At 57.1% G+C, this 139173-nt stretch overlaps 1 protein-coding gene across 3 annotated transcripts; it reads left to right on the forward strand.

Moving 5' to 3' along the window:
- Positions 1-1685: 1685 nt before the first annotated feature.
- CACNA1I (calcium voltage-gated channel subunit alpha1 I) lies at positions 1686-118880 on the forward strand. 3 transcript variants are annotated; one of them, XM_004279506.3, is made up of 37 exons: positions 1686-1955; positions 11844-12097; positions 29837-29948; positions 31572-31705; positions 50368-50465; positions 64822-64981; positions 70987-71302; positions 72447-72539; positions 75968-76274; positions 78649-79070; positions 86676-86827; positions 87498-87683; positions 88113-88230; positions 88939-89094; positions 89588-89681; positions 90352-90554; positions 91222-91704; positions 92074-92174; positions 92891-93014; positions 93282-93350; positions 93873-94057; positions 94511-94637; positions 95946-96071; positions 98453-98542; positions 99872-100064; positions 100599-100750; positions 101996-102105; positions 102705-102838; positions 103535-103605; positions 106775-106853; positions 107547-107668; positions 108135-108479; positions 108728-108874; positions 109726-109848; positions 111461-111626; positions 113089-113285; positions 114627-118880. In XM_004279506.3, exons 2-37 carry the CDS (start codon positions 11865-11867, stop codon positions 115266-115268), a joined length of 6570 nt encoding a protein of 2189 aa, XP_004279554.1. In that variant the 5' UTR covers positions 1686-1955; positions 11844-11864; the 3' UTR covers positions 115269-118880. The 3 variants fall into 3 exon arrangements, with proteins under 3 accessions (XP_004279554.1, XP_049549851.1, XP_049549852.1); XM_049693894.1 differs by lacking the exons at positions 1686-1955; positions 11844-12097 and having other exon boundaries at positions 29817-29948; positions 113086-113285; XM_049693895.1 differs by lacking the exons at positions 1686-1955; positions 11844-12097 and having other exon boundaries at positions 29817-29948; positions 108767-108874; positions 113086-113285.
- The last annotated feature ends 20293 nt before the right edge of the window (positions 118881-139173 follow it).

Raw genomic sequence — 139173 nt, forward strand, 5'->3', positions numbered from 1 at the left:
CTGATCTCTTTCACTCTCCCAGGCCTGGGGCTGTCCAGCTGGGCACTCAGCTGGTCAGGGCATGGAGTGCCTGCTCTCGCCACCTCATTCCCACCTCCACGTCTTTGCGCATGTCCTTTCTCCCTTCTCGATGCCATTTCTCCACCCACCCCGTCTCCTCTTATCTCAATCCTGCACAAGCCTTCGAGGCCCGGTGCAAGCCTCTGGCCTTTGATGAGGTCTTCCCCGAGACTCCTGATCTGAAGCCCACTCTATTCTGAAATAAATCCATCCCACCGGTGGACACCTTCTGGCCTGCTCAGTTCATGCCTGTGAGACACCACCTACCCTGGTGTGTGCTTGTAAGACCTTGCACTGTGGTCTGGTGACAAAGGTTTGTCTTGTTTCCCTGGACAGACGAAAAGGTAAGAAGCGGTGAATATTTGTTGAGCACCTACTGTGCGCCAGGCACGGCGCTAAAACCTTTTTAGACTCCTCTCATTCTGCAAAGTGTAAACTTTTACCTCCATTTCACAGATGAGGAACCTGAGGCTCAGAGACCTTAAGGGGCTTGCCCAAGGCCCTCAGTCAGGAAGGGGCCAAGCTGGGATCAAGCCTGAAGGCACCTTCCCCCAACATTCTGTCCATCTGCCAGACCAAGTGGTTCCAGGGCAGGCTTCAGTATCCCCCCACCACAGCCCCCAGCTCAGCAGGATGCCCCCACCCACCAACCTCCAAGAAGATGAAGTGGGGGTGGGAGAGCTGAGCTGAGGTTCCTGACCCCTCGGGCTCCTGTGGCCTGGGCTGCCCAGGGGAATTGGCAAGGCTGGGGCATTTGCAGTTGGAGAGAGGCATCTGTTCCACTTGGGAGCCCTCTTGGAAGCCTTCCTGGAGGAGGTGGCTTTTCAGCCAAGCCTTGAAGGGTGGGAAGAAGCTGGATGTGGATGAGAAGAGGGGAGGCTGCCTGGGCTGTGGAGTGACCTTTGGAGCTGAGTTCTAGCCAGGCTCCACCTTGTAAAAGCTGGTGGTCTTAGATGGGCAGCCCCTCACTGGGGCAGTGAAGGACCCTCTCCCCACCCTTCTCACAGCATCTCGGTGAGAATCCGGACTGTAATGTGGCCAAACCAGGCACCTGGGACTTGGGAGTGGTCGGTAATAGGGTCCCTCCCTTTTTATGCATGACGCAGCCCCCATGTTGAGGGGATAGGACCCTCCCCAGGGCACGACCCTGAATTTTAAGGAGGTAGCCTCAAGGCTGGGGGCTACCTGTCCGCTTGGGAGAAGTGGGGACTCACCAGCCGTCGCCGTCAGTCTGTCTGTCGCCTCCACGCCTCCCCCCTCCAGCGTCCCGCGCCTGCAGCTTTCCCCGAAGACATTTGGTGTCAGTATAAGGACGGCTTTGCCTCGCACGCGACGCGGCTCGGTCTCGCCGCTGCCGCACGTCCCCGCACCGCCGGGCGCTCGGGCTCCTCCGCAGCCCCCGCCGCGCGCAGACCCCGCGCCTCGAGCCCGGGGCCGGAGGCGCGAGCCCAGCCCTGAGCCGCCGCCCGCGCGGCTCCCCTCGGGCACTTGCCCGCCGCTCGGTCCCCACAGCGCCCCCGCCCCCGCCCCCGCCCCCGGCCCCGGCCCCGGCCCCGGAGCGCCGCGCTCCCGCCCGCCCGCCCGCCCGCCGCCTGCCGCGCGCTCCAACTCCGGCTCGGTCCGCGGCTCGTCCGCGCTGCCGGCTTCTCGCCGCTCGCCGGAGCCGCGCGACACTCCAGCCAGCCCGCCGCCTCCTCCCGCCATGGCCCGGGCCCCTGGGCCCGCCGCCCACTGCCCGCCGCCCCTCGCGCCCCGGGGGCTCAGCTGATCCTGAATTGGCGGGGGGAAGCTGGCGGGGCTGCAGGTCCCCCTCGATTTCTGGCTTCGGGGGGCCGCGTCGCCCCTGCGGCTCTAACGTGGACGACCCCCCGCTGCCCGGCCAAGTCCATGCCAAGGTAGGTGGGGTGGGGGTGGGGATGGGGGGAAGGGGAAGCAAAGGAGGGCTCCGCTCCGTGCCAGTTTCTTGGCGCGTCGGGTTCTTTCTTTATTGAGGCGTTTATTTATTTATTTCTGGGGACCGGTCCCCCACCCGCGCGTGGCCATCAGGCCGGCCCCCCACCCCGTACCTTCGGGGTAGGTGCCTTGGGAGGAAGGACGGGAAACTTTGACCGGTCCCTTCTCCAAGGCCACGAAAGTTCTCTCGGTGCCAATGCTGAAGCCGGCTGAGCCAGCGCTGCAGAAATTTATTCAACAAGTCAGGCTGCCGGCCGGGGGCTGTCAGTTCCGCTGCCCCTAAGCTGCTGCGGCTCTGCGGCCAGCGGGACTATAGCTGGTGCCAGTGTCCAGGGGGCTGAGCTGGGAGTGCTGGTGGAGGGAGAGCCGCAGCAGGGGATGGAATGGGGGAAATCCCAGGCAGCCTTTAACTTTCCTCGAGGCCCGGGTAGAGGGGAGAGCCGGCCCCCTCTCTGGTCAGCACCCAGGGGGTGCCCAATTCCTCGCTGTAGGAAGCCAGGAGGGGGGTTGGAGCTGGGACTCTAGGGGGTAAAAGGAATCCTCAGCAGGTCGGGGCTGGTTATATAATGAGTGTTCATGATGATCGGGTTTTAACTGTCTGCTGGGTGGTGTGTGTGTGGGATGCGGGGGGCAAGAGGCCTTGGCAGGGAGTGGGAGGGCCTCTGGGGGAGGTCATGATGCCTGGGGGAGGGGCTCTTGGATGGGCCCAGGCGGAGGCGTCAGTCAGCTGCTCTGCTTGTGTCTTTCTTTCCCTTTAGGGTCCTGGGGGCTCCTGAGCCATGGATGAGACTGGCATTTGGAGAGAACCCTGAGCCGTATTCTGGCCCTAGGAGTCTATGTTCTGGGCCCAGGTGTATGCATGTGTGCGTGTGTCCCTATTTGCATGTGTGTGTGTGTGTGTGTGTGTGTGTGTGTATGAGAAAGAGAGGGAGGGAGAGAGAGAGAGAGGGAGGGAGAGAGGGAGATAGGAAGCTGGCTTGCGTCTGCCCTGCAGTGTGATGGGGTCTGACACGCCATGTGAGCAGCGTCCTAGGGGCTGGGGTGCTCAGGCTGGCCTGACCAGGGACCCAGTCTGTCCTTCTGTCTCTCGCCGCCTGTGGGATTTACCCAGCAGATGCTGGCACTGCCTAGGGCTAGGGTGCTGTGCAGATGGAGCTGTGGGCCCGTGGGCTAGGCCCCGCGGGAGAGGGTCTTGCTGAGGAGTTTGGGCCTGCTTCCCCACCGTCTCAATCCTCAGGCCCTGCCCGTGCTGTGAGGCCGCCTCTCGGATCAGTGTTTCCCCTCAGCCCCAAGGACTGGCTTTGGAAACTCTTGTCCACCCTTGAGGACAAACTTTCTGTTCAGGCTCCAGGACCCCGGCCTGGGATGGGGGGGGACTGGGCGGGGGAGTCTAGAGACCTCCCTGTCCCCTTTCCACCTCCACCATCCGTGCTGAGACCAGAGGGAGAGGACCCAGTAGGTGTCAGGGCAGGTGGCACTGAGTGGGACGGATTCTGGGGCTGCAGTCTGGTGGAGAGGAAGAGGAAAAGGGAAGAGCACATCCTGGGGGGGTTGCTGAGCTGGCTGGCACCAAACTCGCTCCCGCCCTCCCCAACACCGCCCCCCCCCCCCCCGGGGGCCCGGGTGCCACACCAGGACCTCTGAGCTCCGTGCCCGGCTTCTCAGAGCCGCCCAGCCTGCTTCTGGAGCACTGAGGGCAGCTTGGGGGAGGGGCTACCTCTGCCCCTCCCCCCACCCCATTCCAGGCGCTTCTGAGAGGGCATCTTCTAGGCCCACCAGGGGGCACCAAGCAGCAGTTCCGTATCCCCGTGCCCTGACTCCCCTTGACCTTGGGTGGGGAGGTGGCTGCCAGAAGCCCTCCTCTCCCACTCGCCGTCGCTGGCTCCAGACAGCCTGACCCTCGTGAGCCCTCAGCCAAGCTGGGAGCAGCTTCAAGGACCGGCATGGCTGCAGCCTCCCTGTGGTCCTGGACCCAGACCCACATCCTGACCCCGTGGGGGGTCGCCTCCGACTCTCCTGCCCTTGTCCCCCTCCACTGCCATCTCTGCCACCCTCACCCTGTGCCCCGAGTGGGGCTCCCCAGGAAAGTCTGCTTCTGGGCACCGCTCTGTCCCACCCCCAGCAGCTTCTGAACATGGTCCAAGGTAGTAGCAGGCTCTTGAGGGGCTCCTTGAGTGGCGCCTGTCTCCCTCTCGGCTGCCTTGTTCTCTGGGCGCCCAGCCCCCAGCTCAGGGTGCTCAAAAACCATGTCTGGAAAGAGAGGCTGCTGGGCTGGGTTGGGGCTGCAGGGGGAGCAGCGCCCTCCTCCCCTCTCCCCCATCCTCTCTCCCCCTCTTCTGGCTCTCCCCCTCTTCTCTTCTGTCCTCCCTTCCCCTTGCTCCTTTCCGGCCCCTCCGCTCTCTCTCGTTCTTTGCTGCAGAATGTTTTCTTCCCTCACGTTCCCAGGATGTGCTCTTGCCTTGTGCCCTCAATCCTTATGCCCCCAGGAGTGCTACGGCTGGGCTGGGGGCTCAGAGACAGCCCAGGGAGCTGGGAGCATGGTCTGTGGGCCCGTGCTCCATGCTCCGTGGTCTGTGCATCTCTGAATGTGAGTGTGTAGGTCTGGGAGTCTTTAGGTCCGTGGGTCTGTGGATCTATAGATCTGTGGGTATATGTTTCTGTGAACCTGTGGGTGTGTGGATTCATGGGTCTGTGGGCATAGGTTCGTGGGTCTGTGGCTCCTGATATCCAGAAAGATGTGGGCTGAGTCTCTCCCCCTCATGGCTGCCAGTCTAAGGAGGGAAGAAAACAAGTCTGATTTCCTGATTCCCTTCTCTCTCTCTCTCTTTTGTATTTGTTAAGCACCTACTATGTGCCAAGCTCTGTTCTGGTCCCTGGGGGACACAGCAGTGAACAGAAGGGAACAGACAAAGTCTTGGTGCTTCTGTGCCCCTGGGAGCGGCCTGGGGTATCCCCTGTGCCAGGTGCCGTGTGGGCACATGGCCATAGGGCCTGATTTCTTCTTGTGCTCTCAGAAAGGAGAACCAGGGCTGTGTCTGATGCATGTCGGGAGGGGTGCTTTGGAAGCACGAGGTATTTGGATACCCTTGGAGCAAGTGCTGGGAGCTTCTGGGGCTCCTTGTGCAGGAGAGGATGAGGGAAGTGGTTTCTCCAGGGTGGAAGCCACAGTCTTTTGGGGCCAAGGTCAGCACAGGCCTGGCCCTGCCTTGCAGACCTTCCTCTTTCAACGTGGAGGCCCTCCCTCTACCAAGTCCCCCTTTCCTGCACTCTGGCCTGGGCAGTCTCGCTGATGATGCTATTTGAGAAGAGCCTCAGGGTTTTCCCTCTCCTCACCCCTGACCACCAGCCCTGATGAGCAGTCAGGGCTGTGTTTCACTCGTCGTTGGTCCAGGGACTTAGGCCTCCACCCTGGATCACTCAGCTCTTGTCCTGGCCGGGAGACACACGAGCCAGTCCATGGTCACAGGCCTGGCCCCAAGGGGCAAGGCACTTAGCATCAGGGGAGCATCGGCTTCTCGTAAAATTGGGATAATAACTTGCACCTTAAGGGATTTTTGTGAGGCTTAGAAATGTCTCTACAGTGCCTAGCATGGGGCCTGGTACAGGGAGGCCGTTTTTCTTTCATTAAGGTACTTTCTGAATCTCTTTTCCCATCTGCTGTCCCTTTTGTGAGGTAGAGAAAGAATCCTGTTCTGCATTTTATACAAGAGGAAATGAAGCTTGCTGAGACTATACGATGCAGAGAGGGTAGAGCTGGGACTTGAACCTGGGCCCTGAGGCTCCTGACCCAGTGCTCTTCCTGCTAGAAAACTCTCCCTCCATCAGGGGCCATGTTCACCCTGATTTGTTCGCTGAAGTAAGACCCAAGGTCCTAATTACTGCAGAGCGAGTGAAAAATGATCAGCAGAGTCACCTGCTGGGAAATTTTCAAACACACTGATCAAGATTCAGACACAGCCTCACTTGCTGGCACTTGTCATGAGGCGGAGGGCCAACAAACAAATGATGATGTCTAGTGACAGACACATGGACAGGTACTGGGGGAGGGGGAGGGGGCTGCAACCTTCTGTATACAGCTCGGCCTGGACAACCCTTTAACAGGGAACCTGGATTTGGACCTCCCAGATCCAAATCCCAGCTCTTTGACTAAGTAGCTCTTGACCTTGGGAAAATCCCTTAATCTCTCTGTGCCTCAGTTTCTTCACCTATAAATCGGAAAGGGCAAAAGTGCTTACTTCACTGGGTTGTAATGAGGTGCCTGGCACATAGTAAGTGCTCAACAAATAATGGGAGCCATCATGGGAGGGGTTGCTGATCCAATTCATTTAACACTGCAAAGCTGGGAGGGCGAGCTGTTGATTTTGGTGACAGAACCAATGTGGCTGCAATATGTGGACAGGCCTAGCTGGCCAGACCACAGCAAGTTTTGTGTCAGGTTCTGCACTTAGAGGCCAGGATTCAGCCATTCCTCTTTAGGCTAGAGGAGCCTTGACTTGGCCGCAGCTCCTCTGAAGAAGATCAGAGGGGACCAGTGGACCACATGCCCCATAGTTGCTTCAGTCTGACTGGGATGCCAGCTGGGCTCTGGGGCTCCCAGACTGCATCAAGAGAGATCCATCTCTGTCCCTGCAGAATCAGGCAGGTGACCTGTCTGCTCTACTCTGGGTGACTTGGTGCAAACCTGTCCCAGTCCTTGCGGAGGTAAGAAGGCAAACTTGCACATGACTGGGGAGAGGCCCCAACGAGCAGATGATCTGGAAATTGCCACCCAAGGAGTGGATGAGGGAGCTGGTGGCAAGAGGCCTGGGGCAGATGAGGCTTGGGGGTGGGCGGGCTGTCGTCACGCATCTGCAGGGCTGTCATGCAGAAGAGGGAGCAGACAGAGGGTTCCAGGGGCTCTGAGACACCGGCTGGAAGATTCTGGGAGGCAGGTTTCCTGCAGCCTCATAGAGACTTTTCTCCAGGCCTCTAGATGCAGGCTCTGCATTGGCGTGTGTGGTGTGTGAGTGGGTGCTGTGGTGTGTGTCTGTGTGTCTGTGATAATGAGCGTGTGAGGTGTGTGAGTGCATATCTATGTGAGTAAACGTGTGTGTGTGTGTGTCATTGTGTGTGTCTGTGTGTGTCTGATCGTGTCTGTCTGTGAGTGTGATAGTAAGATGGATGTCTGTGTGACTGGGTGTCGTGTGAGTGTGTAATTGTATGTATGTCTCTGTGTGTGCTTGTGTGTGTGAGGGTGTGTGTGAGTGTGACTGTGTGATCTTTGTGCTGGTGAATGTGTGTGGTGATGATTAGGCCACTTCAGGGGTCCCAGTCTTTTCAGAGATTCCCTGTGTAAAGATCTGGAGCCCACAAGGTCTAAAACCAGACGCTGTGTTTCTGGGATGCCTACGTTCCAGGGTTCTGGAATTCTGTGGCTGACGGCGCTCACAAGCGTGGGGGACCATCACAGGCTTATTGTATGCTGGACTAGTGGCTGGTGGCGTGGTCAGGTGCTGATGTGTTACCCCAGTTCTTCCTCCCAGCGAGCCTGCCCCGGGACAGCCGCCACCCTCATTTTATAGACAGGGTATCCGAGGTCCCTGCCAGGCTGAGCCATGTGCCAAGGTGGGCTGGTGTCAGAGGCGGGACTCTGACACAGGTCTCGGCTTCCAGGGCCTGTGCTCTGAAACATACACTATAGAGTGTCAGGTGACCGTAATTAATATCTTGGGCCTCTAAGGTCCTGGGTGATTCTAAGATATTCTGATTCTGAGATTCCTGGATTCTAGAATTCCCGGATTGAATGTGTAGCTTGTTCTTCGAGCTGTGACATTAGCTGATGTGTGGTTGTTGACAAAGGGATAAACAAGTTGCTTATTGCCTGTGTGCACCTGTGAATACACACACACGCACACACACGCACACGGACTGGGGTGACCAGGCCAGGCCTCAGCAGACACAAGCCTTCCCCATACCACGCTCTAAAGGCTCTGGAAAGCTCTGGGAGGCAGATTTCCCCATAGACTTGGGAAGACTTGGAGTGTCTTTGCCCACACTGGGGGTCTTGGCTGGACCAGCAGCTATATCTGCACTGCTTGGTGACTTAAGTGGGAGGGAAGGACTGGTTTCAGGGCACCTTTCCTTGTCCCAAAGTGGTACCTGTGATGGTTCAGCGCTTGGGCTCAGGGGCTGCAGACCTGGACTGGGACCCTAACCCTGCCCTATACTCGTTGCATGGTCTCGGGCACTGCCGGACTTCCCTGGTCCCCAGTCTCCTCCATGAAGTAGGAATAAGCATGGTCTGTACGTCATGGGACTGTGTTGGGAATCGACATGAACAATGCATAGAAAGCCCTCTGCCCATTGCCTGGTACAGGGTCAGACTCAGTCAGAGCCTCTGTGATGCTGTGATGATGGTGGCGGTGGTGGTGATGGTGGAGATGACGGTGACGGTGGTGATGGCGGTTCTGGTGGTGGTGACGGTGGTGATAGCAAAGAGAGGGCTGGGTGGCAGCCCCTGGGGATGGCACAGCTGGCCCCATACACGCTTGGACAGCCACCTTCGTGGGTCCTAGAGAGCCTTTCCATTGAGGTTACGTCACCTCTTCACAGGGGCCTGCAGAGGGAGGCAGGAGAGGAAGGCTGAGGCTCCAGGAGGCCAGTGGGGTCAGGAGTGGGGGCGGGTGTTCTAGACACAGTGGGGTCCTGTCCCTGCTCGTGGAGGCCAGTCGAGTCGACACCACTGCCTGCGGGGCCCCCCTGGGACCATCTAGAGGGAGGAGGCTCTGGCTGTGGAAGCAGCTGAGACTCTGGGCCCAGATGGGCCTGAGTTGGAAGCCACCAATGCTGCCACCTAAGGCACGTCCTCTGCTCTCCCTGAGGCTCCATCTGCAGACAGGTTGGAGCCCAGGGGGCCCCAGCTGCCAAAGGCCCAAGAGCCTTCCGCTGTAGGCACATGGGCACTGGGGCCGGGAGCTGGGCTGCAGGCGTGGAGCAGAGGGAACTGGGACTGGGGAGCAGGCCCGAAGCTGTCGCCTGGGCAGCTGCGAGGGAGCAGGTCAGCGGTAGAGGCTGGCTGGGCCCTGGGGAGGGGGGGTGGCTCCCCGCAGCATGTGGGGAGAGGTGTGAGGGCAAAGGACAACACAGTGTGACAGCTTTAAACGGGGCCGAGCGAGGCAAAGAGCAAGATAGTACAACGTGGATGGAGCTTAGAGGGAGGAGAGGAAGTGGCTCTGTGTGGTCCCAGAGGCCACGGCAGCTCTTTCCACCTCTGCGGTTGCAGGCAGGACTTCGGCAGAGCTAGGTGTGGTGGCACGGGGGCCCAGGCGAGGCCAGGCTCTTCTGCCTGTAAAACATACCTCAAATCCACCGCCTTCCTTTCACCTCCACCAGCATCCCAGGCCAGCCCAGCCCATCTCTCCGGTCTCCTTCCGGCCGTCCTTGCTCCAGCCCTGCCCCTCCACCCTGTCTCCCTTCAGCCCACAGAGGGACGGCTTAAAAACAGAGACCAGAGCAAAGCACTCCCTGAGTAAAAACCCTTCTGTGGCTTCCTGTTGCGCTTGGACTAAAACCCAAGCTCCTTCCGTGGGCTCACAGTGGGCCCCGCCGAACTCTTCAGTTTCATCCCCCCGCTTGCCCCTTGCTCAGCCACACTGGTCTCGTTTCCGTTCCTTAAATGCACTGAACGTTCCAGCCTCCCAGCCATTCCTGGTACCTGGAGGGCTCTTGCCCGAGACCACCCATGGCTGGTGACTGCTGATTCTTGTTTTTATCTTAAAAGGTCTTTCTTTAGAGAGGGCGAGGTGGGTTCTCCCCACTCCCATCTTTCTTCCTTGTTTATTTACTTCCCAGCACTTTTTATTAATTCACCAAATATTTATTGAGCGCCTAGTACGTTCCAGGCACTGTTTCAGGCTCTGGGGGATACAGCAGTGAATGAAACAGACCACAGTCCCTGCTCTCTTACAGCCTCCTTTCAGGTCGGGAGACAGACACTGAATCATAAATACATAAATTATACGGCATGTTCGGTGGTGATAAGAGCTATGGAAACCCAGAGAGAAAAATGAATTGACCCGTGTGCCTCTTTCCCTTGCTGGAGTGAAGGCTGAATGAGGGCTGGCGCCCAGTCTGGCTTCTTCACCAGCCTAACCCCAGAGCCCTCACAGTGCCTGCGCACAGTAGGTGCTCAGGAAATAGTTGTTGGACAAATGAATGAATCGTCAGGGCCCGGGAGAACGGTGGATGGGAGATGGGGAGAGGGTGCTCCTGGCAGAGGCAGCCGTGTGAGCAGAGACCTAGGGGAGGCAGCCGCTGCCCCGGGACCTGACGAGGTGGAGCTTGGCGGGAGCGAGGGCCCGTGCGGGGAGCGGTGGACTTGGGCTGGCACAGCAGTGAGCAGACCTGCAGCCATTCCGGGGAGGATGTTTTCCCTCCTAGTGGTTGACACGTGGAGGGCCGGGGTGCCTAGGAGCTTATGTAAGGCCCTTGGCTGTTTTTCTAGAACCAAGAGCAAAGCCCTGAGCTCAGGAGAAAACTCTGCCTGTCTGACCAGCCGGGGGAAGTGGCAGGAGGCACCAGCTCCCGCCTGTTGCCCCCAGGAGCCAGAGAAATGTCCAAATGTATCAGCTCTGGGCGGCTCAGCTGACTGCCCAGCGGCCGCGGGCAGCAGCCGGGTGGGTGCCAGGGATCTCTTACTCTTAGTGCCCAGCCTGGCACTGCCAGGGTGCCAGGGCCCAGGAGACCCCAGTGGGTAAGGATTCAGGGATTGGTAACCTCTTGGGTGAGGTGCGGAGGGGCGGGCCCTGCCGTTGGCTGGCTGAGGAGGGGGCTAAGCAAGGCCACAGTCGTTCATCACTGAATCTGGTGAGCTGGTGCTGGGCTCCGGCCCCTAGACAAGCTGTAGTTCAGTGTGCAGCCTTGGCATGCCCCTCCCTTCTCAGTTTCTCCATCTGCTAAATGGGCCTAATAAGGCTTCTGGGGTTGTAGTGAGCATTAGACGAGGCCCGGATGTCAGAGTACCTCTGTGTTCAAGTCACGACCAGCCATGTGATTTGCAGGGCCCAGCGCAAAATGAGAATGTGGGACCCTCGGTCATAAAGTATTAAGGATTTCAAGTTGGTGACAGCTGGGCTTTAAACCAAGCACAGGGCCCTTCTGAGTGCTGCCGTGGGCTGGATCCAGGAATCCAGCCCTGGTGGAGCTCTGTCTCTGCGGTTACCCGGCTGTGTGTCCATCCTGTCCCTTCTCTGAGCCTCAGCTTCTCCGTCTGTAAAGCAGAGAGGTTGGCGTGTGAGGGCTCTGGGTTCTCAACTTTGTGGGGCAGTGGGTGGGGGCGCCTCTGGGCTCAGCTGTAAGTCTCGTCTCAGATGTCACTTCCTCGGGGAAGTCTGCCCTGATTCCATCCTGGCTTGCCCAGGTACGCTGGTATCTGGTCCCACGGCACCTCAACCTCCTTTTTGTAACATACATCATCCTGGCAGTAATGTCTGTCTTTATGATCACTTTCACCTTTTTCCTGCAAGTTTTCTTTACTTTGATGATGCAATAAATACACAACTCTAGTCTCATTGAAAAAAACCAACCAACCGACCCACAACTCCCAACAATATCACAAGTATACTCTAAGAATGTTTTGTTCTCCCCACTTTTCATCTCCCCAAACTGAGGCTCAGCAAGGTTGACCAGACCTGCCCCAGGACCACCAGCTCTTTCCTATCCTCACAGCCAGAGTGAGGCCGAGGGGCCTGAGGCGGGGCTGTCTGAGCCGTGTCCCCCTGTAGGGGGAGGCGGGTCGCGGAATGGGTGCCGAGCTTGTCCCCCGCCAAGCGCCGTCTCTTTTTCTCCCGCAGGGCTCCCTGCTCAGTGCCGACATGGCCGAGAGCTCCCCACTGCCCTCCTCCCCTGCCGCAGCCCCGGCAGCTGAGCCAGGAGTCACGGAGCAGCCCGGGCCCCAGAGCCCCCCGGCCTCCCCTCCAGGCCCGGAGGAGCCCCTGGACGGAGTCGATGCAGACGTCCCTCGCCCAGACCTGGCGCCCGTTGCCTTCTTCTGCCTGCGACAGACCACCAGCCCCCGGAACTGGTGCATCAGGCTGGTGTGCAACCCATATCCTTTGTGCCGCCTGGGTTCGTCTGGGTCCTGCCCGGGGCCCCGCTGTTCCCTCTGGTCAGGAGGCCTGAGGCTGCAGGGCTCTGGTGGTGGTGAGCCAACTCTCGTGCTGGGTCAGGGGACACCTCGCTCAGGCCGTGGAGCTCGGATGGGTGAGGACCTGGCGTCCTGCTGATGTGAATGTTCTGGAAGTTGCTGATGACCGTGGGGGTCAGTGCAGTGTCTCGCTGGCTCAGGAAGCCCTCAGGTGTGAACCTCAGGTCTGCGCCGGGACTGAGGAGGCAGAGTTTAGTCAGACCCTGGCCCGTGACCTGAGCCATTTGGTGGGTGGCGACTACAGGGGTTATGAGAGCCTGATGGGGAGCCCAGGGGCCTGGACCGGAGACAGTTGACCCCAGCACGCAGGGCGAGGCTCCACCCACCTTGCCTCCTACAGTTCTTCCTGCATCCACCTGCTGCCTCTCGTCTGCTCGGGTCACTCCTGCTCAAGACCCTTTCCTGTTTCCATTGCCCTGCAGGAGCAGAGCAGAGCAAAGTCCTAACCAGCCCCCTAAGCACGGCCTCGCTTACCTCACTCTGCTTCCCGAGCTCTTCCAGGCCTCAGGGCCTTCTCACATGCTCTTCCTCTCGAAATGCTTTCCTTTCCTCTTCACCTGGCTAGGTCCTTTGTTGCATCCTTCAAATCACAGTTAAGTGCCACCTCCTCAGGGCAGCCCTCTGTGATTCCCCTTAGCCCCTCTGTTTTATTAGCCCTTCCGTTTTAGCCAGTATGTGATTCTGAATCTAACACTTGCCTCCTCCAGGGTGCTATCAGGTGACCAGGACACAGACCGAGCCTGTCTTGTTCATTGCGGGACCCCAGCACCCAGCACAGTGCCTGGCGCACCACGGGTGCTCCTGTAGCATTCGCTGGGGGCGTGTTGGCAGTGTCCTCACTGGGTCTCCGGTAGTGAATGGAGCGGAGGCTTAATCATGGGGCACTCAGGCTGGGCTTTCGGGTCTTGGGGTTGTGGGGGGGGGAGGGGGATGTCATTGATCAGGTGCTGAGGGTTCCAGGATTCTTCCTTGGCCAGAAACCTCCCTCCCGCCCCTCGTCCTTGGGAGGGAGCTCAGGGAGGGGGCAGTAGTGATCCTCAATGCGAGCACGGTTGGCACTTTGGGTGTGACAGTGTTCTGTGGTCTGAGCTGTCTTGCACAGTACAGGACACTTGGTGTTCTGTCCTGGTCCCTAAATATTGGTAGGTAGTGGCCCTCAATCATTGTGACAACCAAAAATGACCCTTCGCATTTCCAGACGTTGCAGGATTCTGCTCCCCATCAGGAACCCGAAGGAGCATGGGTGGACGTGTAGGCATCGGGGTCAGGTCAGCGGGAATGGCTACCAGGACCAGCAGGCCTGGGAGGGGGCAGGGCAGTGTGGGAGGTCTGCCCCAGACAGACTGTCCTGAGCGCAAGTGTCCCTGGAGCTGAGGGGCCCTGGCTCAGAGGTAGGCCCTGAGTCACCACCTGACTCCCTGGAGAGCCAGGAGGCTGCTGGGACCCTCCACCACCTGGTGAGCTGGGGTGGGAAAGGTCCGCTCACCCAAATGTCTGCACCACTCCCTGCCTGCCCGGCCTGGCCCTTGAGCATTGCACTGTCAGCAGGGTTTCAGCAGGGAGGAAACTGGGTCTGAAATGTCAAGGGGTCCATGGTGCTCTTTGTTTTTTTTTCCCGTGGTGCTGACTCATGGGTAGGTGGCGTGTGGAAAGCATTGGGCACCAGGGTGAGACAGACCCATGGGCTGGTTCTGCCTGTTGTTTGCTGTGTGACCATAAGCCAGTTTCTTAGCCTCACTGATCCCCAGTTTCTCCACCTGTCAAACGGCGGTGGTATTTACCCATTTCACAGGATTGCACTGCAGACCAAAGCAGTACGTAATGCGAAAATGGATCTTTGTAAACTCGAAAAACTGCCACACGTGTGGTTATCACTCTTATTACCTGTGCGCAAAAGGTGAACAGAGCCCTCACATACAGCTGAGTAAACACTGCTCGTGGTAGATTCAATAAGACATTGGGCATCAAGTCTTTAGGTAGAACATGATGCCTTCAGAGGACGTTGTTCCAGGGAAAATCAGATTCTATCTCTGTGATTTAGGAACATTTGTGCCAGTTACGCTGCTAGTACCCATGCCCTCATCCGTGCAGACATTGCTAATCGATAACAGCATCCTCCAGCAGGGCACCCGTGGCAGCATGACGAATCAGTTGGAAACCTATTTTCCACCCTAGATTAGACTTTGAGAGCCTTTCTTAGGCGTGTAACTGGCTGCATGTGGGAGAAGGGCCAGTGGTGGGCTGTACTCACTCTAGTTTCCCTTCCCCGAGCTTTAGTTTTCTCATCTCTAGAATGGGACGATTAAAGATGATTAGAGATGATTCCTGCAAAGCACCCAGCCATGTGTCCAGCACAGAGGAGGGCTCAGGGACGATAATAACAAGAGCTGGCGCTCACTGTGCTGAACGCTTTGCCTGAAGTATCACCTTTTAACCCTTATAACCACCTTAAGAGGTAGGTGCTGTCAGAGGCTCAGAGAGGCTGAGTAACTTTATTTATTTATTTATTTATTTAGGGCTGTGTAGGGTCTTCGTTTCTGTGCGAGGGCTTTCTCTAGTTGTGGCAAGCGGGGGCCACTCTTCATCGCGGTCCACGGGCCTCTCACTATCGCGGCCTCTCTTGTTGCGGAGCACAGGCTCCAGACGCGCAGGCTCAGTAGTTATGGCTCACAGGGCTAGCTGCTCCGCGGCATGTGGGATCCTCCCAGACCAGGGCTCGAACCCGTTAGCAGGCAGATTCTCAACCACTGCGCCACCAGGGAAGCCCGAGGCTGAGTAACTTTTCTCCAGGTTGTGCAGCCAGGATGTGGTAAAGCTGGCGTGAAATCCTCAATTTCTCTGAATTCTCAGGCTCAGCTTTTATCCAGGACACGGCTGCCCCCTGCGGAGCCTGGAGACGGGGTTCTCCCCACCCCACCGGAGCAGGGACGTTTCCTTTGCAGTCCCAGGTGGCCGGGCAAGGGTCTTCCTGGGTTCCAGTGTCTACCTTCGGGAGCCACCTCACTGTGCCCTGCCAGGGGCTGCCCCCTGGGGGAGTTCGCAGCCCCCTGCCTTCCGGCATGCTCCTGGCTGCTGTCTCCCCCGCGCCAGCCAGCGCTGAGTCAGCGCTTCTGCTGAGGCGCGAACCAGCCATGCACGGTGGAAGCCGGCGGGCTGTGAAGGCTGCCTCTCTGCTGGGCATGGGGAGGGCGCCAGCCTGGGCTGGGAGCAGGGAGCCGCCAGCTGCCAGTGACTTTGGATAAGTCACTTCCCCTGTCTTGCCCTCAGTCTCCCTGTCTGCAGGTTGGGGATACTTGGGCAGTGAAGTCAGGAGAGGCTGCCTGGGGTGCCCATTTCCCTGCCGCCTCCGTCACGAAGCGTCGCAGCGGTGTCCGTGGGGGCGGGGCTCCGTGTTCCTTGTGGGTGGGCCCCATCGCTTTGTGCTTTCGCGGCTGTGGTCCCGATTCTCATCTGCCGCTCTGTCCCACTTCTGTTTGCTTCTGGCCCCTGCCGGGGGGCCCTCTGCTGCTAGGATGGGGTCTGTGGGTGCTCTTGCTTTGAAGTCCACCTGGCTGAGGCCCCCGCCTTGCAGACCCTCTGACCTGGGTCATCACTGGGCAGGAAGAGGGCAGGGCCCAGGGTCTCATCATAGCCCTGCCGTGCCAAGCCTTGTGCTGTTCATTGTGAGGCTTCAGTGTGTTGGTTCTGGGGGTGAAAGGGATCTTGTTCATCCAGCCTTCACTCACGCATTCATGAGCTCGGTCAACAAGCCTTTACTGAGTGTGTGCCGTGTACCAGGCACGTGCAGAGGACAGCTGTGGCCATTTGGGGCAGGAGAGGGTCACTCTGGCTCCCTTGGAGAGACGTCAGCCAGGAGACCATCATTGGAGGGGACCTGTGGGATGGTGACAAGGGATGATGGTGGCCCAGGGTGCTGGTGGGGCCTGGAGAGCGGGGTCCGAGTGGAGGTGTGGCTGCTTTGGGGTTGGTGTTGGAAGGAGAGGACTTTGAGGTGACCGCCGGGACTGTGGCTTGGTTCAGTGTGAATGATGACCTGCTCCTGGCTCCTTGGCCGAGAGGCCTTTGTCTTTGCTGACCCTCTGTTTGCTCATCTGTGAAATGGGAGCCTCTGTGACACCCCCCCGCCCCCCCCACCAGTTGGGAATGTCAGGGGGTCCACTGAGAATTCCAGGGCAAGCATCGACCGACCGGGCAAACTGTTAAGTGCAGAGTGACAGCTCTGTGCACACTGGAGCTGATGATGGAGCATTCACAGTTAGGGTGGCTTGGGTGCCCTGGCTCAGGACAAGCGTCCTGAAGGCTGGCGGGGACCTGGGCCCTGCGTCTTTGACGATGGTCTGAGAAGTTTGTGGGCTGGGCCGCCAGGGAGAGCGGTGTTGGCGGGGGTGGGAATGTATGGGCTCCTGCAGGGTTGAGGTGGGGAGAGGGCATGATGGCTGGGGAGTGAGAGGGGGGAAAACCTGCAAAGCCCTAACCATGGGGAGAGAAACGGGCCAGTCACCAGCAGGAAGTCCCCTCTCCCATCGCCCTGCTCCCCTGCCCTGGTCATTTAGTCCATCCCCCTGCCTCTGGCGGGCTGCCTCTCAGTCCTGCTGCACCAGACGGGGCCTTGGGGCTCCTGATAAGGACCTTTAGGGCCTCTGAGGGCTCTTGACTATCAGGAAGTCCTCCTTAATCTAACCGCCACCCCTCCTGTCCTGAGCCCTTTCCTGGTATCTGGGCCCTTGGGAAATCTGGCCTTGCGTTCCTCCACCTCTTCCTGTCTAAGCAGGCGGCTCTGGGGATCTCACCCCTCCTGCCCCACTGACAGCTGGCGTCACCCTCCCTTTTCTTCCCTGCACAGTGGAAAGAGCACCCAACCGGGAGCCTAAAGCTCGGCAACCTCGGGTGAGAGCCTCTCCCCTGGACCCCCTCTCTCCTCCCCACTCGCCTTCACCGTCAGGGGGTCCTGGGGCTCCCAGCATGGAAGCGGTTTGTCATTTGTCAGGTACTGTTTCCTCCCTCCCCGCCTGCCTGCTTCCATTTGTTTGCTTATTCATTCCTCACTCAAAAACCTTCAGCAGCTCCCTGTCACCCCCAGAATAGTTTCACTTAGCTTGGATTCAGGGCCTTCCATGATCCACCTGGTTGGCCTCCAGCTGCCTTTCTGCTATTTCCCTTCACGCACTCTGCTCTGAAGCCCAAACAAGCTGCTGGTGTTTCCTGACACCCCTGCTTCCCTGACTTTGCTTCTGCTGAGTCTGCCCCCACAATGCCCTCTCCCCCATCTCCATGGTGCCAAATCCTGCCAGCCCCACCAGCCCCAGCTTCCTGGCCGCCACCTACAGGAAGTTTTCCTGGATCTCAGCTTTTTCCTCTCTAGGCTCCCTTAGCCTTTTATCAGTCCTTCCCTATCTTAGTTTCTTCCTGCCTCAGGGAATTGTTTGTTGCTGGCCTTGTCTCCTCCTCCAGGCGTGAGGCCCCAGAGGGCTGGACCTGTGGCTCTTACTTTACTCTGTGCCTCCAATGCCCAGGCCTGGCACAGATGGGCTTGCTCATCACTTTCCAGTTTACAAAGTACTTTCCCACTCGCCATGACCTCTCAGATACTCTCAGCTCCTCCCATGCAGTGGCAGGGCTGGGAGTGTGCTAACTCCCCATTCTACAGCTGGGGAGACTGAGGCCAAGGAAGGGAGCATGAACTGCCCGAGGTCACATGTTGAGTAGTCGGCAAAGCCAGGGCAGACCGGAGCCCAGGACTCTCAGGCCAGGGGCTGCTCGCCGCCAGGGAAGGGGTTCTTTCGGAGAAGGTGTCCCCTTCTCCTTCAGCCCTGGCCCAAGCGGAATGCCCAGACAGACAGCAAGTGTTGCTGGAAGAAGCAACACATGTCTGGGAAATTGTCCGTTTCCCTCCATCTGGTGTAGAGAAGGTTGTTTTTCTCAGAACTAAAAGTCAGCATCAAATTATGCCCTGGGGATGTTCACGGTAGTCAGAGTGGATGCTGCACGCTCATTGGTCCGCAGGGTAGACTGGACGGCCAGTTAGAGGAGCCTGGCTGGGTCAGGGAGAGCCTGACTCACAGGGCAATCTCAGGTACTGTCACCTGGAGATTCATATATAAAGAGAGCTACAGGGGGCTTCCCTGGTGGCGCAGTGGTTAAGAATACGCCTGCCAGTGCAGGGGAAATGGTCCTGGTCCGGGAAGATCCCACATGCCACGGAGCAACTAAGCCCGTGCGCCACAACTGCTGAGCCTGTGCTCTAGAGCCCGCGAGCCACAACTACTGAGCCTACGTGCCACAACTACTGAAGCCCACGAGCCTAGAGTCTGTGCTCTGCAACAAGAGAAGCCACTGCAATGACAACCTCACGCACCGCAATGAAAAGTAGCCTCCGCTCACCGCAACTAGAGAAAGCCTGTGAGCAGCAACGAAGACCCAATGCAGCCAAAAAAAAAGAAAAGAAAGAGAGCTACAGGTGCAGAAGCTGCCCCTGACCCAGCCTGGGAGCATTAGTGAAGCCTACCTGGAGGGGGGACATTTGGCCTGGGTCTTGCTGCATGAGTAGGAGTTTTCCAGGAGAACAGTTGAGGGATGGTATTTTAGGCAGAGGGAATAGTGTAGAGAACAGTGAGGAGTTTAGTGTGGCTGTAACAGTGTGAGGCAGGGGCTGGATAGCCGGGTATGAAGTGTCAGGTTAGAGCTTGCTCTCTGTCTTGTGGGCACTGGGGAGCCATTTAAGGGGGTCCAGCAGGGACAGGACATGAGTAATTTCATTTATTAGAATGGTCCCTCCTGGAGCAGAATGGAGGATGCTTGAGGGAGAGAGACTAAGGTCTGCAGACCAAGCAGGAGGCACCTATAATGAAGATTGATTGATTGATTGATTGATTCAACAAGTGTTTATCGAAGCCCAGCTTCAGTAGTGTTGGACACTGTTCCAGACTTGAGCAGAGGTGCCCCCAGGGCTGTTCAGCCATGTTGGGTGGGACCACGGTGTACCAGGCCTGGAACCCAGCAGTGACCCCTAGGAGTCCCCAGCCTGATGGGGGAGGCAGAGGCACACCCGAATCATACTCCAGTGAAGAAAAATGGGGTGAAGACCTGGCAGAGGGACCCTGAGGGGCTGAGGGCACCAGGAGGCTGCAGTGGTCAGCCCGTCCTGACTGGGGATGCAGCAGGTGCAGTCAGTGGAGAAAAAGCAGGGCAGGAGAGACTTTGATGGGAAGTTGGGCAGAGGGGCATGGCAGCCCAGTTGAGGAAACAGCCTGGCCAAAGGCTCCAAGCCAAGCTGGGGTCGCCAGGGCTGCTATTATAGCCTGGGGTGTGGGTAGGGAGCAGACAGGAGTGGAGGCTGAGCGTGCAAGGACGCTTCAGGAAGGCTGTGCTGGAGCGGGCGCTGTGTCCCCTAAGGGCCTCCCCCGTGCTGGGTGCAGCTCAGTGCCCTCCTCGAGATCGCCCGTTTGCTAGTCGAGGCCAGCTCGTGCGGGCCACCCAGGCTGGCGGTGGCGGAGGCGGGTTGGGGGGCAGCCTGTGCGCCGGCCCCGTGAAGCCCGAGAGCCCAGACCAGGGGAAGCCTCCTCGCGACTGATGCACAGCAGGATTGGAAAGAGGGCCAGCTGATGCAGAGTCAGCCCCCTCCTGGGGCATTTAAAACGTGATTGGATTTTTACTCGTCCGTCCTGCCTGGGCTGCAGCTTCGTGTCAGAAGCCAACTTTGACCTGTCGCCTCCCTCAGACCGCGTCATGGTCCCGTGGGGAGACAAATGGCCCTGTTTGTTTCCCTTGGAGAGAAATCGATATGTCTTTTTAATCAGCCAGAATGTCTTCCTGCTCAGCTCCCTCCAGCCCTCCTATAGGGCTGCCTTCCACATGTCCGCCCCCAGCTGCCCTGTGGAGCTGTGCTCTGCTCCCCGCCCCCCCCCCCCCCCCCCCGTCTCCCTCGTCTCTCCCCAAGTTCAAATCCTGACACTGGTGCTTACTGCTGTGTGATGCTGAGCAAACAACTGGACCTCTCTGGGCACCGGTTTCCATCTGGCTCATCTAGATGAGAAAGCAGGAGGAGAAGGCTCGGCTGATGGTGAAGTGCTGTGTGAATGTGGAGGCGCTGGGCTCGGGAGAGAGGCCGAGCCCACGTGCAAGCCCCGTGACCTCAGGCCGGCCACTCCTGTCTGCGTCTCAGTTTTCTCATCCCTAAAATTGTTGGTGAGGGAAGGTGGAGCTGTATCAACTGTGATTTTTCAATCGGGAGTGATTTTGCCCTCGGGCCACATTTGGCAATGTCTGGAGATGCCTTTGGCTGTCACGGCTTGGGGAGGGTGTGCTACTGATTTCCAGTGGATAAAGGTCAAACATCCTACAACGCACAGGACCGCCTCCCGCAGCAGAGAGCTATCCAGCCCCAAATGTCAATAATGCTGGGGCTCCGAAGCGCTGGCCTAGGTGGTCCCTGAGATCTCCTGAAGCTCCAGGAAAGAACGGAGCTGAGGGTCTTGTGAGGAGGAGGGCTGAGACTGAGGGTGGGAATCCCTCAAAGAGGAGTGGAGGATGAGTCCCAACCGGAAGGGTTTCCCGTGGTCCCGTAGACGTGGGTTTGAGTCCTGGAGCTGCCATTTACTAAAGAGTCCCATTCCCAGTCACCCTCCCATATGCCCACCCATCCATCTGTCCCCCATTCACCCGTGCACCCACCCACCCATCTCCCCTCGCACCTTTCTTTACTTCATCCATCCATCCATCCATCCACCCATCCATCCATCCATCCATCCATCCATCTTTTCATCTCTGCATCCATTTATCTGCCCACCCACCCACCTAACCATCCAACTCTTACATCCGTGCATTCATTCACCCATCTTCCCAACCATCTACTCATTCAATCATCCATTCGTCCAGCTACCCAAAGGCCGCACCCCCACCCTCCCACCTACCCATCTGTCCCCCATTCACCCATCCATCCATTCACTTGTTTGGCAGGTGCTGGATCCCCAGCTCAACCCTGTGTTGAGGGTTGACCCTGACCCTGTCAGGGTCCCTGACCAGGACCAGACAGGACCTGGTCAGCCCAGGGATGGTTGTCAAGGCTCTGGGAGAGGGTGTGGGGTCAGAGGATGGAGAAGGGACATCGGGGACTGGGGAGCCTGAGAAGGGCCAGCTATCAAGGGGTGGAGCCCACGAAGCAGGAAGGGCATCTGCTCAGGGGCTTGTGGTGTCCCCAGCGCCCAGGAGGAGAGAGTTTCTAGAACGAGGGTCTTAAACTAAGGTTTGTGAACTTGGATGGGGACAAGTTGCATGTTTGTGTTCACTGACTTCTGAATGAAATGGAGCATTTCTATCTATTATGAATGGAGACAACCAAGCACGGTGGGGTTACTGGCAGTTCCTGCGACTGTCACCGGTAGCAGTCACCGGTATTTAATGTTCCCGTGCCACATCCTGGTCGTTGTAGAGCTCTCGGAATGTCATTGACATTCATCCCTGCTTCCCAGGCAGACGGCATCAGACCCGCCCCAGCTCTGTTTATCCGTTGTGTTGATAACGAAACACACCCCCATCACAAATTTGTTTTTCTAAAAAATATTTTGACAACTATTTTAACAGAGCTGGCTTCCTTCCTTTCTAATACTAAGCATTCTTTTAAGAACAATTTTGCACTTAAAAACATTATTCTGAGAAAGGGCTCATGAGCTTCTCCAGGGAGAGAGTAGGTCGCCGTGCCCAGGGCTGTGGCCTTGGGGGCGTGGAGGATGGTGTGCATGCGAGGGAGGGGCTCCAGGGCTCCATGGGAGTGCACACGTGAACGTGTGCACGTGGGTGGTCAGGGGCAGGCAGGGGAGATGTGTGGTGGGGACAAGCCCCCAGGAGGCTGAGGGAGATTGTCATCACCCTCTGTCCAGCCCTCACCTTCTCCGTCTGTGTCTCCACGGAGTGTTTGCTCATGGTTTCTGGAGGGCAGGGACCATGTCTTCTTTGGGGTTCCCGGAGGCACTGTGGGCCAGACAGAGGGGACCCTCAGTGAAGAGGGGCTGAATATATGAATAGTGAGTGATGGATGTTAGAAAGGAGAGGAGGGGGAGTTCAGGGTGGGGAGGGAGGCTGCAGATCCCTCTGGTGTAGAAGTCCCTCCTTAGCCTCCTTGATGCCTCCAAGTGACGGGGACCTCACTCCCTCCTGATGCTGCAGACACCCCTGAGCTGCTGCTCCAGGTGGGCCTCTGGGCACAGAGAGGGTCGGATATGCTCTGCCCTTGGAGAGCACAGCCTGGTTGGGGGCGGGAGGCTAGGACAGACCACACCGTCATCAGGGGGACATCCAAGCTGCCGGGAAGGCCCAGGGGAGGCATCCACGCCCACTGCCTAGGACTCCAGGAGGCTCCCCGGCAGTGCACCTTCTTTGTGGATGGGCTCCTGAGGCTGGGGCAGCTCACAGACAGCGGGACCCTGGACCCCCAGGGGCCTTCCCTGCCCTTCTCTTCAGCGATGGCTGAGGTGTGGCGTCTGGTGAGGGTACTTGGCTGGAGCTTCTTTGCTGTGGACCATCCATCCCAGGTTTCCTTCCAAGCTGACGGTCCCAGTTCCCTCACCATTGCCTCCCCCACTCCAGCTGTCTGCACTGGGCACGGAGGCCTGCTGGGCATCTGGGAATCAGAGACTTTGGCCAAATTCAATGAGTTGTCAAATTACAGGGACTCTAAGAAGTGGGCTTGGGGACAGGGACAAGGAAGGGAGAGCTCATTCCTTCTAAGGCATCTCAGCCCACTGAGACTCCATAGCTTATAACCAGAACCAATCAGCCTGGGCAGGGCTGTGTGTCATGTGGGGAGCTCCCTGTTGCTAGAGGCATGTAAGTGGAGAGAGGCCTAGGACCATCTGCCCAGCGGGTCTCTTCGCTTTGTGGAACAATTTTCTGCCTCAGCTCAACAACTGTGACACCTTGGGCAAGTCCTGCAGTCTCTGGACCTTCATTTTCATATCTGTTAAGTGGGTGTGTTGATGTTTGCCGTGCCTGTCTCCCAAGGCTGCCGTGGATTTGGACAGAACAAATCTTTAAACAAAGATGGAATGGAGTGAGGTTCAAATCTGGTTCTGTCCCTTGTTGTGGCCTTGGGCAAGTCTGTGAAACAAGGATGGTACCCTTCTCTTGCAGGGCTGTGGTGCCCCAGCGGGTGCTTGTGTTTTTTTAATTGTTGCATTTTATTTTTCCTTATAGCTGTGATTCATTATTACTTTTTGTTACACTTTTTATTGAGATAAAGTGTGCTTGCAGTAGAGCTCACAAATCTTAATGTCCAGCTCAAGGCATTTTTCCATATACACACACTCCTGTGACCCCACTCAGGCCAAGAAGAACATCTCCAGCCCCGCAAGCTCCCTTACCCCCACCTGCGACGGACTCTCCCCCAGAGTTACCGCCGTTCTGACCTCCTTCCCTACCGGTTTGCTTTGCCTGCGTTTTCACTTCGTGTAATTGGATTCGGACACGCTCTGCTCTTTGGCATCTGGCTCCCGGTGCCAGCGTTACGCCTGGCAGCTCCATCCGTGCTGCTGCAGCAGTTTGTTCTTTTTCATCACTGGGTAGTATTCCATCACAAGGACGTACCACAGAGTTTCTCAGCCTCGGCACAGTTGACATTTTGGGCTGGATAATTCTTTGCAGTGGGGCTGCCCTGTGCATTGTAGGGTTTTGAGCAGCATTCCTGGAATCCACCCACCGGGTGCCAAGAGCATCCTTTAAACCCCAGTTGTGACAACCACAAATGTCTCCAGACATGGCCACATGTCCACTGGGGGCCAAAATCATCCCCAGTTGAAATCTCCTGCCGACTCATTCTCCTCTTGACGGACACTTGGGTTGTTCCCAGGTTGGGGCTGTTAAGAATCGCACGTGCCTTTTTGTGGACTTATTTGGGCATTTCTCTGGGGTATGGACCGAGGAGTGGCACAGCTGGATACTAGCATAGGCTTATGTTTAGTTTTTTTTTTTGCAGTACGCGGGCCCCTCACTGTTGTGGCCTCTCCCATTGCGGAGCACAGGCTCCGGACGCGCAGGCTCAGCGGCCATGGCTCACGGGCCCAGCCGCTCCGCGGCATGTGGGATCCTCCCGGACCGGGGCACGAACCCGTGTCCCCTGCATCGGCAGGCGGACTCTCAACCACTGCACCATCAGGGAAGCCCCCAATGTTTAGTTTTAATAAATGCTGCCAAGCAGCTTTCCAGAGTGGTTGCTGCTCATAAAGACCAGTCGAATGAATGAACGAATGAGTGAATGGATATCCTCTTTAAAGCCCAGGACCTGGAGCATAGTTGACATTCAAAATGGTACCCACTTTTACGACGTGGCCTCACACCACAGCGGGTCCTGGAACATGGACGCACTCTGGACATCTCCCGGGCAGGAGTGAGCCTGGCTCATCTCAGTACAGTGATGCACAGGCCAGGTATACAGCAGGCGCTCCATGGATGCTCGTGAACCTGGCCTCGGAGGACCAAAGAGCTGGCCCGGGAACAGGGATCTGGAACCTCAGGTCTATGAAGGGCCGAGGTCTGCGTGCCCATCCCTGGACTCCCTGGGGATGTATATGGGAGGGATCCTGTATAAGGGCTGGCCCACGAGGATGCAGCTCCCGGCCCCCTTCCTCCACTTGATTTATTTAGACAACTGAGGTGCACCCTGGGAAATGGATCTGATTTCAGATTTGACAAAAATTAAAACAAACTTGGCTGCCCCAGCCAAACCCAGCACTCCCACCCCCCACCCACCTTCCCAGAGCCCCCCAGATTACGGAAACCATGACTGTCAGCTGGGCCTACAGGATGGAGGGTGGTGGTTGCCATGGTAACTGTGCAGGCCTTGGCTCTGGCTCCTGGAGAGGGAGGCTGCCCTGAGGGGCCTGCTGGGGCTTTGGACACTGCCCAGCTGGTCGTTCTTCTCTTTGGGAAGTGGCAGGTTTGAGGGGGCCCCCGGCATTGTGGCTTCCCTGGTGACCCTGTCCTCCCAGATCACACCCCGGCCTTCTTAAGACAGCAGCCAGGCATGGGGTGGAGATGGTACTGATCTAGCTCGGCTCTTACTGGGGGCCTTGAGGCCAGCACCCTCTCCTCACTGGCTTCCCCTCCTGCCATCTCCTGCACACAGGTCCTTCCTTCCCAGCCATGGCGGGGGTGGACTGTCCCCCTTCCTGACCCCGCACTGCTGACCCAGGCCCAGTCGGGAGAAGCCAGTGTGGGCGAGAAGGGAAAAGCAAATACTCCACAGAGCACATGCCAGTCCAGGCCCTGTGCTTGGGGCCAGAGAGCATGTGGCCGAGAACAGGGGGTTTGGAGTCAACAGAAGCAGGTTCAAATCCTGCCCTTGCCACGTACCAGCCATGTGACCCTGGGTGGCTGTGGCTGGAGCCCTGGAGCCAGCACTGGTGCCTCAGTTTCCTTATCTGTAAAATGGGGGTAACAGTCGTACCTGCCAGCTGGGGGGAGTTGGCTGAAGTTGCAGGGCGACTCTCCGCGTTGCCAGGCCTGAATTGATTGATTGTATTTAAAGGCTGTGAGCGAACGTTCAGCACTTGGAAGACAGCCATTGTCTAAAGGGTTTGTGAAGGAATCTCTTATTCTTACTCAAGGTCATGTTAAGTAAACTGCAGATAACAGCAGCCTGGGATTTTCAGTCCTTTGCTGGTGAGGTGGCTTTTTTATTTTCCCCCCAAAGCCAAAGAATGGGAAACTCTGGACCCTGTTCTAGAAGAGGTTGACAAGGACCGGGCCTTCCCCTGTTGCACACAGATGACAAGCCCCGGGCCTCAGTCCATGGCTACATGGGCTCTGTGTTCTGGGGCCCTGGGAAGAGGGCCTGGACTGGCATGTAAGGTTTAAATGAGATAATACGTGCTGTTTGATGAGAAAGCTCCTTGGCAGACAAACACTCAAGAGCACTTGAGATGTGTTTGCCATCGTTACCATGATCCTGTCGTTAACCTGGTGCTGGGCACACAGCAGGGGCTCAGTAGGTGCGCATTAATTCACTGCTGGGCTCTGAGGCCCCAGTTCTGAGGGCCATAGGAGGCACTGAGAGCAGAGCAGGGGGTGCGGGGAGATGGGCCTGGTCCTAAGGCGGGGCTGGCAGGAGGTGGGGCTGAGATGGGGGCAGGGGTGGAGCTGGGAGGGGAGTGGGGACCTGTGCCTAGTGGCTGCTACACACGCAGATTTTTGGGTAGGGTTTGGAATCCAGCCGTGACTCACGGACCCCTGCGGGCGGGGAGTCTCTTGTCAGAGGGTCACTTCTGATCCAGGCTCGCCGTGTTGCTGGATGCTCTCTGCCCCTCTGTGTCCCCTCTGTGCAGTAGGGGATGGGGTCAGGGGCTCTCTGAGGACCTGGATGGGGTTGTTCTGTGACAAAGGTCACCCAGAGAGGGATGCAAGTCTGGGTGACGAAGTGGGCAAGGGGGCAGGGTCCTAACTGCAGAGCCTCAGGTGCCAGACAGGGGCCCTGAGCCTCGCTGTGGGAGGTAACGCAGGGCCGTTGACAAGCAAGCCACTGCCCTCGTGGAGCTGGCACTCAGGCCCCCTGCCTGCGCTGTTCCCCGGAATCCCTTACCGCCCTCTCTGGGCCTCTGTCCTCCCTCACATTGTCCCAGAGCCCCGGAGCTTTGCCTGATGGCTTTTGGAGCTCCTCCGTGCTTGTGACTAATGATGGCAACACTGGGCGTTGGGCCAGGCCACCACGTTGCTCAGCCCGCGACCTTTACTCCCTCTGACATTCTCCGATCCCGCACCATGCGGTCTGGTTTAACTTCAAGGAGGGCTGGTACCTTTGATCCCCAAGCCAGTGGCGAGCGTGTCAGGAACCACGGGCAGCGATGCCAGCTCTGGCCTGACTTCTGAGCCTCATGGGCTCCTGGAAAGGGCCCAGGCTGTGCCACCTGGGATTTCCCCCAGCGCCTTGGGGCAGGGCTGAGACTGTCCGTCTCTGAGTGTCTGAAGCTGAGCAATCTAGAGGTGAAGCCCCTTCGAGGGATGAGCCACAGAGGCACCCCCGTGGCGGCGGCTCCCGCACCACTAAGTCAGACCTTACTGACTGTGTGACCTTGGACAGGTCACTCCAGCTCTCCAGACCGTTTCTCCACCTGCCCCAGTGGGCTGTGATGAGCGTTGGGGCCATGCCCCTAGGGGCCTGGCATACAGTAGTCGTGATCAGTGCCAAGTTCATTACTGTGATACGAACTAGACCAGGTGGGTGTGAGCACTTCCGGAGAGGGCGCTGAGCCACCGCTCTGTGCGTGGGGAAAGGTGCTTCAAGGGCAGCTTCAAGAAGAGGTGACAAATGACCTGGGCTGTCACCTGAAGGATGAGTAGGAGTTTGCCTAGTAAAGATGGTAGAAGAAAATACATGCAAAGCGTATGCTTGGGGACAGCAAGAAGTGCAATGCATGCAAAGGCTGGTGGGAGGTAAGGCCAGAAGAGTTCAGTGAGGTCAGAAAGCAGGAGGCCTTGAGTGTCAGACCAGGGAAGGTGATGGAGAGCCATGGAAGCTTTCTGAACAGGGGAGAGGTAGCCTCAGAGCTGTGCTTCAGACACATGAATCTGGCGGAGATGAAATAGCTTGGGGGCAAGGAAAGCAGGCTCTGGTTTTGTATCCCAGCTCTGCCTTTTCCCAGCTGGGGTCCTTGGGCAAATTGTGTTCCCTTTTGTGACTCAGTTTCCTCACTTGTAAATGGGGCTTATAACAGTGCTGGAGGATTAAATGAGGTGACACTTGCAAAGAGCTCGGATAGTGTTGGCCACACAGCAAGCGCCTGGGGATTGTGTGCAGGGCAGATTGGAGGGGCAGAGACCAGAGCTGGAAGCTATCGGGGAGACTGTGCAGGGTCCAGGTGAGAGACGCTGAGGATGGGCTGGGGCCTCAGGGAGGGGTGGTGAAGACACAGGCAGAGATGGGCCCTCCGTTACAGAGGAGAGCAGGCCTGGTGTGAACCTCAGCACCAGTGCTTTCCAGCTGTGTGACCTAGGAGAGGCCCCTTGTTTCTCTAAGTCTCAGTTTTCCTCATCTGTAAAATGGGCCTGCTGACCTCCACTGCTCAGGGCCTTGGTGAGGAAGAAGTGGGAGTGCCAGGAAGACACCTGCCAAGTGCACTTTGAACATGAAACTGGCGGGAAGGGCAGAGGGAGCAGAAGAGGTGGCTGGAAGGAGAGCGAGCACAACAGGCAGGGGGGAAAGGCAAGGGGGTGGGGGACGTTCGCTGGTAATTAGAACTTTTGAACTTCAAAAAACTTAATTAATGATGAAGCTGCTGCTGGAGCGACGCTCAGGCTAGAAGGGGGCCCTGGCAGCGACTGACGTTAATTACAGGCTGTGGCAGGAGAGTGACAGAGGTTTGGGGGGGGCAGGAAGGAGCAGGGCTGGGGCGAGGAGGGTCTGAGGGGAAGGCGGGAGGGAAGGCAGCATCCCAAGGTGAGCAAGGGCCGGGGATGGGAGGGAGTTCGTTGCCAAGGAAACCAGGTCAGTCTTCCATCAGGCAAGAGGTACGCCCCGCCCCCTGCACTGGATGGGGTCTGGCTAGGGGTCTGGCCTCCATAGCTACATCTGAGCTCAGGGCAAGGGCTTTGAAATTGATGGTCCAGGGCTTTCATTTGAGGACACTCAAGAATCTTGGGCGTCAGAGTGGGCAGCGCCTAGAGAGATTGACTGAATCACAACAGACATTTACTGAACTCCTCCTAGATGCCTGTCCCTGTCAGGGCTGTGAATGCAACCCCCCGTCCCCCTGGAATGTCGGTTCTAGTAGTCGATAAAGACCATGAGCATATCAGCAAGATAACTTATGAATGACCCAGGCCCTCAGGTCCCTTCGAGCTCTGGCCCCCCCGGTTCTAGGACTCTAGGTGGATTGGGAGGGGTGGGGCTGAACATCAGTGGGCTGTGTTCTAAGACTGGGCAGGAGCCAGTCAGGAAGGAGGAGGGTGTTAGTGAGGAGAGCGGCCTGGCCTGGGGAGCCCACTCGTCTGGGTCCAAGCACGTGCCCCTGAGGCCCTGCCCAAGGCTGGTGGCTGCAGGAGACCTTCTGCCCGGACAGGCCCGAGGCGGCTGAGCCCCACCCCGCCTGGTGCAGGGACTGGGGAGGGCCTAGGCACAGACGTGCCTGAGTCTGGTCATGAGTTGTAACTCAGCCACAGGAGAGGAGAGAAGGACAGGGTGTCCAGCCAATCTCAGCCACACTGGGCGGGCCCTCTGCAGGCTTCAGCTCCAGGGGTCGGGCAGAGATGGCGGGGCCGTGGGTTGTGGAGACGAAGGATGGTCAGAGAAGGGAGGCAAAGACAGTCAGAGGGAGGTGGTCAGAGACAGGGCGGCTGGGGTGGTTCGGAGATGGCTCGCCAGCTGGGCCTCTGGGGACCTCTCCCTTTCTGGGTCTGAGGGGAACTCTCAGGCTGGGGCAAGGCGGTGGGGCGTCCTGGCAGGCGGTGGCTTGGTGGGGTTTGGGTTCCCTGGCGGATTTGGCACATGTGGCCCTGTCTGTTGTGAGAGGGGTGGGCCGGCTCCAAGGCCTCCGAGGTCTTTGAAAATGTGGGCGTTGACCCATCAGGGGAGGCACCTGTAGGGAAATGGGTGGCCCTGTGTTTGTGGGGGGTGGTGCACACGGTCCCCCAGCGGTTTTGTCCTTGACTTGTGTGCACGTGGTTTGAATGTATCAGCATGCTGGTGATCCTGCTGAACTGCGTGACACTTGGCATGTACCAGCCGTGCGACGACATGGACTGCCTGTCAGAACGCTGCAAGATCCTACAGGTGAGGCCGGCTGCCATGCCCCGCCCCTCCTGCCATGCCCCGCCCATTCTCGCCATGCCCCGCCCATTCTCGCCATGCCCCGCCCCACCCTGCCCAGCCACATCTTCACCACGTGGCCTGCCCTCTCTCTTGTCCTCTTCTTCCTCACTCCCAGCTGGTCTTACCCATTTCCCTTCCATCCTCTCTATCTCGAGGTCTCTGCCCTAGTCCACGCGCCCTTTATCTCCCACCGTCAGCTTCCTCCTGTTCTCCCCACCCCTACCCCCCATCCAGTAAAGCACAAGTGACTGGACTCTCCCTGCAGAAAGCCTGCCCTTTGCTCCCAGTGCTCATGGAATAAAGGCCAAGCTCCATAACTCTGTCTATGCCTTTAGGAGTGGCCTCCTGGACCTCTCCTGTTCTCATCTCACCGAGGTTCCAGATGGAGGCCTGACGTTTGGTCCCTGTGGCACACGTACACCCATAGTTCCAGGTGGAAGCCTGACGTTTGGCCCCTGTGGCACATGTATACCCATAGTGCAGGGTGTTAGGTTTATACCCATTTTACAGATGTGTAAACATCCAATTCTGTCTCCCTGAGAAAGTCAGATTCCTCCTGGGAGGAATTGCCCTCTGCTTCCTGTGTTCCCAGAGGACTCAGCAGTTTCCAAGCAGCCCAAAGCCTCAGGTTCCCTTGGGGCACTAGTCAAAGATCCAGACCCCTAACCCATCCCAAACCGGTAGAATTAGAATCTCTGGGGTGGGTCTGGGGTCCAAGTGGGTAACATGCTCCTCAGCGAGCCCCAGGGCCCTGGGTAGAGTGAGAACCAGTTAGCCTCGGTGGATACTAGGCTGGCTTCCCTACCAGGTGGTGAGTTTACCGAGCACTCGCCTCTGTGTCCCCAGCACCCAGCCTGTGTGCTGCCCACAGAAGGTGCTCAGCACCCACTTGTTGAATTGACTGTAGCCCTCATTGATCTTGGGAAGAGGAAGTCCACCCAGGCCCCGTCCTCAGGAAATATACACTCACCTGAGCCCATGACTAGGGACATACTGGGAGCCTCCTTTCTGAGCGGAAGAAGGCAGCACTGAGACCTGTGCCCACTGGGGTGTCAGGCCTGTCTTGAGAAAGCTCCTTCCATGTAGGTTTTGGAGTCAGATAGACCCGAGTGTCATTTCTGGTCTGCCATTCACTGCTGTGTGACCTGTGGCAAGTCACTTAAACAATCTGGCCTCCAGTTTCCTCATCTGTAAAATGGGAGCATTCATGGGGTCATTGTGAGAATCGAAGAGGTCAAGTGTCTAGCCCAGGGCATGGCGATTATCAGGTAGACCCCCTTTGCCCCACTCCCATCTGGGTCCCTTGTCATTACGCTTGCGTTTAGGGAACAAATAGAGTGGGCTGGATGACCCTGGGCAAGCTCATTCCCCATTCTGGGCCTCAGTCTCCTCGTCTGCGAAATGACTCCATTGGATGAGGATCTCTGAGGCTCTCCCCCTGCCTAGGAGAAGGAGTTTCCAGGTCTCTCCCTGGCGCCTCGTGTCCGTGCCCACGTTCACACCTCGCAGCATGGCTCTGACCCTGGGTCCTGCTCCAGAGCCTCATGCTGTCCCTTGCTTCTTCCCTTCCTCCTGCCCCTGCAGGTCTTTGATGACTTCATCTTTGTCTTCTTTGCCATGGAAATGGTGCTCAAGATGGTGGCCCTGGGCATTTTTGGCAAGAAGTGCTACCTTGGGGACACATGGAACCGACTGGATTTCTTCATTGTCATGGCAGGGTAGGTCCTAGCCTCTGGTACATGCCAGACATAATTTGAATAATCCCTGGGGCTTCTTGGTAATATTGATGAATTATAATATTGATGAATATAATATCAATATATATATAATATATATTGAATATAATATCAATATAATATTGATAATATTGATGAATACCCTGTGTGGTATTGTCTGGGTCCTTCCTGGATGCCTGCAAAGAAAGGAATTATGTCCCTTCCCTGAATGGCCTGGACAGACAGACATTCATACCTCCCCATTCGGGTAAATCATGTGTCTTCCTGCACTGTCAGCTGATACTGGGTCTGTTTTATACTAACTACGACCTTGAGAAAGCCACTTAACCTCTCTAAGCCTCAGTTTCCTCATCTGTGAAATGGAGATAGTATAATGAATAGTAGCTACATCAAAGTGAACACCCAATAAATGTTAGCTATTATTATTTAAAATATTTATTTGTTTTTTTGGCTGTGCACACGGGAGCTCCGTTGCCGCGTGCAGGATCTTTAGTTGAGGCATGCGGGATCTTTAGTTGCGGCATGCGGGTTCTAGTTCCCTTACCAGGGATCGAACCTGGGCCCCCTGCACTGGGAGCATGGAGTCTTAACCACTGGACCACCAGGGAAATCGCAGCTATTATTATTATTATATCAATCTAGATCACTCGGCAAGTCAGAGATCCAGCACAGACTCAAGTACTGTCTGACTCCAAACTGTGGTTATTTCTGCCAAGACTTAAGCTACAGTCAGAGAGAGGCCAGGTGACAACTCAGCTTGTTTGGAGCATTTTGGACTCTGCTCTGTGCCTTGTCCTTGCTTTCCTGGGTCAAACCAGGCTGGTGGCCCATTCACACATTCATCCAACAGCCAGGGGTTGACTGAGCTCCTACTAAGGGTCAGCACTGTCCTTGATGTGGGGTATGGAGGATGGCAAACCCAGACATAGGCCTTGTCCTTCCCAACTACCGTCTGGAAAGAGGCATCCAGCAGCCACATGGGTGAACGTGCCACACGCTGAGACCAGAGCTCTGGGAAAATGTTATGATTTTCTGAGAGCATTTCTGGGCCAGGCTGCAGGCTCGGGAGCTTGAGGACTTGCCTGAGGAGGTGACACACACATAAGAGCTGAAGGATGAGCAGGTGTTAACCATGCCCAGTAATGGTCAATATGGCAGAGGTGAGAAGGGGGGAGACAAAAAGGCTGGAGGCCCACGAGTGTGTGTGTGAATGTATACACGTGTCAGTATCTGTGAGAGCATGTACATTTGCATATGTGTGCATGCCAGCATACGTGTGTGATGCCCTTGAGAAGGGGCAGGGAGGGTGGCCAGGCACATGGCTGAGATGGGGAATTGCTATCACCAAGTATATGCTGAATTCCACAGATGAGTCCTGAAGGGCAGTGGTTCACTCACTGGTGTTCTTTAAAATGTGGCAGCTCTTCTGAGTATCCTTTCCTCAGAGCTGTATTCAGTTTCACAACCACATTATCAGCGATGATTTAGACCAAACTAGAGGTTAATGCTGGGATTCCTATGCTGGGAGATGTGTCACCCATTTGTCAAATTCTTCATTCTCATTTTGGTTTGGCTGGAGGACATCCTTAAGTAGTTTTTTTTAAAAAGAAAAGGTGTTTGGATAGTGCCATCTTTCAGTCTTGCCTGTCCAAACGTATATTCCTTTGATCTTTGTGGGTGAAGGGCAGTTTTTGTCTGTACTGTTCTAGAGTCATAGTTTTTCTCCCTCAGAACCCTGCCCATGATACCAGCCAAATCAACACCATAGTATTGCAGCTGAGGCCACTATAGATCTGGTTCTTTTTTCTTGGGAGACAGCCTGCTTTTTCCTTGCTAGAAGCTTGTAGGTTTTCTCCTCACCTTCAGAATTCAGAGATTTCACAAGGGCAGGTGTAAGTGAAGAACTGCTCCCTGTGGGGCCTTTTGGAACTCAAGACTCATGTATTCCTTCAAGTCAGAAAAAAAAATCTTCTGTATCTTCTTTGGTGATTGCCCATCCTTCTCTGCTCTCTCCTGGAATTCCCAGTAAGCGGTTATTTCCCTCCTCTATTCTCTGCATTTTTCCTCATTTCTCTCACAGATTTCATCTGTACTTGGAGAGAATTCCTTGACTCGGCCTTCTGAATCACTAACGATGTCCTTTTCTCCATTTACTGCCCCTAATGGAAGCGTTCCTCTCCTCTGTGTCTTTTTAATTCCCAGGATTGCTTCTGGCTCTTGAATTTATTTTTCAGAGCAGCTTATTTTAATGGATGCATTATTCGCTCGTATCTCTTTATAGATACAAGTCAGCCTTCTTAAAAGTCCTTTCCTGATCCTAAAGTCAAAGTGTAATTTCCAAAAAGTTAAAAAAAAAATTACCCTCACACAAATCTTAGAAGAAACCTGTATCACAGATTTATTCAACTCATTAATGAGGAACAAGCAGGATGGTAATCAGCAGAATTAGGAAGACAGGCACTGGAGAAAAAATGTGGGGATAAGAGGCAGTTAGAATCAAAGCTGGTTAACAGCCTTATAAGGTCATAAAACATAACCTTTGGGGTTATCTTTCCTATTGGGCAGAAATCACTTACATGTTTGATAGAATTCACCTGTGAAGCTATCTGGTCCTGGACTTTTGTTTGTTGGAAGATTTTTAATCACAGTTTCAATTTCATTACTTGTGATTGGTCTGTTCATATTTTCTATTTCTTCCTGGTTCAGTCTTGGAAGGTTATACCTTTCTAAGAATTTGTCCAATTCTTCCAGGTTGTCCATTTTATTGGCATAGAGTTGCTTGTAGCAGTCTCTTAGGATGCTTTGTATTTCTGCGGTGTCTGTTGTAACTTCTCCTTTTTCATTTCTAAGTTTATTGATTTGAGTCCTCTCCATCTTTTTCTTGATGAGTCTGGCAAATGGTTTATCAATTTTGTTTATCTTCTCAAAGAACCAGCTTTTAGTTTTATTGATCTTTGCTATTGTTTTCTTTGTTTCTATTTCATTTATTTCTGCTCTGATCTTTATGATTTCTTTCCTTCTGCTAACTTTGGGTTTTGTTTGTTCTTCTTTCTCTAGTTCCTTTAGGTGTAAGGTTAGATTGTTTATTTGAGATTTTTCTTGTTTCTTGAGGTAGGCTTGTATAGCTATAAACTTCCCACTTAGAACTGCTTTTGCTGCATCCCATAGGTTTTGGATCATCATGTTTTCATTGTCATTTGTCTCTAGGTAGTTTTTGACTTCCTCTTTGATTTCTTCAGTGATCTCTTGGTTATTTAGTAACGTATTGTTTAGCCTCCATGTGTTTGTGTTTTTTACATTTTTTTCTCTGTAATTCATTTCTGATCTCATAGCGTTGTGGCCAGAAAAGATGCTTGATATGATTTCAATTTTCTTAAATTTACTGAGGCTTGATTTGTGACCCAAGATGTGATCTATCCTGGAGAATGTTCTGTGCATGTTTGAGAAGAAAGTGTAATCTGCTGTTTTTGGATGGAATGTCCCATAAATATCAATTAAATCTATCTGGTCTATTGTGTCATTTACAGCTTCTGTTTCCTTATTTATTTTCATTTTGGATGATCTGTCCATTGGGGTAAGTGAGGTGTTAAAGTCCCCCACTATTGTTGTGTTACTGTCAATTTCCTCTTTTATAGCTGCTAGCAGTTGCCTTATGTATTGAGGTGCTACTATGTTGGGTGCATATATATTTATAATTGTTTTATCTTCTTCTTGGATCGATCCCTTGATCATTATGTAGTGTCCTTCCTTGTCTCTTGTAACATTCTTTATTTTAAAGTCTATTTTATCTGATATGAGTATTGCTACTCCAGCTTTCTTTTGATTTCCATTTGCATGGAATATCTTTTTCCATCCCCTCACTTTCAGTGTGTATGTGTTCCTAGGTCTGAAGTGGGTCTCTTGTAGACAGCATATATACGAATCTTATTTTTGTATCCATTCAGCAAGCCTGTGTCTTTTGGTTGGAGCATTTAATCCATTCACGTTTAAGGTAATTATCAATATGTATGTTCCTATGACCATTTTCTTAATTGTTTTGGACTTGTTTTTGTAGGTCCTTTGCTTCTCTGTGTTTCCCACTTAGAGAAGTTCCTTTAGCATTTGTTGTAGAGCTGGTTCAGTGGTACTGAATCCTCTTAGCTTCTGCTTGTCTGTAAAGCTTTTGATTTCTCCATTGAATCTGAATGAGATCCTTGCCAGGTAGAGTAATCTTGGTTGTAGGTTCTTCCCTTTCATCACTTTAAGTATATCATGTCACTCCCTTCTGGCTTGTAGAGTTTCTGCTGAGAAATCAGCTGTTAACCTTATGGGAGTTCCCTTGTATGTTATTTGTCGTTTTTCCCTTGCTGCTTTCAATACTTTGTCTTTAATTTTCGCCAGTTTGATTACTATGTGTCTCGGCGTGTTTCTCCTTGGGTTTATCCTGTATGGGACTCGCTGCGCTTCCTGGACTTGGGTGGCTATTTCCTTTTCCACGTTAGGGAAGTTTTTGAATATAATCTCTTCAAATATTTTCTCTCGTCCTTTCTCTCTCTCTCTCCTTCTGGGACCCCTATAATGCAAACGTTGTTGCGTTTAATGTTGTCCCAGAGGTCTCTTAGGCTGTCTTCATTTCTTTTCATTCTTTTTTCTTTATTCTCTTCCGCAGCAGTGAATTCCACCATTCTGTCTTCCAGGTCACTTACCCGTTCTTCTGCCTCAGTTATTCTGCTATTGATTCCTTCTAGTGTAGTTTTCATTTCAGTTATTGTATTGTTCATCTCTGTTTGTTTGTTCTTTAATTCTTCTAGGTCTTTGTTAAACATTTCTTGCATCTTCTCGATCTTTGCCTCCATTCTTTTTCCGAGGTCCTGGATCATCTTCACTATCATTATTCTGAATTCTTTTTCTGGAAGGTTGCCTATCTCCACTTCATTTAGTTGTTTTTTGGGATTTTATCTTGTTCCTTCATCTGGTACATAGCCCTCTGCCTTTTCATCTTGTCTGTCTTTCTGTGAATGTGGTTTTTGTTCCACAGTCTGCAGGATTGTAGTTCTTCTTGCTTCTGCTGTCTTCCCTCTCAGAAATCACTTACAAATATTTCTGAGTTTACATGTAATTGCACAGCAGCCAAATTGTTAATTAATGGTAAAGAGTGAATCAAACAAAGGTATATTCCCCTAGATGATGAAATAATCCTTAGATAGGTCTGTTAAATAATGCTCTAAATGACATTGTGAGAAATACTGCCCTCCCTTTGCTGTATTTCCATGTTTTAGGATAATTTTTCTTAACTCCTGTTTCAGGGAAGTCTTTTTTTTTTAAGTCAGTACTGCATGATTTATTTATTTATTTATTTAGGCTGTGCTGGGTCTTCGTTGCTGTGCACGGGCTTTCTCTAGTTGCAGTGAGCAGGGGCTACTCTCCTTCGCGGTGCGCAGGCTTCTCATTGCGGTGGCTTCTCTTGTTGCGGAGCACGGGCTCTAGGCACACGGGCCTCAGTATTGCAGCCTGTGGGCTCAGTAGTTGTGGCACACGGGCCCCAGAGCACATTGGCTTCAGTAGTTGCGGCGCATGGGCTCAGTAATTGTGGCTTGTGGGCTCTAGAGCTTGGGCTCAGTTGCCCCGCAGCATGTGGGATCTTCCCGGACCAGGAATTGAACTGGCGTCCCCTGCGTTGGAAGGCAGATTCTTAACCATTGGACCGCCAAGGAGGTGCCCCCACTCCGCCCTTTTGACTTGAAGAGTCTCCTCTATTGCTTAGTGACTCCCCCTCGCCGTCTGCTCATATTTATAAATAAAGACAAGGAAGATCTAAGCTGGGCAGAGTGAGGAGCTGGCCTGGCTTCAGCACTGTGGCGAGGTCTCCGTTTGATGTCTTCTCTTGGTCCTTGGGGTGGGGTCCACTGGCCAGCATCCTCCTGGGAGTCAGGGAGGGCTGGGTGCATATGGAGTCCCCTAGGGCCCCATGCTTGCTTTAATGCTCTGCTTTCACCATTTTGAAACTCTTAATACGTTTTGAACAAGCGGCCCTACGTTTTCGCTTAGCACTGGGCCCTGCAAATTACGTAGCCAGTCCTGGCTTAGGGGGCGGGTTCAATGAAGACATTTTATGAGTCACGAACAGCCCCGTGTGGGATGCTGGGAGCTCTGGTGACCCAGACCTACCCCTGTCCTGGGTCCTTCCTGTCCTTTGGTTGGAAGGTTGGGCTCTGGACTCCAGAGCCCAACCCCGCCCCCCCAGTCCCACCCAAGCTCGCAGCTATAAATGTCCTGTTTCCCGAGTAACCGGCCTGTCATCCCGAGGCTGATTTCTTCCTTCCTGCTCCTCCTCTTCCCCAAATTACTGGCTCCCTCTTCAAGCGATGGAGGTTCTGTACCCCTGTACTGGAAGGTTCCTTAGAGGTCAGAGCCTTCACCTCCACATCCATTCGGCCCCTGCTTGTGTGCTGCCACTGGGGGCAACTCACAAGGCAGCCGATTGCAAACTGGGACAGCCTAATGTGCTAGGAAGTTCTTTCACGAAGCTGAAATTTGTCTTCCGGTAGCTCCCACCTGATGGGACCATTCATTCACTTACTCATTCACAAAATCAGCATTTATTGAGCACCTACTACACGCCAGGTGCTGTGCAGCGGGGACACGAGAGGAACAAGACAGATGCTGCTGTGATTTCATGGAGCTCCCGATTTAGAAAATGGATACAAAACAGATAATAAAGTTCTAAATAACTTCGAAATTGGAACCAATGTTGTTGCAAAGAAGTATAGAAGGGCCATGAGGGTGTGGAATGGGGGCCTGATTTAGATGGCGGGGGAGGGTTAGTATACGGCTTCCTGAGGAAGAGAGGCCGGGCCGGGGGCGGGGTGGGGAGGGGTGTGTGCAAGAGCTGACCAGGCAGGGGGTGGGGGAGGGTGTCTGTCAGAGCCCAGGAATCTGGGGCATGGGTGGGTGCTGAGAGATGAAGCCAGAGACGGGGGCAGTGGCCTGATCACACAGAGGGGCCTGGAGCGCGTGGGCAGGTGCCTCCCCGCAGACTCATGGCAGCCTTCACTAATTGGAAAGCGGCTCATATCCTCCCTGAGTCTCCCCAGCATCTCCCATCATGTGTCAAAGGACAGGTGGGTGGCCTCACCTGCTGGACATACTTCAGGCTGTCTTGGTCCCTGGCTGGGGAGCAGGACCCCAACTTTCCAATGATGACTTATGGGGGGAGAGAAGGGACTGCCCTTGCCCCAGGGTCATGTGGGATCATGGTGACCTGTGAGGGGCTGTGCTACCTACCACCCCTGGGTCGTGCTCACTTTCCAAGCCAGGTCTCTCCCACCCTGGAACTAAACACAGTTGATCTTTTTTTTAAACCACAAATACCAAACTTTGCATTTATTGTTATTAATTTCACCTTATAGTGATATCTTGGAGTCTTGATTCAGTCACTCACTACATTTATTTCCTGTGTTTGATCAGCCCAGGACAGTGAGCCCTGTGGCACCTCACTAGAGACTCTCTTCCAGTGTGTGACAAAGTCCCACTAATCCATGGGTAATAGGGGAACCTACCTCACTGTCTTGTTTAAGCTACGCTTTTCTGCATTATAGTCCATGAGGAGGCAGGGAAATATTCAATGACGTTCTTGTTGAACTTGAGGTTTTCTTTATCTGTATATCTCCCTTGCTGCGTCAAGCTGGTAATACTACCGCCTCCCCTAACCAACAACATGAAGTGGCCGTTGACGTCTGTGGGGAGGGGCCTGGGTGCGTCTGTTAAAACCTTCCCCAAGAATTCTGATGACTGGTGTCTGTGGTGGGGTTGAGCCAGGGCTCTAGGGCTGGGCTGTAGGGACCTTTCCAGAATGAGGCTGAGCCAGAGCCCTTGCCAAGGGCATGGCTGGTGTGGGCCCCGCCTTGGAAGAGTGCAGGGCACAGTAATGGCCTTGAGTCTGATGTCCCTTGAAAGCTTCTGACTATGATGGTATCCTGGAAAGGACCTCGGTGTAGAAAATGGAGCAGCCGAGGGATGTGCAACCTCCCCAGTCCTCAAACATACGTTCAGCCTTGGACCCCTTCTTAGTGCTCCTCAAAATTCAGAGAGTGACAGGATTACTGGGGCACATGTTAAAATATAGATTCTTGGGCCTCACCCAAGGGATCTAGACCCAGCAGGTACGGAGGGCCTAGGAATCTGCATTATACGCAAATGCCCAGGTGGCCCTGATGCAAGTGGGTCTAGTTCATTTGACCCTCACAGAGCCCCTCATTGGGAGTGCTTCAAGTGGAGAGCATGACTCCCACTTCTGGAAGCCGCAGGAACGGGGAGAGGCATGGGGAGGGCTCCATCTCTGATCTGTGTCCAGGATCTGAATTAATGCTCATGACAAGCAGATGTGCTGTGTCAACGGAACAGTGGGGACTCCTTGTAAGACTTTCTATCATCGTGAATAATATTAACACAAATAGCAGTAATGTCTGGAACTCTGCACCTTGGCCAGGGAGGGAGAAGGAGAGGCTGGACCAGGATCTATCCCACCCTGGAAACAGCTTCTCCCGAGAGTGCGTGGGGACCAGTTTCTCCAGCCTGACTCTTCCAGGCTCTCGGGAAACAAAATGTCAGTAAGGATTGTTCCTTATCCCTGGACTAGAGCTTTCTAGGAAGATCAGGCAGACGTGTCCCCTCTGTGACTGCTTGCTGAGAGTTCCTATTGTCCAAAGTGCCCCATCAGTGGGACTTTAAAAAGCAAAGGGAATTGAATCCTCTTAGGCATTATCCAGGTGATAAAAATAAGGGCATCTACTGTTTGCTGAGCACTCAGCTTGGGCCCGATGCTCTGCATTATCTGGCTTCATCTTCAGACCAGCTCTGCGAGGGAGGGACTGTGGTCAGTTCCATTTCACAGATGAGGCACAGGGACAGGGAGTGACCTGCCCGAGGTCATGGACTGGTAAGGAGCAGAGTCAGGAGTTGAATCCAGGCAGCTTGGCTCCATGGGCTGGGACCAAATCCTGCTTCTGTGTAACTTGCTGGCTGTATTTGTCAGGGATGCATTTGGCTGCAAGTAACAGAACATATGACCAACAGTGACTTGTGCAAATCCTGGGGTGTTTTGTCTGACATAACATGATGTTCTGAGGTCAGTGGTTACCAGTGATGGCTCTGTGATGTGGGGGCTGATGTCCTTGTGATTTTCCAGGTCTTCCTCTCATGGTCACAAGGTGGCTGTTGAAGCTGTGGGCATCGTGTCTGCACTGAAGGCAGAAAGGATGAAGGGAGACAGGGCTATGCCAGCCGCACCTGTCTACTTGGATCTGGAAAACAGCATTTTCTTTTCTAGATCCTTCCCCTGTCCCAGCATGCTTGGCCAGAACTGGATCTCATGGCCATCCTTAGCTGCAAGGGAAGCTAGGAAAATAGAAAACATCATTGAATTTGGGTAAATCAACCAAGAATCGTTCCCTGGGGCCAGGCAAGATTGGAAGACGAGAGAAAGCGTATTGGGTGGGCAGCTCTCCGGGTCTGCCACACGCCTCTCCTAGGGCCTGAGTTTCTTTGTCTGCTCTTGGCCAAAGCTGTGGCCCCACCATGTCTCCAAGTCCTGGTTGGAGCCTTGGGAGCACTACCTGGGTGCACATGATCTGTTGAGAAATCTAAAGTCAATTACCAACCTGTGTAAGCTCCACAGAGGCCCACGCCCGCCAGCAGACCCGCTGTGGTTACCAGCATCAGAGAGTCACCACTGGGCTGTTTCCAGAAGCCTTTGCTGCCGGCCTCCCTCCTGCATGGCTCTGTGTGCGTGATCTCTGGGTCAGGGAAGCACTCCACGTGCCAGCAGGCCTAGGGCATCCTCCTGGCTCTGCCGCTGACTTTACACCCTGCTTTATCCTGGGCTCTACAGGTCTGTCTGCTCCAAGGCCTGCATGCTGTGGGGCAGGGCTGAGGCTGAGCCATTGACCTGGAGTCCCTGGAGCCTGGCCCTGAGCCAGCGTGGCGGAGAGGCTCCATGACATGTTTGTTTTGTATCTTTGTGTCCAGTCGCTGCAGAGCTGGGGGATCTGGGGTCATTTTCTTGTAGCCGAAATGGCCCTTGGGTGGGTGTGGACCTGGGAAGGTTCCAGGGAGAATCCTGGTGTGGATGCTTTTTCATCTGCATATGGAGAAAAGTGGGAGGGAGGGAGAGAGTGATGATCACTGCTCTGGTCCGTTTCCATGGAAACAGGATGCTAGATGTCATGGGGGGCGGGGTAGGGGGTAAATCACCAGAGATTCTCAGGCTACAGGTTGACAAGCCAGACACCAGTCGATCATATATCATTCAGAATTCTCTCAGTTATATGGACAGGAGCCTGCCGAACCTTGTTTAAGGGAGCTTATCATCTCCTTTACTGAAAGTCGAGGGGTCTCTGACTTCAGGGCACGCTTAATCCAGAATCCTGAAAGATGTCACCAGGCAGCGTGTCCTCCCGTCTCACAGCTCTTCTCATTCCTCTGTGTTGACCTCCATCCCTGGCAGCTTTCCTCTCAGTGGGGGGATGGCAGCGGACAGCCCTGAGTGCCCAGCCTCCTCCCTCTGGTTCAACAGAAAGACACCTTTGCTTTCTCAGCCACTCCAACGAGGGCGGAACAGAGCCTCCTTGGCTTGGATCCCTGAACCAATCACTGTAGCCTAAATGCGGCCGCACTCTGATTGGCCAGACCTAGGTCAAGACCCATCCCCTGGCGCTGGGTGTGGGGTCGACGTCTCTCATACCACGTGGCCTAAGAGTGGGGAGGATGGACTTGGAAAATCCCAGGACTGTTACCCTACAAGCAGAGAAGGGTGCTCTAGGTAGGCACAAGCCACTGCTGCTTAGGTAGGTTACCAGAACTAAAGTTTCCTGACTAGGCTGGGCTCTCTTACATCCCCACAGTCCAGAGAACTTGGGGTTGTTAACCTCATTTCCCAGATGGGGAAATGGAGGCTCAGAGAGATTAACAGCCTGCCTCAGGTCACACAGCCCGTATGGACCAGATCTGGGATGTGCTCAGGTACAATCGTCCCCAGAGCCCACGCTCACTCACAATACGAAGGGTTTTACCTTTTCAGAGGCCAAAATATTCTAGTTGATCTCCCCTGGAGGACTCTCAGAAGGATGTGGGGTGAGTCTTGGAAGAGGGACCTTTCCCTCAAGCTGTGGTAGAGCCGAAAGAATCTCTGTCTGGTTTCCAGCAGCTGCGCCCAACTACCGTGGTGCCAAGACTACCCTGGAGTAAGGGAGCTGAATTTTGCGGGAGGCATATTTGGGATGTGTGCTAAAAAATTATATATCGTTGTTTGCCTGAAGTTCAGACTTAACTGGGCATCCTGTATGTATCTGGCAATTCTACCCAGAGATAAAGTCACTGGAGTGTTGCCACCTGAGTGGAGCCTTGTCGAGAGATGGTCCAGGGTCTCCTACTGCTGAGGTCCCCAGATTCCTTTGTGGCCCCCAGTTCCCCCTTTACTCTGAACTTGGCCTGAGTTGGTTTCAGTGCATCAGTTTCTTTGTCCAGGGGCTAAAGCAACCCTGTTCTTCTGGTCTCATAGGATTCGTGTGAGGATATATGGTAAAAATGACCCATAAATCATCACACGCTGGCCAAAGTCAAGGGTTAATGTTATCACTCCCTAATTCTCTCTTTCCATTATTTCCTTCCTCTCTCCCTCCACTGAACACCTACTATGTGCTGGGTACCAGCACAGTAGCATAGGCTGGTGGTCTAGTTATCAAGCAACACAGGCCTGAGTCATCACAGAACTGCCTCCTGACAGATGATCTGCCATTTCCAGCATCTCAGCTTCCTTTCCATTAGCTACATCTTACGTTACATTTTAAGAAAGCCCCTGTGGGTCCCTTGTAAAGATTGAGGAAACACCCTATTTTTATCAGCAACACATAAGAATCATCTCCTGGGAGGGGTATTTCCTGGAAATATGTTAAGTCTCAGTCATTTTATGGTGCTTCTTGTCAGCTCCAAGCTTCTTTTTTTTTCTTTTCTGATCTTGTCCCTCAGGTTATTTGTTTGACAAGCTGGCAAGGGAGCCGCCTCCAAGCCAGGCCCTGGGCAGGGGGCTGGGGACTCGGCTAGGACTCTGAGCTGCCCCTGAGGAACAGGGGCAACGACAGCACCCCTCAGGGCCAGAGCTGCCCCAGTAGAGGCACAGTGGGCCACAGAGCAGGACAGTTCAGTTCTGCCTGGGGGTGGGATCTGGACAGCCGGGAAGGGCACTCCAGGTAGAGGGACTGGCGAGTGAAAAGGCGTGTCAGCTGGAAACAGCATGGTGCACTCTGGGAAACTGAGATGGTGGGTGTCTCTGGACTGCAGGGCAAACGGTGGGCAGTGCTGGGGTCACGGTCAGAGAACTTCCGGAGGCCCTTACTGCCTGGGCTTTCCCTGGCAGGAGGTGGGATCCAGGGAGGGGTTTAAGCAGGCATCATGTGATTTGTGGGCCAGTGTGGACCGAAGCAGCAAATGAGGCTGTGATATAATAATAGCTGGCTCTTTCTTGTGCCAGGCCCTGTCCCAGGCACTGAACCCGTATGTGAACGCATTTCACCCTCCCCACACCCCCATGAGGTCAATTCAGTGACTTGCCCAAGGTCACATGGTGCGCTAGCAGCAGAGCTGGGATCGAAAGCCAGGCTCGATGCTCTAACCATGGGGCAGCACTGCCCCATGGCTGTTGGCTCCACTCCACGTGCTGCTGATCCAGTTTACTGGTACTTACTGGCCACCTGGCCAGCTGTGGGAGGTGCTCACGCCTGGCCTGATGACTGATGAGGTGGGGAGGGGTCATGCAGAGCTCTTGGGTCCCCCACTACTCAGCTGGGTGACCTGGGTTCTGTCTGAGCCTCAGCTTCCTCACCTGCATTGGGCGCCGTCATCCCACCGTGGGAAGGGGTGTGAAGTGCTTGGCACGTGGCGAGTGCTCTAGAAACCCCTCTGAATCGGCAGGACTCTGAGCTGCCAGTGACAGAAACCCAACTCAAATGACCCCCAAGGCCCGAAGGGCAGGTCCTGGCTCACGTGCCTGGGAAGAATAGAGGGCAGCTCTTGGATCCGGCTGCAGCTGCAGGGAGTGCTCGAACCGTATGGTCAGGATCCTGCTTCTCTCCAGTTCTGGCCTCGGCCTTCCTTTGTGTTGGCAAAACTCTCGGGCCACCACGGAGGCAAGATGGTCATTAGTGCCTCCGGGTTTCCTGGCGGTGGCTTAGCCAGGAAGAGCACCTCTTCCCTGCAGTCCCAGCTCAAGGACTGGCTGCCCCTCATGGCCCATCCTGAGCCAGTCGTGGTGGCCGGGGAATGGTTGTCCACTGGTTGACCAGGCCTGGGTCTCCGGGCCTGTCCCGGGAGACAGGGAAGCTGGCAGTGGGGCAGGGTGGCCTCTCAGCAGGAATCCATGGGGACGGCCCTGGAGAGCAGATGTCCGCCCTGCCTGCCCACCCTGGCACGGTCCCCACCTCAGCACGGCCACATCCAAGCCCCTCTCTCCAGATGACATGCCACCCGGGAGCTGGGTGCAGTCAGCCTCCTCCTGGGGTGATGTCAGGACGAAAGTGCTCGCTTTAAAGCAAAATTACTTACCTAATTAGGCACTTGGGAGCTGGCAGGAGGCAGTGGGGGTTTTTGTTGATTTTGTTTTTAGACTTTTAGCACTGACGCTGCACCATAAAGTAACTGTGTAATTAGGGTTAATTTCTCGCTCCCGCAAGTGATGTCTTACTTGGGGCCTAAGGGAAGTCAGCCGGGTGGTTATTCACCCGCAGAGCGGCCCTCTTCACTCTCTTTTTTTTTTGGAGGTGGGGGATGCTCCCTTAGCTTTCATCCAGCGGGGAGGAGGAGGAAGGAGGTGGAAGGTGGCTGCTTCTGTCACAGGCGTTCTTCATGCTGCATAGATTCCCGGGGCGCCGGCTCTGCGTGGCGGGGCTGGAGCGGGGTGCGTCTGAGGAGAGAGGAGCCGGCCAGCGTCCAGCATCCAGCCGATCAGGCGATGGCTAATGCTGCAGCCCCGCCCTCGCCGGGGGCCCCTGCTGGGACTGCGGCCCAGTTGCAGGGTAACCTGCCCATGACCAGCCCCTCGCTGGCTGTTCCCTCTCCGCTCTCTCTCTCTGTGCCTCCTGGGATCACCCCCGAATAAGCGGCTGCTCCCAAGCCCCTGGCTGAGTCTGCTTTGGGGGAACCCAAACTAGACAGGAGGTGTGAACAGAGTGTGGAAGGAGCCAGAGCAGAGAGGGTTGGATTCAGCCTGCCGTGCAGGGAGGGCGTGAGCAGGGCTTCATGGAGGAGGGCGTCTTGAAGGATGAGAGCGAGGAGAACAGGCAACGCGCAAAGCAAAGGGGGCAGAGAATCGCGTGTTTGCTGAGCTCGGCGGGCCTGGCCTGGTGCCCGAGGTGCATGGAGTAGGGGCAAGGGGTGGGGGGAGGGGGCCGAGGCCAGACTGCAGGGCCTTGAAGGGCAATGGGGAGCCATTGAGGGTTTAAGGCCAGGAGTGACACAGCTAGATTCGAGGGTTTTTTTGGCTGCATTGGGTCTTCATTGCTGCGCGCGGGCTTTCTCTAGTTGTGGCGAGCGGGGGCTACTCTTCATTGTGGTGCGTGGGCTTCTCATTGCGGTGGCTTCTCTTGTGGAGCACGGGCTCTAGAGCTTGGGCTCAGTAGTTGTGGCGCACGGGCTTAGTTGCTCCGCGGCACGTGGGATCTTCCAGGACCAGGGCTCGAATCTGTGTCCCCTGGATGGGCAGGCGGATTCTTAACCAGTGCACCACCAGGGAAGTCCCTAGATTCGCCTTTTAGGAGGTTTGGACTAACGGAGGATGGGCCGTGTGGAGAGGAAGCAGGGGGCTGCTGCAGCTGTCAGCAGAGAGGGCTGGGTGCTGGAGCTGTCAGTGACTGTCCCACGTTGGGCTTGTCGGTGCACAGTCACCGTCAGGACAGCGTGATCCCAGGGCAGAGACTTAAACCTGCAGTTCCTACCTCCCGGCTACTCGCTCAGCCCCTCTCTCCCCGGCCTTGTCCAATGTCCAGCTTTCTATCCTCTTCCTCTCAGGGAACGAGAACTACTGGATTCCTCACTGCGCACCTGCTATTTGCTCTTTTTTTTTTTTCTTCTTCTGGTACGCGGGCCTCTCACTGCTGTGGCCTCTCCCGTTGCGGAGCACAGGCTCCGGACGCGCAGGCTCAGCGGCCATGGCTCACGGGCCCAGCCGCTCCGCGGCATGTGGGATCTTCCCGGACCGGGGCACGAACCCGTGTCCCCTACATCGGCAGGCAGACTCTCAACCACTGCGCCACCAGGGAAGCCCCTATTTGCTCTTTATCACCAAAAGTATTTACAGCTGGTCTCGCTCCCCCAGACGGGAGATGCGGCTGCAGCAGGACACCCTCCCCCGCCACCCAGATAGGTTTATGAAGTATAGAAGAGAGAGTTAGGACCTGGGAGAAACGTTTAGAAACTGAGATCCTGCCAGCCGCCTGGTGCAGCCAAAAAACAAACAAACAAACAAAACCCCCCAAAGCCAAGACCATTCCTGCTGCTGAGAACTTAGTGACTCATCACATTTCTCTTTTTGACTCAACTGCCAGGAAGCTCAGAGCTAAGATCTTGACACTAAATTCTCCCAGAAATTTCTCTTGAGGGCTTTTCAGTGGGGACCCTGAGGGCTGATTAATTCTTAGGGGAATTTTTGTAGTAGAGGATCGAGTCAGAGGTGAAGGGAAGGGACTGGGTTACTGTGTCGCTCTGGGTCTGTCAGGCTGTGGCTGCTTCGTCCCCTTCAGAGATGGGGACAAGAGTCAGATCAGCCTCCCATGAGGTGGGGTCTAGGAGGCGTTCAGACCCTAAAGCTTACGAACTCTGGGTAACTGTGGGCCTCGGTGACACCCAGCCATAAGTTGTATCTCACTCAGGACCCAGAGGCTGGCCCCCCGCCCCACTTATTTTAGAGAAAGGAAGGTGAACCTGAATCCTCACCATGGGACCTGACTACACAGCGCATCTGTAGTTTCCCGTTCTTGCCTCCCAGCCTATCCTGGGGCAGGGGCCATGGTGGGTGCCCCCAACTTAATTAAGAACCAGTAGTCCCAGACGGTGGGCTATGGGTTCCTTGAGGGGGGATGGAGGGGCACAGAGCCCGTGTGGCTGAGTGGGGCGGGAGAGTCAGGGACCAGGCAGGAGTGTCCTGAGGGCTCCTGCAGCAGGCAGGCCCTGGTGTGGCTTGTAGCCGTGGGCCCGGCCTGGTCCAGGGCAGCAGAGAGAGGGATGAGGTGGGATCTGAGAAATGTAGAGGGGGCTCGAGCAGGCTAACGCAGGTAACACACACAGGAGGCCCTCAAAAACCATTCGCTTTTCTGTCTACCCATCGTCTGTGAGGCACCTGTTTGTCTCTGTGGTGAGACTTCACGGGATGGGAAGAAATCCTGGGCTGGGATTTGATGGGTCTCGGCAGGTGTGCTCAGGGGCTCCTGGGACGCAGTACCTGGGTGGGTTCAGTCTGGCGTGGGCTGGGATCTCCCACCTCCAGCACACCCAGCAAAGCATAAAGCGAGCCCACTGGCAGGAGGGAGAGAACCAGGCAGAGAAGGAAGAGGGTCTGTGTTTGAGAGGTTGGGGCCTGGGGGAGGGGCTGCCTGCCATGGGGTGGCTCTCCTAGGCCTGGTGTGTGTGTGCGTGCGCGTGTGCGCGCCAGTGTGAGAGCCTGTTTGTGTGCCCGTGTGTGCTGCCCCCGCAGTGCCTCTATCACACACATCTCCCTGGCTGCCTGGAGAGCTCTTTCCACCAAATACGAACATGACGGTGTGGCTCACCCACGCGCGGAATCCTTACGCCGCCCCACGCCTTCGGCGCCCCCTTCCCAGATCACCCACTACCCCTGGGCGCCTCAGCCCTCACCCTCTCTGCCTGGCTGCTGCCCCCACTGACCCCCCTCCTGCCCCCTCCTCGGGACCCCTGGTCTCCGTCTCCAGTTCTTAGGTCTCTGTCACTTTTTTTGTCATGTCCCTTCATCTGAATTTGGGCCCTGGTAGGAGTGAGTGTGGCTGAGGGTGTCCAAGGAGTGAGTGTGTACGTGTGCGCGCACCAATGGTTGTGTGCAGACGTTTGATTCCGTGTTGCATTTGTGTGTGTGTGTGTGTGTGTGTGTGAAAAAGGAGAGAGAGAGAGCACACAAGCATGGGAGCCGGAGCCTGTGCCCCAGAAAGCCGGGAGATGATGGATGGACGCATTTCAGGGAGACAGAGCTTTCACTCAATTACTCTTCAAGCAGCGGGAGGGGGCGATGGCTCCGCAACAGTCGGACAGGTTTGCAGGGTGTGTAGGAAAAGCCTTCACTTCCCGCTGATGGCAGCGACAGGTGGAGCTGGCAGCAGTGCCGGAGTCTCAGGGTGGGGGGCCCAGGTCCGGTGACTGGGATGTCTGGGGTCAGGCTGGGGCTGCAGGCCCCTGGGGCCTGTCTTTCAGAGGGGGAAACGGGGGGCAAGAAGCAACTGAGCAGGAAGGGTCTGACGGACGTGCAGGAAACTATAGAGGGGACACCGGAGATCTGCCTCCCCTGGAGATCTGGGGAGGCCTCCTGGAGGAGGCAGACTGGAAGGGGAGGGGGACCTGTTTGGTGAGGCCCCGAGGATGAGAACTGAGGCAGTGGTGAGGGCTCCAGTGCTGTCTTTGCTTTTCGGTCTCTCCGCTGCCTGAGTGCGGACGCCTGAGGGTAGGGGCCGGTCTGAGTCAGCACCTAGACTGGCCTGGTTCATCATGGACACAGGTGTGGAGAAACTTCCAGGACTCCAGGGGCATCTGCACAGAACCTGAGGAAGGTTTCAATGGACAGAGATGATGGAGGTGTTGCAGGCAGAAGGGACAGTGGGAGAAAGGCCGGGAGTGGGCCCTGCGAGGCTGGAGCCGGCCGCCTTGCGTGCCCAGGAGAGGGGTTATTCCTGCAGACCAAGTACAGTTTGCGCCTGGCCTCGTTGAGCTGGGAGTTGGGGAGTGGGGGATGGGTGTGAGGGGGTGGAGGGGGGCAGAACTGGTGTGACTCCTGGCTTGAGCCTCTACCCGTTTGCTGGGTGACCTGGGACATGTGATGTCACCTCTCTTACAGCCTCATCTCTTCATAAATCTGGGCGTCTAACCCTGGCTTGGGGGGCCCCTGGGGGCTTGGGGAGACGGAGGGACTGGGGCTCCACTCCGGCCTCTACCCTCAGCAAAATCTTCGCAGACGCTGCTGCTGCTGTGACTGTGATGTCCAGTCACCGTCTGGGCTCAGTCTGGGGGCCTCTCGGCAGTTCCTCCATGCTCCCCTCTGAGGAATGGGGCGAATCCTCCCTGTTTCAGAGGCTGCCCTGGAAGCGGGGGCAGGAGCCGCCTGGCACAGTGCTGGGTATGCGGTGGGGCCGCAGGGTCTCTGCCCCTCCATTCCCTCTGCCCCTGGCCGCATCTACCGGGACCCTCAGGGCAGTCCACGAGGTGGATGTCACCTGCGCTGCTTACAGAGAAGGAGACGGGCCCAAGGAGACAGCCCAAGGCCAGAGGGCTGACTGGGGCTTAGCCGGGTTTCTGACCACTTTTCTTACCCTGTCCAGGCAGGCGTGGGCGTGGCTGGCGCGGCCGTGGCCCTGCTGTCCCTGTGCTCTGGGCCTCACTCTTCTCCCCTCTCTTTGCAGGATGGTCGAGTACTCCCTGGACCTCCAGAACATCAACCTGTCGGCCATCCGCACCGTGCGTGTCCTGAGGCCCCTCAAAGCCATCAACCGTGTGCCCAGTGAGTTGGTGCCCCCTGCCCTGCCCCAGGGCACTCACTCACTCAGCAGAGACTGACCGGCATCTCCCCATGCCAGGCCTGTGCTGGGCACGGGATCCTTCAGTGACTGGACAGATGTGGGCCCTGCTGCCAGGGGTTCACGGGGCACTATTTGGGCCTGAAGATGTTGGAAGGTGGCCCTGGCGCCTCTGGGTCCCAAAAGGACTCAGACTGCAGCAAATACTGGCTTTTTAGGGACAAGGTTCCTTGTGGGGGGACTATCAAGGTGGCAGGTGTGTGAAAAGAAGCTGCTTGGTTTGAGGGAGGGCGTCGTGCAGCATTCCACTGGGGAGGGGCTCCCAGACCCCCCACTTGTGCCGACTTGGAGCTCGAGCTCCCGACCCACCCACTGACCCCCTCCATACGTTCATCCCCCACAGGTCCATCCACCCACTCCCCCATCTGACCGGCTGCCCATCCATCTGTCCGCCCACCTAGTATTGAGAGAGGTTATCTGATAACAAAAACCCCTGACACCTGCCCAGAATCATCCAGCTTTCAAAGCTTTTCATCTCTGTGATTTCTTCGGAGCCTTGCAGTCCCCCTGGCGGGAGGTGGGTTAGTCTCATGAAAAACTGAGATGAAAAAACTGAGACTTGGAGACTTGAGGTTACTTGCCCAGGAGGTCTCCTGACTCTTTCCACTGCCCTGTGTCTCGAATGGGATGGGGATCTAGGGAAGGAGAGGGGGAGGGCCCTGCCTGCAGGGGGCTTCAGGCCTGATGGGGAAGGTCAGGAACTTTTAGGAGCATCTACTCACCTCCTGTGTGCCAGGCTCTTGACATGCCGCTGGCTGACTTAACCCTCTGAACAACCTATGTGAGGCTCAGAGAGGTTAAGTGGCTTGCATAAGGTCACACAGCAATTCAGGGGCAAGGCAGGGATCTGAGCAGAGTTATGTCTGTCCTAAGCCCAGCTCTTTCCCTGGCTCTGTCTGACCCCTTGCTTCTCTTCCCTGCCTGAGCCTCAGTTTCCCAATCTGCAGAAGGTGAGAGGGCTCCTGGCACCTTGTCCTCCTCCACAGTCACCACTGACCCCACTCTGCCAATACCCAGGCTTGGGGCCTTGGGGGTCCCTGCCACTCGCCCTGCCCACCTCTCTGCAGCCGTCCGCTGTGAGTGCCTGTGGGGCCAGCCTGACTCTGGGCTCACAGAGTGTGTTGGTCAGCCCGCACAGGCCTGGCTGGGCAGTGGAGGCTGTGCTCTGGGATATTTGTGGAGCAAGGTGACCTGGGAAGGCAGGTTGGCACAGGTTGGGTGAATTACATAGGGGGTCCTGGAGTGCTGGAGTCTCAAGGTCGCATATACAAGGTCACCTCCCCACACATGAGCCTTGACGTGATGGGAAACTCCAGGGGCCCCTGAGAGTTGCTGTGAAGGTCCTGAGGCAGGGGGGTTGAGAGATGGGGGTGGGGCTGGGGGTGAGCGGTGAGAACCAAAGCTGTGGGAGAGGGGGGAGGGGCAGTTCAGCTATATCACCTTTGCCCCTCCCACTGTCCATCCAGAGAGGCCATCCTAGGTGGCAGACTGTCTCTGTCCTTCCCACTTGCCACCAAGCCTAGAAGTCTCCTTAAAGATTAACTTGTTCAAAACCATCTTTACCCCTTTTAACAAATGTGGAGAATGAGACCCAGAGAGGGCCATGACCAGCCCAAGGTCACACAGCAGGTTAGTGGGAGGGACTAAACTGGAGCCTGTTTCTAACCAGCCCACCTTGCCCAGGGGTGCATGTTCCTCTCTCTCAGGCGCCACCTCCTACTGGGAGACTGACCACAAGGCAGACTTTGTTCCCTCAGCGCCCAGAACTATGCCTGGTGTGTGGAAAGCGCTCAGTAAATAGGTGTGAAGTGGACCCGCTGGCCAAGTTTATCGAGTAGCTGTTCTGTGCAGTCAGTGCTCAGACGGAGGGGTGCCAGGCATGTGGAGCTTATGGGGGTGCAGGGAGGGGCAGAGTGGGGGGCACTGGGGGTCTGAGGTGGAGTCAGCTGAGACCCAGCGGAGCGTGGGGATTGACCTGGCAAGGGAGTGTTTTAGAAACGCCTGGCAGAAGTGGAGTGGACACAGCGGATTGCTCTGGTAGTGTGGGTGAGCCGTGCCCGGGCCAGGCAGGGTGGAGAGGAGCAGGTGGGCAGAAGCCCTGGTCCCCACCCTGGAGAGTCACGGAGGAAGCCCAGCGTCTGGCCTGGGCAACCTCAGCAGGGAAGGCACCAGGCAGGGGCCGCATCTTTCCTGGGCGCCCCCTTTGTGCTCCCCATTTCTGTTCCAGGGGAAGGCAGGGGTTGCCCTCAGGAAGCAGCCACCGTGTGGCCACTGTCACGCTCCTAGCCATGCAGCCCACAGGCCCGGTACCCTTTCCAGAGATGCGGGTGCATGTGCCGGGGTCACACAGGGGTGTTTGTACACGATCCTGCATTCTGCGTCCCCCGTCAGGTCTCGGGATCTGACAGGCATGGGAGCAGAGACGTGACAGGACATTTCAGAAGAGATGGTCTGGGTGGGGGCAGACAGGATACACACACAGGGTATGGGCCTCTCTCTCCGGGTGGGTTTCTGTACACCTGTGCGCGTGTGTGCGCGCGTGTGGGTGTGAGGGTCTCTATCTATGAGAGACCATGTGCTGTATGTATATGTGTGTGCACGTGTGCGGGGTGTGGGCCCACGTGCCTCTCCTCCCTGCCCTTTTCGCCCTCTCTCGCTGCCCGCGTGAGGAGCTCATTTGCAGCTGCGGGCTGTAGGGGTCACTTCCAGGTCCCCAGAGCCAGTCCGTTCACTTCTCTGGAGAAGGGCGGGGCTGGGCCCTGCGCTCCTGGAGGTTCCGATTTTGGAGGCTGGGTAGCCCCAAGGGCCCAGAGAGGAGCTCGGCTCTTTCCTTAGGGGCCTCTTTCCTTCTAATAGGCTTCGCTGGGAGGCCCAGGGTGGCCTGAGGTGGGCAGTTCTGTTTCCACTCCGAGCTGATTCTGCCTCTCAGCTGACAAACGAATCTCGAATCTTGCTTTCTCAGAACCTGGAGGCACAGCGCTCCAGGATCCAAAATAGAACCGATGCGCCCCCCTGGAAAGGGACCTTAAGATAAATCCATCTTCATGAACAGCTTGATTAACAGGAGCCTCAGGCTGTTGGAGCAGGTCCTCTGATCCAGACCCTCATTTACAGAAGGGGCAGCGTCCTTCCCAGGTGCCAGGAGCTCTGCCCAGGGTCACTGGGGAATGAGCGGCATGGGGGGCGGGGCACAGAGTCTTAGAAGTGTCTCTTCGAGAAGTTTGGTTGGTTGCCTTCTTTTTTCTTAGATGTTTCCACGAACATTCCAGGTCCTCCCATTTACTTGTCTTTAGAGCCGCTTCTGCCCTGGGACGCCTTCTTTTCAACAATAGCCTGTAGCTTTCCATTTGGCCACTAGATGGCAGGCTAGAGAATTGGGACTAGGCAAAGTGAAATTATGGGTTATTAATTGCAAAGCTGTGGAGAGGGGGGTGGCTGCCTGTAGTTTAAAAAGTAGTTTAAAAACACGACCAACGAGGAAGACTCAGTTGGGTTGTCAGGGAATGTAATTTCTACTTCTTAGCTCTGCAGGGAGCCTGCTGTGTGACCTGGGAAGCCCCTGGGTGTCTCTGGGCCTCAGTTTCCCTATTTGCACAAAGGAGGAGGAGGAACTGATTAGATGTGTGGTTCTGACTTTGTCCAGGATGGTTGGGGCACCTGGGAGTCGTGGTGCTCTTTACAGAACCTCGTTAAAAATATGTCCCTCCACTCTACTCCTGCCAGGTCTGTCCTGGCCACTGAACCATTGGTGGATAAAGGGCAGGAGATAGTGCATGGGAGGAGGTTAGGGAGGGAGGGAAGAAGCACTAGACTGCCAGTCAGGAGGCTGGGTTCTGGTTCCTCGCTGTGTGACCTTTCATAAGTTGCTATCCCTTTCTGGGCCTTGGCAAGATGGGGCTGGATTATCTCTGAAAGCGCCCCCTCCTGGCACCAGCGGACTCCAGGCCTCACCCAGCCTATACACCCCTCAATCAGCTGCAGTGCCTCCCAAAGCCCATTGGCCAAGCCATTTAAATATGAAAAGTGCTTTTTTCTCCAGTAAGAAACTAGGGCAGTTACTGCTAAAGCCTGAGCCGGCTGAGTCTGAGCTGCTGGCCCACATCTGCACCCTGCCACTGCACACCCCTGCCCAGCCTGTGGAGGGGGTTGGGAGGGAGGCCTGGGGAGCTCAGGGGCAGCTGCTGGGGTTGCTGATTCTCGCCTGGGCCCCTGCCCCCTTCCTGGAGCCCAGTCCAACTAACAACCCCTGGGTCAGCAAGAAGCCACCTCTGTGCAGGGGCCTCTGGGATGGGGCTGGGCTGGGCAGGGCCCAGGGACAGGGAGGCAGAGCTGACAGTGCTGTGGGTGAGGCTCCTGTCCGGCCCCAGCTGCAGGCAGGACTGGAGACTTACTCTGTGCTGACAGGCCCCGGTTCTAGTTCTTTCACCTGCCTGTTGTGGGACGCTGGGCCTTTATTTCTCCAATGATAAGATGGGGTTAATAATAGCAATTTCCATATGGTTTTGTAAGGATGAAATGCCCTCAGGTGTGTAGAGAGCTTAGCACAGAGCCTTGTATGCAGTAAGTGGCCAACAGGTGCTACTATTATGAAGAAGGTGCTGGGAGCATTGGGGGTGGAAGGTGGGGGCGTCAGGACCTCTTTGCAGAAGCTGGTTTTGGAAGATGCTCAACAAGGACACAGAGGGCTGGGGAGGGTGGTCCCTGCAGACGGAGTGGAATTGCATGTGCCAAGGTGGAGAGCAGGAGCTGTCCTGGGAACAGTGGGGCTGGGCAGAGGACTGCGTGTCATGGGGAGGTGGAAGGTGAGCATTCCACATCTTCTAGGGATTTCCTAATAATGATAAATGGCTAAAATTTATCAGATGCTTTACATGGGCTGTATCATTTCACCTTCATAGCAGCCCTAGGATGTTGGTACCATTGTGATGCCCACTTTACAAATGGGGAAACTGAGTCAGAGAGAGGTTGAGTAACCTGCCCAAGGCCACACAGCTGGCCAGAGCTTTTTGCTCCTTTTCACAACCTCCTTCCTTTCCTTTTAGTGTGTAGCCATCTCAGCCACCCACTCCATCTGCAGGGCATCAGGAAAGACCCCTGCCCACATCCAAGGTCAAAGTAGAAAGACCCCGTGGGCTGAAGTAATGCCCTCAAGGCCCCTTCTCTTCCCATCTACCCCCAAGTTTGGTGTGCCCCAGACCTCCGAATGCCTTTCACTGTCAGGGTGCAGAGTTCTCGTGGTGCCAGGCCCCAAGCAGCCCAAGGGGGATGAGCCAGGGCAGGAAGGAGGATGGCGCAATGGTTAGTGCAGAGCATGGTGTCTGAGTCACCCTGCCAGCATTCAAAGCTTGGTCCTGTGTTAATTAGCTGCAGGACCTGGGGGAAGATTCTTCTTTTGTTTTGGACCCCTGTCTGCACAAGGGGGATGGCACACAGCACCATCATGTGGGTTAATCTGCAGTGCCAGGTGTGGAACATGTGCCCTGTGAACTGCCCCATCCCTGCCCTTTTCACAGAGGGAGGGTCCCAGTGTTGAGGCTACAGACTGCTGCATCCAGAGCAGTTAGACCAGCGTTTGTGCCTGGGATCTTGGCCAGTGGCTCCACCTCTCGGACCTCAGTTTCTCCATCCATAAAATGGGGTCCCAGCCCTTCCTCGCTAGGCTGTGGGGCAGCAAAACATCCTTATGACATCTGCTCCTAGAAGGTGCCCAGGGAAGGTGCAAACACCGTACCTTGATCACGTGGGGGTCTCATACTCCGCATCTATTGGCGGTGGGGCTGGGGGACCTTGAAACAGAGCTTGCATGAGAATCTCAGCACTTCCACTCTGTACGTGTGTTTAATGGGACTTGGGGTGCAGGACCTTGGACTTCAGACTGTCTGTCCTTGGATCCCACAAGGGTCCCCCAGCTGCCCTGAGGAAGAAAGGTCTGGAAGCCCCCAAGGAAGGAAGGGAAGGGAGGAGGAAGGTGGGGAGAGAAGAGAGAAGAGGCAATGGAGGGGCCCAATTTCCCCAGGGCTGCTGCCTTTCAGAAGAGGTGGGGGTGGGCGGGAGAGCATCTGGCCAGAACATCTGATGAGAACCTGGCTTGCGAACAGTAAAGAGCAGCCGGGACTGTAAGAGGAGAGATGCTTGGGGTGGGGGTGGGGTGAAGGTACCCCCCGCCCCCCGCCCCCTACTGCCACCTCCTCCGCCGGGGTCAAGTTCTGTTCTGCAAATCAGGAAGGAGTGATTCGTGGACAGGACACAAGATGAAGGGAGAGAGGCACTGTGTATGCATTCATTCATCCATTCATCCGTTCACCCAAAGTAGCATCCACTAAGGGGCAATGGGGCCAGGCCTTGGGTCAGCTGTGGGGTCACAGAGAAGACTCAGATGCAGCCCCGTCTCTGTAGGCAGACACTCAAGCCAGGAGCTCTGGGCGGGGGACGTGTGCTCTAATGGAAGCATCAGGGCCGAGGGGAAGGGCCACTAACGACGTACTTTGAGGAGGCTTCAGACAGGAGGGGGCGCAGGACGTTTGAAGAAGGAGTAAAAGGGCAGGAAGGTACCCAGTGGGGGGATACCTTCAGTGGCACAGGACCAGGCCCACCCTCTAGGGAGTGAGCCCTGACAGCCTTGGGGAGGAAACCAAGGCCTCCCCTGAGGTGGAGGGTGCAGGGCTGCAGACTCCCTGCTGGGGATTGTTTCTCATCTCAGGAGTGGGCACTGAGGGCCCTCTTCAGCCCACAGGCCCCTCCCAGGCTGGGCTGGGGCCAGTAGCTGTGTCCTCGGCAGCCCAGCCGTATGCTGCCTGGCCCGGCCTTCCGGTACCCACTGTGCCCCTGATTAGTTGGCACTGGCCATGGCAGGGGCAGCACACGGCCTCTCCCAGCTGCTCAGCGCCCTCCACTGACCTGGCCAGACCAGGGAGAGAGGGGAGCCCCCAGGCCGAGCACAGCCTCGGCGCCCCTTGCCCCGGGCCTGGCAGAGCGGCCCCGCTAATGTGGGCTGACAGTTCCTGTCTGCAGAGAGCACCCCGGACCCCCAGGGGAGATGCCTGTCAGGAAGCACACCCCCGTCTTCCTCCTGGCCCCCTACGGCCACCAGGGCCCTCTGCCTCGCTGCTGCCCAGCTTTCCTTAGGGCGGAGGGTCTGGTCTGGGGGGTCCCCGGCGAGAAGGGGTGAAAAGGCTGAGCAGCTCCATCAGTTTGCCCATCTGTCCTCCATCTCCCCCGGCTCCTGGCTTTAAATGCCACCTAGGGACCATTTCTACCCTGATGCCACCCACGTGACGCTCCAGGCCATACTTCTCTCTCCTGAACCCCGGACCCTGAGATCTTACGAAGCAACTTCACATGGGTGTACACCACGCACCCCAGACCCCACCCATCCCCGCGGACCCCCATCTTTACTGAGGGCTGCTCCGTGCCTCTAGTCTCAGGCCCCCAGCCTCGGAGATGCCTGGGTTCCTCTCCACCGCCCGCATCCACATCCCACCCTCGACTCAACCTTCAAGAGGTCTCCTGAGCCCAGCCATGACCCCCTCCACTGCCACGTCAGGACCAGCCACTTCTGCATCATCAGGATGGCAGGTGAGCAGTGGCTGGGCCGGGCCGGGCAGGGTGGAGAGGACAGGTGGGCAGAAGCCCTGGTCCCCACCCTGGAGAGTCACGGAGGAAGCCCAGCGTCTGGCCCAGGCAATCTCAGCAGGGAGGGCACCGGGCAGAGGCCGCATCTCTCCTGGGCGCCCCCTCAGTGCTCCCCATTTCTGTCCCAGGGGAAGGCAGGGGCTGCCCTCGGGAAGCAGCCACCATGTGGCCACTGTCACCCTCCTGGCCATGCAGCCCACAGGCCCGGTACCCTTTCCAGAGATGCGTCCGCATGTGCCAGGGTCACACAGGTGTGTTTGTAGACCATCTTGCAGGCTGGCACCTCCTAACGGGCCTCCTTCCTCCTCCCTGGCCCACACCGTCCATTTTCTCCCCAGCAGCTGGGAGACCATGTGTCTCTTCTGCCCACAACACTCAGAGTGAGTCGAAGCCAGAGTTTCACATTCACTTGCAGGCAGCCCCGTTTCCCTCGCGTCTTTGCCCTGGCTCTTCCCTCTGCCTGGAGAGCTCTTCCCCCAGCTGTGCGCACAGCTGCTCTATGCATCTTGCTGGTGTGGCCTTTCCTGGCCCCCATTTTATACCAGCCTGACCCCCGGCCCCAGCCTGGCCCTCCCCATCTCCTCCCCCATTCTACTTTTTGTGTTCGTAGCACTTACCACCCAACAAATGAGGAAATGTACTTACTTATTACGTTTGCTGTTTCTCTGTCTCTCCCTACCCCTACCTAGAATGTGTGCTTCACAAGGGCAGGGGATTTGGGGGGGGTGTGCGTGTGTGTGTGTGTGTGTGTTTCTGTGTTTTAGGCCGTGCCGTGTGGTGTGTGGGATCCTACTTCCAGGACCAGGGGTGGAACCCTTGCCCCCTGCAGTGGAAGCTAGGAGTCTTAACCACTGGACTTCCAGGGAAGTCCCTTTTGTGTGTTTTTTTAAACGGATGCATCCTTAGAGCTTAAAACAGTGCCTGGCACGTAGTCGGCCCTCACTAAACACTTGTTGAAATGATCCATCCACTCGGCCATCGCTCCTACATTCGTTCAAGCTGCCCTCCTCGGAGGGGCCGCTCTGTGCCAGGCCCTGGGCTGGGTCGGAGGATGCGGAACACCCCGGTGGGCCTTGCGCTCCTGGTTTCCGGCGGGGAGAGGAGGGCAGAGCTGCGATGAAGGCCGACAGCGTAACAAGTGCTGTGACGGAGGGAGGACGGGGCTGTGGCAGCTCATTGCGGGAGCACGAGCTCAGCCTGGGGACCAGAAGAGGCGATCACGCAGCTGAGTTTTAAAAATGGAGGAGAGATGGACTTCTGGGCGACTTTGAGGGCCCGGCGGTGACCCAGAACCTGGGCTTTCCAGGGACTGGAAGTGGGTCAGTCTGGCTCCAGCATGGACCCCGTCCTGCCGTGGGAAGTGCCCCTGGCGTTGCCCCCGGCAGCACAATAGCAAAGGACCCCTTGTGGCAGAGAGTGGGGGGCGGTGTGAGTGGGGGCAGAGTGTGCGGAGGTGGGGAGCCAGGGTGCCAGGCGCGTCTGCTGTCTGGCTGGAGCAGCGGGTTCAGGTGTGGTGTGGAGGGCGTGGGGGGCGAGGCTTGGGAGATAGACTGGAGCCAGGCTGTGGGGGCCTGCGAAGGGGGGATGGGGGGCAGTTGGGATGAAGATGTACACTTTCCCCACGGGGGTGGCTGGGCTGCTGGACGCTTCTAACTTTGGGGGCACCCCACTCGGAGGTGTCCTGGCCTTGGGGTGTTTCTGAGGCTGGACAGGAACCCCCATCCTCTTGTGTAGATGAGGCCTCTGGGCCCCAGAGAGGGCAAACTGTTTCAAGGACGCCCAGCCAGGACTGGGGCCCAGATGTCCTGCTGTGGGTTGATGCCCTGCGTGCTCATCAGGGCAGGGGCTACATTGAATGTTCTGAGGACTCCGGGGTCCTCTTTCCCTTCTTAACTAGGGAAGCAGGGCCCTCAACCACGCTCGTGGGTCGCCTGCAGCCTGCCCTCACCCAGGCACACCTGGTCCCCACCCCAGGCTGAAGGCCTCAAAAGTCACACTAAGAGAGCAGAACCAGGCAAGCTCATCCTGAGAGAGGAAAAAGGAGAGCCATGGGGGAACTAGATGCAGGAAGCCTTCCTAAGTATCTGGGAGTGAGAATCAGAGAAGACTGCCTGGAGGAGGAGGCTTTGGCTGGGGGACGGTTTGGAGGGAGACGAGCAGGAAGGATGGTCCGAGGCAGATGGTGATGGGTCTTAAAGGCAGTCTCTCTCTGTCTCTCTTTCTCTCCATCTCTGTTCTGTCTACAGTTCTCTCTCTGTTTCACTTTCTGTCTGTCTCTCTCTCCTGTACACAGTGCCAGGGGAAATGAGGGCAGAGTGGAACCATCGGATTTGCCTTAGCTAATTACTTACTTGACCATGGGCATAAAAGGAGGATTAGCTGGGCTCTCACGGGGTCCTCCCGGGCTCCCTAATCGCGTAGCCCCTGTTTCCTGGCACGGAAGTGATGAACTCGTTCTGAGCCCCTAATTAGCTAATTATGTGGTGGCTCTGTGGCCCTGGGACTCCCCGGGCCCCAGGGGGGCTGTGAAGTGAGCTGCGGCCCAGCTCAGCAGAGGGTGGCAGGAGGGGAGGAGGGACCGGGCTGCCATTCAGGGAAGCCAGCCTGGCAGGTTCTCAGGAGCGTTTCAGAATTTCAATGTCCTGGAGAACTGAGAAATGTAATTAACTGAGCAACACAGGCTGGGCCCGGGGAGCAGACATGGAGAAGCGGGGCTGGGATGGTGAGGAGCTGCCTCCTCCAGGCCTTTCTGATCTCACCCCTTCTCACAGCTGCCACCTGGCCCTCCGTGCTTGCCTCCTGCCTCTGTCCTGTCCTCCAGGATTACTCCTTCCCCTTTAAAGCCCAGAGCTGACCAAGCGCTCGCCCTGTTTAGAAATCTGCCCATGGACCACCCTGACCAGCCACCTAACAGAGAGCCCCGCCCTCCTTAGACCCCCCAAGCACAGTCTGGATGCCCTCTCTGAACGGTCACCCCTCTGCGACTTTGCCACAGCTCCCGGCATCCTGCAGGGCCCAGCTCGAGTCAGCCCCTCCAGGAATGGGCCTGGAGCTGCCCTCACTGCCCAGGCATGGTCCGTTTCCCCAACACTGTGGTCCCCTGACCCCCTGCTGGTAGACTGCAAGCTCTACCAGCAGGGGTAAAAAATGAGGGCGTAAAAAAATAGGATTTTGGTTTCCCCATGTGCCCAGCACCGTGCCTCGTATGCAACAGTATTTATAAGTGTTTGATGAGTGAATGAATGATGGGGCATCAGAAAGGCCTGCAACTGAATTAACATTTGGATGGACTGCAGGGTGCTTGCTCTGTTTTCTCGCTTCCCTCTTCTGCACACCCCCTGGCTACCCTGCAGTGGCGGGGGGCAGACGTGGCGAGGTGGGGTATTGAGCCTTCACTCATCCTGGCTTGCTCTCAATTGGAGAGCAGGAGCTTACAAAGGAGCCCCACTGCCTTTCCCAAGAGGAGGCTGACCTAGTTTTGTGGGGAGGGAGGATGGGGGTGGGCATTAATTATTGATTGGAAATCACTCCATACAGAGCTTGTGATGCAAATCCCAAATAACTACCCTCATGAATAACCACCTCAGGGGCTTCCCTGGTGGCGCAGTGGTTGAGAGTCCGCCTGCCGATGCAGGGGACGCGGGTTCGTTCCCCGGTCCGGGAGGATCCCACATGCCGCGGAGCGGCTGGGCCCGTGAGCCATGGCCGCTGAGCCTGCGCGTCCGGAGCCTGTGCTCCGCAACGGGAGAGGCCACAACAGTGAGAGGCCCGCGTACTGCAAAAAAAAAACCAAAACCCCAAAAAACAAAAAAAAAACTACCTCAGCCATCACTCCTGGAATAAATAAAAATCTGGACAGGGCCACTGTTCTCCTTGTCACCATCCTTCCATCCTCCCCTCTCCAATATTCCACTCCCTCCCTATGACTTAGCACATCATTCATTCACAAGCAGTCATTCAATAAATGTTGGCTGAGCCTCTGCTCTGGGCCAGGACCTGCTGGGTTCCAAGAACACTGAGGTGACATAGACACAGGCCCTGCCCCCAGGAGGTTAGAGCCAAGTGGAAGAGACAGGAGGGTAAACAGATGACTACACACTAGGGTTAGAAGAAGATTGGATGTTGATGTAAATGGTACCTCCAAGGTTGTGCAACCTGCACAACTGTCCATCCTAGGCTGGGTCAGAGATGCTGAGGTTGCCCAGAACAGAAGAGAGGGAGAGGGGCTTAGAAAGGGTATGGGAAGTCTTCACAGAGAGAAAGCAGACCCTTAACTGAGATGTGGTGGCTGAATAGAGGTTTGCCAGGCACAAGAGAGGCAGAAGAGTGTTCTAGAAAGAGGGGACAGCATGAATAAAAAAGCATGGAGGTGTGAAATCCCATGGTAGCTTTATGGAACTTTAAATAATTTGATATTGCTAGACATAGCATGCACACTGGGGACGGAGGGAGGCAGAGAGGAAGATGAGGCTACAGAGGTAGGCAGGGTTCACAGGAATCACAGGATCTTGGGGGGGGTGCGCTCAAGGGTGACCCACCAGCTCTTGACACTCTTTGGGGCCACAGACACTTGCGTGGACCTTCTTCCCAGAAAAATTCATGGCATCATACTTGCATACTTTACAACAATTCCATAAGGTTCATGGACCTTCCGTAGTCCTTCCACGGACCTCCCCCAACCTGCCAGGGGTCCACAAACCACAGCTTCTGTAACTGATAAGAATGCCAGCACTTTTCATACATAGTGATGACGTGCCCAGATTTGTGTTGTAGAGTGTGTTATCAGGAATCACTCCCTCTCTGTCCTGGGCTCTGCCTTCCTTGGGCTGGCTTCAACCCCAGGCAGGCATTATTCCCGGGAGGCAAATGGCCCCAGCAGCTCCAGGCTTAACTCCTCCCAGCTTGTAACCTCTGCAGAAAGAGAGCATCTCTTTTCCTGTAGTTCCAGCAGAAGTCTCAGTGCAGACTCTCATTGGTCCTGGATGGAGTCACGTGCCCATCCTGGACCAATCATTGAGGCTAGAGGAACAGGCTATGCTGATTGGCCAGGCCTAGGTCATGTGATCTCCATGTCAGCCCACCCAAACCACAGGACTGGAATGGGGGAATTGGTGCTGTTTTCATAGGACTGGGAAAGGGAGCTGGGCAAAACTACAGAGGTGACCCACCTGTCTGGGGCTTGCATTCCTGCGGATTCTCCAGTGACTGGGTTGGCTGGATCTTCCTGAGGAGTCAGGAGGGAGTGGGTGACATGCAGACAGTTACTGAAGCTGTGCAGATGATGTCACCCAGACTTGGGAGAGCTGGGTCCTTTTCACAGCCGGGGTACTGAGCCCGCGGGGAGAGAGAGGGCACGGAGGGTGCAGATGGGTCAGCCCAGGGCAGGAGGGGCAGAAGGGAAGGATGGGGAGACAGACGTGAAGGGTGGTAAGTGTGTGGAGCAGTGCCGGAAGCTGAGCATCTCCACTTCCTCTGTGGGGCGGGAGCCCCGGAGTTTGCTGAGAGTTGGCTGTGGGCCCTGAGCTGGGGAATCTTTGCAGAGTGGTTGCTGTCTTCTTGGGCCCGTCTGCTGAGGGACCTTATCCTCCAAGAGGGGAAGGGACTGGTTCAGGTCCCACAGGTCCCAGAGGCTAGCAGGGTGAGGATTTGAACCCGAATCTCTCTAAATCTCTGTAAATCTCTCTAAAGCTCTATGTGCTTTCCACAGGCTTTCCCTACCTGAGGCATTTCAGGATGTCAGACCTCCCCAGGAGCACACGTTCTGCCCCCTTCCCATGCCTGCCTGAAGCCCGCTTCAGGTCACGCGTCGCCCTCCCTGGGGATGTCTGTCTCCACTCCCACTTCCCCACCTTCTGTTTTGCCTCTGCCTTGGGTTGTTCATTGCAGCCCTTTCTTAGGAAAGGAAGAGTCCTCTTCCTCTGGCATCAGGCCAGGTCTGAGTCCCTCGGCTGGCCAGGGTTCTTCTGTAGGTGGCTCTGAGAGGTCTGCCCGGTTCCATCATGCAGTGGGCGGGTCAGCAGGGTGGTTTTGGCTGGTACTGATGTGTCCTGGCAAGGTCAGGGAACCACTGACTGCCCCGGAGATGAAGGACACTTATTAGGCTCCTACTGTGCCCATTCTGGGCATAGGGAGATGAGCTGGCCTCAGTCCTAGGCCTCCGGGTACTTGAGGGTTGTGGAAAGAGTGCTAACTTGGTGTCAGGACACCTGGTTTAAATCCAGACCCTGCTGCTTCCTATCTGTGTGACCTTGGGCGAGTAGCTTCAGTTCTAGGAACCTCCAGTTGCCTCTTCTATAAAATAGGGATAATATTACCACCCTCACGAAGGAGATCATATTTGTGCATTACCCAGAAAGGCGCTTGGCACATAAAAGGTGCTCCACAAATGCCTGCCTATTCACCCAGAATCTAGTGTAAGTGTCGTGGGGCCCAGAGCCATTTCCGTGGCCTCTGGGAGGAGGGGCAGGTACCAAGGAGGAAGTCTGTCTGGTGGCCACTGAGCAGGCTGAGGACAGTAAGGAGCCCCTGCCCACATGTCCCACCTCTCCTTTCACTGCCCCCTCTCTGTTCCTCTAACCCTGCTCTCCCTCTGTCCTCTCTGGGACCTCTGCCCCTGTCTGCCCATCCCTCCACCCTTCCCTCTCTCAGGTATGCGGATCCTGGTGAACCTGCTCCTGGACACGCTGCCCATGCTGGGGAATGTCCTCCTGCTCTGCTTCTTTGTCTTCTTCATCTTTGGCATCATCGGCGTGCAGCTCTGGGCGGGCCTGCTGCGCAACCGCTGCTTCCTGGAGGAGAACTTCACAATGTGAGTGCAGTCCCACCCCCACCCTGTACCCGCCTGCCCCGGGCTCCTGGCCAGCTTTAGCTGGGGCATCAGTGGCACTGAATGTTTCAGGGCTAGGAAGGTCTCCACATTGAGACCTGGTCCCGATCCTTATTTCCAGTGGTGCAGGGAGATTAAGGGATGTGCCCAGGTGAGTTGGTGGTAGGTCTCTCATGAATGGCTGGACACCAGAATGAGCACAGAAGTCCTCTGGGCTCTCAGAATTGGTATCAAAAAGCCCCAGCCCAAGATAGGCCCTTAGATGCTAATTCAGTACCTAGTGACTCTTACTTAACACATAGTTTTAACTTACTTGGGACTTGGGACCAAAAGAGTGGAAGCAGCAAACGAGAAGGAGGTTGGGTAAGAGGAAAGAGGGCGGTTAAGATCCAAGCAGAAGTGGGGACAACAAGGAATAGAGACAGAAAACCTTCAAAGCAGACATGGAAACTGGCTTTCTAATTACAGCACAGACGTTCCTATCAGGGACTGAGTCATCAGGGAAAGGTCAGCTCGCATTCAGCCCACTTGTGTCTAAAAGCAGTGGGGTGAGCAACTCCTCAGAGAGATGATTGTCCAAAGCTGTGTAAACAGAAATCAAGCTTTCGCTCTTGGAGGAGTTGCGTTGAGTTATCTGAGAAATGTGACATCTACTGAATCTCAGCGATGAGGATTAAGCAGCGTCTCTGAGTGTACATACATGCCCATATGTGTTTGGACAGGGCTATACTTTCACTTTGTTTCACTGATAGGCGTTAGTGCACTCCTGCTGTGTGCCAGGCCCCAGGGAGACTGAAGTAAAAAAGCGTTTTCATTCATCCTGTCACTCGACAAACTCATCCAAGTGGCAGCTCTTGCCTAGCCCGTGCTCGGGCTGAGGACACAGCAGAAGGTGGAGTTCCTGCCCCTGGGGAGCGAGGACTGCAGGAGGGACAGTTCTTGTCCCTGGGGACACTGCACGGGCGTGGGCTGGGCCTCCCTCTTGGCCTGATCGTTTGTTGTAAGGATGGAGCTAAGCTGGAGAGCCGGGGGAAGCCTGGGGAAGGGGACTGACCCGCCCATCACTGTGGGGGAACAGTAGGGTACCTGGGTAGATCAGGGACGGGGCACCCTTGTGGGTAAGAGCCCTGTGGGGGGCAGGGGTGCCCTCACTGTGTCAGTCATTTGGAAGAGGTGGGCCCTGAGTCAGGGCCTGGGGCAGCAGGAGAGGAGGACCCTGCTTCTCCTGGTCTGGCCTTCAAAGATGGAGACGGGTAGGGATGAGCTCTCAGCTTTGGGTTCAGGTCTCATCCAGGCCCCTCCGTGCCATATGGATCTTTCTCTAGGTCATTCCAACATGGCCCCCTTCTCATTATCCCAGCTCAGCCCCGATGTCACCTTGTCCTGGAGGCCTTCACTCACCATCCCCCTCCCCCAGACCCTCTACTGCCTTATCCTGCTTGATTTTCTTGGCACTATCTCTGTCTGAAATTATGTCACTTGTGAGTTTATTTTCTTGGTTGTTGGGTATCTCTAGACCTGTTTATTTACTTGGTTAGCAAGGATGAAGCGCTTCTGTGTGACAGGGGCCGTGGAGGTGATGCTTGACTTTTGATCCCTTGTGGAGACCAGGAAACGGAGGCTGAGAGAGGAGAATCTTGCTCCAGGGCACCCAGCTTGGCGAAGTGAGAGATAGAATTAGAACCTGGCTTCCCCTGACTCTAAAGCCCGCTGTGACTGCCCCGCAGGGAGTGTGCGCGAAGCATCCCTCCAGGCACGTGAGCCCCTCAGGAGACCCCAGGTGGTCATTTGGAGTGTTCTTGATGAGCGCAGAATCAGGACGATGTCACCCAGCTAGGAAGTGGCAGGGCCTGGAATCTGAGCCCTGGTCTGGTGTCCTCTGCAAAGCATCTGGTCCCTTCTTGCCGATTCTGTCTAGGCATTAATGCACACACACGACTATTTACACCCCAGACAGGTTTTAAAACTGAGAATGGCTCTGGCAGCGTGTCTTGAGTGTGTTTTTCATCAGTGTTTCTTATTCCACGAATGAATAAGAAGCTGGCGAGCCAGCTTCTGTTGATGGACCTTGCGAGGTTTCCAAGTTTTTGCTCTTACGTACAAGCCTGCAGGGAGCATCGTGTATGCTTGCGATCTTTGTGATCAATGGCTAGACTCATAATGTCTAGTCAAATCAGAGATATTGCGGGTTTGGTTCCAGACCACCACAGTAAAGCGAGTCCTACGACTTTCTTGGTTTCTCAGTGCATATTATGTTCACACTATACTGTAGTCTATTGATTGTGCAATAATATTAAAAAGAGAGCATACCCCAATTAAAAAGTACTTCATTACCAAAAGATGCTAGCCATCATCTGAGCCTTCAATGAGTTGTAATAGTAACAACAAAGATCACTGATCACAGATCACCACGACAAATATAATAATAATAAAAGTTTGAAATATTACAAGAATAATCAAAACGTGACAGAGACACAAAGTGAGCAAATGCTGTTGGAACAATGGCGCCGACAGACGTGCTCGATACAGGGTTGCCACAAACCTTCAATTTGTAAGAAGTGCAATAAAGAAAAGCTCAAAAAAACCGAGGTATGCCCCTGGGTCCATTTTTTTAAAATACTTTTTTTGGTTAAGGTATAAATTACACTCAGTAGCAGGCACAGCTATTAAGTGCTCAGTGAGGTTTTAACCTGGGTTGCACATCACTGTAAATCTACCCTGAGAAACTCACTGTCCCCAGCAAGGCTCCCTCCTGCCCTTTCCCAGTCACCTTCCCCCTCACCCCAAAAGTAGCAGCTATTCTGATCTCTATCACCATAGATTCCCTTTGCCTGTTCCTGAGGTTTCTTTAGATGGAATCATATAGGCCGTTACCTTTTGTGTCTGCATCTTTGTCTCAGTGTCTGTGAGGTTCATCCAAGTTGTTGCTTGTGTATTTCCTTTTTCATTTTTTTAAAAAAAATCATCTCTAGATTACTTATTTTTTTAAAAAAATATTTATTTATTTAGGCTGTGCCGGGTCTTAGTTGTGGCATGGGGGATCTTTGTTGTGGCATGCAGACTCTTAGTTGCAGCATGCATGCAGGATCTAGTTCCTTGATCAGGGGTCAAACCCGGCCCCATGCTTTGGGAGCGTGGAGTCTTACCCACTGGACCACCAGAGAAGTCCCTCCTTCTTTTTCACTGCTGTGAGGATTCTGCCGAGTGAATATACCACTATGTGTTTTTCCATTCTCCCGTTGATCTGGGCGGTTTCTGGTTCTTTGGCTCTATGACTGATGAATACTCTTGTCCATGTCTTTGGGTGGATATGGCCATTCCTTCTCTTGGGTAAATTCTCAGGGGTGGAATTGCTGGGTTAAGGGAGTGCATATGTTTATTGGCTTTAGTAGATTTTTTTTTTTTTTTTTTGAGGTACGCGGGCCTCTCACTGTTGTGGCCTCTCCTGTTGCAGAGCACAGGCTCTGGACACGCAGGCTCAGCAGCCATGGCTCACGGGCCCAGCCGCTCCGCGGCATGTGGGATCTTCCCAGACGGGGGCATGAACCCGTGTCCCCTGCATCGGCAGGCGGACTCTCAACCACTGCGCCACCAGGGAAGCCCGGCTTTAGTAGATTTTGCCAAACTGTTTTCCAGGATGGTTGCACTAAATGTTCGCTTTCAAAGTCTAAGAGCTCCAGTTGCCCTACATCCTTTAGCAACATGTGGAGTTGTCAGTCCTTTAATTTTTACTATTCTAGTGAGAGTGCAATGGTGCCTTATTGTGGTTTTAATTTGAATTTCCCTGATGACTAGTGGTGATAAGCACCTTTCCGTGTGTTTATCAGCCATTGGTGTATCTCCTTGTGAAGTGTTTGTATGGTCTTTTGCCATGTTAAAGTTGGATTGCCTTTCTTTTTCTTATAAATTTGTAGCGGACCTTTATATCCTGGATTTGAGTCCTTTGGTGCATATATATATATTGCAAATATTTGATTCCAGTCTAAGTTTTCTGTTTTCACTCTTTTTTTAAAAAAATATTTTAAATTTTATTCTTTTTCTTTTAAATATTTTTCTTTTTCCTTTTTATTTCTTTTTAAATAAAAAGTTCTTTTTGTTCTTTTATATATTTTTTTCTGTTTTTCTTTTATTGTCTTTAAAATTTTTTCTTTTTGTTTTTCTTCTGTTTTCACTCTGTTTTTCCTTTTTAAAATATTTTAAATTTTTTTTGTTTTTTATTTCTTTAGAAAATTTTGTTCCTTTGTATTTTTTCTGTTTTTTCTTTTCCTTTTAAATATTTTTTCTTTTTGTTCTTTTTCTGCTTTCACTCTCTTAATGGTGTCATTTGATCGACAAACAACAGCTCTCAGTTGTAATGAAGACCAGATAGCAATCATTTTCCTAGTATGCTTTTTGTATCCAGTTTAAGAAATCTTTTCCTAACCCAAGGTTACCAACTGTCCTCCAGTGTTTTCTTTTAGAAGCTTTCTTGTTTTTATCTTTCACATTTAGGTCTATATTCCATTTCAAATAATTTTTAGTATGACCTGTGGTTGGGGTCAAGATTCATTTTTTATATGGATGACCGATTGTCCCAGCACCACTGATGAAGAAGTCCATCCTTTCTCCACTGAATTGCAGTAGTGCCTTTATTAAACTGTCCGGGGACCATATGTGTTTGGGTTGGATGTCTACATGTTAATTGTTCATGGATGTTGTTGCCAAATTGCCCTCTAAAAAGGTCATGTCAACTTACACTCTCACCAATAGTGTATTAGCGTGTTTGCACTCACCCCATACTCAATATTATCAGCCCTGAAATGTTTGCTGTTTGGATGGATGTAAGACGATCTCACTGTTATTTTTTTTTTATTTTTATTTTTTTGCGGTACGCGGGCCTCTCACTGTTGTGGCCTCTCCCGTTGCGGAGCACAGGCTCCGGACGTGCAGGCTCAGCGGCCATGGCTCACGGGCCCAGCCGCTCCGTGACATGTGGGATCTTCCCGGACTGGGGCACGAACCCGTGTCCCCCGCATCGGCAGGTGGACTCTCAACCACTGTGCCACCAGGGAAGCCCAGGATCTAACTTTTTTATTTTCCACATGGATAGAAAATGTCTTAACACCATTTACTGACTAGTCCTTCCATTCCCCATGGACTTCAAAAGGTGTCTCTATAATATACTAAGTTCTCTTTTATACCTGGGTTTGTCCCTGTGCTCTGTGATGTTCCATAATTCTTTCTGTTCCTGTTGCAATACCACACTCTAATAATAATCATACTTGTAGAGTATTTTGTTCTTCTGTAGGGCTGTGCTCCACTCATCTTTATTCTTTTAAAAAATTGTATTGACTGCTCTCCCGTTCATATAAATCCTAGAACCATCTGGTCAGGTTTCATAGACAAAAACATGTTGAGATTTTGATTGGGATTGCAGTGAATCATAGATTAGCTCTACAGGATGGGCAGGGCAGGCATTGTCATCTCTGTTTTACAGATGAAGAAATTGAGGTCCAGAGAGGGGAAGTGACCAGCCCAAGGTCACATAGATGGGAGAGGGTGGGGCAGGAAGGTATCTTACCTTCATCTGTTGAATCAGCAAAATTTAGCATTTGTATGTTAAGCACCTACTCTGCTCCGACCACAGTGTGTGGGTACTAGGGATGCTGAGACCCAGTCCTTTCCCTAAAAGAGCTCCAGCCTCCCAGGGGAGTTGGGTGCATTTTTCCCCAAGAGCAATAAGGGGGTGAGTGCAGGGCCCAGTCTTCCCTGAGGCTCCCCCAGGGAAGGCTCCCTCTTGGTGTTGGGGGGGGGAACCCCGGAACTGCCCACAGTGGGCAGGTGGGAGTTTTGGTGACCATGGCAGAGGGGGGGAAGGGTGTCCCAGGCAGGGGGAACAGCATGTGCGAAGGCCTGGAGGCGATGATGGCATGTTGGGCCAGTCTTGCCATGCTGTGTGGCAGTGACCCCTCCCCTTCTCCTCTTTCCCCACCATCACCTGTGGACAGACAAGGGGATGTGGCCCTGCCCCCCTACTACCAGCCGGAGGAGGACGACGAGATGCCCTTCATCTGCTCCCTGTCGGGGGACAACGGCATCATGGGCTGCCACGAGATTCCCCCGCTCAAGGAGCAGGGCCGCGAGTGCTGCCTGTCCAAGGATGACGTCTATGACTTTGGGGCGGGGCGCCAGGACCTCAACGCCAGTGGGCTCTGTGTCAACTGGAACCGCTACTACAATGTGTGCCGCACAGGCAGCGCCAACCCCCACAAGGGCGCCATCAACTTTGACAACATCGGCTACGCCTGGATCGTCATCTTCCAGGTGGGGCCCTCGGGCCTGGCGCCGGCCCCCATGCTGGGTGGGGTGAGCAGCTTCACCTGGCAGGTGGGGCTCTGTGCTGGGGGTTTGCCACCCAAGTCATTGAAACCTACCCATCCTGCTGGCACAACAGGCACTATCAGCCCATGTTACAGACAGAGCAACTGAGGTTCGAAGAAAGGGCTGTAGGCCCTCGGGTGTATTGCCTGATGCCTCTGTGCCTCAGTTTTCTTATCTCTAAAATGGGGGTAATAACAGCTGCCCCCCGACCTTGAGTGGCTGAGAAGAATAAACCAGATGATGCCAGCCGAGCCTGGTGTGCAGTGAGTGCTCAGTCAAGGTTGCCTTCCTGCTGTCGTCAGAAGGAAGGATGGGGCAGGTGCAGAGGGTGGTGGCTGAGAAGCCGCTGAGGGGTCTGCTTGGCACGCTTCGCTCTGGGGAGCAACAGGATCACAGAATTCAGAGCTGCAAGGTGTGATGTCATCACAGCCCAGCAGCTGCGTTTTGGGTCCCTTCGGCCCCGAGAGGGTGGGTGGCAGTGACCTGGCAAACGCTCTGTGCATTTGCCAGAAGCGAACAAGACCGCGGTGCTGGGGGCGCCGGGCGTTCGTCTCGCCCAAGGCTCCTCTGCTTTCCTCTCTGGGAAAGCGCATGGGCGACAGAGTCACTCCAGGCTTCTCACAGCCCCCGTCCCGGGCTCACCTGAGCTGCGCCCCGACCCTGCCAGGTGGGCTCTGTTGATCCCACACACTGAGGAAGCAGCCGAGGCTCAGAGAGTGGCCCAGGGGGTGAGCTGGAGCCGCAGCCCAGGGCCCCCTGCTTCCAGTCCTTCTGCCTTGGTGTGGAAGACTGGAAGGTGGGGGGCTCTGGAGCGAAAGGCACCAGGTTAAGTCCCTCGTCCACTCCTTCCTGGCTGTGTGACATTGAGCAAGTGTCCTACCCTTCTGAGCCTCCGTTTCCTCACTTGCGTGTTGGGGATGAGGATGGCTGCCCCGTGGAGCCCTTGGGAGAAGTACGAGGGGGGACACGTGTCGAGTGTCCCGGCACGCAGCGGGGCTTCTGTCGGGCAGCTTCCCCTTTGCTCCTGCCTTCCTGGAGGCTCAGCCGTCTCAGGCTCGCTCTCCTCTCTGCTCCGTCCTGGCTGCAGGTGATTACCCTGGAGGGCTGGGTGGAGATCATGTACTACGTGATGGACGCGCACTCCTTCTACAACTTCATCTATTTTATCCTGCTCATCATAGTAAGTGTCAGGGGAGCTGGGGCTCTCTGGGCAAAAGCTCGGGGACCCATGGGCCAGGGGACCCCAGAGTGGGGGCGGGGCTCTTTGGGAGTCCCCAGGGTGCCCCTGCAGAGCCCGAGTGCTGAGTGGGAGAGAGCAGGAGGGGCAGTTTGTAAATGCAGCCGAGCAGCAGGTGGCTGAGGGAGCTCGTCGGGGTGGCCGTGGAGGCATCCATCACTTCCGATTGCCTTCTCTTCTCATTTCTGGGCATTTAAGTCCACCCGCTGCTCCTGCCTGTGTTTCTCTGTCTCGTAGTCTCTGGGAATACATCCTTTTATGACCATAGCAGGGATGCAGCCTCAGGATGGGAGCGTCTCAAGGGCTCCAGCACCTCCCTCGTTTCCTGGGGTGGGAAGATGAGATGCTGTGACACGGAAGCCCGGGGCTGCTTCCCGGGCAGGGTCTGGAGGGGAAGCTGAGCCTGGTTGTGAACTGGTAGAACTCCCTGAAATTCTTGGAGGGACTCCCAGCTCTCGGGCAGCTCTGTCTTGTGGGGGAGACCTGGAGATGAAGGGGTGTTCTCTCTGCCCCCAGAGAGGGCCCGCTGTCTGGCCGGCGCCTCCCGCCTTCCCCTGCACGGTCTCCCCAGAACGAGCCCATCCACCTTGTCACGCCCGGGCGCAGCTTCAGCCACAGCGCAGTCCCCAGATGTCAAGGGGATTCCCTCCTGGGAGAGTCGCTGCTGGCCCCCTGCTGCTGCAGGGCTGCATCTCTGGTTTCCTGGCCGTGGGAGAGAGCGCGCTTGGGACTCCGGGGCAGCACCCCATCCTGGGCTGCTGGGACTTTGACCCGGGGGCTCAGAAGCCGACCTGAGACACCCCCGCTGTTGGCTTAGCTTCGATGCCTTCCTGGGGGTGCTGGGGCCTTGGACCCATGAGGAGACACCCTAGAGAGAAAGAGAGGGACCCAGGCTTTGTTCAGCATTGCCGTCCATCCACTGGCTTGTTCATTCCCTAGCACATTCGGGGAAGCCTGCTCTGTGCCAGGCCCTGAGCCGAGTGCTGGGTACTGAGCAGTGAGTCAGGCCCTCCCTGCCCCCTGGGAGCTCACAGCCTTGTGGGGGAAGATGGGCTACAGCAGACAGGTACCAGCCTGCATCTTAAGAGCCACCACCGAAGGAAGCCCAAGAGGCTGAGGGAGCCCACAGGAGGCCTCTCACCCGGCTTGGAGGAGGGATAGGGAAAGGGAGAGGCTTCCTGGAGGAGGTGATGGCAGAATTGAGCCTTCAAGGCTGGAGGGGGAAGAGCCAGAGGAAGAGGCTTCTGGGCAGGGGACGCCTCACAGAGACCCTGAGGCCAGACGGAATCCTGCAGTGGGGGGACTGTGAACCACTGAGGTTGCGAGAGGAGCCTTGAGTTCCAGAGAGAGGCTGGAGGACGCTTCATCGGCTTCTCCTCATGGACTTAGGGGTGGAGTCTGGGGTTGGTAACTCCCAGCATGACCCTGGGCAGGACCCTTAGCCCCCTGAGCTCACAGTGAAGCGGGGAACAGGGACGGCACCTGGCTCACGGGCCCTGGGGAGGGTTAGAGGAGACAGAGCTGGCGGCTGCACAGCCCCTGGCACACAGTACATGCTCAATAAACGTGTCCCGCTGCTATGATTGCTGCGACTACTGGGCCCGGGGGGCCCTGTCACGGGAGAAAGGGTGCTGGTAGGAGGCTGGGGAGGCTGAGTTTGCCAGCATCCAGCGAGCAGAGGCTGAGCGACCGTGCCGTTCTTCTAGCCTCACAACCCTGGCCACGCAGGGCCACCTGCTTGTTTCCCGGCTGTGGACCCTGAGCCCCAGACAGGTGAGGTGTCTGGCCTGGGCCACACAGCCGGTGAGGGGTCCTCAGCTTTGCACGCAGGTCCCCAGGACTCCTTCTGAGTGCAGAAGTCCTAAGCTCGTCCGAGCCTTATGTTTTTGATGGGGAAATGGAGGTCCAGAGGGAATGGGGAGCTGCCGGGTCACCCAGGGACAGCAGCCACAGAGGCGGGCTGGGTAGAGGCTGCCAGGTGTGAGCTCCCAGCGGACGGGGTGGGTCCGCGCCCCTCACACAGGCCTGCTGAGCGGGTCTCCAGGAAATGCGGAGAGAGCAAATGAGTGAGGCATCTTCTTACTCTAGAGGCAGGGGGTTTTCCCAGAGTCCTCTGGGCCAGGAAGCCCCCCCGCTCCCGCAACCCCTCCTGAGCCCCAGCTCCCCAGCTATGCTGTGGGGGAGAGGAAGGAAGGGGGATCAGTGACTGGGGCTGCGGCCTACAGGAACCTTCTGGCAGGCAGCCTGGAGGAGGGTGAAACGCACACTGCCCCCTCCCTCTGGCAGGTGAGAGTCTGCCGCTGAGTCTGTTCAAAGGCTTAGCATGTGCCTGGGAGGCGCCTGCCTCTGGAAACTGGGGCTCTTCTGCCTGCGGTGGCCCCTGGAGCTGGGCCCTGGGACTTGAGGTGGCAGATTCCTAGCACTAGCCAGGTAGCCTTTCCCCATCCAAGCCCAGATAAAGATGCCCAGCTAAGCCCTTTCTGAGGGAAGCTTGTCTTTTCTTGTCTGGAGGCCCAAAGTCAGGGCCGTAGTGAAGGCAGGGCTGGGGTGCGACTCAGGGCCCGGGTAGCCTGAGGGGGGCTGTGCCTCCCTCCCTGCCCTCAGCGCTGATGTCCCAGGTGGGAGGGCAGCCGTGGCCAAGGCCTAGGGGCCTGAGGGGAGAGGACTTGGAAGCAGGCCTCAGGGGGGCCTGGGGAGCTGCCTGGGCCACCGCTGTCCTGAGCCCCGGCCTCCTCCCAGAGCAAGGCCTCAGCGCTCTTTTCCTGTCCCTATCTGTGCCCGTGCCTCTCCGTCTCTCTGGGCGCTCCGCCCTCCCCTCCTCTCTCCCTGTCCCCACCCGCCCGTCACTTTGTGCTTCCCACACCCTCCGTTTCTGTCCTCTCTGAGCCTGTCTCACTCTCCCCTGGTGTCCCTCCTTGCCCTTGTCTGTCTGTACCCCCCTGTCTCTGGCTGTCTCTTTCCCTGTTCCATGTCTGGGATCCGCCCCTGCCCCTCCTCCGGTCTTCCTTTCGGCCTCTGTATCCCTCTGCTTCTCGCCCTGCCTCCGTCCCTCCATCTCCATCGCCGTCTCCCCGTCTCCATCGCCGTCTCCCCGTCTCCGTCGCCATCTCCCCGTCTCCGTCGCCATCTCCCCGTCTCCGTCGCCGTCTCCCCGTCTCCATCGCCGTCTCCCCGTCTCCGTCGCCGTCTCCCCATCTCCCCGTCTCCGTTGCCGTCTCCCCGTCTCCATCGCCGTCTCCCCGTCTCCATTGCCGTCTCCCCGTCTCTCTTTCTCCTTCTCCGTCTCCCTCTCCCACCCTCCCGCCCCTGCTCCCACCTCCTCTCACCCCACCGTCCCCTCTGTCCCTGTCCTCTCCTCCCGTTGGTCACAGGTGGGCTCCTTCTTCATGATCAACCTGTGCCTCGTTGTCATAGCGACCCAGTTCTCGGAGACCAAGCAGCGGGAACACCGGCTGATGTTGGAGCAGCGGCAGCGTGACCTGTCCTCCAGCACGGTGGCCAGCTATGCCGAGCCCGGCGACTGCTACGAGGAGATCTTCCAGTACGTCTGCCACATCCTGCGCAAGGCCAAGCGCCGGGCCCTGGGCCTCTACCAGGCCCTGCAGAGGCGGCGCCAGGCCCCGGGGGCACCCGGCTCCACCAAGCCCAAGCCCCACGTCAAGGAGCCCAGGCACTACAGTAAGTGGCCCACCTCCCCTGACCTCCAGGGTGCCCTGCGCAGGCCTCGTGTGCCTCTAGCTGGGGACTCAGAAAGAGCACTGTTTGCAAACGTGCCCTGTCTTCCCAGCACAAGCAGAGGTATCCAGCAAGTTCAGAACCCGGACCTTCCCCTGGTAGCTCCAGTCCACACTCCCGGGTTCCCTGCCCCCTTTCCTGACCACCTGCTGGTGCCTGGCCTGGGCTAGCCCTGCGCTTGGGGGACCTAGCCCTGCCCTGGAGGAATTTTCTTCGGATCCCACGTGTGCACAGAGACTCAACCTCCGCCCTGGGAACCACGCTTGAAAGAATGAACAATAGCCTATCCTTAGTCTTGTGAAACTATAAAATCCCTCCACCACTGTAGCCTGTCTCCGTTCTCACCCCGCTGATCCCCCATGGGTTCCTGTGGCCGCCTACCGGCTTGCTAGCACACCTGAGCAGCATGTCAGGCACCTGGAATGAAAGGGCCGTGGCCAGCCCTGCAGGGAGAGGCGGGGCATGCTGGGGACACACGAACACTGTGATCTGCTCCTGCCTTGGGGCCATTTCTCCTTCTCCACTGTAGACGGTTCCAGAGAGTTAGCTGCGTAGGCTTAAAAAGGGGTTTCCATTTGTTTCCTCATCTGTTCTAGAAAACAGTCCTGCGAAGGGAGCAGAGTGAGTAGTATTAGCCTCAGTGTTCAGATGGGAAAACTAACGTCCAGAGGGATGAAGGGGGTCCCTTAAGGTCACAGTGTCAGTGACCAAAGCTCGGCATTGGGGACGTCAGAGTTGCAGGCTCTGCTGAGCCCACCTCTCACGGGACGTGAACCGCTCCCGTAGGAGGAGGCAAAGGGCCACAGGAACAGGAGGTGGGCCCCACCCCAGGCCCAGTCCTGCCCCCAGGCAGTGCCCACAAGGAAGTCAGCCGGCATCAGCCTAGAGTAGGCGCAGCTGTGACGGTGGACGGCCCGGCTCCCCACCGTGGAGTGAGGATGAGGCCGTGCGCTGTGGGAGCCGGCCACCCCCAGGCCCTGCCCCTGCAGGTCTCACGTTCTGGGAACCTGAGGTTCTCGGAGGCAAGCTGGCGGCCAGCCGTCCAGGCGTGGTCTTGGAGGCTCCAGGTGGCCCGTGGGCTGGCCCAGCACGTGGACAGGGGAGCTGGGGGCGGGCAAGGCTGGCACCCCGCGTTCCTGGATGACGCGGGGAGGGGTGTTTACAGCTCAGGGCTTCCTGCTGCCGCCCATCGCCCTCTCCGTGGAAACCTCGTGGAGAGAAGCCCTAGACAGGCTTCTAGAGGGAGGCCGTGCCCCCTGCCCTGGGCCTTCGTGCCTCCCCCATCTCCCTTCCTTGGGAAACAAGTGTCAGGGGGCCCAGCCCCATGTACAGTTGGGCTGCGAAGGGCTTTGCCGTGACCTCCAGCACTGACGTGGCCCACCCTTGGGCTTCCGGCTGCCCCACCGGTCTAGAGGGTGACTGAGTCAGAGAGCCTTGTCCAGACACAGGGAGGTGTTTGGAAGCAAGTGTGGAAATGGACGGTAGACATTACAGGTTTTTCTTTCCCTTTAACGTCATTTATTTATATTTTGCTCCTCAAGCCAAACCTGTGTATTCTAGGAAAACACAGACAAATATAAAGAAGGAACCAAACTATCCAGAAAGAACCTCTCTGACACCCCTTCGAAATGGTTCACAGATCACAGAACGTGGGTCCAAGACCGGCCCAGCTTCTCGCCCTCTCCCTGGGCAGCTGGGGGGATGACAGCTCCTGCCCCCTCCCGGGTTAACCCCGACTCAGCTGTGTCGGGGGGAGTCGTAGGGGTGGTGCTTCTAGAGCAAGGGCTTGCCCCTGCCCCGGCTCCACGCTTCCTCCTTGGTGATAGGCCCCCCACACGGGCGGGAGAACCGAGGAATGCCGAGGCCACCTTGGCTTCCTCTGAGGGGTGTCTACCCTCCACAATGGCCTTTTCAGCCGTTTTCCAAGCTCCATGATATCATGAAGAGGACGGTGGGGAGGGGCTGGGGTTCCTGGAGGGTCTTTCAGTGACCACACTGGGGCCACGGGGCGGGAAGTGACAGGGCGAGGACACGGCTCTGGGCTCATCCCGCGTATTAACCACAGGATCCGCCCCGTGGCCCCGGTGTGTGGGTGTTCCTGGTGCCAGCTTTTCCTCGGGGGCCAACGAAGCCCAGAGGGTGAAGCTGTTTCCCCAGGACCCATGAGCCCCTTGGCCTCCAGGCAGGGCTGGCGGCTTCCAGGCAGACCCTGTGGGCACACGCGAGTGGTAACCCAGGTTGGGCCGGGCCTAGTGCGCGCGGGGGCCGCCTCCTGCGGGACCCGAGGCACCAACCCCGGCCTCGGCTTCTTTTCCAGAGCTGTGCCCCCGACACAGCCCCCCGGACTCGACGCTCCACACGCTGGTGCAGCCTGTCTCTGCCATTCTGGCCTCCGACCCCACCAGCTGCCCCCGCTGCCAGCACGAGGCGGGCCGGCCGCCCTCAGGCCTGGGCAGCAGCAACTCGGGCCAGGAGGGCTCAGGCTCTGGGGGCTCGGGCGGTGGCGAGGACGAGGCCGGCGAGCCCGGGGCCCGGAACGGTGAGGACGGGGCCTCCTTGGAGCTGGAGAAGGAGGACGAGGAGGGGCAGGAGGATGGGGCTGCCTGGCTGTGCGGAGACGTGTGGCGGGAGACACGAGCCAAGCTGCGGGGCATCGTGGAGAGCAAGTACTTCAACCGGGGCATCATGATGGCCATCCTGGTCAACACCGTCAGCATGGGCATTGAGCACCACCAGCAGGTGAGTGTCGGGAGGCGGGGCCCGCGGGGCCTGTCGAACGCCCGCCTTCTGTCTGTCTTCCCCTGACCTGCGTCCCCTTCAGCCACGTGACCTCAGTGCCCAGCCCAGGGCCAGGCACAGAGGGGGTGGAGCTCAGGGTCAACAAGTGACCGAATGGCCCCTTGGGGTGTGGACAGGGGGATGTGGTTCCTTTCCCTCTGAGCCTCCCAGCATGGACACCAGGTCCCCCACAACCCATCCCCCGCCAGTCCCTGCAGACTCCTAACTTCCATTTGTCGCCTCTCCATGTGACCCTCCCGTCTCTTCTCTCCAAAACGGCTGGAGTGGTCTTTCCAGAGACTGGGAGCGCCCCTGTCCCCAAACTTCCAGAGCGCCCACTGACCTTGGCAGAAAATTCAGACCTTTCCACTGATATTCAAGGCCCTTTGTGCTCCATCTGCGGCATATTGATACCTTCCGCAGGTGGGACGCCCTCCTGCCCCTCACGTCCCCCACTTACTCCCCGCCTCACCACAGCCCCACGGCACTGAGGGGCCCCAGGGGTGCCCTGCGGAGGCTGTCCCCCATCTCCCTTCTCGGCCAAACCTGTGGTTTCTTCTGTCTTCAGCTCTGGGTGCGTGGGGCGCAGGGAGGGTGTTGGCTGCGTTGATTGGTGTGTCCCAGGCCCCCTAGGCCATCGGGGGTACTGCTGGGGGTTCACAGGTGAGATGAGTTCAGAGAAAGGGTCCCCAATGGGGGATAGCACATGGAGGAGGGCATGGCTTCTGGGAAGTAGCAGGAGCACAGGGAGGATGTGTACAAGAGGGTCTTTGTGGGGACACAGGATGGAGGGCTCTGGGGGGTTCGCACAGATGTCCCCAATCCATAGGTCACACCCCGGGTGACAGCCCGGACAAGTCCAGCCCTGGATCCATTTGGAAAAACATCATTTTCTGCCTCCCACTGTCCCCCAGCTGCTAGGTGGGGTCCCTCCCTTAAGCTGCACCCCTTTCCTATGAGGCACTCCGTCTGGCAGTTGGCGACCCTGAGGCCCAGGGAGGGGATGTCACTGGCCCAAGGTCCCATAGCCAGTCAGGGGCCGAATTTGAACCCACATCTTTGTGTGGCAAGACTGACACCACCGCAGAGTTTAGGGTTTTGACGCCTCCTTGGCTTCCCCGTGGCCCTCTTTCTCCCCCGCTGTGCCCCGTGGGGGGCCACACTCTCGTTTCCCTCTTCATTCGCTCACCAGGCACTGTCTTCATTCAATTTACTTAGATGCGGCCCCTGGGGCTGCCGCCACGCTCTGCGCGGGGCTGCCTGTCTGCCAGTTATTCCGGCTTAACTAAGTGTCTCTGGGGAGGGCTGGGGCGGCTGTCTGCAGGGTAAAGCGGGTGAGACAGGCAAGCTGGGCCCCCTCGCCTAGGGTCTGCCCTTCTGGCCTTTGCCTGGCCCAGCCTCCCCGGGGAAGGCCCCACAGGGAACCTGCACTGTTGGGGTGCTGGCTCTAGCTTCTGGGTGGGGCAGCGCCAAGGGCGCCTGTCGCAGTCCTGCTACACCAGGGCCTGGGCACCATCCCTGCCGGTGGCTTGTGGAACCAGCTAGCAAGAGCCAGTTTTCTCATACTCAAGGATTTTGCAAGCCCGTCGTTATAAACAGTTGGTAGCTTGAAACTGGCCATGGTGGAAGTATTTACACCATGGAAATTGACATACGCTGCCAATCAGGGCGATATTTTTCAGAGGCCCGTTTGCCAGTGTACTACTGGTTCCTGCCTTCCCAGCCACCCCTTCACGGCCAGACACGGTGGCCAGGGTGGCTCCATCCTCTGGGTCCAGCTTCTCCCTCTCTCCGCAGCCCCAGCCTCAGGCCAGGCTATGGTCCCTGCCCAAGCCTCCTCAGGGTCTTCCTGCCTGGCCTGTCCCCCCTCACTTCTTCTGCCACGTCCTTTTGGGCAAACTTTCTTTTTTTTTTTTTTTTGGCGGTACGCGGGCCTCTCGCTGCTGTGACCTCTCCCGTTGCGGGGCACAGGCTCCGGACGCACAGGCTCAGCAGCCATGGCTCACGGGCCCAGCCGTTCCACGGCATGTGGGATCTTCCCGGACCGGGGCACGAACCTGTGTCCCCTGCATCGGCAGGTGGACTCTCAACCACTGCACCACCAGGGAAGAGGGCAAACTTTCTAGCCTCCAGACGGGGGAGCCTCTTCTCTCTGGCACCGTAGGACCCCTCTTGGTCCCCCCACTGGGTTGCCCTCAGCAGGTGCTCTCTGCCCCTTCAAAGGATCCTCCCTGGCTTTCTCATCCACAAGCAGGTGCCCTAACTTCGTGCCCTTTCCGTCATAGGGATTGGCTCCCTGGCACCAAGTGCCAGGCCGCGAGCCAGCCTGGTGTATTGAGTCCTCACAACCATCCTCAAGACAGGTCTTAACAACCCTCCTCTGCCCACCCCCCGCCCCCCCCCCGCCAATCCCGGCCGCACCTGAAGACCACCGCCAGAGAGCTGCAATTTGCCGCTCCAGGTCTGGGCTCCATCCCTGGTTCTGCTGTCGACTGGTAGGGTGGCCTTGGGCAAGTCACTTGGCCTCCTTCGGCCAGTGTCCCCCATCTGGAAATGGGCACAGAAACCCCCTACTCCCGGAGTAGCTGGGAGGGTTCGATGCGTTAAGAAGCCTGGCGTACAGTAGGTGCGCGCTTGTTAGGAAAGATTTGTGATACTTGTTGGAGCGTTACCCCACCACCCTCGGGGTAAGTTTACCAGCTGGTGTCTGGAGCCTCAAAAAATTATTAATTAAGGAAAAAGTGAGGGGGAGGGAGGATTTAAAAAATACTCTCTTTAAAGCAGCTCCGAGCGGCAGCCATTGTTTGGCCAAGCTCTGCGCAGGGCCTGCTTGTGGGGGGCGCGAGAAGTTCTGCTCCACACCCCTGGCTCCCACACGCTGCTGGCAGGAAGCCCTCCGCCCCTGAGGTTGTTCTGAGCAGCCCCTGAGGTGCTGCCTGCAGAGAGAGGTGGCCCAGGGCTGCCAGGGGCCAGGGAGAAAGGGGGGAGCTGGAGGAGAGGCCGGTGAACGCTCGCAGCCCCTCTCCCGCAAAGCAAGTGACTGCAGAGGGAGGCATCGTGGCGGCCCCTGCCGGCAGGGAGGTTGGTGTGGCCACCGGGTGGGGGCCCAGGGGGGCCGGTGGTGAGGGCAGGACAGAGCCTGGGCTTTGCTTTCCGGCTCCATCTGTGAAGTGGGGCCACCCCGGCCTCTGTGGTCACAGGTGCTCGAATGAGGTGAGACTGTGGGTGCCCGTGGTTTTTAGGTGGCCACTGCTGCTAAAATCACAAGGGAGTGTCACCAGGTTCCTCATGGCCACAGCTACTCCTTGCAGGGACTGGCCTAGGAGGAGGTGACAGGGGAAAGTGGGGGTCAGCCAGGCAGTGACCTGTGTGTGACCCATGAGGTGGTCAGATGGTGCAGAAGTCGGCATAGCCCTGGAGGGGAGTGGGCCCGGAACAGTCTGTGACTGAGGCTGCGTGACAGGCAGGTGGGCGGGGTCGGCTTGGGCAGCCAGATTTCTCTGTCATCATTTGCTGTCACATATCTTCCCGGTGTGATCCCCTCGGCAGCCCCCAGGGCAGGCGGGGTGAGTGTCTTGTCCCCACTGGGCAGATGGGGAAACCGAGGCTCAGAGAGGTGGACTGCCTTGCCCAGCGTGATGCGGTGAGAAGCTGAGATGCTGAGGTTGAATTGGAGGTTCCAGGAGGCCGACGGGAAGGGGTGGGGAGGCACTGCTCCTGGGAGCAGGCTCTCTCAGCCCCTCCCTCTCCCAGCATTCGCCCGTCCCGGCCCATGACTCCTCCGGAGCTGCACCAGGCTGTCCTGGAGCTAGAGGATGCTCACCACGTCGGACAACAAAGAGAGGGTCAGGCTTTATTCTCTTTTCAGCAGTCTCAGCAAGTCACTGCCAAGCCAGATCTGGGGTGACTCTGGGAAGAGGAAGATGGAGTGGCTCAGTACCTGACGTTCCAGCTCTGTGAGGACTTAGGGGAGAGAGACACCAACGTGAACTGCAGTTGGGGAAGACTTCCTGGAGGCGATGGCACTGGAGATGGATCCTAAAGGATGACTGGGATTTCATTAGACAAAGGAGGGACAGACGCAGGAGCATGGGCATTCCTACGAAAGACCCTGAGCCCTCAAGGAGGATGTGCCCATGGGGCAGGGCAGACAGCCCGAGAGGCCAGGGGCTGTCAATCCATGAAGGGTCTTGAGACTGGCTTTATCCTTAGGGCAGTGGGGAGCCATGGAAGGCTTGTAAGCAGGGCAGTGACCTGTCCGTGCTGAACTGGAGCCTGAAGTCAGAAGAGTGGTGCAGGTGAGGGCACCTGGGCCACGGGGAGGTGGGGCGGGCCAGAGGGAGGAGACCTGGGTTTGAGATCGAATTTTACCACTGCCTGGCTGTGGCCAGGGACAGTCACTTCTCTCTGAGCCTCAGGGTTCCTGGCTGTAAAATGTGGATGCTATAGGGTAATGTTTGAGCTTAGACAGGATAACCCGTGGAAAGTGCTCAGCACCGCCTGGCACATGGGAGGTGATTCAGCACCGGCTGCCATTGTTATCATGAGGACGATGTTGGGCTCAAGGGGTCCCTGGGGGCAGCTTGGAGACCCCTGTCCAGCTGGGCCCTTATCTGGCCCAGCAGAAGTGGCCAGAGGCTGGGCAGCTGGGCCTCCCAAGCCTGGCGTCCAGCAGGGATGAGCTGGCCCTGCCCCTGCCCCGTCTCCCTCTGCTTCTGGCCTCACCTTCAGGTTGCAGCCCCTCCTCAGCGGCCCTGTATCCTCCTGCCTCTGGCTTAACCTGGTTTTTCTGCCCTTCGGCACCTCCTCTTCCATGGGGTGGGCCTTTGCCATCTCCAGCCACCTCTCTGCAGTCTCTGCCTGTCTGTCTGTCTGCCTGCTCTCTCTCACTTTCTGGCTCTGTCTCTGACTCACAGTGCCATGATCTTGGTCTTTCATTATGTATTTATCTCTGTTTTTCTCTCTGTCTTGTCTCTCCACACCCTGCATTTGCTTCTCACTCCCTGGGTCTATATTTGTCTGTCTATCAGTCCACCTCTCTTTCGAGTCTTTCTCCATCTCTCTCGTGGCTGCCCTGTCCCTCTCCACATACCACCCCCTTTGGTCTCTCACTCACTGTGTATTTGTCAATCTCTCTCTCCCGCTCACTGTCTCTCTCAGAAAAATGCTCGTAGGAGTGATGGATGGTCCATTAGAAAAAGATTAACAGGTGTGCGCTCAACTAGAGAAACAGCTCTTGCGAGGGAGGAGGGGAGCAAGTGGGTGACCTACCTTTCGGGGAGAGCAGAGCTGCAGGCTCCGCATCTGTTTCAGGTGGGCGGGAGTGTGTGTGCAGTGCGTGTGGCCCAGAGCAGGGTGACTGCCATTACGGCCTGTCAGCATCCAAATCTTTCACCTCTGTTTTGGGGGGCTAGGAAATTGGTGGCTCTGAGTAGCATCTGGGCCCTGGCTCAGCCAGGGATGCCGGGCCCCAGCCCCTCCCCCACTGGGGGCCTCTCTCAGGGTCCCACTCCCCTTTTGGGACCATTCTGTGAGTCAGATGTAATTACAGATGGAAATGGTGCCTTCTCCTTTTATCTGGCCTTGAGAGGAGCCGGCAGTATTATTAGATTTCCCAGGCACCAGGCGGGAAGCGGGAGGGCTGGGTTGTTATTTTTTTCTCTTCTCCTTTTGGCCCAAGTGGAATCAAAGTCAGGTGCCTGAGGCCCTGTTGCTCGGCGCGGGGTGGGGGGGTGGGGCGTTGTGGGGAGGGTGGCTGGGCTGGGGTGGGCGGTGCTGATGCTGGGAACTCTCCCGCCTCCCAGCCCGAGTTCGGGCTGGTCTCTTTGCCTGGACAACCTTCTCTTCTCCCTGTCACCCACTCCCCCTCTCGGCTTTGAGGTGTCCCTGAGATGTCACTTTCTATAGGAAGCTGCTCCTGACTGCACTGCCCTGTTCCCCCAAACCACCCTCAAGTTCCCTCTGTTTTCATCCCCGCCGAGTGGTTTGTTAACCTGCACGATGGGCTTTGCCAGCGGAGCCTGCGCTTCTCAAGGGCAGGAAGAATGTGCTGATTCATTTACCGCCGCCCACCCCGGGTAGCACAAGCCCAGCCCCTGACGATGCTTGGGAGACCTGTGGAGTGCACGCAGTGATGAACAAGTGTATGATGGATGGACGAGTTCGGGGAGGTGTGGGTGTGGACACCGGGAGAGCAGTTTGGAGTCTGACTTAGTGGCTCTGCCACAGCCTTGCTGGGTGGCTCTGAGCAAGGCAGTTCCCTTCTCTGAGCCTCAGTTTCCTCATCTGTAAAATGGAGCTGCTAACAGTGGCCTCACAGATTGACTGTCAGCAACTGTGTTGGGGTCGAGCTCAACACGGACACATGTTCAGGCCTAACAAATGGCCCTTCCCTTCTCCGTGATTCAGGCGGATGGGCCAGGGCTGGGGGAGGGGCAGGGAGAGAAGGGGCTGGAGCCTTGTACGGCCCTCATCTTACTCCATTCCCTCGATTTATGGATGAGGAAACTGAGGCCCGGGCTGTTGGGGGGAGGACCTGGAACCCCACCCCCAGTCGTGGCCAACAGGGTGGCCTGTTTCATACACTGGGGTTCCTGGCGTGGTCCCACTTGCAGGGGTGTCACCTACTGCTAATAACCAGCAAGTAAACAGCTCCAGGGGCAGAGGTTGGATCTGTGGCCAGAGGGGCCAGTCTCCCTCTGAGCAGCTGGTGACTTTGACCCTTAACCTCTCTGGGCCTTCGTGTCCTCCTCTGAGAAGCGGGAGAAGTAAGCCCCACTGACCAGGTGGTCAGGTGGATTGAGATCCGTGGTGGCACACAGTAGGTGCACGGTCTCTGTCCTCCCTTCCCAGGGCAGATGGTCTCCAGCCACCCACAATCCTGAGATGGCCATTGCTAAGGAAGGAAGGAGGTGAGGGGAAGGCTGTGTAGGGAGGTCTGCACAGGCAGGGGTTAAGGGTGGAGACTTGGAGCCAGGCTGCCTGGGTTCAAACCCTGGCTCTGCCCCTTACTAACTGTGCAGTCTCAGGCAGGGGACTGGCCTTCTCTGAACCTGCTTCTTCATATGCATAATGGGCTCTCGTGAGGGACTAAGTTACATGACGCCTATGAAGTGCACAGGGCAGGTCCTGCACGTGCTCCCCAAATGGGTTAGGGTCGTGGGCAAACGGGGTTTCCGCAGCCACTGGTTTGCCTTCTTGTCTTTCTCTGTGTCTAGCCATGTAACCTCTGGCTTGTTTCTGAGCCTTAGTTTCCTTATCTGTAAAATGGGTATCATAATATGGCCCTTAGTGTGCAGTACCAGCATCATTGCCAACTTGGTGGAAGGTTAGCCCCATGTGTTCCCATCTCAGTGGACCTCTCAAGACAGCAGAGATGAGGGAGAGCTGTAGGTTTCTTGAGGCCAAGTGCAGGGGGAGGATGGAGCTCTGGCAAGGACACTGACCTGCAGGTCATGGAGCCGGGGTGGCAGAGCCGGGCCTTCCCGGAGGTTCTAGAGCTGATGGGTATCCCGGCAGCCCTCTGGCCTAACCGGGTCCCCGTTCCCTTCCCCAACACCCCCATAGCCCGAGGAGCTGACCAACATCCTGGAGATCTGCAACGTGGTCTTCACCAGCATGTTTGCCCTGGAGATGCTGCTGAAGCTGGCCGCCTTCGGGCTCTTTGACTACCTGCGGAACCCCTACAACATCTTCGACAGCATCATTGTCATCATCAGGTGCCGACCCCACCCCCACCCCAATCCCGCCCCTAGCCTGTGGGCCTAGAAACAGAACGGGGTGGGAGGGGGATTTAATGCACTGACCCCAGCCAGTAAATGAAGTACATAAGGTCAAAGGAAGCTAATTACACTGAAATACAGTTATCAAAATATTTGAAAATTTGTGATATAGCAGTGTATGCACTTCTGGATTAATTCATTAAATAGCAAGATACAGCAGTGGGTCCGTGACTACCATCATTCCAAAGAAAGGATGAGTATAAGTAATATCTGGAAACACCTGTATCGGCTGTCATGTGATAGAAAAGTATCAGTGATTTCGATTGGCCACGAGGTCACAGGAAGTGCTAATTCTCTGCTGTTTGTTGTTGACGTTCATAATCAAAAGAATGTTAAATCTCAAAAAGAGGTCAGTGATATTTATGCGCCATAGACTTCTTGCGGGGGGTGGTCCGTGGAATCCGGGTTCAGAGCCCTGGCTTCAGGGTGCCACGAGACGCAGTGACCTGTCAAACAATACCCATCGGATGAATGAGTGAACGAATGGAAGCTGTCCATCTCTCCGCCCACCTGGCCTCTCCTCCTTCCTTTGCCCTCGTCTCCTCCCGGCCTCCCTCTGACCCTTCCTGCCTCTCTCCCCTCCCCACCCCTGCCCGGCGGGCTGCAGCATCTGGGAGATTGTGGGCCAGGCGGACGGCGGGCTGTCGGTGCTGCGGACCTTCCGGCTGCTGCGGGTGCTGAAGCTGGTGCGCTTCATGCCTGCGCTGCGGCGGCAGCTCGTGGTGCTCATGAAGACCATGGACAATGTGGCCACCTTCTGCATGCTGCTCATGCTTTTCATCTTCATCTTCAGGTGAGTCCCGCCCACCCTGGGGCCACACCTGCGGGGCCTGCCGGGCCCGTGGGCAGAAACCTGGGGGAGTGTGGCTGGTTGAGCTTCTCCAGGCAACACCCCAGACCTGGATACGAATCCTGGCACCATCACTTAATCCCCTATGGCTCCGGGCGAGTACTGCCCCTCGGAGCCTCTGTGCTCACGTCTGTAAAATGGGACCAACACTGGCCCCTCCCATCTTAGTGGGTTGTTCTGAGAAGGAAACAAGGTGGGTAGCAGAGAGCTCTGTGTGTGTGAGTCCCCTGAGCCTCCTCTGTCTCTCCCCCAGCATCCTTGGACCAACACTGGCCCCTCCCATCTTAGTGCGTGGTTCTGAGAATGAAACAAGGTGGGTAGCAGAGAGCTCTGTGTGTGTGAGTCCCCTGAGCCACCCTGTCTCTCCCGCAGCATCCTTGGCATGCACATCTTTGGCTGCAAGTTCAGCCTCCGCACGGACACGGGAGACACCGTCCCTGACCGGAAGAACTTCGACTCCCTGCTGTGGGCCATTGTCACGGTGTTCCAGGTGAGCCCCAGCATGCGTCCATGGGCATCTGGGGAAGGGAGTTCTCCCAGGATCACTTTTTGGAGGTGCCCCAGCCTCAGAGAATCCAGGGGAGAGCAGTGGCCTGACAAGGAGGCCCCTCAACCCCGGCCTCCAGTGGCCAGACTGGCGCAGCGCTGGCTCTGGCAGCTGGACTGACTGCCCGCTGCCCGTCCCCGCCCCCTTGCTCCTGCCCTGAGACTGTGGGGTTAGGATTCTTCCCCGAGACTGTTTCCTCACGTGTACTGTGGCCATGGTTGAGTGGGTGTGTACACACAGGTGTGGTGGGGGCAGAAGGAACAAGGGGAGAAGGCAGGGTGGGCTTGTGCCCTGGGTGGTGGGATACGGTGCTGAGAGGGTGGGGCTGGGGAGCAGCCAGGAGGGAGCACCGGTCCGTGGGGCGCACGTGTCAGGGCAGGAGTGTGTGACATAGGCCTCGAGGGTGTGGGCGGGCCGGGCAGCAGGAAGAGGTGTGCGTGTGCGTGTGTGTGTGTGTGCGCGCACACACACACATGCACGTGCGTGATTCTGCGGCTCTGCCCCCAGCTAGGGCCGTGGTTTTCGAGGACCCTGGGTGTGCCCGAGCGTGTGTGAGCGGATGCTGTAGGTGCTCATGGGCTGCGGGGTGCCTGCACCTAGGGCACCCAGTGGGCTGGGGGGCCTGAGCTGTCCTCCCCCTTCCCCGCATAGATCCTTACCCAGGAGGACTGGAACGTCGTCCTCTACAATGGCATGGCCTCCACCTCCCCCTGGGCCTCCCTCTACTTCGTTGCCCTCATGACCTTCGGCAACTATGTGCTCTTCAACCTGCTGGTGGCCATCCTGGTGGAGGGCTTCCAGGCGGAGGTGACTGTGGCCCTGGTGGAGGAAGCACCCCTTTGGGGCCTGCACGAGACTGGGCGGGGGGTGGTCTGGATGGAGGAGGACTGCGATTCAAACATGTAGCAGGCAACAGGTCTCCAGAGGAGGGGGTTGCCAGTGAGGTGATGAGCTTCCCATCACAGGAGGCATGCAAGTGGGGGGAGATCTGCATCTAGGATCCCTGCCTCTCCCCCAGGGGTGTAGGCCTAGGCTTCTCCATCTCTGAGATCCTAAAGTCCCCAAGATCTGGGATTCTGGATCCTGCCTCCTTCATTTTCTGAGGCTTTGGGGACACTTACAATCAGGCAGATGTGGGTTTGTGGCCTAGGTCCTCGTTAGCTTCTCGCTTCCATTTTCTGAGCCTCAGTTTCCCCATCTGTAAAATGTGGGGGGGGGGGTGAAAACACCCATTGAAAAATTCAGGAGGGAGGGAAGGGCTAAGCTGACTTTTGTTCCAATGTGAGGGACGGTCTCCCAGGGCGACGCCAATCGCTCCTACTCGGACGAGGACCAGAGCTCATCCAACATGGAGGAGTTTGACAAGCTCCAGGAGGGCCTGGACAGTGGCGGAGGTAAATGGACCTCCACTCGTCACCTAGGAGGCCAGGACTCTTCCCCAGATCTAGTTGGGCAGAGGGCACAGCATCTGGTTTCCCCTCAAGCCAAGGCTCGGGACTGCTAATTCTCTATGGTTTGTTAGTTACATTTATAATTGAAAGAATTGCTAAATCTCCAAAGGTCAGTGACATTCATGGCTCTCCTGAATTCTAGGCACAGGGGTGGCTGCAGCCCACCCTCACCCCTCCATACAGCTGGCCTGTAGCGAAGAGCCTTGGGCCTCAGGATGCCTGGGTTTTGTTTAGCACCACTGCGCAGCTTGGAAGAAACCTCCCAGCCCAGGCTGTGTCCTTCTCAGTAACCGGGCTAAGCAGGCTCTGCCTTCTTCCTGCGCTGGGCATGGGAGTGAGGTTCCTATGTTGGGTGAAGCTCGGAGCTGGCCCTGAACACAGAAGGCAAGGGATCCACTCATCCAAAAATAAAGCTGAGAGCCTTGCAAATGGGGCAGAGGGGAGGCACATGTGATGGGGTCCAAGCAGGAGGACTTCCTGGTGGAGGAGGTCTCTCCAGAAAAACTCTTCATTTCTGTTACTGTCCCTGTCTGTTTCTTTGTCTCATGGCTTCTTTTGCTCTTGTTCTGTCCTCTTGTCTGCTCCTCCCTCTGTCTCTATCTGAACCCTCCAGATCCCAAGCTCTGCCCAATCCCCATGACCCCCAATGGGCACCTGGACCCCAATCTCCCACTGGGTGGACATCTGGGCCCCACTGGGGCTGCAGCATCCGCCCCCCGCCTCTCGCTGCAGCCAGACCCCGTGCTAATGGCCTTGGGCTCCCGCAAGAGCAGTGTCATGTCACTGGGGAGGGTGAGCTACGACCAGCGCTCCCTGGTGAGTCCTCGTGGGGTGCTCTGGTTGGCTACTCCCTGCTGGGTGTGTGCTGAGGGACCCTGAGAAGTGTCTGCCAGTCCAGCCTCAGACTGGTACCTAGGCTTAGGGCACCAGACTGCCCAGCCAGAAACAGGCAGGGACCATGTCTGTTGCTTTCCTGGGTGCCCAGGGACAGAGCAGGACCTGGCAACAAGGAATGAGTGAGTGAATGAACGAATAGTGCCTGTGGGTCTGGTGTAGAGAGGTGGGTTTTTGTTTTAGCAGCAATGTGTAGGGTTAAGAGCCGGTCCTTGGGGTTGGGCAGACCTGAGCTTGTATCTGGCCTCTGCCACTGCCAAACTTTGTAACCATGACCAAGTTACAGCCCTTCTTGAGCCTCAGTTTCCCTTCCTATAAAATGGGAAGATGCCCTGACTTACTGTACTGTTATCAAGGGAAGGGAGGTGGCAGGAGGGACATAGCCACACAGTGGAGGTGCCCATGTGTCTGTAGATGTGGATGGAGTGAGAGGCAGAGCAAGGAGAGGACCTCTGGGGTCTAGCCCCTTCTGTCACCCACTGGCCAGGTGGGCAGCCCTCTTTGGGCCTCAGCGGGTGTGCAGGCTCCCTTCAGTCACAACCGTGGGTGTGTGTGGTGGCGCTGACCGGAGCCCCGGGCTTCCTCCCAGTCCAGCTCTCGGAGCTCCTATCACGGGCCGTGGGGCCGCAGTGGGGCCTGGGCCAGCCGTCGCTCCAGCTGGAACAGCCTCAAGCACAAGCCCCCATCGGCGGAGCACGAGTCCCTGCTCTCGGCGGCAGAGCGCAGCAGCGGCGCCCGGGCCTGCGAAGGTGCCCGGGAGGAGGGGCCGCTGCGGGCCGCGCCCCCGCACGCCCTGCACGCCCCGCACGCCCACCAAGCGCAGCATGGTCCCCACCTGGCGCACCGTCACTGCCACCACCGCCGGACGCTGTCCCTCGACACCAGAGATTCGGTGGACCTGGCCGAGCTGGTGCCCGCCGTGGGCACCCACCCACGGACTGCCTGGAGGGCGGCAGGCCCAGCCCCCGGGCACGAGGACTGCAATGGCAGGATGCCCAGCATCGCCAAGGACGTCTTCACCAAGATGGACGACCGCCGGGATCCCGGGGAGGACGAAGAGGAGATGGACTACGTGAGTGTGCGAGGCTCTGGGGGCCACGGAGGGTACCACGAGGAGGTCAGCTGGGATGCAACGGGGAGTGGTCGAGGGGTGGCGTTGGAGTGGGAGGGACCGACAGGGGTCCCGCCTAAGGGGGACCCTGGCCATGGGGAGAGGGCTTCAGGTGGGTGAAGAGGGGGCGGGGCCGGAACACCTCTGAGCTGGGCCCGCCCCTGGGAGAGAAGCCCTCCCTGACCGCCCTGGGTGGGGTGAGGGTTCTGGTCTTGCTGGGAGAGTTCGGAGGTCATCCAGTGGCCCCACTTTGCTGGATGGTCAGGGTGGGTGGATATGAGCGGCTCTGGGCAGCGCTGACCCGCCAGCACCCCGTCCTCCCCTTGCCAGACTCTGTGCTTCCGCGTCCGCAAGATGATTGACGTCTACAAGCCTGACTGGTGCGAAGTCCGCGAGGACTGGTCTGTCTACCTCTTCTCCCCCGAGAACAGGTGGGCAGGGCCAGGCTCAGGGTGGCGTTAGAGTAGGGGGTTGACAGGTTTGGGAGGGAGAGATTTCTGGCAAGCCAAGCAGGGCCATTGGCAGGGCGCGGTGGGGAGGTGGGGGGCGGGCCTTCCCGGCCCTGTAGTGGGGGGTCTGCTGGGGAGGAAGGGGTTCGTGTGGGGGCTTTCCTGGGCATCTCCTCTAGTCTAGGCCATCCTGTGCTGGGCACCAGGTTGGATAAATCTTCCGGTAACCTGGGGTGCTTCCATCTGGAGGGGGGCATCCGAAGGCTTCCTGGGGGAGGAGGCCTTTGTGCTGGGCTTTGGAGGCAGACAGCGTTCTGTAGATGAAGAAGGGGTGGTAAGGAGGGGGAGGCTGGTCCAGGTGGAGGGAGCAGCCCGAGGGAAGGCCTGGGGGCAGAAGCTGAGGCTATCAGACAATGTGTCCATGCAGCCGGAGGACAAGGCTTAGAGATTCGGACCGGTGTTTGGAAAGCTTTGCCAGGGCTAGGCAGGTGCCAGGAGCTTGCAGTGTGGTCAGCAGAGGTGGCTTCAGGTGGGCATCCTGAGCAGAGACCTAAAGCCGCCCCCTGTTGTGTGGCCAGAGAAAAGAAGGGTCAGCTTCCTCCAGGCCACCCTGGTTCTCATGTGTTCCTGGGGCCTTCCTCCTGGCCAGGGTAAGGGGCAAACTGACACTCACGTGGCCCCCTGCCCACCCTGCCCAGGTTCCGCGTCCTGTGTCAGACCATCATCGCCCACAAGCTCTTCGACTATGTCGTCCTGGCCTTCATCTTCCTCAACTGCATCACCATCGCCCTGGAGCGGCCCCAGATTGAGGCCGGCAGCACCGTGAGTGGCTGGGGCTTTCGGGCGGTGGAAGGAGCGCGGCAGAGGGACAGGTCCCCAGGGCCTGCTGAGGGACAGCATGCTGGGCTGGGAGGGTTGGAGAGCCCAGCGAGACCGGGTGCCATGGAGGGGGATGTGGCCGGGAGCTTGCCTCTGGAGAGGGGCTGCCTCCTTGGACTGTGAAGCGGCGGCCTCTCCTGGGTGCCCCTCGGCTGAAGGCAGACCAATCCCGGGAGACCCTGGATCCATGGCATCTCCTGGTTCTTTCAGGAACGCATCTTCCTCACTGTGTCCAACTACATCTTCACAGCCATCTTTGTGGGCGAGATGACACTGAAGGTACCTGGCTTCACCTGGGACCTCTCCTCCCCCTGGCCCAGCCCCGCTCCGCTTGTCACTCACTCACCTGCCCCTCAACAGCATTCCACAGGTGGCCTTGGAGGCTCACCCCCACTTGGTCCCAGCCACTGGGTTGGGCTCCTAGGACTGGGGAAGGCGGGATGCGGTCAGCTTCGTGCCCGCTGCCCAGGAGCTCACAACCCATTTCCAGTGTCGTGGAGGTACCTGCTGGAGGTGCAGGGCACAGTGGTAGGGTTCTGTCTAGGATGCTTCCCAGAGCACATGGCTTCAGATTGGGTTAACCAGATGTGCAGGGAGAAGGGAATGGGGTGCTTCAGGGAGTAGCTCCCTGGGTAGAGGGAGACCTATAGCCCGCCTTCAGAGGGGGCGGCAGGGCACGTGTCCGCTCCAGCCCACTGCTCCCGGCTCTCCCACGCCTACCTGGCTCTGCCCCTCTCCCATCTGATCTCGCTCCACCCTCCCGAGGAGTCTGGCTGACCCCGCCCCTCGCCCCTCCCCCAGGTGGTCTCGCTGGGCCTGTACTTCGGTGAGCAGGCGTACCTGCGCAGCAGCTGGAATGTGCTGGATGGCTTCCTTGTCTTCGTGTCAATCATCGACATTGTGGTGTCCCTGGCCTCGGCCGGGGGAGCCAAGATCCTGGGGGTCCTCCGGGTCCTGAGGCTGCTGCGCACCCTGCGACCCCTGCGGTGAGGACCCTCGCACCCGAGGATGGGGGCACCCTGCACTGTCCAAGGACGCCCCCAGGGTCTAAGTGAACCCCTCGGTCTGGCCACCCACACCCACTCAGTCCTCCATAGCCTGTGCCCAGCACCAGCTGAGCAGGGCCAGGGTCACACCTGTGGGCCCCGCTCCTGGGGGAGGAGCCTGGAGCAGGTGCTGGAAGGCGGGGCTGAAGGTGGCCCCCAGGGCTGCTACCCACTCCCTGTGTGTCCTTCGTGGCTCACTGCCATCTCTGGGCGTTAATATCTAGAGGAGGGTGTGGTGTGGATCCCAAGGGGTTGGGGTGAAAGCACAGTGCCTTGCTGTTCATGTAGATCTGGAGCCTGGGAGCCTCTGCTCTGGTGATTCTGGGCCTAGCAGGGGTTGTCTTCAGGCCTGGCTGACGGCTGACGGTACCCTCGACCCCTTCTTGCCTGCAGTGTCATCAGCCGGGCGCCTGGCCTGAAGCTGGTGGTGGAGACGCTCATCTCTTCCCTCAAGCCCATCGGCAACATCGTCCTCATCTGCTGTGCCTTCTTCATCATCTTCGGCATCCTGGGGGTGCAGGTGAGGGGCACCCGGGCTGGGCAGGGCATGGGGTGGGCTCTGCAGTCGGGGAAGAGGCTCCACACTCCTGCCCAGCTCTCCAGACCTTGTGCCAGGTGGCCCTGGTGGAGCAGCCATGGTCCCTGCCAGCAGTTAGCTCCCATTCCAGGGAGGGAGACAGACACGGTCCAAATGGCTGACTGCAAGGCAGGCTGGGTAAATGGCAGCCCAGGGGTGGGCTGGGGACAGTGGGGAAAACGCCTGAAGGAGGTGGCCTTGGCACTGGGCCTTGAAAGACAGGAGGTTTGGGCAGGTCACGGCGGGGGGGAAGGTGTGTCAGGGGCAGATGGGCAACGTGTGGGGAGGCGGGACCAAGCAGGGCACGTGTGGAGAGAGAGCCCCGGGGCTACGGCTGGCATGGAGAGATGAGCCGGGCCGTGTGGGGAGAGACCTGGAATGGCAGCTAAGGAGCTGGGGCTTGGCTCCTCTGGGGTAGGGGTCATGGAGGGTCTCTGACCCAGGCAGGGCCTTGAGCTGACTCAGATTTGGGGTTGGGGCCCAGCCCGGGTGTAGAATGAGGCCTCAGGGGGGGACAGCGAGTAGTGGGGCAGATAACAGAGTGTGTGCTGGGGGTGGCAGAGTGACCTGGGCCTTCTGCGGTCTGAGCTGCTGCTGAGACCCTATTTCTTGAGGGTCTGAACCCTGTGCTGAGGCCCCCAGGCTCCCCACCTGGTCCTGTGTTTGGGGCTGTAGGTTTGGAGGAACCCCGTGCACAGGTGTCCTTTGGGGTTGCTGAGAGATTCACAGCGTGGCCTCCTGGGAAGAACGGGCTTGGTGTGGACCCTGTGTGGACAGTGGCCTTGTCCCTTCCAGGCAGTTGACATGGAGAGGGCTTGGGTCCCTAGAGAGGGTCCCTTTACGTCTCTCTGTCTCTCGGGGATGTACAGGCAACTTTCTCGCGTGGAGTCACTGCCCGAATCCCCAGTGTGGGTACTGGTGTCTGATCTCTGGGGTCTGTGGAAGAGTAAGAATCAGACAGACCAGGGTGTGAAGCTTGGCTCTGCTCCTTCTTAAACCTCAAACGACTTTGGGAAAATCTCCTGACACCACTGGGCCTCAGTTTCCTCACTCGTGAGATGGGATGCGAGCAGCCCCGCTTCCTGCTGGGGGACTTGGAGAGACGGTGGGATGGAGTGGTTGGCTCAGGCCGTACAAGGAGGAAGTGACCCCGAGGGGCGGGGCCCTCTTCTGATTTGCACTCCCCCCCCCACCCCCTGGGAGCACTGGCAAGATGGTCACTAACCCTGTGACCCGTGTCCCTGCCCCCAGCTCTTCAAGGGCAAGTTCTACCACTGTCTGGGCATAGACACCCGCAACATCACCAACCGCTCCGACTGCGTGGCCGCCAACTACCGCTGGGTCCACCACAAGTACAACTTCGACAATCTGGGCCAGGTGAGTGCCCCCTTCTGCTCTTGACCGGACCCATCCCCGGTGGCTGGGGTGACAGCTCTTTGGTGCCGACAGCCCTGGGATTACAGACCAGGCTCCAGTCCCCCCCTGCCAGGGCTTCTGCTTTGCGAGCCTTGATTTCCTTTTCTGCAGAATGGGTAGGGGTAGAACTCACTTGGCAGGTAGCGTGAGGCTGAGGGACCGTGAATACAGAGTGTCCAACAGGTGCCTGGCATTTAGGAAGTGCTTTAGTGGACATTGGTTCCTGGCCCCCACCCCCTGCCCGGGGGGGGTGCCCAGACAGTCATTTTTGGAGTCAGCCAGACCAGGTGTGAATCCTGGCTCTGCCACTTACTGTAGGTGTGGCCTCTCTGAGCCTCAGTTTCCCTGTTGGTAAAATGGGAATGTTACAGGCCACCATACAGGCTGTGGCAGAGACTAAAGTGTATCAAGCTTCTGGCCCAGGGTGGGTTTCTTCTCCCATCACCCATCTCCTCTGGTCCCTGCTCCAGCTGGCAGGCAGGCCCCTGCCCAGTTCCTGCTTTGCCCTTGGTCCCCTCTCCTGGGGGCCTTCCAGGCTCGGCCATCTGAGTCGTGTCCCAGATGAGAGCCCCCTGCTGGCTGCCTCCAAAGAGCTCCCCCCACCCCCAAACTGCTCCTGTTTCTTGAGGGCCCACCTAGGTGACTGGGTATGACCAGCCTGGGAGTGCCTTCCCCAGTTCACACAGGAAGGGAGCAAGGATCCAACTCTGGGTGGCCCAGGGCCCGGGCCTCTCTGCTGAGGACCGTCCAACTGTATCCACGGAAGCGCTCATCCCCAGGGATTCCACTCCCCGGGGCCCCTGGGAAAGGAGCTGTGGGGCCTCAGAGGGGCAGTGAGTGGCCGGGAAACGGGGTCAGGAACTGGGTCCCAGTGACCCCACCCCTCCAGATTCTCCAGAAGTAATACATTTTCAAGTTCTTAACAACTCAGTGGTTGGTAAGACAATGTTTTATTTTTTTAATTTAAAAGATTTTTATTTTGTTCTAAGTGTTAATTATTCATTTGGCCGCCCCACACAGTATGTGGGATCTTAGTTCCCCGACCAAGGATCGAACACGCGCCCCCTGAATTGGAAACGCGGAGTCTTAACCACTGGACTGCCAGGGAAGTCCCGAGACAATGTTTTAAAAGAGATGTTCCAGGAGCTGAGGGAAAGCCACTGGGGGCCCTTTATGATCGTGCTCCTGACTCCCTGACCTCAGCGCCAGGCCCAGGCCGGGCCGCTACGGAGCATCCCCAGCTCTTTCCCGTTCTGGGCATGCTTGATGCCAGGCTGATGCCCGGGGACCCCTGAGTAGGGTGTTCTCAGCCTGCAGAGCCACGTGGGAGGTTACGGCATGGCCTGAAACCTTGGATTCCTTGTGGGGCCATTTATCAGCTGTGTGTCCTCAGGCCAGTATTGACCCTCTCTGTGCTTCAGTGCCCTCATCTGTAAATTGGGATCAGTGACAGCTGGTCTGTGATTCCAAGGTCCCAGGCCGTCTGTACTTCAGGCCTCTGTGATCCAGGGGCTCACGGGGACATTTGCCCCTTGGTGTGTGAGGGCTCCGTGTACCTCCCTGGCAGGGAGGGCTCCCTCTTTGTTCCCTGCCCTGCCCTCCTCCTGGGCCTGAGCCCTTTCCGGGCAGCCCTCAGCACCATTCCCGCCTGGAAGGGAAGAGGATGGGTCTGTGCCCTGGGTGGGCCGGAAGGAGGGGCCAGTTCAGGGCAGGAGACCTATCCTGAGGATGCTTCGGCCTGCCGTCTGTGTAGGAGCCTTGGCTGGCTGTCTCCTGGGCATCACCTCTGTTTCTAAAATCTGTTAGTTGGAGCAATTATTGCCATTTACAGGCGAAGAAGCCGGGGCCCAGAGACATTAAGTCACACAGCCAGTGAGTGGCCGAGCTTGGGCTGGTCCTGATTTCTCTCACGAGCTCCTGTTTTCAGGTGCCAGAGGCAAGCTTGGCGTGATGGTGGCAGGGTCCCACATGTTTGTCAGGAACCTTCCAGTTTAAAGTCTCCGCTGACCCTCCCAGCCAGCATGGCAGGCAGTCACTGAAGTGTTAGCGCCATTCCGTGGGTGAGAGGAAAAGGCCTCGTGAATTTTCTTGTGCAGTTAATTTCAGAGCTGAGACTGGAACCCAGGACTCCCGGCCCAGTCTCACTCTCTTGCAGCAGTGCCTGCAGGGCTTATGGCAGGCCCACAGGGCACCCTCAGAAAAGGTTTGTTGGTTGAGGACACAGCTCTGCCCTGGACTTGGGGAAGGTCTTGTCCCTCTGCCTCCCAGAGCTATGGAGGGGGCAGACGCAGCCCGAGCTGCCCGCGCCCATTGCCCCTGTACCCTTTCCTCCCGGGTTCCAGGCCCTGATGTCCCTCTTTGTGCTGGCCTCCAAGGACGGCTGGGTGAACATCATGTACAATGGACTGGACGCTGTTGCTGTGGACCAGCAGGTGGGCGTGGCTGGGCCAGGTCCGGCCCGGGCAGTCGGGGAGGGACACGGTGTCTTTGGGGCCCCGGGGTCTGAAGCTGGGGTTTCCCACTGTCAGCCACAGCCCGTCCCTCCTCGTCCTGGCCTGCACCCTGCCCCACGAGGGCCGCTCCCTGGCTGGTGTAAGTCACTGCTCTGTCTGCCTCGCTCTGTGCAGGACGAGCACTGCGAGCTGGCCCCGCCAGGAGGGCTGCAGAGCCCGTGTGTGGAGAACTGAGGGTGTGGGAGGAGGCGGCTGGCGCGGGGAAGCAGGGTGGGAAGGTCAGGAAGACCTGCGCACGCCTCCGGGGGTGGAGCGTAGCTGAGCGCAGTGGGTGTCAGTGAAGGGGTTAGAGCGAGGTGAGCTTGCGGGAGCTCCCCGGGGCTGCCGGGTGAGGATGGATTTAGGAGTGGGAGGGTGGAAGGGGTCAGGGAGGAGGCTGGGCCCGAGAGGAGGCCTGAGCCCTCGCTCCCAAGATCCCCCTGAGAGTGGGGATCCCCTCTGGGGCTAGGCTGGGACTTTAGGTAAGACACGCGGCTGACCAGGGTTGGCAGTGTCATAGCTGTGGGGGTCACGGGAGAAGGAGCAGGGAGATGCTCTTGGTCACGACAGGGCCCATTCAGTGAAGGAATCGGGGCTGGGGGCAGCGCCTAGGCCTATAAGCAGGCTCGGGCTCTTGGCCTCTCGGGCCTCACCCCGTAGACTCTAGAGCTGGAGGTAGAGGTGGGACTTGGGGATGTGGGGGGAATAGAGCACGTGGAGACATCCTCCTCCACTTTTTAGTCTGTACCCTCCTGCCTGCCACCCCTACCAACACACACACACGCACACACACACACACGCACACACACAGACTCCATCAGGGTTGCGCTCTCTCCTCTGCTGGCTGCTTTGCTTCCTGCCTTGTTTCTAGATGGATGAATAAATGGGTGAATGGTTGGATAAATGGACGGATGGTGAGTGGATGGATGGGTAGATGGAGGAATGAGTGTATGGATGGAGAGGTGGGTGGGTGGGTAAATGGACGGATGATGAGTGGAAGGATGAATAAGTGGATGGGGGACGGATGGATGGTGGGTGAGAGGAAGAAGACAGATGGCGGGGAAGGGGAGGGCTCTCTTTGCTGAGCACCATACTTGTGCCAAGCAGGGTGGGCACTTCCTACCTCTGCCTCCTTCAAATCTCCCAGCTGCCCAGGAGGCTGCTGCCGGTGCCCCCACCGCACGGAGGCTCGGCGAGGTGGGGCGCGCCCCGCACGGTGGGCCCCCCGGTGCCCGAGCAGCCTCCCTCAGCCCCATCTGGTCCCCGCAGCCGGTGCCCAACCACAACCCCTGGATGCTGCTCTACTTCATCTCCTTCCTGCTCATCGTCAGCTTCTTCGTGCTCAACATGTTCGTGGGCGTCGTGGTGGAGAACTTCCACAAGTGCCGGCAGCACCAGGAGGCCGAGGAGGCCCGGCGGCGCGAGGAGAAGCGGCTGCGGCGCCTGGAGAAGAAACGCCGGAGTGAGTGGGTGACGCGGGGGGCGGGGCTCAGGGGCCAAGGCCGGGGCGTGACCCCAGCCACTGGGCCTTTGCAGCCAGAAGGGAACAGAGAATATGGCCTCCAGGCCCCTGGCCTTGCCCTTCCCCCAGCATCCACCTGTCCAGGTGACCTGACTCCTCTCGGTGTCCGCCCGGAGTCTGATGGTGACCCCACTGCCCACCTGCACGAGACCCTGGCAGCTCAGTCCAGGAAGAGGGCAAGGGCAGAGCCTTGATGCCCCGCCCCCAGCAGACCGGACCCCCCACGTGGGCACGATGGGGAGAATCAGCGCCCTCTCTGCCACCTTCCCTCACGTCCTACCCCTTTCCCTCAAGGCGCCCTGGCTTGGGGGAAGAGACCTAACTCTGATTCCCAGGGCCTGGGGCAGACTGGCACCTCTCCCCCTGGCTTCCTCCTGCCCCTCCACCTCGCGCTCCGTGTGCTCTGCCTCCACCGTGGCCCCAACCCTCTGTGGTCTGTGCCGCTCTCCCCCTGCCGCCCCACACCCCCTGCAGAGGCCCAGCGGCTGCCCTACTATGCCACCTACTGTCCCACACGGCTGCTCATCCACTCCATGTGCACCAGCCACTACCTGGACATCTTCATCACCTGCATCATCTGCCTCAACGTGGTCACCATGTCCCTGGAGCACTACAACCAGCCCACGGTGAGCCTGGCCCGGCCTCTGGCCCGAGGCCACGTGGTGGGGCTGGGTCCTCAGCAAGACCCCACCCCAGGGGCTGAACCGTCCCCCCTGGGGGTCCTGTGCTCAGGAGGCGCAGGGCCTGGCAGGACAGAGGAGTGAGAGGGAGAGCTCACTCGGTCCTGGTGAGCGGGGTGGGGCGGGGGGGAGGGCAGGAGGGATGGCATTTGGACCCAGCCTTGAACATGGGTGACGGTAGCTGTGGTATGTTCAGTGTGACTCTGCAGGGCACACTGCAGATATTAACTCTCTGATCCTCACAGCAATCCTAAGGTGTGTCTGGGGGAGGCTTTTGTAGATGAGGAAACCGAGGCTCAGAGAGATAAAATGTGCTCAAGTTACTCAGCCAGTGAGCAGTGGAGGCAGGACTGGAGCTTTGATTTGCATTCAGGGCCTGCCAGCTGGCTCCACCACTACGGGGCATGTGGAGGCTGGGGGAGGGGCAGGACCGCTGGGGGCAAACACTGCGGTAGGAGAGGTGACCAGTTCCCAGCTAGTTGCAGGCAGTGTGCGTGAGCGACACGTGAGGGGTACGTAGGGGCAAATCTTCTTAAAGACTTACTGGAGTGGGGGAAGGAGGGGAGAGCAGAGCCTTCAGATGAAGAATTAGTATCTTATTTTAAATGGTAGGAGAGGAATATTATAAGTGCAGGGAAAAGGAAGGCAACCACTGGTGGAATGGAACAGTAATTGTAGAACTTCTAAATTAACATGAAAAAATAGAATAATAATAGTTCACATTTACCAAGTATTTATTCTGTCCGGTGTTGGGCTATTACCTCATTTAATTTTTATAGCAACTTTCTGAGGGGGGTGCTATTATCATCCCCAATTCATAGATCAGAAAACTAAGTCCCAGAGAGGTCAAGTGACTTGCCAAGTTTACACAGTGAATAAGGAGTAAGTGCTGAGTCTGGATTCAGCTCTAGGCAGTCTGGTTCTTAACCACAACCCTTAACCATTACCCCATACTGCCTCCATAGAGTGGCAATTGGACCAAGCCAGCAGAAATAAGGAAAAGAAAACAGCAATGTAATGTAAATCGTACACATTAAGTAAGGTGGAAAGCATGAACGTAGATACGTAAATCATTGCATTAAATGTGAATGGAGTAAATTTTCCCCTTAAAAGGCAGAGATTTTCTAGCTGGATTAAGGTGGGGGACAGGTCATGGGGCCTGGATCATGCTTCTCTTTGCTGCCCCTGCAGTCTCTGGAGACAGCCCTCAAGTACTGCAACTACATGTTCACCACTGTCTTTGTGCTGGAGGCTGTGCTGAAGCTGGTGGCATTTGGTCTGAGGCGCTTCTTCAAGGACCGGTGAGCAGCTGGGCTGGGGCAGCAGAGAGTGGGCTGCAGGATGGGGAAGCAGTCCTGACCTCTGGGGAAGCCTGGAGCAGCTGGAGGAGGGGAACCAATAAGTGTCTGGCCACTGATGGCCAGGGACCCCAGGTGTGTGCTGCCTACAGCCCTGATGGGTGCAGGGCATTCTGCCAAGCCCTCCTCAGCTCATCTCTTGTGGGTCTTCCATACCCCACAGGCAGAGCAGGCCATATCTCATGCTAGTCCTTTTCAGAGGGAACACATTGGGCTCAGAGAGGTTGATGGACTAGCCCAAGGCCACACAGGGGGAGCATCTGGCTCAAGATTCAGACCTAGAAGTCAGAGCCCATTCCTCTTTCCCCACAGAGGCCAGAGATGTTCATTTAGCCTGGTCAGCCTCTTGCTTGAGGGATCAGAGGCTGTGGGGGGCAGAGAAGGAGCTGGAACCATTGGGATCTGGAGGGGCTGTTAGGGATCCCCTTGGGCCACGGCAGGAGGGTGGAGAGCTGGGAAGTTCCTCCCAGCTGGGGCGTATCTAACCTCGAGTGCCCCTCACCCTGCTTCTCACTCCTGACCTCCTCTGCCCGGCCGCGAAGGTGGAACCAGCTGGACCTGGCCATCGTGCTGCTGTCGGTGATGGGCATCACGCTGGAGGAGATCGAGATCAACGCGGCGCTGCCCATCAACCCCACCATCATCCGCATCATGAGGGTCCTGCGCATCGCCCGGGGTGAGGGACCCGTGGGGGAGGGCTGCGGGGCAGCACGGGCCTCCTGCTGAGCAGGGGAACAGGAGCCAGGAGGAGCCCATACTTGACACACACTCAACCAACCGTCCCGTGGGCACACACGCACCCTTGTCCTGACAGCTCTGTACTGCACCCTGCACACCCCCTCCATATAACACCCTGGTCCTTGTGGTCCAGTCTCAGGTTCGGTTGAAAGGAACCCAGTGCAGCTGGGAAGACACTGGGTCCTCACCAGCATTTCTCCAGCACTGCCTGGGACGCGCTGTCCTTGAAATCCTCTTCCTTCTCCCAGAAGCCTCCCTTTCTCCCCAAGGCTGTCCTCACACTTCTTTCAAAAGCCTCCTGCCTCAATGCTCACCCTTCCACCTGCCCTGCATGTTGCCCCCAGATTCTGAAGTGGTGAGGGGGCAGGTGGAGAAACTCAGCAGTAATACTGGGGCCCTCTCCAGCCAGAGGGAAAGGGAGAGACCCCAGGGCCACTCACGCGTCGGTCATTGTGGCCTCACTGCCCTGTTCAGCTGAACCCACGTGCTTGTAGTACGGCATCGCAGAGCTGTCGTCCTTGATTTCACGTTCCTCCACTTTCTCACTCTCCTGCATTCACACACGAGCACATACGTGCACACGCCTGTCCCCACTGGCCCGGGCTGAGTGGGCCGGGCTGGGTGTCGCCCACAGTGCTGAAGCTGCTGAAGATGGCCACGGGGATGCGGGCCCTGCTGGACACCGTGGTGCAAGCTCTGCCCCAGGTAAGAGCTGCTCCTGTGGCCCCTCTCTGGGGCCCTGGGGCGCATGGGCCCTGACTTCCCTTCTCTCCAGAGCTGCCCGGAGCCAGGGCAGAGTCCCACCTCCAGAGAAGCAAATGTGAGCCAGGGGCTGTGAGATGGGCGGGGTCCCCTCTGCTTCTTTTTCCCTGACTCGCCAAGCGCTTGCCCACGCCTGCTGTGTACCGGACCCTGGGCTGCCGCTGAGCGCCCATGTTCTGCCCTGAGGAGTCATCAGCCTGGAGGGGAAGACAGAGGCCTCAGGGCGGTGTGGGGAGAGGCCCTCACACTGGGGAATCAGGGAAGGCGTCAGGGCACTTTGAGCTTGACTTTGTAAGGTGGCTTGGTAGGAGAGGTGGTGATGTGGATGGAGAGGTGACAGATATGACATTCTAGGAGGGGACAGCATGAAACCCTGACCTGGGTGAGAACCCTGGGAAGTTAGGAAAGCCCCCCACATTGGTGACCGGAGGGGAGATGGGTCAGGGCCACAGAGGGTGCATCTTTCGTCCTCCTCGGAATTCTGCAGTCCCAGCTCCCCCTCCCCTCAGTGTGGTCTCACCTCACTCTGAGGTGAACCTCATATGCATTCATTTATTCATTATGACTCACCTAGTCTTAAGGAACTTTAAGTGTCTTAAAGTAAAAGGCACGGATACAGCATGCTAAAAATGAGGATAAAAGATTAACAGCCCAGGGCAGGTGAAAGCAAAGCTAACCCTCTCAGGAACCTGGGCTAGGGATGTTAATGAGTTCCGTTCTTGAGTTTGGTGTGAGCTTCCCAGCAGCCTAGCTGCAAAGGGAAAGTGACACGGCTTACAGCAGGTCTGGGTGGAAAGCAAGGGCCTTCGTTCAGAGAGCTGTGGTCTTTCCTAACATGAAATCCCTTCAGAGGAATTTGTCTCATGGGAGATGGGGGGTGAGTGCTGGGCTGGGGGGTTAGGGTGTAGACAGGAAGTGGGTTGGAGCCCAGACTCAAGCCCTTTTGACCTGTGGTCAAAGCCTCATCCCGGTGAGAGCCTGGGTGTGTGACTCAATCTCTCGTGCCTTGGTTTTCTTGCCTGTGAAATGGGGGATGGTATCAGCGCTGACCTCAAAGGCGTGTTGTGAGGTTTAAAATGGTTAAAGCTTAAAAAGCCCTGAACGGTGCCTGGATCACAGGAAGTGCCAGGTAAGCGGATGGAAACGGGGGTGGCGAGTGTGCCCCCAGCCTGCCTGGCCTCCTTGCCCCTTCCCCTACCCCTTTCCCCTTGTTCTGACCCCTGGCCATGCTAGGGTGGCTCCCAGGCCAGCACTGAGTTGGCATAGGGCACGTGGAGATGCCTAGGAGGTCCCAGCCTCGAGTAGGAGACACGTGACAGTAATTATACTTTAAGAGATGCGTGTGCCAAGAACCATGCGGTATTGGGGTGAGGGGCTTACCCCTCAGCATCTGCTAGCTGACCCTGGACATTTCCTCGGTTCTGTGTAAAGTGATATGAAAATGAAACTTCAGCCCCATCCTTCCAGGCTTTGCCTCAGGCACTCAGAGGGAGGAGGCATCAGGGAAGGCTTCTCAGAGGAGGTGACCCATGATCTGGGTATTGGGGGTGGGGAGGAGGCATTTAACAGGCAAAGACAGAGAGAGGGTCTTCCCTGCAGAGGAAACAGAATATGCAAATGGGGTCTGTTTTCTGTGTGGTTGGAGTCGGGGTGGAGAATCAGGCTGGGAGGGGGTCCGCAGGGCTGGATCACACAGGGCTTAGATGTCAAGACAGCAAGCCTGGGCTTTGTCCTGTGGGCAATGAGAGCCACGGGAGGGTCTGGATAAGGGAGGCCTCAAGCAGAGCTGCCTTTAAGAAGGTTGCTCTGGTGACTGTGAGGAGAATGGATTGAGGGAGAGGCTGGAGGGAGGGAGGCCGTTGAGGAGGCTGCTGTAGCCGTGCAGACTCGGAGATGCTGAGGGCAGGGAAGAGGGGGAGCTGGTAGGAAAGGTGAGGTTGAAGAAATGCTGACCTGGGCCCGCACAGGGTGGGAAGCTGCGCTGAGGCTCAGGCCCTGCCGGATTCCTTCCGGCAGTCGGGGCCTCACATCTGGCGTCAGAGGTACTCAATGAGTGCTTGTTTCATTAATGAATGAGAATCATTTAATTAGACACTGTTGGTGTGATTGTAGCACAGATTGGAAGGAAACCCTTGTCTGCAGCAGAGAAGCATTAAGAGTCTGTGATTAACGTGGTTTATTTTTCAGCAATTAACGCAGACATCCTCGGGTTCTATTCACGCGGGTCTTCTGAGGGTTCTTAGAGATACTTCATTTCTAGGGCAGGAACGTTTTTGACCCTTATCTCATCCATAACACGAATTAAAGGCGGTCTCTGGACTATGGATAGATTTGAAATAGGTTTGGAATCTGCGATGTTTTTCTCCCACAGGAGCTGTGGGATGGGGGTGGCTGCGTTTGCAGGAGGCTTCTGGGGCCCCCAGTCTTGCATGATTCCTATGTTCACTCCGCTCTGTGGCCGGGGCCCATGCTGGCCTGAGGAAGCAGATCCGAATTAATCCAGCCATGTCTCTGCTCTCAAGGACTTCCCAGACTGGCAGAGACAGTGACAGGGACACACCAGTTACTCTCATGCTGTCAGACTGCATCCTGGTCTGCCTGAAGGAATCCAGGCAGGCTTCGTGGAGGAGGTGGCATTATTGCTGCACCTTCCTTTCCTCTCTCTCTCCATTCATCTGTGGGATGGTACTAACCACACACAGGTGTAGCGACTGTGTGCATGGACCCTGGGGCCAGCCTGCTGGGCTTGATCCCAGTCCTACCACTTATTAGCGATGTGGCCTGGGCAAGTACTTCACCTCTCAGTACATCTGTTTCTTCACCTGAAGAATGGGGGTAAAAGAGAGTTCATAGATCCCTGTGTGCAGTAATGAACGTCGAGTGCTTGAAACTGGGCCTCTCACAGCAAAGGCTCCACACGTGTTTTATTATTGTCCTGTGCTCTGTGCCGGACCTGGCCTGCCCTCCAGGAGGTCGTGCAGGGGTGGCAGACACGGACACAGAGCCTGGTGAAATGTTACAGCTGCCCCGACCCTCAGGCTGGTCCTTTGCCTGGAGCCTGCCGCCCGCCACCTCCCCAGGCCCTGCCCAGTCCCACCTGCTGTCCCCACAGGTGGGCAACCTGGGCCTCCTCTTCATGCTGCTCTTCTTCATCTACGCTGCCCTGGGAGTGGAGCTCTTCGGGAAGCTGGGTGCGTGACGCCTGAAGCAGGCCTGGGCTTGGGGGCTTCGTGGAACAGGTCTGGTGGAGGGCCTCGGCAGGGGTGGGGAGGCCTGAGACACAGTCCCCCACCAGACTGTCCCGTCAAGGTCTTTGTATTGGGGAGATGCCCCCAGAGCAGGCCTGGGGGGGGATGGATGGGCGACCCTCAGCCATCCACGTGCCCCTCTCAGTGTGAATAGCAGCTTTTGAGAGACGCTAGCCTGGGTCCACAGGCACACCCAGGCCTGTGCAGCGGACCGCCGACTTGGGGCCCCCCAACTGTCTGGCCTCTCAGGGATGCCTCTTCCGGCTTCACCTGCCGGTGCCCATCCAGAGCCAGTGCCGCCCCAGCAGGCAGAGTGGCCAGGGCACAGACCAAGGGCAACACAGCCCACATCCAGCCCAGCCCTGCACAGGGCTGGCTCCAGAAAGTGGGGCTCCCTTGGGCATTGGCCCTTACCCACCCCATCGTCTCTCTCAGGAATTGATACCTGGGTGGAGGGAGGAGCCAGGCTCACCGGAATTTGAGTCCCAGCTTGTGTGGCACCTCCTTGAGCCTCAGTTTCTCCATCTGTGGGCTGGGCACAGTCCGCACGCACCTCTGAGGTTGTCGTGGGATTCTGAGATGAGGCCGAGAGGCAGCAGTGCAGGGCGGCCCGGGCTGACCCCACTCTCCTTCCAGTCTGCAATGACGAGAACCCGTGTGAGGGCATGAGCCGGCACGCCACCTTCGAGAACTTCGGCATGGCCTTCCTCACGCTCTTCCAGGTCTCCACTGGCGACAACTGGAACGGGATCATGAAGGTACACGTGGGTGGGCTGGGGAGGGAGAGTTCGGCTGGGTTCCGGGTCCTGACAGCCAGGGCTCCCGGGCCCTCTGCCTGCCCAGCGGGAGGGGGGTGCAGGGCACAGAGAAGCAGAGGGACCTGCCCAGGACCCTGAAGCACAGTGAGGTGGAGATAAGGCCAGGGTCTCTGTCTGCCCCTAAGTGCTGCTCTGGGGTCAGTGCTCAGATTCTAGGGGACAGGACTCTGCCCAGGGCCAGAGGGTCCTGGGGGCCCACGGCCAGGGCCAGGGGCTCCGGGCACCACTCCTCCGGGTGCCAGGCACTCGGCGTTGGCCTCACTGCCCATCACCCAGCGCAGGCTCCTCGGCCCTGGCCCGCGGTCTGGCCTGGACTGGGTGGGGAGGGGCTTGTGAGGACAGAGATGAGGCCTGCGCCTGGAGGCCCCCGGGCCTCACCACTGCCTCCCCGCCCCGCCGGGTGCAGGACACCCTGCGGGACTGCACCCATGACGAGCGCAGCTGCCTGAGCAGCCTGCAGTTCGTGTCGCCGCTGTACTTCGTCAGCTTCGTGCTCACGGCCCAGTTCGTGCTCATCAACGTGGTGGTGGCCGTGCTCATGAAGCACCTGGACGACAGCAACAAGGAGGCCCAGGAGGACGCTGAGATGGACGCTGAGCTGGAGCTGGAGATTGCCCACGGCCTGGGCCCCAGCCCGCGGCCACCTGCCGGCTCCCCGGGGGCACACGTGCCTGGCCGCGGGCCAGGAGGGGCGGGTAGCGCGGGCGACGCCGAGGGCCACCTGATCCGAAACTGCTATTCGCCAGCCCAGGTGGGCGGGGCCCGGAGAGGGCAGCGGGGTCGCAGAGGGCTGGGAGGGCAGCTGGGCGGGGGCCTCGGGCAGAAAGCTCTGTCGTTTCGGGCCCCACTTGCTCGGCTCCACTGAAGGGGCGACCCTGTGATGAGGGGTCGGGCCCAGGCCACGGGCAGAGAACCAGGAGGGCAGCTGTGCCCACCCGCCCCGCCGTCCCGACCCGGCCGATAATCCCGCCTGTCCCCACCCCGTCCCCGTCCGCCTAGGAGAACCTGTGGCTGGACAGCGTCTCTTTAATCATCAAGGACTCCTTGGAGGGGGAGCTGACCATCATCGACAACCTGTCCGGCTCCATCTTCCACCACTACTCCTCCCCGGCCAGCTGCGAGAAGTGTCACCATGACAAGCAGGAGGTAGTGGCAGCCCCGGAGGGAGCTGGGGCCTCGGGGTGGGGGGCCAGCCGGAGGGGAGAGCGGCTCTGGGTGGAGGCCTGGCTGGGCCGACTTGGCCGATGCTGCCCGGGGGCTGTGGCAGACCTGCCTCCCCGAGCCCGGGCTGGCCTGTCCGTCCGCTCAGTGCAGGCCTGTGGCGTGGCCTCAGGAGCTGCGAGGCCCCTCTCTGTGTCTGTACACAGTGGGTGCTCAGAAAGGGCCCACCTTGGTGGTGGGCTGCTAGGGCCAGCAGGAAGCCCGTGTGTCACCTCTGGTGCAGTTTGCCTTTTCTGTGACAAACTTCAGGTGGAGTTTCCCGGATGGGCATCCCAGGGCGTCCAGTGGCCTTGGGCCTGTCTTGTGCAGGCTCAGGCGGGCCCTCTCCCCTCTCCCCAGTGGGGCCCTGAGCTCGTCCCCAGGGGTGTTCCAGCCCCTGGGAACCCCCCTAACCTGAAGTGGCTTCAAATTCCCCAGGGTCCTCCGGGCTTGCAAACACCTCTGCGCGTGCGGGTAGCCTGCACAGGGCCACGGGTGAGTTAGACCCAGCCAGCCTCGAGTGGCACTTGGCCTGGGGGCAAGCAGACCAGCTTTGGTTCACAGCTCACGGCAGCTCACCTGCCCTCCAGCCCAGCCCAGGCGTGGCACTCTGCAGGCTGTGACACCCTCATGTCATCTCCCACCCCCTGCCCAGGCTGGGTTCCTGCACAAGGTGGACATGCTGTCTGTGCTCAGATCTCTGGTCCTCTCTGACCACTGCCCTGCATCTTTCTGGAGGACCGGACTGCCCCATCCCAGCCCCAGGGGGGACCCGACGCTGCCGCCTCTCCCTGCAGGTGCAGCTGGCCGAGACAGAGGCCTTCTCCCTGAACTCAGACAGGTCCTCGTCCATCCTGCTTGGCGATGACCTGAGTCTGGAGGACCCCGCAGCCTGCCCACCTGGCCCCAGAGACAGCAAGGTGAGCGCCCAGTGGGCTCCTGGGCAGGCAGGTCTGTCCTTGAGCCTGGCCTCTGCCTGCTGTGCCGGAACACTGTTCCTTCCTGGCTCACCACTTAAGTGGCACCCACTGTGTGCTGGGCCCTCATCTCCTGTTGATCAGATGAGGGCTGGGAACAGAGAGGCAGAGTGATTTACCTGAAGCCACACAGCAACGAGGCCAGCCAGGGCTCCAATCACAGCATCCAAGTGGCCTTGGCCACTCGCTGTAGCTTGGATGTTTTTGATCCATTTAATGGGAGTTGTCCCTGGCGGGCCAAACTTACAAGGGGGCCTTAAGGCTGAAGAGTTGAAACAGGCGCAAGCACCTACTGTGCGCCAGACTTTACTTGCACTCAGTGTGTCCATTCCCCAGCTCTGTGTGGCAGGGATAATGTGGCTCCATTTCACATGTGAGGACATGAGAGCTCTGAGAAGTGAGTTAGCTTGTCCTGTCACACAGCCGGGCAAGGCAGAGCAGGGAAGCCAGCCCTGGGGCTGGTCCCCAACCTCTGCCCTAGAGACGGTCAGTCTGAGGAGGTCAGGAGGGCTGGAAGGGCCACTATGTTGATCCTGCGGACTCAGGCAGGGGAGGTGTGCCACCTGGCTTGTGACCTCAAGGCCAAGTCGTTCTTGCCCCAGCTCAGGGATGAGAGCGGGAGCCCCTGGCCTGAGGTTGGGGTGCAGTGGCCCTGCCCTAAGAGAGCCTCGGTCCCCCTGACCCCTGACTCCTGGGCAGCCTGGGTTTGGCACCACTGCCCCCCAGGGCTGTCCTCCATCAGCTCCAGGAAGGCTGGGATGGGGGGAGTGGATCTTCCCAGCCCCTCCCTGCCCCCTGCCCCCTCCCTGACAGCTGACAGCTCCTACAGCTCCTTCCTGTATCTCCTGCACCCCTGCACTGTTTTCCACACAGGATGTTGGGGTGCACAGTTTCTAGGGCCTCGTTGGGCTTAGATGGGTGCTGTTTTATTAGGACTCAAAGGACAGTTCGTAGGGGCTCATCTGCCTTGGAGGGGACATTGAGGCAGCTTTTGAGGAGCTTACTGTGCAGAGGTCGCCTTGGGCTGCAGGGTTGAGAAGGGTTAGGGCCCAGGGAGTGCCAGGAAGGAAGGCTGGCAGCTTCTGGGTGCCAGGCCCCAGAAGGACGGGTTACTCTCTCGTTTATGGCTGTAAGAACGGAGACTCAGCCACAGGAAGGGACCTGCCCAGGGTCATGCTCACAGGGAGGCCCTGCAGCCGCTTGGCCAGGCGTCTGGTGCCTTCACCCGCCTAGACTTGGCTCTTTTACTGACCAGGGTCTGAACTAGGCACTTGGCTACAGAGACAAGGAAGACCCTCAAGGATCTCAGAGTCATGAGGGGAGTGAGTGGGAAACTGCTACCTGCCTGGGACATCAGAGAGGGCTTCCTGGAGGCGGGGCCCTTTCACCCAGGCTTTGGAAGATGATGATTGCTGGCCAGGTAGCCGAGGCGAGAAGGCCATCCCAGGCAGTGAGAGCGACCAAGCAAAGGGCTGAAGAGCAAGGGCATGAAAGCAGCTGTGGCAGGCTGTCCCCCCTCCACCATCCTGCCCCTTTCACCTCCCTTTTCCTGTAGGGTGAGCCGGACCCGCCTGAGCCGATGCGGGTAGGGGACCTGGGTGAATGCTTCTTCCCCTTATCCAACACGGCTGTCTCGTCGGATCCGGAGAACTTCCTGTGTGAGATGGAGTCGATCCCATTCAACCCCGTCCGGTCCTGGCTGAAACACGAGAGCAACCAAGGTGAGGGGTGGGAGCCCCGTCAGCTCCCCACAGCCCTGATCTCGGGTGTTGGCTTCAGAGGGGGCGGGCTGAGTTTTTTCCTTGGTGTTTTTGCCTAGACTATTATATTGAGTCCAGAAAGAACCAAATGGATAACTGATAATAAAATATAGGAATCTCAGGCCTGATAGAAATGAGATCATAATTATACCAGAAGTCTAGGCTAGTGGAAGATTCATGCTGAGTGTCCTAGGAGCTGTGGTGATAGAGGAAACACGTTGGCACACAGAGCTCGTCAAGCAGAATGAAAACTGCCTAATTATTGAAGGGTTTTTCTAGAGCTGAATTCGAGAGGTGTTTATCCCACAGATCGTCACACAAGGTGACGCTGAACAACAGAAAGCCTGTTGTCCTCAACAGCCCTTTCGTACAAAGCCCCACCCTCAGCATCCTCTGTTTGCGCTTTGGGCTTGTGGCTGGGTTCTGGGCGGGAGGACGGAGGACTCAGTTGACTGGTCCATCACGGACTTATCTTCACTTCCAGTCCCGTTGGAGGGTGATGGGATCTGGCTTCACAGCACTGGCTGGGGAAGGGGGCAGAGGGGTGAGCTCAGCAGAAGAGGGGCCCCCAGATCCTGAGCTCACCCCAAGTGCTATTCTGGGAGGCCTGGCCCTGAGCGCTTTCCAGGAGCTGGGGGTGGAGTGACTTCCGAGGACCTTCCCTAAAGCTGACGGCCTCTGGACTGGACCTGATGGCTGAGGGGCCAAGATCCCAGACTTCCTGAACCAAAAGTTCGGGCACAGGACCCAAGAGCCTTTCTGATCCAACGAAATCCCATCTTCTTTACCTAACCGTTCATTAGCATTTTTCTTACATAATAAGACATAGATTAGGAATCCCCCTACCTGGGGACACTCAGGCTTCCATCTTCATCCTGGAAGGCACTGAGGGGACCGTGGACAGAGGTTGCCCCCGAAGACCGGCCCCAGCTCTCATTTCCCCCTCGCCCTCTCCTTGCCCCTCTCCATCCCCAGCACTGTCTGCTCTGCCATCCTGCCTGCTGTCCTAGGGGGGCCCCCAGGCCTGGCCAGACCTCCTGGGTGTTAGGACCTGGGGGGGTGACTGTCACAGTGAGCAGTGCTGTGCACGGGGCTGGGAGCTCCACAGCTGCCTCTTGCTCTTATAGCCTTCTCTCCACTCCTCGAGGTGGGCAGCTGGTCCCCATTTCACAGAGGAAGGAACCCAGGGGGCCTTGAGCCTGGGTCTGCCTGGCTCCAGAAACTGTGCCTTTGCCAAGTGCCCATCCTCCCAGGACTCACACGGGCAGGCTCGGTGTTCCTCTCTTGCTTTCACAAAGGGGACACCGAGGCTCAGAGAGGGAGCCCGCGGTCTCACATACAGTTTGTTAGGTGGCCCTTTCCTGCCAACCCCCCTCAGGGGCCTGAGCCTGCTCCCCAGCTCCCTCTTCTCCCTCCCCAGCAGCGCCCCCGAGCCCCTTCTCCCCGGATGCCTCCAACGCACTCCTGCCCATGCCGGCCGAGTTCTTCCACCCTGCTGTGGCCGCCAGCCAGAAAGGACAGGAGAAGGCCGCTGGTGCCGGGACCCTCCCCAAGATTGCCCTGCAGGGCTCCTGGGCGTCCCTGCGGTTGCCAAGCGTCAACTGCACCCTCCGCCAGCAGGTATGGCACTCCCAGCTCTGAGAGCTCTCCTGTCAGGGGACATCTGAGGGGGCCTTAAGTCCAAGGTGGAGGAGGAGGGGGTGGGCCCAGCCGAAGGCACAGGGCACGGCAGTGCTGGGGGCACTTGGGAAAGTGAGGGGGTAGTGCTGAGACTTGAGGGAGGAGGTGGCCCTAGAGGCTGATAAAATGGGCAGAGCCGGGTCCCAGGGCATCTGGGGACAGAAGAGGGTGGGGCAGGCCCGGAGGTGGGGGGGGGCGGGGCCCTGAAGGATGGTCATGGGGATGGGGAGGAGGGGGCGTTGGGAGGCTTTGCAGGGGGTGGTGGAGCTCTGAGGGGGTTGGGGTGTGATTACTAGGAATGGAGATGGGGGGGCAGGTCTGGGCGATGGCAGGTCTTGGTCTGCAGGGCCACCTGTATTGGATTGGTCAGGGCCACCACCTGGGCACCCACAGGGCCCAGAGCACAGAGCAGAAGGGTCTGCGGACGTGACATCCCTCTTCTGTGGGCGGGTGCTGGGGGAAGGGACCAGGTCCCCGGGAGAGGTACCCTGCGGCGGAGGGAGGGCGGGGCCCAGGGCCCCGGCAGGTAGTCATTTGCTCACTCGGTGACTGCTGACCCCAGCTGCGCGCCTGGCTGTGTGCTAGGCTTGCAGGCTACAGCGGGCGGCACGATGACAGAGTCCCTGCCTCCTGGGTTTTACAGTTTAGTGTTTAGTGCGTTGCAGGGATGTGAGAGGAGAGAAGATACACCAAAAGAAATGCATGGAAAGTACAGTCTGTTTGATAGTGATACGGGCCAGGGAGAACGCTGCACAGGGAAGGGGGCTGTGCGGGGAGCCGGGGCGTGGAGGGGCTGGGAAGGCTGTGAGGGGTAAAGCGGGTGGGTATCAGCCGGGAAGAACTTTCCAGGCGGCAGCCAGAGCAGAGGTGCGGGTGGGGGTAGGGCAGTGGGGTGGGGCCGGGAGGATCCCGGTGAGCAAGGGGGAGGGTGGTGGGAAGTGAGGTCCCAGAGGGGTGGGGTGGGGCCCAAGGGCTTTTACCCCCTGTGAGCCCGGAGCCTACGCCACCCGCGGGGGGGCCAGGGTCTGATGGGGTCCGAGAAGGATGACGCCGACTGTCCCCCGAGGGTCGGGGAGTGGGGTGGGGCAGGGGGCCGGGTCGGAAGGCCACCCAGGAGCTCAGACAGGTGGTGGTTGGGCGAAGGGGAAGCCTGGGATGCCGCGTGTGATCCGAGGGAGTTCCTGAGGGCTTGGAAGGAGGGCTGGGCGTGCCCGCGTGTCACCGGGAGGGGCGGGCTGCGGGACACCGGGCGGCCCCCCATCCCCTGTGACCTCCCCGCAGGCCACGGGGAGCAACACGTCGCTGGAGGGCAGCCGCAGCAGTTCGGCGGGCAGCCTGCAGACCACGCTGGAGGACAGCCTGACCCTGAGCGACAGCCCGCGACGCGCCCTGGGGCCGCCCGCGCCCGCCCCGGGGCTCCGCGCCGGCCCGTCGCCAGCCGGCCGCCGTCGCCCGAGCCTGCGGGGCCGGGGCCAGTTCAGCCTGAGCGGGCTGCGGGCGCATCAGCGCAGCCACAGCAGCGGGGGCTCCACCAGCCCGGGCTGCACCCAGCACGACTCCATGGACCCGTCGGACGAGGAGGGCGCGGGCTGCCGGGCCGGCGGGGGCGCGGGCAGCGAGCACTCGGAGACGCTCAGCAGCCTTTCGCTCACCTCCCTCTTCGGGCCGCCGCCCCCACCGCCCGGCCTCCCGCCCGCGCGCAGGTTCAGCAGTACCAGCAGCCTGGCCGCCGGCCCCGGCCATCCCCGCGCCGCCGCCCGGCCCCAAGGCCTGGCCCGCAGCCCCTCCTGGGCCGCCGATCGCCGCAAGGACCCGCCGTGCCAGGCCGATCCGGCCGCCGCCCGGGGCCCCTGGGCGCCCGAGCCGCAGCCGCCGCCGGGGGAGCCACAGCCCGGGGACGCCGCGAGCCAGGGCAGGAGATGAGGGCCGCCGCCCGCCCGCCCCGTCTCACCTTCTTTACCTCAGGAGCCAGGGGCAGACAGCAATACTTCGTCCGCGACCTGGCCGCCGCGCCGAGCCGCCGGGGCTGGGGGAGGAGCAGGGTCCGGGCTGCCGAGGCTCAGATGGGCTCAGCGTGGTCCTGCCCGTGCATATACGTGTATACATATGCATATACATAGAGACAGACATATATATTTATTTATTTTTTCTACTGAGAGCTTATGACTTCCAGAAAGTGCTGAAGGTGGGGAGTGCGGGTCCGGGCCCAGACGGGGCTTTCGCCTGACGTTTGGGGCCCAGGCCAGACCCACTCCAGGGCAGAAGGTCCTGCCGGGGCGTCGGCAGCCGTGATTTCTGGCGTCTCCCCTGGGCCGAGAGTAGCTTGGAGAGGGCTCTCAGGCCCCCGAGGGTCCCGTGGCCAGGGAGACAGGCCCAGAAGAAGAGGTGGGATTCAGGGTGCATTTTTTTCCTTTAAAGAAGAAACGCTGCTAAGATCCCGCCCGTCCACGTGTTGGGGTGTCTGTCTTGTTCCCGAGCGTCTAGTTGTTGTGACAGTCTTTTATAGATGCCCCAGAGCACACAAACTCTCTTAGTCAACCAGTTAGGTGTCTTTCTTCAGAAAAACCAGGGGCGAGTAGTCGTATTGTTTTAGGGCAGGGGTGGGGGGAAGGGCGTCTCCAAGGCTGGGCAGGGGCCTCTGCCTCAGGTGAGGTCCTTGGCCCGGGTGGCTTTGCCCCAAGGAGGCTGAGGGCAGCGAGGCTGCAGGAGGGAGAGGAAAGGTGGAGGCATTAAGCAGATGAGATGCTTGAAGGTCAAAGGAACCCGCCTGGTGTGTGCTGGTCGGGCTGCCCCTGGGGCTCCTGGGCTCGGGCAGTCAGTGGCTGGTTACTTATTGCCTTTTAGCCCCCAGGTGGTCCCTGAGCCACGGCCATTCCAGGAGGTTGTACCGCCCCCTCCCCTCACAACCCCCTGTCCCCTGAGCTGCTCTGCCGCCCCTCTCCCCACCCTCCATGGAGTTCAGGGTGAAGCAGATCTGACAGGATTCTAAGCAGGGGTGACGCCCAGCCTGACACCTGGAGACCACATCCCCCCCCCTCCTGCTGCTTGTCTCTGGGTCTCTGTCTCATACCCATCACCCCCACTTCCCCAAAGCTGCAGTGCTTCCCAAATGGGTCACGGACGGGTATTTTTTTATTTGACTAGTTATGCATTTATTTTAGTATTTATTAGAAAAAAAACAGTACACTGACCCCATGATTTCACAGACATATTGCTGAGGTCAAGGCTAGTTTCTGAGCAGTGAACGGACTTGAAGTCAGTCTGAAGAAGGTTGGGAAGTGGTGGTGGAATGGTCTGCGGACACGCAGGGGTCATGGGGTGGGAAAGGCTGCAAGTTGGGACCCACTGTGCTTCAGGAATAACCAGGCCCTTTGCCTGTGTGAGATCGTCTCAGCGGCTTCAGCTGGGCCCCGCTGAGGAGCCCTTGACCTCGTTCCCAAACCCTGACCTTAAAGAGTCTGGCTTCGGGCTGGGCTGCAAGCTGTGGGGAGGGTCTGCTTGACGGGCTCTGGGTGTCTTCTGGGCAGCGTAGGGCCCCCTGGGGCCTGGGCATCGTGCACAGGGAGAGGGCAGTGTGGCCAGCAAAGCCTTTCCCCCAGAGCTGCTGGGGGGAAGGGTTGCCAGGCCCACTTTACACCTGAGGAAACCAAGGCCCAGGGAGGTGAGGGGGCCACCCCAGGATCCCCCGGGGCCTCGGGCACCTGAGCCTGGAACGTGCAACAGTGACCCTGAGTTTCAGAGCAGGCGGCTTCAGAAGCCATAGCCTGGCCGCGGGCCTTTGCAGGGGGCGCGGTGAGACCTGGCTTTGCCCCTGAGCTTCTGGGGCCCCCCCTCCTCGCCCAGAAGGGCGTGGTGGGCAGTCCTCGTCGAGGGGTCGCTATGAGGACACACAAGGCGATGCCCAGACGCTGTGCTCCCTCCCAGGACGGGAGCCTCCAGGGTGGGAGGCTGGCTGGGCCTGGGGTCGCGTCCCCTCCCGCCCCCAGTGGCCTGTTGGCTGGTGAGGGAGGCCGGGCCCAAGTCCCAAGCCGCCTGCCTGCCCCAGAGAGCCTTGCGCTGGCTGCCTTTGCCACGCCCACGGCTTCATCACGGGGTGGGGCGCTCGCTCCTCTGGGGAAGAGGAGGGCTTGGGCAGCCTGCCTGGCTCTGCCTTGCCCTCCCTCCCAGCGCCATGCTGGCGCCAGCCATCGAGGCGGAGGAGAGGCCACGCGCACAGTGGCTGCGCACGGCAGCATGTTCCTGGAGGGACGTGTGTGCTGGGGACCGGAAGGTGGCCAGTGGGACCTGAGAGGACCGTGTGGAGGGTGGGTTGGCGTCCAAGGGGATGGCATGTGACACTGGTCAGCGGCTTCCGTCTTCTGGGCTCAGGTGTCATCCTGTTTACTCTGCACGGTGGCCCTGAGCCGTGTGCACTGCTGCTCCATGCACAGACCAGGGAAGTGACTTTCTTGGTGACTTTCTTGGTGTCACCGGGTTATAAGTGGCTGGGCAGGGAACACGTCCCGGGCGAGTCTGACACAGAGCCATCCTTTTACCCTGAACTGAGTGACCCCAGAACCAGCAGACACGTGGGAAGAGTGACCCAGGCATCGCCTGAGCGATGGTGTGAGGGCTGGACAGAGCAGGGTGTGTCTGGAGGTGGGCATAGCTGAACACGAAGCATAGAAATTTTGCCTGAGGGAGTTGTGGGAGATGGGGCTGGCTCCTGGAGGGTCCCAAATGCTGACCCCAGGCACTTGGCCTTTTTCCTGGGAGCTACAGGCGATGGGGGACCAGGGAAGCTGTGATTGGCCAGGAAAAACCCAAATGGCTAAAGGGTTGGGTGAATAGCCCCTCGGCCCTCCCTGATCCTGTGGCCTGTCCATCACAAAAGCACAAACCTACCCTAACCCACATGGCCTGGCCTTGCGGAGAGTGAGGACCCTGGTGCTGGACACCCCAAGCTGTCTGTTTGCGGGCTTCTGCAGCGTGGTGGCTGGTGGGCCCCTCAACACCTGTACAAAGGGACCCAAGACCAGATGGGGCATAGTCTACCCAGCCAAACCCTTTTCCTGTCCCCTGCCGGGCCTCCTCCTGCACCAGGCAGCCCCCTAAAAGTGGACGAAGTGTGCACAGTACCAGCCTGTCTGCCTGTCTTCCCCCCAAATCTTCCCACTGGAGCTTTCTGTTTCCAGGGCCACCTCTGGCCCCCTTTGCTGCGCTGTGTAAGGGCTTGGGTTCTTAGAAGCCGCTGTTTAGCCCAGGTACACATACTCTTTTTGTCTCTGCGCAATAATCAGTGTTCCCGGCAGAGCCCGGGCCGTGCTGGGGTTTAGGGAGGAGACAGAGGCCACCTCCTCCTGGAAGCCCTCGACCCAGCCCTGCTGCTGTGACTATCGCACTCCCAGTCGCTGTACAGTTTCTATGGTGTGAATAAACTTCCCTCCTAGTTGCTGATGGCGCTGGTACCTGCTGGCCCAGATGGCCCGGGATAAAGAAACCAAGCGGCAGCCGCCACCAGTGCTGTTTTGAATAAAACCCAGAAGCTTATTTCAGAATTTCTCCATGTGTCTGTGCTGTTCTTTCCCCAGTGGGGTGGGTGTAGAGTTGGGGGGCTTCCCAGTGGGTGGGGTGATGATGTGTTCATCATGCCCAGGCTGTGGGGCCTGGGGTGTCTGGGACTTAGAGACACCCATGAAAGTGTCCTCTCATGCCGGGGTAAGGTTTGGGGACTTGCTGGGCTGGGGAGGAAGCAGGGCCTGGCTCTCGCACTCTGGTTCTGTAGCTAAGATGCTGGACCTGGGTGAGAGGGTCGCAGAGAGTAATAGTCTAGTCACCTGGCACTGTTGCCTGAAATCATACGATGGGTATTTTCAGGACTGTTTAGGCTGCAAGGGACAAAAACCCGACTCAAATGAAACTGAGAATAAAAAAAAGAAAGAGCCAGAAGAGAGGAAAGGAAGGGAGGGTGGAAAGTGAGAAACAAGAAGGAACTAACTTACAGGCTCAAGTAGCTAAAAAGTCCAGAGGCGGCGTTGCCTTCAGGTGCAGCCGGATCAACAGCTCCAGCTATGTCGCTAGGAAGGAGCCTCTCCACCTCTCGGTTCTGCTTCCCTCCTCCCCTAGTGGCCACCAGCAGCCTTGGCTTTGGGCCTGTCTGCCTATCCCCAGATGAGACAGCTCCTCTCCCTGACAGTCTGGCAAAGTTCACGGAATCTCATAGGCTGACCGGGGTACGTGCCAGGCTCTGATTGATCAGGTCTGAACTCCGGGATTCAGGGATGGGGGCGACCTACCTGCCTCGCGGCCTGAGAGCAGGGTAGGGAGGAGCTGTCAAGGAGCATTGCTGTGCACTTGTTGGAAGGAGGGGATGAGGGCTGGGCAGGCAGCCAAACCTCGCCTCGGGCTAAGCTCCCTGCAGCTTCGTCCCTGGGAACAGCGCTCTCACTGCCGCCCTTCAGATGAGGCCAGGGGCCCAGAGAGGTCCAGAGGCTGGTCACCTGGACGTCAACAAGCTGTGGGAGCAGAAGAGCCAAGTTGGTGGCTAGAGGGCCTGCCTGGTCCCCACCAGCCTTTGCTGGGCCTCCCATCCCCCCAGCGTGCGCTGTCTTTCCTCAGGGGCTGACCGGGGTCTCGGCATGGCCAAGGGAGGGACACAGCGATGTCGCGTGTGACCTCCAACACTGCACCTCCCTCTCTGAGGCCCCACCCACTCTGGAGAACAAGGTGAGCTGAGGTCACCGCACAGACAGGCCTGTAACCCTGGCCCTGCGTGATCCTGTCCGCTCGCCCCTGCTTTCCCCGTTTCTGCTCTGTGATCCCTTTCTGGTGGGCCCTGCAGCCCTGGGAGGTAACAGAGAAATCACCGCAGCTGTCTAGGTCCCTCTGCACGGCGCCCACATGGACGCTCCCAGCTGCCGGCCGTGATGCTCGGAGTTCCATGTCTTCCCTGCTCCAGGTGTCTAGAGGGGCCTTTCTACCTGGGCATCGGCCTCACGGTAGACAGAGCGGTGGGGGCAGGGAGAGAGGCAACACCTGGTGAGGGCAGCTGTGCACGCACTGTGTGCACGTGTGCCGGCCACTGGCCTGCCTCTGCTCCTGGACGGCCTGCCTCCGTCCAGAGAGGGGTGTTACCCTCATTTTCAGCTGAGGAAACTGAGGCAAACAGGCTGTCCACAGAGCAGGCCAAGTGCAGGTCCAGGCCCCAGCCTGAGCCTCATTCATCACCTGTGAGACCTGGTCTAGCTGCCCAGCCTAGGATCTCACGGCCAAAGGGTGCAGCAAGCCCTGGCTCCCTGGGGAGGCCCCCTGCTCCAGCCCCTCCTCTCCCAGCCCCTTGAGGCAGATCTGCTGGGCTCCACGTGTCCAAAAGCTCTAGATCGCTGTCCCCAAACACCTATCCCTCCCTGGAAGGCTGGGTGTCAGCCTGGGCTCCTCCCTTACCAGGGACCCTGGCCTGAATTGGGCCCACCTCACCCTTGCTTCCCTCCTGCTCCCGGGCCCAATCTCCTCCTCAGCTAAACACCTTCGTCCCCTCCCAACCCTCCCTGCTGACCCCCAGGGCCACGTCCCTCAGCCCCGCAGCTCACCCTGGTGAGCCCTGTGGAGGCAGCTGTCACTAGGACCATCCCTCCTTCTGGAACTCTGTCCTCCCTCCCAGCCCCCAGGCTGTCCCTGCCTCCTGGTTCTCACAGGAGCCTTGGGGCCAGGCCCCTCCTCGTCACCCTTTCCAGGCCTCGTCAGTCTCTCTCACTCTGCAGACCACCCGTGTGCTGCCAACCCCACGCCTCTTCCCCAGTGTCCTATAGGACGAGACCCACCCTCTTGACTCCCCTGTTCCCTTTCTCCCCATCCCTTGGCTAACTCTTACTTATCACTTCAGGTCTCAGCTCAAACGTCACTTCCTCCAGGAAGGCTTCCTGGCTGCCCCATGTCTTTGCCCCCCAGCTTCCACTTCTCCTCCACACCAACGCTTTTCCCCAATGTCCTTGTCTGTTTCCTGAGCCCCCATCACACTGCATCAGTCGGAGGACTGCAACCATGGTCCCTTCTCCCAGCCCAGAGCCTGGCGCCTGGTTGAGCCTCAGCACATGTCAGCTATATGTCTATGTTTTGGAAGCAGAAGGGATTTTCAAGACTAACTAAGCCTGAGGAAACTGAGGCCCAGAGAGGCGGCATGGCATGCGCCAGGTCACACAGGGACACAGTGCCAGCGGTGACAGTGACCCGCACCGCCCCTTCGCTGGCCGGGGAGCTAGCGTCCAGCTCTGCCGTTGAGGCTGGGGTGCGGGTGAGGGGCCCTGGGGAGCAGAGCCGTGCTGTGTTTTCCTGTCCCTTACCCGCTCATAATGGGATTAAAAGCAAGCTGCTGTCAAGGAGAGAGGCTGACTTAAAAAAAAGAAAAAAAAACCCAGAACATTTTAAGAGAATGAAAAACTTCGGCCATCAGCACTTTTTATTTAGACCTGAATTCATGAATTTTAACCAGATAAACACTGGCGTGTTAGGTACTAATACATGGACGATTATGCAAAACCACTATCATGACTGTAGTGAGAATTAGATTCTGACTTGGAGGTGGTGTTCCAGGAGGGAAGCATCCTCTGGTTTCCAGTGCTGTGACCTCGGATTGCCATTGCCATGGTAACGGGGCTGCCCTAGGAGTCTGTGGATAGGAGGCTGGTCCTGTGGGGAGGGGCGGCCAGCCCGGGCTGGGCTGGGCCGGTGCAGACCTCCAAGCCCCACCTGCGGGCTGGGCTTGGGCAGCTCTGTCCCCTGGGCAGCCCTGAGCCTCACAGGAGAGGGGACAAGTCACCAGCGGGAGGGGTGCAGTATGAAAAATCAGCAAGTGCATAGTGCCCCAACATCACCCACATCTTCTCACTCCCCTCCCTATGGCTCCTCACTTTCACCTTTCAATAGATGTTTGTTGAGCACCTATTATGCGCTAGGCCTGTGATAGGTGCTGGGGATACAGCATGGATGGGTCTGCATCTCAGAGGGGGAGACAGAAAATAGACAGCAAACAGACACATGAGTGGGGTTGTTTTAGAACCTGTGAGGGCCAAGAAGGCTATGGCCAGGTGATGTGACAGAGTGAGTGACGGGAGGGGTGGTCAGGGGAGGCCTCTCTGGGGAGGAGTCCTTTGAGCCAGGGCCTGAAGGACAAGAGGTAGACAGCCATGCAAATGCATTGGCCACCCCTCAGAGAGTCAGGCTGCCAGATAAAATCCAGGACGCACGGTTAAATTTGAATATCACATAAACCACGAATAATTTTTTAGTGCAAGTATGTCCCATACAATATTGGGGACATACTTACACTAAAGTTATCTGTGGTTTGTCTGAAGTTCAGATTCTTTTCTTTAAGTTCAGATTCTTAATTGTTAAATCTGCCGAGCCTATCAGAGAGATGAGGTGACTTTCCCAGGTCCAGAGCGGTGGAGCTGGGCCCACACCCTGCCCAGTGGCCTGCCACCCTGCCCTGCTCCTCCTGGAAGCCTGCTTGCAGCCTCTCTGCCAGTCTCGACCTTGCAATCTGTTCTCACTGTGAGCCCTCTGAGCCCACCTCTGCCTGCCCCACCCTGTTCCATGGCTTGCTGCCCGGAGGCCTGCTGGCGCTCTGGTCCTCGCCCTCCGACCACTGTGATGACCGCACCGCCTCCCTGCCCTTCACTTGGTCATTCCAGCCTTCAAGCCCCAACTCGGGAGTCACTGCCTACAGAAACCTTCCTGCAACTCCAGGTGGTCTCCACCCTCTAACAACTATCAGCTCTTCACTTTTTAAAAAAAATTAGCTATGTATTTTTTGTGTGTTTGGTAAAATATACATAACATAAAATTTACCATTTTAACCATTTCTTTTTTCATTGTAACCATTTTTTTTGTTTGTTTGTTTTTTGCGGTACGCGGGCCTCTCACTTTTGTGGCCTCTCCCGTTGCGGAGCACAGGCTCCGGACGTGCAGGCTCAGAGGCCATGGCTCACGGGCCCAGCCGCTCCGCGGCATGTGGGATCCTCCCGGACCAGGGCTCGAACCCTTGTCCCCTGCATTGGTAGGCGGATTCTTAACCACTGCACCACCAGGGAATTCCCTCCTGAGTATTCTTAACAGCTAGTTACTGGGTTCACCTGTGTTCACAGCTTTCCCACTGCTGTTTAACCCTAAAAACCCAGAGGCTCTACTCCAAGGTGGGGTAAGCAGAGAAGGAAGGAGCAGAGGAGGAGCGTTTTTCTCTGGAATGCAGGGCAGTGACCAAAATAGTGCCCATCAAGGTCGGAGGGCTGGCCCAGGCTGCAGGATATGTGGGGGGTTGACAGGGATGCCCTGGGCTGATGGTGACCCTTTGCACCCCATTCCCACAGGGCCTTCACCTGCAGCAACAGATGCAGCTGGGCTGTGACCGCAGCCCCCAGTGCCGGCCTCCTCTTCCCTCTGGAATTTATGACCTGTGGAGCTCGGGATGGGAGGGGAGTAGAGATGATGGGTTTTTAAGTGGCATTTTGTTTCCCAGGAGCCTGGCCTCCCTGTGGCCGCGGAGTGAACGCTGAGCAGCGGCAGCCCAGTGACCATGGATCTCCTGAGGCAAGTTTGCAGCCCCGGGGCGAGTGTGCGGGGCTTCTCTGTCTGCTCAACTCTTCTGGGAGCGAGGCCGGGCTGGGCCGCCCCTGCCGTCACCCCCTCCCATTCCGGCAATTCCTCCAGGTGTGGGGTGCGCTCAGACATTTTATTTTGGGTGGGTGGGAGTCAGGCCCAGGATGGAGGTGGGGAGGCCGGCACGACATTCCAGAGCAAAGTGCAGAATTCTCAGCCTGTCCCTCAAGGCTTTTCCCAGACTGGGCCATCTTCCCCGAACCTCTGGCTGGGATCCCATCTTCTGGGACATGTCAGGGTTCGCCTCGTATATGAGTCTGAATCCCCTGCGAGCCCACCAGGAACTGAAAGACAAGGGCTGCCCCTCCGTGTCTGGTGCACAGGAAGCTCTCGAGACTGTGGTTTGGTTGAGAAGGCTGAGAGGCAGGGGAGAGAGAGAAAGAGAAGGGAATTGAGAGACTGATTTGAAGAAATCAGCTTGCATGACTGTGGGAGGTGGCAAATCCCAAGGGCAGGTGAAACTCAGGCAGGATGTGCGTGTCCTGGTCCTGAGGCAGAATCCCTTTTTCTCTGGAAAGCCTCAGGGTTTGCTCTTAAGGCCTTTAATGGATTGGATGAGGCCGCCCACATCATGGAGGGCCAACTCCTTTACTCGAAGTCAGCTGGTTGTAAATGTCATCACACCCACAAAGTACCTTCAAAGCAACACCTACACAGTGTTTGACCAAGCGTCTGGGCACCATGGCCCAGCCAGCTTGACACACAAAATCGACTTGTGTTCTTATTGGCTGGGGGGCTATGGACACTGCTGTTACCAGCAGCTGGGAGGGGGAGAGGAGGGGTGTGTGTGTGTTGGTTCCCAGCGGGGGACCCTTCCTTGTCCCTCCAGGCTGTGAGCCGTCCAGTAGCCCATGGGGGTCCATGGGCTACTGGGGTCCAGATGGGGTCCAGTAGCCCCATCCCCTGGCCTGCTGTCTCACTGTAGGCGCTATCCCGACAATGTCACCAGCTGACCAGTCAAGGTGTCATTAGGGCTGTGGAAACAAGGTTTTCCTGCCCAGGGTGGCCTCGAAGTCCTGCTGGCTCTGGGCCACGTGTCCACCTCCAGGGCACGCCCGGGCCCCTCCCTGCCAGGCGGGCTGTGCTGCCCTCTGGAATCTTGCCTGCTTGGATCAGGGAGAGGCTCGCCTGATTCTCTGTCTCCAGCGACCTGGACCACGGGGTCCCTGTGACAGGCGCTGCCCAGCCAGGCCCTGGAATCTCAGTCTGAATGGGCCACTGCCTGAGTCATCACAGCCCCTCAGTCCACTACGACCATCATCTTCTTGTCCCAGGCTTGCCTGTATCTGCATCCGTGTCCCCAATACACAGGAGCTCCTCAAGGGCAGGGCCACGCCTGGGACTCAGTGGCTGGCGCAGGGCGTGGCACAGAGCGGTGACAAGGCAGGGAAGGGAAGGGAAGGGGGATCTTTCTCAAACCATCATCCCATCTGCAGCTCCAGTGAGCCCCTCAGGCTCTGTGACCCATTGTCCTTCCTCCTGAGAGCCAGGCCAGATAAATACCCTTGAAGCCCCTGAGGCGTGAAAGGATTATGTGAGTGATACTAGACTGTGGGACAATTCTAAATGAGACTTTAATTCTGGCAAATGGTGGACCAGTGGACTAGTTAAGGAGCGCTAGCTGCTGTCACAGATAAACCCCTAAGTCCCAGGGGCTTTTTTCCTGTTCATCTAACATCGAATGGGAGGCGGTTCTCCTTCAGGCAGTGATTCGGGATGCAGGCACATCCATCCTGTGGCTCTGCCATCTGCCGCTGTGCATCGTGTGGGAGGTTTTCATGAGCCTGACCTGGAAATGGTCCCACTGGACGTGTCACCATGTTTAGCCGCAAGGGGGGCTGGGGATGTGGTCTAGGTGTGAGCCCCAAAGGAAGAAGAAATGGTTTGGTGAACAGTATCTGTTCTGCTATAGTCAGATTCCCCTGGGCATTGCGGGGACACTCGTGGTATAATAACACCTAAAAATGCAGGTTCAGTTACCACAAACTTCTTTATACAATGCACAGCTAAGTTTGCAAGAAGGTAAGGGAAATTCCTGAGAGCCAGTAATGATGCTGGAGCTGACACCAGAACAAGAAGCAAATGCGGACCTTTGGATGCTCTGAGGCGTTTGCTAACAGGAGCCTGGAACTTTGGGTTTTAACTGCAATGCAGACACTATCTTACCTAGAGCTTATGAGAGCTTGGGAGTGGGAAGTGAGATCCTCGTCTCAAGCTGGGACACTCGAAGATGGTACCCTCAGCATAAGGGTGGGCTCTAAAAACCAACCTTCTGGCAAAGAAAGATAACAAGGACATTCATTTGTCCCGGGCTCTGCAATGAATGAGGATAAAAAGATTCCTTCCTGAGAACGTGTCAATTTAGCCTGAACTTCACTAGCATTTGGGGTTCTCATTTGTGAGATCAGTGGTCCAGAAAACCTCAAGCCAAGAAATTAACCTACAGTGGTGTTGGGTGGCTAGAGCCGGTGCACGTGGCCAGAGCACACCCACGTCTTCCGAGTCCTCCTGGGTGCCTGCAGAATATCATCAGGCCACAGTGTCAGATTGCAAAACACATGAGAAAACAATCCATGAGTCAGAGCCAGCAGAAACCATGCCTGCAGAACTAGATGAAAAGATTCCCTCTCGTTTCGAATGATCAGAACTAGAATAAAGACAAGTATAGAGCTGATTCATTCTGTTATACAGCAGAAACTAACACAACACTGCAAAGCAATTATACTCCAGTAAAGATGTTTAAAAAAAAATAAGTTAACAATGTTTCAAGAAAGAAGAACTGAGAACACAGACAAGGGGGGGAAAAGGCTAAAAAAGTGATCAGAGAGATATGAAGAAGAGCCACATAGAACTTCTAGAAATGAAAAACGTAATACCTGAAACACAAAGCTCCACAGATGGGAGGAATAGCAAGTAGACCCAGTTCAGGAGGGAATCAGTGAACTAGAAGCTGGAGCAGAAGCAATTACCAGAATGCGTAACGCAGGACAGAGGGAAAGACCGAAACTATGAGATGGAGGCTAAGACGAAAAGGCTGGGGTGAGAAATAAATGCACAGCTACTTGGGGGGCCAGAGGGAGAGAACAAAGAACAGGAGAGGGAGTCATTACTCAAAGAGGCGATGGCTGAGGAGTTTCCAGAACTGATAAAAGACATGAATTTCAGTTCAGGGCACACGATAAATCCTAAGCAAGAGATTAAAAAAAAACCACACTTGGACCCGTCACAGTGATGCAGAATAGCAAGGAGCTCTTACGAGAAGCCGAGAGAAGAGAAAAGGAGCCACCTGTGAGTGGCAGTTCGAGGGAAGGCAAACTCCTTAACGGCAGTGAGAGAGGCCAGGAGCCTGGAAACCAATATCATCAAAGACTAAAACACGGGTCAATTAATTGTCCGCCTGGAACCTGTAACACGTAAACATATCTCTCAAGACCAGGATGAAGACATCTTCAGAGAAAGCCAAGAGGGGCACAGTGGTCCTTCACGAGACCCGCTTCTAAAGGGAGGTGATTCCTGAAGGAAGGAGGGCGCCGGGGGCAGGAGCACGGGGCGAAGAGATGGTCCATGTGTGGGAAAGCCTGAAGTTACACTGACTTTGTAGAGCAATCCTAATACTGTCTAATTTGGGGGATAAAACAGATAAAATGTCCGAGATTCTGGTACTTCCGGATGACGATTTTGATGCCCTTTGGAGAAATACTAAATATCGAATTCTTTGAGAAATGTCTTCTGCTTTGCCCGTACCCCAGGTGCACACTTTGTTGACCTGCAGGATGATTCAGCACCTGGACAGGAGCCCGGAAAACGCTTTCAGGCCCCAAACTCTTGGCCAAAGGAGAGAGTTCCCAGGATCTGATTCCCTCGGTGCTGGTCTTCCCATGGCCCAGCCCAGTGGTTCTCACCTGAGTCACCTGGAGGGCTTTTACCATCTGTGTCCGATTCGGCCTGAGAATCTACATTTCTAAAATTCCCAGGTGCTGCTGGGCTCAGACTCCAGTTTGAGAACCACTAGTCTAATAATCCCAAGTCTCTCTGGTCTGTTGCAGGGTTAACAGCCCTCCTCCAGGAAGCCTTCCAGAATGCACACACACCTCATGAAGCAAGGACTGCGTCTTCATCATTACCGCTGAATTTTTTTTTTTTTTTTGCAGTACGCGGGCCCCTCACTGCTGTGGCCTCTCCCGTTGCGGAGCACAGGCTCCGGACGCGCAGGCTCAGCAGCCATGGCTCACGGGCCCAGCCGCTCCACGGACGTGGGATCTTCCCGGACCGGGGCACGAACCCGCGTCCCCCGCATCGGCAGGCGGACTCTCCACCACTGCGCCACCAGGGAAGCCCTACCGCTGCATTTTCATCATTTGCCTGCTCAGAACAGAGCAGATGCTCAATCGGTTTTCTTTGAACTGCTCACTATATAAACTTAAAGGGTATATTCCGGCCAGTGGGTCTTTGAATGGGGGTTCAAGTCAAAGATAGAGAAGGCTGGGACTTGTCCCCACCAAGAAATCACTGACACACATACACACACACAACTCATACATACACACCATGCACACACCCTACACACACACACACACACACACACACACACACACACACACCCCATTTCCCTTCACAGAGTTGCCGTACCTCCTCTGCCCCTCAGCAGGCAGAGGTACCCACTGGGTACCCACTGTGTACTGGGCCTGGCACTGGACTCTGTTGGTCCTGCTGCCCCTCACAGGGCTCCCCAGGGCCTACAGCCTTGTGGCTTTTTCTAAATACAAGGTCACTGGCTCTGGGATGCTTCTTACTGCGCGTCCTCCAGATCCCGCTTCATTCTCCACCCTGAAGGCCACGTCCTTTAGGGGTTGGTTCAGAGTCCTGAGAAGTCCTCGCTCCTCCCCGCCACTGAAGCTGTCAGTGCCTGTCAGGGGGGCGAGGTGGAACGCCACGGGCAATTGATCCCAACAAGCTCAAGACGTCCCGGTTCCGGGAGAAGGCCCTGCTGACAGGAGAGGCAGCGCCAGGCTGCGGGCAGACTCCTGCGGGAGCAGCTGTGAGCCCTCACCTGGTGGGGCGGGAGGGAGGACGGGGCTGGGCACGTGGGCGCAGCAGTCCGTCTCCTGGAGGGGCTGGAGGTCTGGGTGGGTGCTGCCCTGAGAGGCGCCCAGAGGACTCAGGGCTTGGAGGGGGCAGTGGGGGCCGCTGGGGATGCCCAGGTGGCTGATTTCTGAAGTCAGACGGATGGCCTGTCCCGGGGCCAAGAAATGAGTCCCGTTGCAAACCTCTGAAGGGCACGAACCAAACGTGGAGGAGGAGAAGCTTTATACAGAGCCGTTCAGGAGAGTAATGGGTTGAAAGTGAGCCGCCTTCAGGAAAGGTATCTTGGCTGTGACATCTGTCTGGGCTGAAGCTGGCTCTGGCAGGGAGAGGGTCCTGGGGCATCTACCGCAGCGGGCGTGGGAGGGGCCTGGGGCCCTGGGGGGGCCACTTCTCCAGACGCACACTTGGCTGTGCGACGGCCCTCCTCCTGGAGCACCTCATCCCGAGGCGGGTCAGACCTGGCCTGCGTTCCCCGCCTGAGCAGGGGACGGTCACAGCTCTGGGGCTGCCTGGGGCCAGGAGGGGATGGGGGCCCAAAGAGTGACAGCTTTCTGACGGGAAAGCTTGGTGTGGCCTGGGCCCTCTGCTCTGCCCGTGGGGGAGCAGGCAGGCAACAGCAGCCCCCCTGGGGGGCCCGGGTCACCCGGCAGGGTGGGGATTCAGGCAACAAGCAGGCTCATGTTAGAGCCCAGCTTTCTGTTTAGGGGAGCTGGACCTGTGGGGACCTTGGCACGTGGCCATGTCCCGGGAGCAGAGCGTTTCCAGAGACTCTCAGCTGCATCCCGGAGCCCGGGGGAGCGTCTGCACCCTGGAGCTCACTCACAGCTCCCCTGACCCGGTCCCCACGCTGCCGCCCCTCCTTCCACGCGGGACCACGTGCCAAGGCGGTTCCGGCCCTGGGGGACACCCAGGACGCAGGCTCCGCTGCAGCACCCAGGCTGCGCTGTGTGGGGCAGGGGTGCCCTCGGGGACCCCAGGAGGGGACGGCAGGCCTGGGGCGTGGAGGGGGAGCCCTCCCTCACGCCCAGCCCCCAGCACGCCTGCTGGGGAGGCAGGAACTAGTTCTCCCTTTCTGTAAATGAGAAGGCTGCCGCGAGGCCTCGCCTACCCGGGTTCCTCAGCTGCTGAGTGCAGATAGGGTTCGAACCCTGACTTCCACCACGTGTGAGGCCACGCCTCTTGCACTGTCATGAGTTATGAGACCAGTTGCTTCACCACCCCCGGTCTGTCCTAGAAGAAGGAGTCAGGGCCTGATACCCACTTGCACAGGGGTCCAGCCTGGCCCTTGGTGGGGGCCCCTGAGCACCAGCATGGGCTGTTTACCTGGGTCCCGACGAGGCCACCGGGCCGTGGAGCAGGGTGTCCTCCTCATGCAAAACGATTGGTCCCCACGGTCCCCACACCCTGGCAGCAACTTGCTTTGACTTCTGCCTCCCTGTACAGTCTGGCCATCCTGGACCTGGTCTGGAAACTTCTTCCCGCCTGCGGGCCTCACCCACCCCGGCAGCCAGTGCCCGCCCTCCCCCCCTCCCCTCCCGCCCCTCCTGCTGCCCCCCCTCCCTTCTGGCCCTCCACTCGGGAGCAGCCTTGCTGCTGTCTTTGCAACTTTCTTGCTGTCAGAAGGCAGCACTTGGAACTCTTTGCTTGTGGGATTTTTATTCACCCAGGAAACTTGGTGCTTGGCAGAGGGGGAGTAAGAAAGAAGTGGGAGTGTCAGCTCTGCCTCCTGAGCAGACCCTCAGGTCAGCACCGGGTCCTGGGTGAGCTCAGCCTCCCCAGAGGGGACCTGCAGAGCTGACAGCACACTGAGCCACGTCCCTTCCCCATATAGATTGGTATTCAGGAAAGGCTTCGGGGGAAATTAATAAAAGATGAAGGAAAAAAAAAACCCAATGCATCCAAACAAGATTTCTCATTAGTTTGAAAAATAGACTAGGACCTAGGTCTATAATGAAGGGGCTGGATTGTGTCCTGATGGAGTGGTCTGGCACTTGGAAGTAGCACTGCAGCTCCATCCTGACCTTCACAGAGGTCTCCAAATACACCAGGCTCATGCCCAAAGAGACCCTGCCCAGTTTCAGGTGGCTTTAAGATCCCCCATCTCCTCACCCATCACAGAGCAGGCCTCCGGCCCTCCCAGCCTCCCTGCGGGGGCTGGTGAAGGGGCTGTGTCTTCTCCGCTGGACCACAGCGTCCTCCCTGTTGGCTGGTGGCCATCACCCTGCCTGGAGTAACCCCGAGGGTCCTCAGTGAGAGCCGGGCAGGCTGCCTGGCCCTCAGCCCCCCTCACTCGCCACCCTTTCCTCTCCTGCTCTTGCAACACCCCGCCCGGTCATCCGGTGAGAGGCTGGCTGCCCCCCTGCTGACTTCCTGCCCACTGGGGCACCGATGCCATCGCTCCTGAGTCCTGGGCTCAGGCTCACCCTGCGGTTCTCAGTGGAGGGGCGAGCGCCCCTACGTGGGTCCTGTGGGTCTGGACTATGTTAAACTAGGCATCTTACTGATCCTAAACCCTTTTGCTTTTTCCATTTTATTTCTGTCTCAGTTTGAAAAGCAGTTATTAAAGATGGAAAATAACAACAAATGTGTTTGGCATCTTTCTGGCAGGAAGGAGCAGGTTGCTTGCTAATAATGTGATGATTCTTAAAAAGATTGCCCTCAAACAAGAGGCGGGGCGACCCTGGTCTAGATTGGGGCCACTGCTGGGCAGGGTCTGTGTCCTGCTCTGTCTGGGGGCCTGAGCCCTAAAGCAATGCCCTGCCTGCACGTGGCCTGGGAGGTGGAGGCTTTGCAGAAAAGATCTGCTGTTTCCTCTAAAGGTGTCTTCACCAGGCAGGAGCTCGGGGCATCACGAACTTGATCACTTGGTGCCCTTGAGGAAGAAGGGGTCCAAAGGAAGCAAGGGAGGGGGCTGGGGAGAAGGCCTTGCTGTTCCCTCCTCGTGGCATTCCCACCCCACCCCACCCCGGGCCACTTGGTGGCCGCAGACATTTCCCTACAGGTCCAGCAGACACTGCAGGGTGGGCTTGGGAGCTGTACCGCTGAGCTGGGCATTGGCTGTGGAATAGGGTCAGGGCATCAGCTGGAGGAATTTGGTGAATTCATGATTTCTAATCAAAGTAACTGCAAAGCAGGATAAGCATGAGAACGTTTTATTCTTCAGGGCTTTAGGGAGGGAGATTCCTGCACAAACAGGCCCCCCCCCCAGTCCCTGGGACCCTTGGGCTTGGTTAAGCAGGAGGATTTAGTATTCATCTATTTTGGGGGGGGTGCTTTGTTAGATTTAACATATTCAGCTAGTATTTCTTGAGCACATATAGTGTTTCCATACATCCTAAAACTCTGCCTGGCATTTCACTCATATCACTTCTTGTGATCCAAGTACGAGGTCTGTGAAATCTTCATCCCCATTTTACAGATGAGGAAACGGAGTCTCAGAGGGCTTGGCAGACTCATCTGAGGTCTCGTACAGGCAGTGGCCCGGTGGGATGCTGAGCATCTTTTGGGCCTCACCTGGCTCTGCTGCATCTCCAGTTCCTCCCAAGGCTTGACTTCCTTCTCTCCTGAGTCCCCAGGACTGACTCAGACAGTTCTGCAGCCCCAAGTCCTCTGGGCCAGCTCCTCCGGCCTCACCCTCCCCAGGCGGGTTCAGACCTCCGCTGTACGCCCCAGGTCTGCCTTCTCCAGGGCATCCCAGATCCTGGATGGAAGAAATAGGTTTAGAGCCTGAGTTTGGAACATCCTAGCTAGGTGAGCCTAGGTGGCGTGTTCCAGGATACCAGAACTCAGGAGGTGATCTTTCTTAAGTCTGCACTTTAAGGAAGGTCTGAACTCCTGGGAGATGGGGGCTGAGATGCCCCGGGAGCTAGGAAGGAGGAGGATACACACACACACACACACACACACACACACACAGTCTTTACTTTTTACCTGCAAGGCATGTAATGTGCAAAGTGCACAAATCTTAAACCATAGTTCCATTTGCTTTTACGTATATGTACCCCTGTGTAACTGTCACCTATATCAGAATATGGAAGAGCCCCCTTGCCCCTTCCCACTCAATCCCAACCCTGCCCCCGCACTGAGGTAACCACTATTCTGACCTCTATCATTCTATACCAGTTTTGCCCGTTCTTGAACATATAAATGCAATCATACAATGGAATCTTTTGTGTCTGACTTCTGTGAGACACAGATAAAGTTTGTGAGTTCATCCATGCTGTTGAGTGTCGTGTATCAAACATTTGCCCCTCTTTCTCTCCAAGGTGTATCCATTGTACAGGTGTGACTCAGTTTACCCATTCTCCTCCCAGTGGACATTGGCCCATTTCTACTCTTTGTTTATTCATGAATGTGGCTTTATTATAAATGGTGTGGCAGCTAAAACATTCCTGCCCTTGTCTTTGGATGGATGGATGGACTCTTTTCTCTTACTTTTTACCCAGAGGTAGAATTTCTGGGTCAGAGAGTGGGCACGTGGGACTAACCAGTGATGTACTAATAAATATGTAACCAACAGCTCTTTGGGGAGAAAGAAAAAAAGTCCTGCTGTGTAGTGCTGGCCAATTTCCACGGCATAAATAATTCCACTATGGCCGATTTCAAGCTACCCACGTGAGGTCACTGTACCTAGATTTGGAGAGAGAGTCACGACGTCAGAACTTGGTGCCCGTAGGAACCGGCTCGGGATCGCCACCGGGGCTCTTTTCCTCTGGAACTTGTTCAAGCAGAACAGGGCCTCTGAACCCAGACACTGGGCTGCGTTGTGTCCATTCACTGTCCCTTCATAGTCACATTTGCTTTTCTGCTGTCACCCTAGTCCAGTCTGTGGGTTCAAGGGCAGTGTCCACCTCTCACCAGAGCATTAACGGGGTCGTGTGTTCATGTGGCCGGCAGTAGGAATCAGTGAACCGTGGAGAGTTGCCCCATCCCCCTGGAAGTGTCCCCTTGCTGCCAACATTGGAGGATGTAGGTCTTACTGTTCTTAAGGAAACTGGTCAATTCCTTACAGAAATGAAGGCTCAAAGAGCTTAAGGGTCTTGCCAATGACTGCACAGCTAACGAGAGCGGCCAAGTTGAACGGCACCTCTAAAGCTGGTGCCTGGAAAGAAAAGACATCATGTCAGAGGAATGAGCCTCTGATGACATTTCAGCCTCCTCCGCAGGCCGGTCGGGGAAGGAACGGCCTCACACCCCTCATGACACCCCAAAGCTCCCTTGGAAGTCTGGGCCGGCCAGCCAGGCCTTTCTGCCTCCTTTGAAGCCTCCATTCCCCACCGTGCAGCCGCGGGCGGTATCTTACAGAGTAGCCAGCCAGCCCTCAAGGAGCTGCGTGAGGGGAGACTTTTCAGTCCAGGCACGCAGCAGCTGTTAACAGACACGCTGATCTGAGGGCCCGAAGCCTCTGAGGACACATCTGCTCCCCAGAAGGCTTCACAATGTGACAGTCTTCCATCCCGGCGCCCTGTCTGCCCTGGGGGAGGGGGAAGTAGTGTTCCCATTCCTTCCCAGCGGCTCCCCTGTGTCTCTCCATCAGGCGCTGATGAGCCCTTGACTCCCCCCTACAGATGTTGCCTGGCTCCCCACTGCCTGCAAGAGGAAGTCCAAAGTCCTGTGTTCATTGTCTTTGGGGTCTTACAGGTGGTGCACCCACCTGCTTCCCAGAACACCTCCTGTCACTCACCAGCCGGCCCTTCACCACGGACTTGCCGCGCACGACGCACAGCCTGTGCCCTCTGTGGAGCCCGGACCCCGCGCCTCCGCCTGGTGGGCTCAGCCTCGTGGACCCGGCTCAGTAGCATCTCTTCTGGGCTGCGCTTCCCCATCCCTGGCAGAATTAGCTCCTCACCCAGCACCACTGTATGGTAACAGGTAGGGGACGGCTGTCTCTAGTCTGCCCCCCAAGGTCACAGACAAGGTCATCTTCATCTTGGTGCCTTGGTGCCTAGCCTTGAGCCTGGCACGTAGCAGAGGCACTCAGGAAATGTCCACGGTTTATTGAGAATAGGTGAAGAAATATCTCGGCGCTAAGGACCGCCACCAATACCTCCCTGCCTGAAGGTGGTCCAGGGAGGGGGCGGGGTGGGGCGACATTTGGAGTCCTGTCCCTGAGGAGGGTCTGCAGGCCCTGCCGTGGTGGCAACAGTGGGAGGAACCCCAGTCTGAGCTTTGTCACAGGTCCCCCTCCCCGAAGGTGGACTTGGGGAGTGGTCTCACCTTCCTTTCTCCAGCCTGGCAGCAGAGGAGCTGACGATGAGGCAGGAGAACGTGGACTTTGCAGCTGTACTTACCCGGCTCGCTTCCTGTCTAACTGTCTCCACGATGGGGGCAGATGTTCCCGGCTGTGGGGTTGTTGTCAGACACGGGACGAAAGGCCCCAGCAGAGGACCTGCTGCCCCGGGTGCTCAGCCAACAGCAGCTACTGTCACCTCCCTGGCTTCCCCGGCCCGGCCTGGCCTGGCGTGGTTCTGCCCCAGCCTTGACCCAGCCTCACCTGCGTGGTTTTAAATGCAAATAAGAGATTTCCTTCTGCTGTGTCTCCCCCACGATCATGATGATCTTCTCCTATAAAAAGACTATAGACAGCTAGTGGGAAGCAGCCGCATAGCACAGGGAGATCAGTTCAGTGCTTTGTGACCACCTAGAGGGGTGGGATACGGAGGGTGGGAGGGGGATGCAAGAGGGAGGAGATATGGGGATATATGTATACATATAGCTGATTCACTTTGTTGTACAGCAGAAACTAACGCACCATTGTAAAGCAATTATACTCCAGTAAAGATGTTAAACAAAAGAAAAGAAGACTGGGAGTTAGACTTGGCAGATCACAGCGGAGGCACTGAGGTTGGGGCGGGTTTTTTGGTTTTTTTTTGCGGTACGCGGGCCTCTCACCACTGTGGCCTCTCCCGCTGCGGAGCACAGGCTCCTGACGCGCAGGCTCAGCGGCCATGGCTCACGGGCCCAGCCGCTCCGCGGCACGTGGGATCTTCCCGGACCGGGGCAGGGGGCGGGTTTTTTTCCTTCTTTCTCAAAAGGCTTTTGAGATGAGAGTCTATTAACACCCTGACCTTGTCTGAGCCCCTGCTGGAAACTCTGATGAATGAATATATGTGAGGAGAGAAATAAAATGGGAAAGTGAACATCAGGCTGAACAAAGCATAGGTTCTGCTTTTCACATCTGAGATCAGGGTGGCCTGGGTCCGAGGCCTGAGCGTCTCCGAGACTTCGCTCCTCACATCTGAGGCAGACTGATCATGTCCATCTCCAAACACTGCTGGGGAACAAATGAAATCTGGTGCAGAGACAACACTTCCTACACTGAGAAACAGAGTGTAATCACTGACCATTAAGGGTCTTTTACCATTTAAGAAACCTGTGGTCTATCCAGCCCATGGAATATTATTCAGCCTTTAAAAAGGAGGAAATTCTGGGGCTTCCCTGGTAGTACAGTGGTTAAGAATCCGCCTGCCAATGCAGGGGACACGGGTTCAAACCCTGGTTGGGGAACTAAGATCCCACGTGCCACGGGGCAACTAAGCCTGCGAGCCACAACTACTGAAGCCCACGCACCCAGAGCCCATGCTCTGCAACAAGAGAAGCCACCGCTCTCCACTACTAGAGAAAGCCCGCGTGCAGCAACGAAGACCCAACGCAGCCAAAAATAAATAAATAAATGTATGTATAAAAGGGAGGAAATTCGGACACACGTTACAACGTGGATGAGCCCTGAAGACATTCTGCTAAGTGAAATAAGCCAGTCGTAAAAAGACAAATGTGATATGATGCCACTCATACGTGGTGCCTGGAGGAGTCAAGTTCATAGAGGCAGAAAGTAGAAGGGTGGGTATCGGGGGCTGGGGGAGGAGGGATGGGACTTAGTGTTTGATGGGCACAGAGTTTCAGTTTGGGAAGATGAAAAAGCTCAGGGGATGGAGGGTGGTGCTGGCTGCACAGCCATGTGAATGTACTTAATGCCACTGAACGGAACCCTTCAAAACGGCTAACATGGGAAGCTTTATGTTACGTATATTTTATCACCAAAAGAAAGGTGTGACAGACACTTTGGGAATGGAAAATGAAGGGATGGAAACATACACCTCATTTCCAGAAAACAAAGGTTGTGTGTGGGGGTTTGCTTTATATAGATGACAAGTGAAATAAAGGGAAAAGAGAGAAAACTTTAAAAGGAAGGATGCCAGTCCACGAGGCTGTGGTTTTTATAGCCTCTGGGTCAGTGTCCTTCACATCGGAGAAAAGCTGATATTGCTTGTAACATTTTTAAAGGTCAAAACCAAGCGAAGCGTCAGCCTACAGCCTAAACGCATGATAATAGCAAATTTAAAAATTAATTACAGAGTCCTTCCTGCTGACACCTGGTGCCGCTCAGAGGTGCCACTGTTCTCAGACGCCTTCCACGGCTTCTATTCTCAGGAGCAGCTCGGCTCTGCCTCACACCATTGTTCCCGGACAACAGTACATTTTGAAATGAAAAATGTTCTAATTGGACACAGAGGAGACACCTTCCAGATTCTGAGCCGGGACGGGAATAAAAATTCTACTCAGCTGAGGGCAGAAGGAAGAGCAATTCAAGGAGTGTGTCTGGGGAGCCCTGAGTCATCTTCAAACTCCCTGAGTTGCAGGAGCACCTGTGAGATATGGCGCCGGTGGAGTGGGGAGGGCGCAGGGCCGGGGGCGCAGGGCTGCCGAGCACCCGTTACAGCCAAGCGCTCTCCGTACAGCATCCAATTACGTTCTCCCAACCACCCTGTGTTCATCTTGTTTCGCAGATGAGCAATGCAGCACTCACAGAGGCTAAGCTTGCCCAGGGTCACCCGTTCTAACACTCGAGCCGAGCTGGATTCAATCCTTGCTCTCCCTGATGTCAAGAAAGGAGCAGAAGACCCAGGATCCATTGCAAATTGATATCTAGGAGGCCTTGGGGAAGTATATCTTCATTTGCTCATTTTGGAAATGGGGTTAATTTCTGCACCAGTCAGTATTGAAACCAAGTGGGACCCTGTGGGCCTCCTGGGTACGGAAGCCTTTCTGTCCCCCAGTTTATTGTTTGTAGGGAATAGACTCCAGCCTCCACGATCTTCCCTGAGTCCCAAAGGGCAGATTAGAACAATTGCTAATCAGGGAAGTGGGGGGATGCAGAGGCAAGAGAGGAACAGCCCAGAAACAATAGTGCAGCCTCGGGGCAGGTCCTGGTTCTGCCTCAAGGGATGCGCATAACAGTAACTTTGAGCTCTTTACAGAACTAAAACCCCCAACAAATGGAAGATGTTAGCATTCTTCGTTCCAGAGAAGACCACCTGAGGCCAGATTAAAGCAACCAGAAAAGCTCATCAGACCACCTGAGGCCAGATTAAAGGAGTGCAGGCCCTGCACACACCCTAATCCTTATCAGCAACCCCGCCCTTGAACCATCGTCATAAAACTCCTCACCAATGCCTCCCAGGTTGGGACGCACAGTTTTGAGGGCATTAGCCCGCTGTGCTCACCCCTTTGCCTCGCAAAGCAATAAAGCTATTCTTTTCTATTTCACCCAAAACTCTGTCTTCAAGATTCGATTCGACGTTGGTGCAGAGGCCGAGTCTGTGTATTTTTCGGCATCCGTATGGTGAGGTGCTGCTGTGGTGACGTCTGTGTGTACCAACCGACACACACGCGTGCTGCCTGGGGACTCTGCTGTGCCTCCCTGCTCTGGAACCCAGGCTGTTCCATGGCAGGGAACCCGTGACTTTTAACGTAAAGGCTTCAGCGATGTTTTAAGTGACGTGGCCACACGTAACCTCCCAGGGAGTGGTCGTGCAGTTTTGCTCTGTGTCGGGGGAGGAGGGGACCAGGTATATTTGGTTCCACAGTGTTTTTCCTGATTGCTTCGCTAGGTTGTTGTCAGGATGGAGAGAGGGGATTGTGTGACGTGCACTTTGTTAAACATCAAGTCCTCTGCAGGTGTAAATTCCACATGTGAACTATAAATGTAAGCTACTAACGTATTCTCATTGTTATTATTACTGTTATTAATACGCCTTCCTGTCTTTCACAACATCCAAGAATCAGCTGTGACCGTGAACCCAAAGTGGTTGTAGGTGCTCTCTTCCTGTCA

This window comes from Orcinus orca, chromosome 11 (assembly GCF_937001465.1).
Source record: "Orcinus orca chromosome 11, mOrcOrc1.1, whole genome shotgun sequence".
NCBI lineage: Eukaryota > Metazoa > Chordata > Mammalia > Artiodactyla > Delphinidae > Orcinus > Orcinus orca.

Excerpts from the sequence above, each read along its gene's own strand:
- CACNA1I (XM_004279506.3), top strand. The coding sequence starts at position 11,865 with ATGGCCGAGAGCTCCCCACTGCCCTCCTCCCCTGCCGCAGCCCCGGCA. Across the intron at positions 91,705-92,073 it reads ACGAAGAGGAGATGGACTAC|ACTCTGTGCTTCCGCGTCCG; the intron begins GTGAGTGTGCGA and ends TCCCCTTGCCAG. Across the intron at positions 100,065-100,598 it reads CCTGGAGAAGAAACGCCGGA|AGGCCCAGCGGCTGCCCTAC; the intron begins GTGAGTGGGTGA and ends CACCCCCTGCAG.